Source organism: Bidens hawaiensis, unplaced genomic scaffold (assembly GCF_021521415.1).
Source record: "Bidens hawaiensis isolate Kalapana, Puna unplaced genomic scaffold, B.hawaiensis_p1.1 tig00000296_1, whole genome shotgun sequence".
Lineage (NCBI taxonomy): Eukaryota > Viridiplantae > Streptophyta > Magnoliopsida > Asterales > Asteraceae > Bidens > Bidens hawaiensis.
The window spans coordinates 6,664,926-6,809,104 of record NW_027491024.1 but is presented as its reverse complement, the minus strand read 5'-3'; positions in this window follow the sequence as shown (position 1 = coordinate 6,809,104).

Below are 144,179 nucleotides of genomic sequence, written 5' to 3'. Positions count from 1 at the left end.
GGAACGAGGCATGAGGGCTGATGGTAAGCCTTGGATGGTGATGAAATACAAGCCGATTCGTTGCTTGAAAGAGGTCCTGATGAAGCTGATGCCCAAGGATGTGTTGAAGGATCTCAAGTGGTGGTATGTTGACTGCCAGACTGCTGAAGCTGTTATGGAAGATGATGATGAATAGGAGATCCTGAGAGTATATGATCCCATGCACTTGGTTAATTTGTCTCAAGCTGATTTGCAGGTACTTAATGATAAGAAGATTTTCTAAAAAGTACCAGAGGGTGGTCTCTGTCTGTGTGAGGCAGGGCATTCATGCTTGAAGACGGTGGGTACTCGATTTTTGGATTACTAGACACGAGAAAGAAGATAGAGATATGAAGCTACTGCCAATGGGGAGTCTGTTGGTGCATGATGTCAGTAGTTCAGTGTCTCGTGTTTATTTGTGTCTGTAATCGTTTAGATTGGTTATTTTGTGTTGAACTTGTTTTATATGTTTGCCTTTGTTTTTAGCGAACTTGAAGTTAGCGAAGTTAAGACAACTTCGCCTGGTATGTTAGGCGAAGTTTTCGAGTTATATAAACTCTTAACTTCGGCTTTTTAGAAAGAATTTTTTGGACGATTGGTTTTTGTGATTCTCTGAATCACGTGTTTGTTTCTTTGGTTTTTACACCTTGCAATATAACAAGCATTATCATACATCCTAGTGTGTTTATATAGATTCAACGTGTTAATCGTCTCGACACTCGTATCGTATACGTGGGGATTCCGCACCCTCGTGTTACGAGACACTCCTGTGTAGATCCGGCTGGGAACCTACAGTCGATGAATACAATAACAAATTTATCCAAGTAAGGCTTGCAAATACGATTCATCATGTCCATGAACGCAGCTGGGGCATTAGTAAGTCCAAACGGCATGACTGTGAACTCATAATGTCCATACCTTGCTCGAAACGCGGTCTTTGGAATATCCTCATATTGGACCTTAAGTTGGTGATAGCCGGAATGAAGATCGATTTTAGAAAAGAAGCTAGTACCTTGAAGTTGGTCAAAAAGATCATCGATTCGAGGGAGTGGATAACGATTTTTGATTGTGACTTTGTTCAACGCACGATAATCGATACACATACGCATGGATCCGTCCTTCTTCTTGTCGAATAGAATTGGTGCTCCCCAAGGTGACGAACTTGGTCGAATGAAACCTTTCTCCAAGAGTTCATCGAGTTGTTTCTTTAACTCCTTCATCTCGGTTGGCGCTAAGCGATACGGAGCTTTGGCTATTGGAGCAGTGCCAGGAATAAGATCTATTCTAAACTTTACTTCGCGATCAGGAGGGATTCCGGGGAGTTCATCAGGAAAGACATCGGCAAAGTCGGAAACTATAGGAACGTCCTTGATTTCTTTTGGCTTGGACTCTTCAGTAACATAGGCCATGAATGTGAGGAATCCTTGATTCAAACATTTGTTAGATCTAATCATAGAGATTATCCTAACTTGGTCAGAGTCTTTGTCCCCTTCAATTCGAATCGTTCGTTTATCAGGGATTTGAAGTTCAACTGTTTTGCTATTGCAGATGATACGAGCATGGTTATCGGATAACCAATCCATACCAAGTATAATATCAAAACCAGCCAGACTCATGGGCAATAAACAGATAGGCAAAATATAACCAGCTTGAAGGATTTTTCCGTTTTCAAGGGCTTCGGAGATCTTAACGATTTCGCCACTAGCAGTCTTGACGCTTAGAGTTTTATTTAACTTTGTTAGAGGTTCGTTTAATAGACTACAAAAACTATAATCTATAAAACTCAAATTGGCACCAGAATCAAATAAAACTCTAGCATAGGTGTCGTTGACTAAAAACGTACCGGTAATGGTTTCCGGCATGTCAGCGGATTTCTTTGTGTCGAGTACAAAGACTCGAGCATTTCCTTTCTTGTTTTTGCCACTTCCACCCGCACCACCAGCAGCGGGTTTGTTCTTTGGGCACTCGAAACTGAGATGGCCCATCCCCTTGCAATTGTAGCAAGTCATCTTCTTCTTCCAACAATCAGCAGCCGCAGACCCGTACGGTTGCATGATTCACACCTTCGGAGGCGGGGTGAAGTTGCATCGACCCTTGTGATACCTCCAACAAGTCTTGCATGGCATAGCACTTGTATTGAATCAACTTTGGTTTGTGCTCTTGCCCTTGTAGTTGGCGCCTCCACTTGTTCTCCCTTGAGTTGTTGTTGTTGAAACTTTCTTGTCCTCTTCTTTGTTGCGAACCATGCCGCCCATCAAGTAACCAGCCAACTCCATTGCAGAGTCAGCGGTTTGTGGTAAGTGTGACCTTACCATGTTGCAGATTTCCCGCGGTAGTCCACAAATGTATCGGGTGACTTTGCTGGACTCAGGGTTAACCAGCTAGGGAACCAGACGGCAGTATTCGTGAAACTTGGTGTTGTATTCATGAAGGTTCGTCCCTACGACCTTAAGATTGAGAAATTTTGTTTGGATCTGGTCAATTTCATGCATGGGACAAAACTTTCCCATCACCATTGCCTTAAAATCATCCCATGTTAGGCCATACATCACATCTCTCCCCTTGCTCATTAACAAAGTATTCCACCACTCGTGTGCCTCTCCTTTGAACATTAAGGCAGAATACTGAATCTTCTCCTCATCGGAGCATTTGCTTGTTATCACGATTGTTTCCATTTCCTCAAGCCTTCTCACGGTTGTGATGGCTCCTTTGTCACCATGGAATTCTTTTGGTCTATAGTATTTGAAATCTTTGAATGAACAACCGCCGATTTTGAGTTTCTTGAACTCTCGACGAACGCCTCCATCAGCGTTTGATTCATGAACACTACCCTCGTCATGAGAGGGTTTTGGACGGGATTTTACAGATTTTGAAGGATGAACGGATTGAGAATGTTTGGTTTGTCTAGATTTAGAATGTCTAGATTGAGATCTAAATTCAAATTCTTCCCTAACTGCTTTCTTAATCATCTTCTGAATTTTATTCATATATTTCTCGGGAATTTCTTCCTCTCGCTCGTTCTCGGGGCCTTTCCCCTTGTCTTTTATTTCTTTTCTTTTCGAGCATTTTTGTTGTTACTTTGTTCAAACATTTTCTCTCAATATGTCTTTTAACTGAAATTTAGCAAATTTCTTATAAAACATACATTTTTATTTCACATACATATATATATATATATCATAAAAGATATATATATATATATATATATATATATATATATATTTTACAATACATATTCGTATATATATATATATATATATATATATATATCGTTCCTACGATATATATATATATAGATCATCCTATCATTATTTCAAGAACGTTTTAACGTTCTTATTACAACATATTACACATATCATACAAGTTATTTTACACATAACATCCTTCTTCACCATCTTCAGTCCTTCAAGAACTTCTTCACAACCTTCGTTATTTTGCTGCACTTACGAGGGAGTGTTTCTCCCACCTTCTTCTTTTTCTTCCCTTCATCGTCTACCTTCTTCCTCCAATCGTCGGTTTCGTGCAGAGCACGATCCAAATGTTCTTCATACGATTGCGGGACTACATTGGGGTATCCATACTGTGGAGGTGGGTCGCGGTAACCCAAAGTCACCATCTCGTAGTGATTCCCGGTTCTGGATACGGAATGTAAGTCATGTCGGATGCAAGGTAGAGATAGGTTTTGGCAGCACGGTTTTGTTCTCGGATCTCATCAGCTTGTTCCTCTTCTGTTGGAATCATACCTTGGAATGGTGGGAAGCTTGACGAAGCTTGATTCTTGAGTTTCTCAAGGTATTGAACATATGGGTCAACAGAACCGTAGCTTGGATTTTGGGAAGTGAGTGATCCATCCATTGATATCTCGTTAAGATTATCGGGATGCTCTTCTTCCGGTTCCAATTCTTCCTCAAGATTCTCCTCTTCTTCGGGGTCCTCCTCCTCTTCTTCTTCAGGTTCTTCCTCTTCTTCAAGTTCTTCTTCTTCCAGTCCATCTTCCTCCATGGGTTGTGTGGTTTCATTGTTTATTGGGGGCATCTGGAAAATTTCAGAGGGCATCATTACCCTCATCCTAGGTTTGCGGGACGGTCCTTCACCGTTGTTTGGTTGGGAATTAACTTCATTAAAGGTGGAGCTTCCGGTATGCCATTGTTGTTGATCAGAGAGATATTTCATCCACTCGGAGGATGGGTGAGAGTTTGGTAGGTATCGGGTTGGATAGTATTACGGTATCTCCGAGGGTTGGTAAGTGGGGATCTCTGTTGGATGATATGTTGGTATTTCAGAGGGATTATACATCGGTATTGTTGGTGAAGGTAACTTGAGTGTCTTAGTGGCTCAATCCCTTGCTTCGGTGGACTATTGGGAACATCTATTGGATATTGTTTACTTCCAGGATAAAAACGGGTTTGGTCAAGTCATGTTCCACATGTTGGTTGAAGTATGCTTCATAATACCCATCACTCATGTTGTCTTCGGGGTAAGGTTCGGCAATTCCAGCCTCTTTTGCTTTGCGCACAAAATCCTCTATATGAGCTTTAAATGACATCTATTAAGGGTAGTTTAGAATGTGGAGAGGGAAAGAAAGGTTACCAGCCTATCTTATCCCTATAACAAATAAACAATTATTTCCTATACTTGGATCGAAGCTTGGGTATTGTTTTATGATACCCAATTCGCTAAGATCGATGTCTCTGATACCAACACTTGTCACACCCCAAAACACGGCCTAGGAGTATGACACATATGTTGGTACCACAATTGTATATAAATTAGAGTTGCGTTAGTTTGCGGAAGACTTATAAAACTTTAAGGATCAAAATGTAACATTTATATATATATATATATATTCAAAAGACGGGATTATAAAATACCCGTTAGAGTTGTTAACAAAACATTACTTGTTTATATTTACAAAGCACCACTTTAAGTTATTACAAAATATATCCGAGCCATCGGATTAAAATGTAGCACTTTGACATTCCAAGCGCTAATCTTGTTCACCTGCAAAATGTAATTAAAATACATCAGCAACGAATGCTGGTGAACACGCTGACGCAAAATAATTTCTTTTACTTTATTACCCCTCGAGACTACACCTGTCTCGGCCCAACGTGGCTTAGGAATAACAAAGTTAAACAACACAATTATAAATTCGAGTCTCTACTCTAGGTCACCTCAGCAAACACTGCAGCATTCTACTTATTTATGTACCCGTAAATATACACATAAGGTCGTACTCCCTGCAGGAGAGCGTCCTACGACCAAGGGTGAAGCGATGTGCCCATTCATCGCGTAGTGCCACCTATGTAAGGATCCAGACACACGTATACCATAGCCTGAGGGCTAGGTTCATACCCTTATTTATAATGGTTTTATGAACACGTAGTTCATTGTAAACAATTTCACATAACATGTTTGACTCGTTTGAAAACAAGTTTATAAAAGTTTGGGGGCGTATTCACCTTGTCGCTTTGGGATCGGCTTCACTCACCGTCCGAGGGTCTTTCCCTTATTTATCTCGCACCTATAGTACGAGTATAAACATTTGTTAGTCGGATACACGATCCGGCTTAAGACCTTTAGTCTTATTTATATCTCAACCTCGATGAACCTTTAGTTCATTTTCTTTTACTTAAAAACCTTTAGTTTAAAAGTAATTTATAAACCTTTAGTTTATATAAAAACCCGACGTTTCTTCTTCTCTAAGAAACGTATTCTTTTCTTTTATTATTTAAGAATACTCATTATTACTAAAATAATAATTTTCATAACAAAGAATATATACATATATATTTACACACATATATACGTATTCACAATATTCAATATACATTCTTTCATTCATTTCTTTGTTATGTTTTCTTTTCTTTTCTTTTATCGAGGTATTGAGTATAACCTCGACTTTAAGGCTTAAGCCTTGAATATAATATTATATTATATTGATTTGTCGTTACGCCTAATCTTATTGGCGTATTGAAAACCCTAGGAACTCAAGCAACACTCTGACGCCGCTTCACTTCTCGATCGACTCTTTTCTCGACACGCAAATCAATGAACGCCAATCTTCAACACTCGTTGGCACGTTTCTCAAGACTCATTGCCATAACAACAAACACCTTCTTGGTATGTGGATGGAGGGTGGCACAACTTCAAGGAAACGTTGGTACACAAACGAGGGATCGTGGCACGCTTATCGAGGCGGATCGTTAATATAATTGTCGGGATCTAGAGAGATGTTAGAGAGAGAAAGAGATACTGAATTTTAGTGTGAGAATGGCTGGTCCCGACCTTGCTATTTATAGGCAAAATTTTGGGATCCATCGCGGTACGCGACGGGCTCCTGGTCACCCGTCGCGTACCGCGACGTAGCCCAGGTGAGTCACATCGTAGGTCTGCCACGTGTTGACACGTGGCAGAGGTGTGCCACGTGTTGACACGTGGCGGACATCGTGCCACGTGTGGCCACGTGTCGGGACACGTGGCGACCGGTGTGCCACGTGTGGACACGTGGCGTGCCACGCGTCTCGCAGTCAGACACACCATCGCGGTCCGCGATGGGTCTCTCTTCTGATTCTTCGCGTAGCGCGATAGGTCAGAAAAATAGAATTTTCACATTTAACCCTCGAGTTTGGATTTTGGCAATTTTAGTCCCTATACTTTTGAAAGTTGACAATTTGAACTCGAAATTTTCACGATGTTACAATTGCCCATAAGCGCATGACACTATTTAAAACGACAATATTTAACAACTCATTTAATTTCACAACATCAAAAATGTCACATAACAATATTCATACAGTAATCATAACAAAAGATAGAAAATAATGTATTGTTCATTTTTGCTAATATCCTAACGGTCTTTGATAGTGTTTTCTCCAAGACTCGAGTCAACCAAAAGTCAAACCTGTAATATTGCATAAATAAAGTTTATCAACACAAAGGTTGGTGAGCAATTCATAGTTTTGAAAAATATGTATATAATAAGAAAAATGTCCACAACTTGTATACGAAACAATAAATAATAGCAATAATTTGGATAAAAATGAGGTCGCTAATAAGAATACATTAGCGGCACTGTCTATAAGAGAATACCAAATAGATTCAGATTTCTTGAGGTCGTTAATAAGAATACACTAACGGCACCGTGTTATAAGAGAATACCAGATAGTTCACGGATTTATGAATCAACCCTCCAAAAGCGGTAAACACATAAGCATATGCGCATGTAAGCATAGAACACCAAATCGAGCATTTATTTAAGTAAAGTATACAATAACGTTTGTGGTTTAAGACTCAAGTATAAAACATTTAGTTTGAATAAATATGCAATATCACCCCCAAAACGAAAGATGGAAAAACGGGGTATGAAAGTACTCACTTTTAAGTAAGAAACTTGGTCGGTAAAAGACGGGAAATCGGGAGGATGGAGTCTAAAGAGCAAGGCCTAAATAAAAATAAAAGCCTTGTATTAGAAAGGTTGTTTTATGAAAACATTAAAATAAAAGTTAAGAAATGTAAACAATTAAAGTTTAATTTCTAAAAAGTAACTATTTAAGAATTTGTAATAATAACCCTTTAAAAATGTAAGTTTGCTTAAAAGCGGGTTAAAGTATCTAACCTTAATATTTACTCAACCTATGTTAAGTAATAAGGTGGGTAAAAATGCAAGAATGCAAGTCCCTCTGAAATCTAGATACTAAAACGGGTTTTTAACGAGTGTTCGAGTTGTTGATTTAGGTCTTGATAATTGGTCAAACCCAAGTCAACTTTCCAAAAATATTAAATTTTATTAGATAACTCATAAAAATATATTAACACTTAACCAAGTATGTAGTTCTATTGTTTTAGAAATAATAACGCACGTTAAGCGAGTGTTCTGTTTGTCGGTCCAAACTTTATTATAAGATCGAGTTGGATTCAACATTCCATGTACTTTAATAAAATATTTAAAATCAGTTTGTAAAGTATTTTTAAATAAATATACAAGTCTTGATAGCTAAACAACACACTTGTGTGTCTTAAGCGAGTGAAAATCGGTTTAGTTCGGTTTGGTTCGGTTTCCATCTCACAATAATTTCATAGATGATTTACACATGCCCAAATATCAAGAACTTGTGTAATATAATTTATAAATGATGAAACTTAAGTTTTACAACCAAAAAGTTAACAATAAAGTCTTTAAACGAAAGTTCGGTTTACGGTTCGGATCTAGTTTCGGGTTAAAACCGAGTTTAGAATCTACAAACCCATAACCATAGAACTTATAAAAATGATTTTAGAAACCTAAATCTAACATAAAGCATGTTTAAACAATTATTTAACAAAAACTAGTAAACAAAATTCGGTTTACGGTCTAGAGCTATTTACGATTAAACCGAGGCTAGACTCTTAGAACCCTTAACCATGGAACTTGTAAATATGACAAACAAAATAAAATGAGCAGAAGTTAGACATGGTTAGTATGTATAAACAAGTTATATAAGTTATATATATTTATATACATATCAAGAACACGAAGTCCTCCATGAAAGCTTGCTTTACGAGGCCTGAAACTTAACCAACCGGGGCTGGAAAAGTAACTAACAAAGGTAACAAGGGTTGTATATTATATATATGTTGTGCCATATAATTCAAGTATTAATTTAGACTAAGTTAAGCAAACAAAAACGAAAAACTACTTCAGTTTGACTTTGGAAGTCAAACCCGACATAAACATGAAAATAACCTTGTATGATCTTTGAGTTTGAGTGAGGAAAGAGTTTTTGAGCAGGGATTAATGTTAGAGAGGACCTTGTATTTATAGGATGAGCTTAGAGGGGTTAAACAAGTGATTCAATGGTTAAAACTCGGATTTAATGGACCAAAGAACCAACAAGGGGACATGAAGAGCACTCTGGTCTGGGCCAGGTCGCGCCACGCGACCACCATAGTCTCCCCCGTCGCGCGGCGCGGCGGGGTGGAGCTGATGGTATTTTTAAAAGTTTCAAAAATGACATTTTTGGCCCCTGAAGTTCGTTTTAAGTGATTTTAACGCGTTTTAAGGCCCGAAATGGATGTTTTCATGACCCAACAAGTATAAAACAATATTGTAACATAAAAACCATCATTTTGATTATATCATAAGTTTTGGTTTACAAAATGGGTCGGTTTACATAATAAACGGTTACAAAACGAGTACAAACGGGACCCGATTTTGACGAATATCACAGCAAACCTTCCCCAAGATAGTACACGTGGAGTGAAATATGTTATGCTTTAGCCAATCATCACCATATGCCTTTGGTGTATAGCAAGAACGCCTAACCACCAAGTTCACCCCCACATCACCGGTCACAACCTCTTCCTCGTACTCGGGTTCTTCATCATACACTGGGGTTTTATCATAATCTTCATATTGTTCATGCTCAGATTCAACAAAAAAAATGCCTCTTATCAGATTGTTTACAGTCAACTTGCCGATGGCCTGTCTCACCACACTTGAAACACTTCACCCCGCTACTACTAGCCCCCTTAGAAGATGAACCGGCATGGATAAACCCCGGCCTCTGCTGACTAGGCACGACACAGGGTCCTCCACCACCCGACCCCGAACCTCCTCAAGTAGGGGCTGGAGAATATGAACGGCCCACCCGACAATTTTGTTTTTCAAAAGCCAATGCCCATTGGTGTGCCTCGGGGATTGTTAACGGATCAAAAAGATTTACCGAGTCCAAGATCTGAACCCTTAAACCCCCAATATACTGAGCAACGAGTTGTTCATCTATTTCTTGAATATCGTTACGAGCAACCAATTGGTAAAACTCGGTTGTATAATCATCACCCGATCTGGATCCCTGCTTCAAATTATGCAAACGTTGGTACATAAACTGTTGAAAGTTGTGAGGCAAAAAGTTAGACCGCAAACACTTTTTCATCTTGGCCCATGTCACAATCCTTGACTTCCCGAGTATGTTTCGTATCACCTTCAATTGTTGCCACCATGCTGATGCCCTCCCACGCAGCCTGGTAGCGATCAAAGGCACCTGCTTATTTTCATGCACCTCTTTGAATTCAAACACCTCATCTACAGTGGCCAGCCAATCAATGAACCCTTCCGGATCCAAGCTAGTCCCATCAAATTCCGGATATCAATTCGCATCCTGACATCCCAACGTCAGTTTCCATCTCCATGTTCTCGCCTTGGTTCCCTCTCGTGAACCTCTTCAGAAGATGAACCATCATCACCAAAAAAGGATTATTAAAGGCACAACCATCTCTGTTTTCAAGTATTCGATCAAGTCAGCCATTCGATCAGTCAATTGATCGACCACTTTATCCAATTGTTGCTCCACCTGTGCCATAAAGCGTTGTTCCAACTCTCGTTCATAAACCTTATCGATTGGTTGCATATTTCTCCTTGGAGGCATTTTGAGCCAGGAATTCGGCTTTGGTACCAACTGATGCAGCGTACGATGAGAATTCGAAAGCTAATCACGTTGATTCTTGGAATACCCGTGAAGATCCTTCCCCAAACCCCCAAATTCGACCCAAAAGTCAAGAATTTGAAAAGCCAAAAGTTTTTTTTATTAATTCTAATCAATGATCAGTCAAAATACATTCATAACATATTAATAGAGAATCCAAAATAGGCTTGTGCCGAAACAAATAACCATAGGCCCAACAACAGCCCAAAACGAAACACAAAAAGTAGACGAAAAACACTAAAGTGGTCCAAAAGTGTATCTAGAAGCCTTATTTCGGAAAAATAAACGGGATAACCTGCCTATGGCTGGTTACCACAACGTGGCCCACGTTCCAACTGTCTTTTCGACTGGTAGCACGTTTGAAACGGAGGCCCGTAGCCCAAGTTAAGTCCATTTCCGTGCAGCCCTTTTTGAAGCGCGATCTTGAGCCTCCAGAAATATCATGGCCCGATCTTCTACACTTGGGCCCACATCAGAAGCAGTGCTTCGATATTAAGTACTCGGATGCTAGGTACAATTACTTGGTAAAATATGGATAAAGATGTAAAATTGAGATGTAAGATGTTTATATGTAGAATTAAAAAACTTATTTGTAAGTAAGTGTATGGTGTTTATTTAAGTCAAGGTAAATACCCAAACCAATTTTGTTAACCCCAAATTGTTTATACAAATTTAACTATTCTCATCACAATATAAACACATAAAGAACACTGAAAATCAGAAATATAAGTTGACCTTAAGACTAGATTTGTATAAACAACAAATAAACCCTAATTTTACCAGAAAAAATGTAAAATAGAGGAATAAGACAAAACCAAATGATGAATTAGATGATGGCACCCTCTCGCAGCTAACAATTACTCTCTCTTTATTTTATAATCCGCTCAACTATTCAAGTTGTTAGAATCTCTTTAATACAACCAACAACAAACTTTAGCCTAAATCCATAATATTTTGCCTTAAGCCCAAACATGACAGTAATGGCATCCAAAGCCCATACAATTATAAAAAAAGCATAAAAAATGTATTAGAACTCAAACTAAATAAACAATTATTTTTGATGTTTTAATTAGGAATATTGAATTCTAATAATCTCAACTTTAACATATTAAATATATATGTTTTAACAGTTTGAAACGTTTTAGGAAATAGATAATCAAATAGACATGTATAATCTTAAACCTTAAAAAGGTTGTTGTATCAAAGGGTACCACTATGTGTAGGCAGGGGCGCAGGCAGCTTTAAGGGAACGAGTTCGGTCGAACTTGTATAAATTTTTGTTTTAGTGTTATATATTAGTGTATTTTGACATCGCGCCCGTAGAATTTCAACATGTAACCTGTAGAAAACCCAAATTTAAGTAATAAACAATCGGTCGTCCGTCTTTTGAAATTTTCTAAACCTGCAAGAAAATTTTTCTGGCTATGTAACACCATGATGATAAATGAAGATGGGTGAAAGTTGGGATATTTAGCATTTAATTTCGCGGGTCCAATTTAATTTGATAAGGGTCACATGATGTGTATGCAAAATGAAGTGTGACTCGTACACGGAGGCATAACATGGCACAATCAATGATTTATAGTGTGATTCAATAACATGTAAAGAATTGATAAAATAATGTTCAATTTATAGTTGAGTTTACAATTTGTTTCAGGTTTATTTTTTGGATAACATAGGTGGCGACACGCAAAAGAAGAAGTGATTTTGTTGATAAATCAATGGAGAGTGCATGAGGTGACCTTAGAGTTTAATTGGAGAGGTGAGTACAAACGGGGGTGACTAAAGCTATAAAGTCAGACAATGACGAGAGACTGCTTTTGAAAATATTATAAGCTTATAACATTTATAATAGTTAACAGAAATTCCTAAAACATGTTGATAGCTTAATTTTAAGTACCACATACTTTGTTTGGTATTTAAACAAGTACACAAGTTTCTCGTTATCATTGATGGGTGTTTAGTTACTTAATGTTTCTCATTATTTTCTAATTTTTAAAAAACTTTTGATTATTAGCAATACTAAAACTTTAAAAACGAATAATGACAACTCGATAAAATAAAACAAAAACCCCGTCTTGTGCGGCCTTGCACAAGCCTTTAGCACGTATCAATTGTGCAAACTCCTTTCGTTATAAGTGTTTGATGTAAAATATCTTTTGGACCTAAATAAGTTTATTAAGGTCCCGAAGAAAAAGACAAAAGTTATCTAAACTGTCATTCTAGTCTTGTTCCGGTGACTTTGGAAGGCTCGTAACTAGTATGTTAGACCGCCTCATTAGTAAAATGGTGGAAGAGATCAAAGTTTTGGGTTTTTCAGCAGGTTAGAAACCGTGATGGTTTTTGTTCTTTGACTTGGGAAGAGTGCCTTTTTGTGTTGTAATTATTTGAAATAGTATTGTCGTGTTTCTTATGGTCTTGGTTTGGCGCTGAACCTTTCATTATGGTATTGTAATTATTTAAGGTGTCTTCGACTCTTCAGTTGTTAGCCCTAGTACATATATAGTTTTGTTAGTCGTTAAGGAAAAAGACCAGCGGGTTAAGAGGTATCTGAGATGCGGTCCCGGACCCGGTATTAACGCAATCAAACCCAAATAACAATAACAAAATAAGAATAAGATTTTGCTTTTATCGATCGGTCAGAAAGGGCGACCATCTTAGCTGTAAAGCTTCACCTAAAGAACCACTGGTTTGACTACCGGACACACATTCATACACCTACTTGCCTTTTATCATTTCATTTCTTTTTCTCTTTCCGAAAATTAAAGTCAATTTACTTAGCGTTTTGAATTTTAGTTGCAACATAAAATCAAGTTGTTGCTTTTTTTCTTCTTTTGTATGTATTTTGTCTACTCTGTCTTTTTAACTAAACTTAGATAATGAATAGTTTAGCATTGAGATTACTTGTTAAAACTTAATTTACTCATCTAAAACATTAGAGGTTATTGAAACTTTTACTTGGCAAAATTTGAGAATATTATAAGCACTCCATATTTATCTTGTCGCTAAAAAGTTTAACATTTAGTTTGCTTGTCTACTAATTCATAATGAACACTAAACAATGATTACTTTGATTTTGTGTTACTATCAACGCACCATCTTCAGAACACTTGATATATATGGTGATTTGTGCATTATTATAATTTTTATAAAATGATTAAAGTAATATTTTACTTGATATAGCTAACTTGTCGGCGGGACTACGTAATACATCGCCGGCGATGCGTTAAAAGAGAGACACATCCGGAAAAATGATTTTGATGGAACAAATTTATAATCTCTCACTGTTAAAAGGCTATTTTAGGAATTTTCCTATAAAGTTTTTGGTGTTACAAACTTACAATAAATAATATGTAATAGACACGCTAATTCGTTACAATGAAAAACTCATATTTTTGCCATCACATGTCGTAAACATCTATAGCTTTGACATGGTATCTTATGCTTTAAAAAATAGTCACTCATGTGAGGTTCCACTCCAGAAGATCCGAAGTTCGATTTCTGCATCATATGCACACTCTAAAATATGAACACCACTGTAAGAGGATTCAAACCCTGCTAAGACGGATTGTATGAACATGCACTCATGTGAGGTTCCAGTCCAGAAGATCCGAAGTTCGATTTCTGCATCATATGCAAACTCTAAAATATGAACACCAGTGTAAGAAGATTCAAATCCTGCTAAGACGGATTACATGAACAGGGTAAACCTTTCAGAGTCTGCTTGCATTATACAAGTTCGTACAAGAAACGTATAATTATATTTTTTTACCTAAAACGTACAATTGTTATGTACCACATCTGTTTTAGTTGGAAATAAATTTGGAAACAAGTGGTATGGAGTTGTGACCTAGAAAAATGGTTACCTTGCGTTAGCCCCCATATAATTATTAACAAATCAAGTTGCATGGGATACGTATATTTTGCAAATATCTTTGTGATAGGGAAACGTGAGCAGAAGATTTGTTTTGTTACATATATAAAACTTCAAAATGATATTCGCATCTGGCCTTCGGTAGCGTATAAAAGGCAAAAACACGCAAATCATAGAATATATACATACGTGTTCACGCTGGTGATACAAACAATAAAAGTTGGAAGATAATAATAAAATCGTACATTATATAATATATACAATACAAAATGTTACGACCCTACAAAAAAACACGACTCGATATGCGACCTTAAACTTTATACGGATTTCTCTTCGTAAGGTCACTATCCTCCTCCTCCTCCTCCTCCTCCTCCACTCATCTACTTACAAGTTACAACCAAAATCATAATAAAAAGAAATATTCTTTTTTTAAAGATTACCCTCTTGATCTTTTATACTTACAAATCATCAACATGAGGGTAGCCTTATCCTTAAATCTAAACAAAGAACTCGACCATAGACACATTATTTTGGCCATTACTTACATACAGACAAGACCATTAATTAAAATTTGAAGGACTAACTAAAAGTAGCAACTCAATGAACTCATCACTTGCTTTTAGATCTCTTCAAAATTCCTCCTTTGAAGGCTAGAATTAAATAGGCTGATTATTATTATTATTATTATGTACTTAACGATATGTTGTTCGATTCATGCCAAGGTAGGGATGCTGCAATTGCGCCTGTTATCCCTATCGAGGCAATCAAACCCTTCGATCCTCACCGCGGGTTTGTTACCAAAATTGGAAAGGAGGCAACCTCCCTTTCTCGCCGAGGGAGAGGATGACACACCGGACGACGCAGGATTGGGGTTCATCGAGATCGTGTCGTCCCGGAAACGAACGTCCTGGATTAAGGGGTTAGAAACTCTACTCGGCGGTGACCCGCTGAAAAAAGGGGGCGACGAGGCTAACTGTGTACAGGTATTATCACTATTTGCAAAAATGATGTCGAGCAGCTCGGGCCCGGCTTTCGATTCGTAACCTTCCGATTGATGGCTGTAAAAATTAAAAAAAATTAACATCAGCGTCTAGTCCAACAGACAGGTCATCAATAAATTTTAATTTTGGTATTGAAATAGGGCTAGCGGCGAAGTGTTTATACAGATCTAAAGATGTACTAGTATTTAAGAGGAAGATTACCACATCTGCCAACGGAGAGGCTTAAGAGGTTCGTTGAAGGTGTTGCAAAAGAGGGTAAGGCGTCTAGGTTTGGGGCAAGCCATTGGCACACCGGATGATGATGATGCAAAGGAGGTGTTCTTCTGACGGATACCGCAGTGGTTCATCTTTTCTACTGGACCTGTTTGAACAGAGATTATTAGATTCAGATTTTTATAGTTGTATAATAAATAAAAAGTTGTATAGATCTAAGAGAAGAACAGATGCGTTGAACAAATTAGCAGATCTGAAACCCAGGTCAAAACAAATTGAACAGCAATAAACTAGCAGGATAAGAAATTAAAAAAAAAAAAAAAATTTGATTTCGAGAATATATTCAAAGAAAAAGGGAAAAAGTTACACAGATCTGGCGTGAAAACCGAATATTTTCTTCTTTGAACAATCACACACACACAACAAAATAAAAAAAAAGAAGTTTATTACAGATCATAAAATGAATACGCCTTGAGATGCGTGAAATTCCAAAATATTTTGAGCAAATAATATAATCCGATATAAAATAATGGTTGAGAATAATCACAGCCAAAATTTAAAAAAAGGTTGAGTTGAATCTTCTCACCTAACAAGAGCGTAGGAGGGCAGGCTCCGACTAGAGAAGCGGAGGATAATATATGGAGGAAGAAGGAAGAAACAGAATTATAATTATTATAGAAGACGAATGACGAAGAAGAAGAAGAAAATGAAAAAGGAGGAGATATGGGTGTGTTATATAGATGAGGGAGGTCAAATTGAAACGGATGAATTATTAAATGGAGAATTAAAAATTGGGGAAAAGTGTGTATGGGTGTATGAAAGAGAAAGAGAAAGAGAAAGAGAGAGATGGCAAGAACTGTGAGGCCTGCAAAAGAAAGCATTGCCGGTGCCTGTGGCCACCAATCTCATCGGTATTCTCACCCTAATTACCCAATAATATATGAAAAACATTCTTAAAATAGCCCTTTTTTAAAAGAAAAAACATAAAATGGTCCAAAATCAATAAGCTTTCTCGAAATAATTTATTAAATTTAAACTAGGCAATGCATATTTATAAACCTTCATACAACCCTAAACCTTCAGTCTTTCAATGCATAGAGAAAAGATCCGACGAGATCTTTAAGTAATAGATATTTGACATGTGTAAAATTTCTGAAAATCCGACGAGATATTTGAAAATATTGAGGGAGCCGTCCATATTTTTCACTAAATTTTCTTCTAATAAAACAGTCTTACCCGACGGTTTAATTATGTTTCCTACCAGATCCCTTCAAATTCCAAAAAACATAGAAATTTGTGCCTTTAAACTCAGTCTTTCAAGACGCATTTGTGGTAAATTTGTACCACGTAGACGAGCTATTGGTTTATTTCTTATGAGTTGAAATCTAGTCCACACCTACAAGATTAATTTTTAAATAGTCTACACCGACAAGATTTTAGGTAATTCCGTCTACTCCGACATGATCTTACAATGAATATAACTATCATTATTTTTCATATACAAATAAATGTTTCATCTTCTTCTTCCTCCATATATTTATAAACCTTCATACAACGCTAAACCTTCATCTTCCATGGAATTTGATAATGTTGTTGTTTGTTATGGTGGTAAATTGCAAACCAGTAAGGGAAGCTGTGATTATGTTCCAATAAACTGTAAATAAGGAGGTGTTAGTCTTGCTTCAAACAACAACCATTCCAAGCTAATTGATTTACTTGAAGCTCGGTTTAAGGTAACACACATTTCAGTTTTGATTAAAAAACAAGTTTTAGTGAGATGACTGAGGAAGAGAAGGTGGATGATTGACGATGATGAGATTCTACATATAGTATAAATTATGGACGAATCCAGAAGATATTACCTAAAATCTCGTCTCCTTAGTATAAATTCACCACATATGCGTCTTGAAAGACTATGTTGAAATACACATTTTTTCATGTGTTCAAAAGTTGTAGGGGCCAGGTAGGAAACCTTAAAAAATTGTCTAGCAAGACAACTTTTGAGAATAAGATTTAGTGAGAAATATGGACGTGTCCCTTAGTATTTTCAAAACCATGGTCTCCTTGGTACAAATTTACCTCAAATGCGTCTTGAAATACTGAGTTGAAAGACACATTTTTTCATGTGTTTAAAAGTTGTAGGGATCAGACAGGAACCTTAAAATATCGTATGGCAAGACAACTTTTGAGGATAAGATTTACTAACAAATATGGACGGGTCTCTCAATATTTTCAAAATTATGGTCTTCTTGGTACAAAGTCACCACAAATGCGTCTTGAAAAACTGAGTTTAAATGCACAATTTTTCATGTTAAATATCTATTGGCCTAAAGATCTCGTCAGATCTTTTCTCTATGCATCACATCAGTCCAAATTTAGTGGGCTATTTTGGGAATATTTGGGAATTTTTTTGATATTTTATGTTCTCTCTCTCCTAAAAAGGGCTATTATGGATTTTTTTCATTATTTTATTCATTTCTCACATTTTTTTGAAATACCTATATCTAGTGATAACGGTAAAAAAAAGTCATAACATTTGTCATAATTTATTACCAAAGTTCGAAGTTTTCTTACATTGTTGTTATCTATATTTCTAAATACATGCATTAGCTGGGTGTTGTTACATCATATGTCGTCTCGGTCTTTGTTTATTGTCTTAGTCTTTTGTTAATAGTTTAGTGACTATTTTTGTTATTAATGTAATGTTCATTCACTAAGGGATGTTTAGCGAATGGACCAGTTTTGTTATGCTCATACGCTAGAGCTTGTTGGCGTATAGGAGTTAAGATTATAGAGGCCATTCGCTAGGAATTGTCTAGCAAATGGCGTAGCGAAAGAGTCTCATTCACTAAGCATGTTTAGCGAATGAGACATTGTCTATATATAGTCTGTAACCTATTTGATAATTAACGATTTGGTATTTTATAAATATTTGAGTCGTTACTCTGCTCAAAATTATTCTCAAAACACACACAAACACACATTGTGTCCTAATTGATCATAATTGACTATCATTATAAGACTAGATCCTGTAATGCTCAAATCATGTGCTCTCAAATGGTATCAAAGCTCTCAGATTGTCTGATTTCTCAATTAGTGAACTGATTTAGGCTTATTCAGGTGTTTTGAATTAAATTCGTTTATCGTACATGTATGGACTATTTTTGGATCGATTCACTCAATTTAAGTTGATAATTGACTGAGTTATGAATCAAGGATTAATCGATTTGATGTTATTCGGCTTGAATTGGTCTAGGCAGGAAGTAACAGTGGTTTGAAAATGGTTTGTTTTGACTTTTATTGGTCAAAATTGGACTGTTTTGACTGAATTTGGTACAAGTTTGATAAAGGTTTGTGGTCGGAATTGGCTTTGGATTGTTACGTGTGAATTATGGATGGAATTGGTATGGTTTTGATATGTTTTGGTTTATAGGTTTGTACTTGATGATTTGAGTTCATTCACTCTTTTCTTGATCTAATTCGCGAGTTTCTTGTTGTCATTCGCTAATTCGATTACAGGTTATTATAACCGTTTTAATAACCCATTCGCTAAAATTCTTGTTCATTTTCTAAGTGAACCCATTCGTGAAACACTCTTTCGTCAAAATTCCCATCTGTTCATCGCTATTCGCTGGTCTTACTCATATGCTAACCTTATACATTCGTGCATTATCCATTCGCCCACTCATTCACTACCAAGTTTCACTCATTAGTTAACCAAATTTTCAGAATTGTCAAGTTTAATCCTCACATTTTCATTGTTAACAGTTTAAACCCATAATCTTCAAACATGACCAACTATTACGCTCTTGCTTCTCAGAATGCCCTCATGCAAACAATTGCACAATTATGATAACGAGATCGGGTGGCATGCCAATACCCCAAAATTAAACAACGTTGATGATTTTCAACGTTGGAGTTAAATGTTTAGATCTCATCTAGATGTTGTTGATCCAGATTGTTTAACCTTGCTGGATACTCCCTATGAGAGACCAAGTCTAGCTGTTGATGGTATTGGTCAAGTAGATAAGCATATTAATCAATTGTCTCTAACTAAAAAGAAGAAATATGATTTGGAAGTGAAGAGTTATTCAACAATGACCATGACTTTACCAGAAAACATTTTTCATCAATTTAGCCATATCAAGATTTTAGCTTCACTTTATGCAGCCTTAAAAGCTAGGAGAGTGGGAAATACTCAATAAAGCAAAAAAGTCAATGTTGAAGATTAATATAAGAACTTCAGTATCATGTCAAATGAAATTGTTAGTGAAATGTTGACAAGGTATTGTCACTTGCTAGCTGAGTTGAATTGGTATGAGATACACCAATATGAAGCTTATAGGGTTGATACATTGAAAGATGTTATTCCAAGTTCTTACTCAACTTATGTGTTGGTTTTGACTGAAAATGGTTATTTCAAATAACCAACTCTTAAATGCATGGATAGAGTAGAATTAAAGTGCTAAAGTTCATCTAATTCCAATCAAGATCCTTCCTTATATGGTGGTGCAAATCCAATAAGCAAGAACACATCTACACCAATCACTACATTTTACACATAAACTGGTTATATGGTTCCTCCACCAGAAGCATTTTTAGAACCATAATCCTTTTCAAGCTCAAGTCCTGCTAGCTCTAGCTCAGTTCCTCCCCATCTCCACCAAATGTAAACATGAAAGAGGCTTTTATGGGAGCCTTCCTGTCTTCCCATGAGCAGTTAGTGGGGAATAAAGTTGCAACCTATGACTTAACTGATGAGGACTATGATTTTATCAATCCAGATGATTTGGAATTGACGGACTTGAAGTGGAATTTGACAATGATTGTCAGGAAGTTCAAAAAGTTTATGCAAAGAATTGGAAATGATCTCCTTACCATGAGCAAGAGAATCGGGTTTTATAAGTTGAAATTCAAGTGTTATAACTGTAATGAGTTCAATCATTTTGCTAAGGAATGTGATAAACCAAGACGATAGTATTCTCCAAGCAACAAGACTCAAGATAGAAACTCAACAAAGAAGTATAACAACATTGAGTCAAAGGAGATGCTTAAGAAATCCTTGGAGAAACCTAATCGAAATGAAACAAAGGCTATGGTAGTTCAAGAAGGGGTTGATTGGTCAAGAAGAATGTTGGGAGAATCATCTAGTGGGAAACAGCAAGCTAATTTGGTTGTGATTACTAAGGCCGGTGGAAGTTTGGATGATGATTTGAAGAATAAGCAAATGGAACTTGAGGAATTTGACTCTGATTCAAAAGCTTCACATGATGATCAGAAGTAAATGTTTGCTTGTATGTCCAAGATTAAAGAAGTAAGTTCTAACTCTCATGTATCTTCCTCTAATTATTTGAACACAAGTTCATATGAGAGTGATATTTCTCACCACTATGTGTGATCATTGTGATGAATCTATGTCAAAACTTGAAAAGATTCATCATCACAATGAAACTTTGACTATCGATCTTGCTATGAATAGAGATAATTATCAAGTAATCTTGAAAATGAGAAGATTATAAGGATAAACTTGATGCTTTAATTGAGAATAACCATGAATTAAAAATTGAGATCTCTAACAAGCAAGGGTCAATAATAATTCAGTTTGAGGAAATACTTAAAAATAAATGTAAATTCATGAGTTTGAGAGTGAGGTTTTGGAGGTGAAACAAAAATTAAGCAAATTCAAAAACTCATCATTTTTACTAGACAAATCATTAAAGTTAATGATAATCATCGACAAAGTAGTAAAAATGATTTAGGATTTGTTTAAATATCTCCGTCATTTTGTCATGATTATACTAAACTACTAGACATTGAGAATCTAAAAGAAGTGGATATTAATTATCCATTGACACTAGATCCTCATGTATATGTTTGTAAAGTAAATTGACAAATGAGGAGAAAGTCATTAAAGAGAATAATGTTGAGAAAACTGAGAAAATCATAGCCCTAAAGTCTCACTTCAAGAGTAATATGGTGTTTTCTCAAACTGATGGCGGTGTTATCATTGAAGATGTGTTTGAATCTAATGTGGTTCACAAAAATGAAAAGATTCCACTTGACAATCATATTCTTTGTGAACCGCAAAGGATTGAAAAAGCTAAAGTTGGTAGCGCCTTTGTTACACCCATGTCATCTGAGAAGAAGGCAGTCTTAGATGTAGACTCAAGAAAGTTTGTCAATCCAGTTAGTGGTACGAAGAACTGGAAGGTTTATGAAATAAAGGGAGTCAATTAGCCCTTTACTGATGAAGTTCTCCCTTTAGCATGTGTAAAACCTGAATATGTTGAAAGAGTCTTTGATTGTGGAAAACCTCTTATGAGTGAGATTGAGATTTCTTGTGGGGAAATCAAGAAACTTAAGCCAAAATCCAAAAAAGAAATCTCAACCAACTTTACTTAAATCGATTCGTTTTGTAAAATCATCTGGGTCAGATATGCTCAAAGATTTCTATGAGTGTTCTAATTTGGGTTTTTATAAACAAAAACAAGAGGATAAGTTGGTTCATTAAGGTTGTGACTTTTTCAACATGATGATTCACCACAAATGTTTGTTGACAAGAGAACTTGTTTCTCTTGTGGTCAAAGGGTCATATTGCCAAGTTTTGTGGATCTAGGGTAAGAAATGTTGAAAAACCTTTAACCAAGGACAAAGTTCATATGGTTAAAAGTATTATGAAAAGGCAACCAACATAGGACATGGTTGATGAGAGTATGCGAGCGGGTGATAATCATTTTAATTATATGGAGATAAAAGACATCACAACCGAGGACTATCCCGACATGTATACTAAGAACAACAATGATGACCGGATTCCTGTCTTTATGTCTGGACATTTCAATATGGCCGAAGAACAAATTGAGAAAGAGAAAGAGAAGGACTAGCAGAACCCGAGCTAGAATCAAGAAGAACTTCAGATGGTTTGTTCAAATACAATGCAAAGAATTTGAATAGGTGGTTGGAGACTGTGAGGTATGCTTAGAAGCAATATTATATCCACTCGAAGGCCAAGCTATCTGCAAACCAAATGAAGAATTTCATAAGTGTCAAGACGGTTAAAAGCGATATTCTATCTTGGATCTACGGGCCTGACATGAAAGTCTGTATTGTGAAGTGGGAGAACGGGTTCAGTATTTTGATAGATTTACTGACATTCTCTCGATGCCTCGTTGGGATGTGCGTACAGTGTCAAGCCAACAGTTTATGAACCATGGGAAGAATGAGCTGATCGATTGGTTCTATAGACATTTGGTTACCGTAGTTCACAGAGGTTTTAAGTTCTTCCAACCCTAGGTGCCGAAGTAATAATCAATTGATGAGATTGATCCACGTGCTGGGTGGATGTCACACCCCAACTTAGGGCCTAAGAGTGTGACCAATAGTTGGCACATGTTTTGTAAATATATCGGAGTTTAAGGTTGTAAAGAGGAAGTCTTAATTAACATATTATTATATTCCAAAAGTCAGGAATTAAACACCGATTGTTGGTACAAAAGGGTTTGAACTTGTAAAACCATAATTTACATCATTTTAATAATAAAACTTCAACTGAGCCATCAGATAGTCTAATGGCTATCCATCATCTCCAAACACCTATTCTTGATTACGTGTAAAACAGTTTATAAAATACGTCGGAAACATATGTTGGTGAACACGCTGACACTAAAATGATTAATATACTTAATTATCCCATTGGGTATCTTATTATGACCCGTCCCATCGTGGATTAGGAAATAACCAAGTTCTGAAAGTCTAAATAACTATTAAGTTACAAATATGACAGTGGAAGAAGATGAAAATAAAGAAGTATTAAATTTAATTTAAGGGATAATCACAATTATTTGTAATAATTAGTAGTTTAATATAAGAAAGTTGAGTCCACCTGAAAAAAAATTTGAAATTTAGTTTGTGTGGACAAAATATATTTACATTTTATCTGTCCAGACGGAATAACAACAAATCATGTCGGTCTAGACGGAATAACAAGAAATTATGTCGGTCTAGACGGGATTTAAACTTTTAAAACATATAACAACAAAAGATGAAAATATGGTCTCCTTGGAACAAATTCATTTGAAATGGGTCTTGATGGACGCAATTTAAAAGACATTTTTTTTAAAAAAATTTAGAACTTGTACGGACTAGGTAGAAAACATTAAAAATCGCCTGGAGAGACTGCTTTCTAGCAAAATATATAAGAGAATAATTTGGACGGAACCCATAAGATTTTCAAAAATATGAACGGCCGTGTCAGTATTTATCCACATGTCGTCTTTTAATTGGGCTAGAGATCTCGTTAGAACGGAAACCAAATTGTCGTCCCAGTCCAAATTTGTTAGGACATTTTGAGAAACATAAATATTTAAGGACAATTTTTTCATTCTCCTTAAAAAGGTCTTTTTAGAAATTTTCCCTAAAACTTTTCATTGAACAACACCCTTCGGCCTAAAAGGGACGAACTCTTCTCAATGTAATTATAAGGGGCATGCCACACGAGATATATATGATCTTGCCTCATCTTTAAAAATTAAAAATGCTATCAATTTATTTTCTATCATACACAAATTAGAAGACAACGTCTATTAATCATTTTGTATTCGTCTAAGGTGTTGTTTGTTTTTGAAGATAAACATTGTCTGCAATCTGATTTTATCTGATTTCATGTCTACAACTGAAGATGTGGTATGAAGGTCTGCAATCTGAAAATATAATACTGTTTGTTTTATAAACTGGATATCGTCTGCATAAGCTAAAAATTAGTTACCTATCATATATATCACAATAGAGAGAAGTCGTTTAAAGTCTGTAAACTGCTAAAATAATTGGTGGTGGTGTACAAACTATGGAAGTGAGTGGTGATATATGATGTGTGATGCGCGTGCTTATAAAATGTAAAGGATGGGATGTTTAGCTTTTGCACAAGATCATGTTTTAAATTTATAAAAGTGATTTCTATTAAGACTAAACACACACAAAATATGCAAGTGTACCTATCATATATGTAGAATAGTATTGGTAAGAACCAAGTATCGATCCGTGGACACAAATGTTTCTAATCGTGTGTTAGGGCATGAATTTTATGCTGAGGATCCATTATCCTTAACTATCTTGTGGATAGATTATCCTTAAGATATGTATTAGGTTATGAAGGATCAATGATCCTCGGTATTATTTGTTTTCTAATGATTGCATTTTTAATGGTGATGTGCTAGCCAGGTATAACAACTTTATGATCAAGTCTACCATATATCTCACTACAAGGCATCTGTAGCACATGATCGAGATTGAAGAATAAGCTAAAGAAAGAAGTAGCAGAATAATAATACCAATTACTGAATACTAATGACAAGATATGTTATCCTTGAAGACGTGCTTGGATCAATTATCCTCATGAAGATTCTCTAGCTGAAGTCTGGATCTAAGATCCTTAGTCAACATAGCTATTAATGGATGATTTTCGTATGAAGACTGATATTTAAATAACAACAACGGCTCCTAGACTTAGTCTACCACTTATTTCGTCACTAAACGTCTATTAGCACGTGGTCAAAGAGCATGATGAAGAAGAGTGGAAGACTAGCGAGTTTATAGGACTTAGTTGTTAGTTAGTTACTTGTTCTTTTTATTTATAAATTGAGTTGTGATCAACATTAGAGAGACACATTCACACATACTCTAGCTGCTAAGTTATCTGTAATCACACACATAGCATTCATTGTATCTGTTGATCAACAACTCCACCCATTGTAACCCTTTTTTTGTGATTAATAAATTGGTGATCAACGAGTTGTCATCACCTGGGGTTTTTTTCTTTTGATTTGAACAAGATCAAAGGGTTTTTCCTCGCAACAAATCTCGGTGTTCACTCCATTTTCATTCATTTAATCGATATTATTAGCATAACACTATTCCTCACTTTTACAGATTTGGATACATTATCCTTAGCTGATTTTTATCCAAAACAATGTGGCGCCCACCGTGGGCCATTGGTGCTATAATCCAGATTATTTCCTATCAATTTTCAACCTTTCATACCCATATCACTATCAATGGCCTCTCAATCAACCTCTGCTTTATCAACCATGCCATCTTCGGTCCCTCTCTCATCAAGAACCTTGCCACCGATGCCTCCGCCAATCATGGGAGCACCAAGGGTTGTTGCTACTGGAAGCAAGACGCAATTACCAGTCTTCCAGAGCTCGAAAACCGCTGCTGCTGCGCCGGTTGTTAATACTAACAATGATGTTTCATCTATGTTTTCGCAGGTTAAAGCATAAATGGAGCAGCAGAACAAGACCAACCAGAGGACTAAGAGGCCAGCGGAGGATCACACTCCTCTAATGCCCAGGATGTTGGATTTCACCAGTCCAGGATCCATGGCTCAGTTCTCGCAAGGATCATCTATCCTTCAACAGGGTCCATGGGTCAACAGGCTCAAGGATCCTCACTGTTTCAGCCAGGATCATCTATCCTTCAACAGGGGTCCATAGGTCAATAGGCTCAAGGATCCTCACTGTTTCAGTCAGTATCATCTATCCTTCAACAGGGGTCCATGGGTCAGCAGGCTCAAGGATCCTCATTATTCCAGCAGGGATCGTCCATCATTCCACCAGGATCCTCTGGGTTATATCACCAAGGATCCTATAATTCCCAACCTCAAGGATCCTTCTTTCAGAATCAAGGATCCTCAGGAATCCAGTATCAACGATCCTCCGAAGTCCATGAAGGAGATTTTATTCCCATGCAGACTATCGTGCCGGGTGGTCCAACTCCTATCGCTGATCCTTCTTATCCCAGATACTAATCAGAGATGCCAGCCTTCACCCAACAAAGAAGTAATTTGTACGATCTTTTATTCTTAGATGCTAACCGTGGTTCCATACAAGATGCAGGTATCAACCAAGCTATGGCCAAGGAGCTACATAAGCTCAAGGATATGATATCTAGTGTTCCCAGGGTGATATGACCAATCCCCGAGATACATGAGGGAAGCCACAAGTTATCCAGATTTGCTCCACCTATATGTGATGCCGAAATCGCGAAGAGATTCCAAACCTCCAACATGAAGACTTACGATGGGACCACTGATCCTGAAGAACATGTGGCACAATACAGAGAAAGGATGGAGATCAACCCCATTCCTAAGAGACTCAAGGAAGCTTGCTTGTGCAAAGGCTTTGGATCCACACTGACATGATCAGCATTAAAATGGCTGCTAAGTCTTCCTCCCTTTTCAATTACCTCTTTTTCACATTTACTTAACTTGTTCAACGGTCAATTTTCCTGTAGCAGGAAATTTGAGAAGTTAACTAGTGATTTATACCGAGTTTTCCAACCAAGTGATGAATCCCTTAGGGATTTCTTTACGAGGTTCGACAGGGAAGCTCTGGAAATCCCAAATCTTGACATGGCTACTGCTGTTGAGGCCTTCAATATGGGACTTCAGAGGGGCTCCCCCTTTTATGATGATCTTGTGATGACTCCTTGCAGGTCTCTAGATGAAGTAAGGAACAGAGCATTAAGGTTTATACGGCTGGAAGATGACAAAAGGATCCAAGAAAGATTGGGGGCTCAAACAAAACAGGAATCCCCTGACAAGAATAAAGGATCCTCGTATAGGAACAACAACTCCAAGCCGTACAACAAGTTCAACAATCAAAACCTGCGAGCAGTCGAAGAAGGAGATGATGATGAAGACTATCCCTGCGTCTTCGAGTACTGTTTCTCCGTAGATACCCATGGCTTGATTTGTGCCATGAAGGATCTAGGGGAGAAAGCAAGGTGGCCCCGAAAGAACGAGAAGACGACTACCTTCAAAGACAAGTCTAAGTGGTGTGCTTTCCATGAAGATTTTGGCCACATGACAGACGAGTGCATTGGCTTAAGGAGGGAAATTGGATACCTCCTGAGCAAGGGTCACTTTAAAGAACTCTTGGGAAGGAAGAAATCCAAGATCCAGGATCCTGAAGATCTTCCACAAAAAGCAACACCACCACCACCAGACGCTCACGTGATCAACTTCGTCTCCAGAGAATACGACATATTTCAAACTTCTTGTCCCGCAGAAGAATTCAAGTTGGATGATGAAAGAAGACCACTCATCCCCACTACTCGAGTGACTGATGAGAGAATCTTCTTCAATTCGAGTATCCAGGATCCTCACCAGGATAAACTGGATGTGCGAATGGTCAACTTCATCTCTGGAGGTTCAGACATATGTGGGACTTCCTTCTCCGCAGCAGAAAGGCTCTCCAAAGAGATCAAGTTGGATAACGGAGACCGACCAATAGTATCTACCACTTTGACGGCAGACAAAAGGATCTTCTTCGATGAAGTAGACAAACTAAATATCCAGGATCCTCACCATGACGGTTTGATTATTACTTTATTTATCTCTAACCATTATGTACGCAGGATCCTAGTTGACGGTGGAAGCTCGATCAACATCATCAAACACGATGTCCTTAAGAAGATGAACATACCAAATTCATAGATCATCCCTTGAACATCAGTGCTAGTCGTTTTCAGTGGAGAAACCAAGAAGACATTGGGGGACATCAACCTCCTAATTTATATCGAAGGGTTAAATTCATATCAGAAATTTTGTGGTATTGATAACCTTTCTTGTTGCAATGTTATTTTAGGTAGGCCCTGGCTGCATGGAACGAAGGCAGTGGCCTCAACTTATCACCAATGCATCAAACTACCTACTCCATGGGGAATTGTGAAGATAGTTGGTGATCAAGCGGAGGCCAAGAACTATTATTCTTCATCAATGAAGCCAACAGCCAAACAAACTATAGCATAGCAACCACAACAACATCCTAGGGACGTACTGGAAGCTCGGGAGAAAGATATCAAAGAAGTATCCTTGGACCCCGAGGATCCAGATGTAAAGGTGTTCCTAGGATCCAGTATCCCCAGCAAGATCGAAGAGGATTTGGTATCCTTCTTGGGGCGAAGAAAATCTACCTTTGCCTTCAAGCACTCAGACATGACAGGTATTTCAAAGGAGGTAATTACTCATAAATTAGGCCTTGATTTATCTATTAAACTCGTCCATCAGAAGCGAAGAAAATTCGCTCCTGAGAGGAACAAGATCATACAAGAAGAAGTTGAAAAACTTCTTAAGGCCGGTATGATCAGAGAGGTTCAATATCCTCGATGGCTAGCTAATGTGGTCGTTGTTTCAAAAAAGAATGGAAAGTGGAGGGTGTGTGTCGATTTTACCGATTTAAAGAAGGCATTCCCCAAGGATCCCTTCCCATTACCACATATAGATTCCATGGTGGATGCAACGGCAGGACATGAAATGCTTACCTTTATGGATGCTTCCTATGGATTTCAACAAATTCAGATGGAACCATCTAATCAAGAGGATACAACCTTCATGACTCCTACCGGCATATACTGTTATATTGCTATGCCGTTTGGACTAAGAAATGCAGGGGCAACGTACCAAAGACTAGTCAACATGATGTTCAAGGATCAGTTGGGCAAGACTATGGAGGTATACATAGACGATATGGTGGTAAAGTCGAAGAAAGCTGAGGATCACCTTAGAGACCTCGAGGAAGCATTCAATATCCTTGACCAATATAACATGAAATTGAATCCGTCAAAATGCCACTTTGGTGTTAAGGCTGGAAGTTTCTGGGATATATGGTGACTAAAAGAGGAATTGAAGCAAGCCCTGAGCAGATTGAAGCCATCCTTAATTTGAAGTCTCCTGCAAATGCCAAGGATGTCCAAAGGCTCACAGGAAGAATAGTCGCTCTCAATAGGTTCATCTCAAGATCCTCCGAGAAGTGCAAAGATTTCTACGGCATCCTTAGAAAGAATAAGAAGTTTGAGTGGACGGAAAAGCATGAGGCTGCGCTTACAGCCTTGAAGGATTACTTATCCTCAGCTCCAGCTCTAATGAAGCCTGTGGATGGAGAATTCTTATATCTATATTTAGCTGTCTCAGGAAATGCAGTAAGTGCCGTCTTGGTAAAGGATCATGAAGGTAAACAAAATCCCGTTTATTATTTAAGTAAAAGTCTTCTAGATGCATAAGCTAGGTATTCTCATTTAGAAAAGTTAATTCTTGCACTTATTATGGCTTCTACTAAATTGAGACATTACTTTGATACTCATACTATTATTTTGAGAACTAATTATCCTGTTAAGAATGTTCTTAGAAAACCAGAGTTATCAGGTAGAATGGCCAAGTGGGCCGTGAAACTAAGTGCATATGATATTCAGTACGAGCCAAGAACAGCAATCAAGTCATAAGCACTCGCAGACTTTGTGGCTGATTTCACTAGTGACCTACAAAAAGAAGCTGACTTGAAGGTCCAACAACTAGAGAAGACTAAGGATCCTTGGATACTCTTCACAGATGCCGCTTCTAATGTAAGAGGAACAGGATTGGGGATCTTACTGAAATCACCATAGGGGGACATATTACCCCAGTATATAGCCTGTGAGTTTCAAGCAACGAACAATGAGGCAGAGTATGAGGCTTTGATCGCAGGTTTGAAATTATCTAAGTGCACGAGGATCAGGTATCTTCAAGTATATATAGATTCATTATTGATTGCTAACCACTTTAACGGCTCATATGCTGTTAAAGGAGAAAAACTAATCAAATGTCTAGATATTGTGAAGGAACTAGCAAAATCCTTCGAATTGTTTAGTATTATACAGGTACCAAGGGAAGAGAATGCCGAGGCAGATGCTTTGGCAAATTTAGCCTCATCTTTGAAAATTCCAGAAGACACAAAGATTCCAATCATTCATGTTCTCTCACCAGCAATAGGAGAACAAGAAGTTGGGGAGACAACGAATGACAAAGAAATTGTACTTTGGGATCCATTATCCTCGAATAATCAAGAATCATGGATCCTCCCGATCAAGAAGTACATTCAAACAGGAGAAATTCCAACCACTGAGAATCCCAAATCCTTCAAACTCAAGGTATCACAATACATTTTATAACGATATGCTATACAGGAAATCTCTTGCAGGTCCATACTTGAGATGCATCGAGGATCTTAAAATCCAAGAGGTGCTCAAAGATTTTCACAAAGGTGATTTTGGTAATCACACCAGAGGTAGAGCCCTGTTTTCTAGGATTCTAAGAATAGGATACTTCTGGCCAACAATGAGGAGAGATGCAATGGAATACTCAAAGAAATGTGATGCTTGTCAAAGGCATGCAAACATCCTTCACCAGCCAGCAGAACCTATGTATCCTGTATCCTCTTCATGGCCTTTCATGAAATGGGGTATGGATATTGTAGGCAAACTACCTAAGGCACCAGGAGGAAAAGTATTCATGCTTGCGATGACAGATTACTTTTCAAAATGGATAGAAGCAGAAGCTTTTGTTCAAATACGCGAAAAAGAGGTGATATCTTTCATTAAAAGAAATATTATTACTAGATTTGGTATCCCCTCGGAATTATTTGTGACAATGGTTCCCAGTTTATCGGGAAAAGAACCACTAACTTTTGTGACAGTTGGGGCATCAAGATGATAACCTCTACTCCAGTGCATCCTCAGGCTAATGGTCAAGCGGAGTCTAGCAACAAAATCATCATCAACAATTTAAAGAAAAGCTAGGATCCAAGAAGGGAAAGTGGGCCGAGGAACTACCATATGTTCTTTGGGCCGACAGGACAACACCCAAGAATGCAACAGGCCAAATACCCTTTTCATTGGTATTTGGATCAGAAGCAGTAATCCCAACAGAGATGGTGGTTCCTACAGCAAGAACGAGCATCCGTGATCCTGAAGCCAATGAAGAAATCCTTCTTGAAGACTTAGATACTGTAGAAGAACTCAGAGACCTAGCCAAGGTCAGAATGGCAGCTTATCAACAAAGGGTAGATGGGGCATACAACAAGAATATAAGGGTCAAAAGATTTCAAGAAGGTTATTTAGTTTTGAGGAAAGCCTTCCAAAATACTACCAATCCGGCTGATGGAAAGTTAGCACCCAAATGGGAAGGACCTTATCAGATCGAGTCGGAGGCAGGAAAGGGGGCATATCATTTGCTCACAATGGAAGACAATAGATTACCAAGAGCGTGGAATGCTATCCACCTCAAGAAGTATTTTTTCTGATTAGGATCCAGTATCCTGAGAGGATATATTATCCTTTGAGGATCAAGGATCCCCGAAATTGGTAATATCTATCTGATTACTTATTCTTTACAATTTCCTATTATTAATTCCAGGATAACATATTCTTAACAATTTGTTTCGTCCAAGTCTTAAGTATCAATGCAGGATGTTAATAAGATGAGTAATAACCAAGAGGTTGGCCACCTCTCCTTTACATTCAAGATACTATACTATTTCTCTTGGCCTAGCCCACGTTTGGGTATGACCCCCGATGGTCATATCCTCTAAGGTTTAAAGGTTTTCACTTTTCTTATAAATAGAGTTTCTACACTCTCGCCTAGAGCGCACGTTATCCAACGTATAATCCAGGGCAGCGGGACCAGTACACGCTTTGTGGCTGACAATTTCGTTGTCTTCGGCTATATGAAAAATCCTCCGATTTATGGTAGATGTACCATACCACCGGTTTATAACGTTTTCACGTTATCTTACATTTGGGCTAAATCCCGTTTTGGGCGAGTCCCCAGTTAACATCAGTATCTTTGGGCCAGTCCCCAGTTTGGGCTTGTCCCCAGTATTTGGGCTTGTCCCCAGTTTAACACCAGTTTGGGCTTGTCCCCAGTTCACGGGCTTGTCCCCAGTTTATTTTATGGGCTTGTCCCCAGCTTAATGGGTATAATCCCAGTTAACATTATGAGTTGTTTGCAACAGATTTTCTAAGTTCACTGTGAAGATCAAAATTCTATGGATCCAAAATCCTAAAGTTATTTCTTCAAGGATCATTGAAGGTTCAATGCTTATGGTAACTTAGGTTTACCTAGACCTTCTGGTATGGTCTCTATTAACGAATTTATATTGTCATAGTTGCAATAAATTTAAACGTTTTAAGGGTTATCCTTTTAAGGATATTATATTATATAATCTTTTGCCAATTTTTAAGGATACTTTATCCTGCGGTTTGTTCTTTAAGAATATTCTATCCTAAATATTTTTCATAAGGATCTTATATCCTAAAATCTTTTACTCAAAATTATTTTTCCCAAACTTTCAATGAAGCTAAAGCTATAATTAAACAAACTTTCAAAATAACAATAACAAGCAAATAGTTAAAAGTTTTATATTATTTAAAATAAGTCGCCAGGACTTATCCAAAATCCTTAACCCGGACTTCACCATGCAAAAGATGGACCATCCACCCGGGTTAAGTGAGTAGTACTAACTGTTCATAAGTGTAGGAAAATTAAAAACAGGGGCACCTAAGGTTTCATCCCCATAAACAGAGGATCCATCCACCTTTGCTACCCCCGCAAATTGTCTTAAGGATCATGGATCCTTTACCCTAGTTACTACTGTCTATTACAAACCAAAGTTATTGTTCATAATAACATCATAAAGCAAAATAAAATGAGCTTGGGCCTTGTCTTCTGTATCCTTCATCGCCCGTTTATGCAGTTGCTTCCACCTCCACAGTTGCCTCATTTCCCCCTTCAGCTTCATCCAGATCCTTCACACCACTTGTACCTGCTCCACCTGCATCAACCATCTCGCCCTCTTTTTCATCCTCGCCTCCACTTAAGTCAGTTAAAGCTTGCTGGGAGTCCTAGGAAAAGACGTAAACGTGTGTTATATAACTATACACGATCGCCAACTTGAAATTTCTTGTTTCCTTTTAAATGGGAGTCGTGTAAACGTTTAGTCTTCTCTTTGTAAGACCAAGAGTTTTCATAGGCCAGTGCTCTTAGTTCTTCGAGCTCGTGAATTTGATCTTCCAGATTTTTACCGGCGGACATTTGATATACATCTATTTATACATCTTGAATCCCGTGTAAAATTGTGTTTCTTTAATGTTTTGAGTTCGGTTTGATTCATGTTTCGTTAATCTTTTATTATTTAAGGTCTTGAGTCAAGTTTATTTGATATTTATCGTGTTTTTAATCTTTTGATGTCTTGCATGTTAAATCCAATTCTTTCTATCATTTCATAATATGTTTGAGTTCGTTTTGCTCGTTAATGATTACATGATTACTTCACTAATGTTTTGTTATGTTTTCATATATGTGGTGGCTTGGAGAAACAGGGGAAGCAAGTTCTAGAAGGTTCTATGCGTTACTTGGATTTTAAGGAAGATAATTATCAAGATTTAACAAGATTAAACAAGAAAAAAAGAAAAAAATCAGAAATTCCCTTTTGAGGGCGCCGCGCCGCGCGAAGGCTAGGGCCAAGGCGGTCGCGGGGCACCTAGGGCACCCTGGTCAGCACGTTTTGCAAGTTACAAGGCCCAGTTCGTTTAATATATAAAGGGTTATAACCTAGCCGATAGGGAGACTTTTGGCAGCCAATTTTGAGAGGTTTTCCAAGGTTTTGAAGGTGATTTGAAGCTAGGAACCAAGGAGGGTCAAGAGTTCTTTCATCCGGGTGTTCAAGGATCAATCGCAAAGGGTTTTATCGCTCTAACTTTCGTTCCTTGTTCATTATTTTTGATGTCTTTCCTCTTTGTTTTTAATACTTGTTTAGGATTGTTTTTAATAATGATTCTAGGCTAGACTTCATGTCTACCTAGGTTTGATGAACATATTTTTTACTTGATTCTTGCTTTGGAAAATTGTTTGATTATGGTTTCGTTATATTAATAGTAATGACTTGGTTTTGTTTTCATGATGCGTATAAGTATTTATTATCTTGGTTGATTATTAACTATTGCTTCACATAGATCTTTTATCTTCTGATTGTGTTCTTTAGATTTAGGGTTTATGTTTAATCAATTACTTAGTGTTTTGATTATTATGGTTGAATGGGCCCTTTAGATCATAGAAGCTTGTTGATAGTTGGTTAGGGTTTTAAATGTTTTGCTAAATTCCAATAGCTGTAAGGTGAGGAGTTGTTCATGTGTCTTGGTCAATTACATGCTAGGATAGATAGTGACAATATTCTTGCTTATTGTGTTGATCCATGTTCATGATGTCATGTTAGCTTATCAAGTTATCTAGGGTTTAGTGTTTCGTAAGATTGCTTGCTTTAGATACTATTAATTAACCCTAATTGATGAGTTTGCGGAAATCAATAATATTGATTGCTTAATAATCTAATAAATGTTCTTCGGGATTTCATTTGATTCCGTCAAGGATCCTTAGGGTTTGTTAGATGAATACGTTAAGAAATCAGTTTCCATAATCATGTTATTTGTCCATTGCTTGATGATTGTTGATGCATGGGATTCTTACCTAGGTAGATTCCTTCTCTTATTAGTTTCGATCTTGTGTTTAGTTGCTTGTTTCTCGTTTACTTGTTTATTTGTTTTCTTAGTTTAATATTAGTTTAAAATCCCCATAAAACATTAATAATAAATAGTCGTGTCGTAAGTCGAGTCTAATTAGTTAATTTACGTAATTTATAGAGTCCTGTGGGTTCGATATTCCGGACTTACTTAGCTTTAGTACAATTGACCGATTCACTTGCCGGTGTTCTGTTTAGTTGAGTCTTAGGTCTAGTTTTTATTACTTGTTTAATTTAGTTATATTTAATTGACTGTTTTTAGCACATCAACATTAGATCAAATTTTGCTGCTCTATGAGCCAAGTAAGCTTTGTGCTTCAGTTCTACTGTTAGATGACATGTTTTCCCATAAACAAGTTTGAAGGGTGTTGTTCCTATGGGGGTTTTGTAGGCTGTCCTAAGGGCCCACAAAGCGTCATCTAATTTCTCTGCCCAATTTTTGCGATTCATACCTATAGTTCTTTCGAGGATCCTTTTAATTCCCCGATTCGAGACTTTTACTTACCCACTAGTTTAAGGGTGATATTAGTTTCCAGTCGGTGGTGAACTCCATATCGTGCTAAGACTTTTTCCATTAGAGAGTTGGAGAAGTGAGTACATCTGTCCCTAATTAGGGCTTTTGGAGTACCGAAACGTGAAAATAGCCTTTTAAAAAATTGTGCAACTACTCGAGCATCATTAGTGGGAAGAACTTGTGCTTCCACCCATTTAGACACGTAGTCAACCGCTACAATGATGTACTTATTCCCGAATGAGTTAGGAAATGGGCCCATGAAATCTATTCCCCATACATCAAGACTTTATATATTCGAATGCCTTTATGAGTCATCTCATTTTTGGCTAAGATGTTTTTGGATCTTTGACAAGCATCGCATGCTTGGATCAAAGCATGTGTATATTTATATATGGTAGGCCAGAAAAATCCTGCATCAAACACTTTTCTGACTGTGGTGGTGGTACTGTGGTGTCCACCAGTAGGTCCTTCATGGTAGTGTTTGAGAATATCTAAGGCTTCCTTTCCTGATACAACCTGATCGAAACCTATCCTAAACAAGTATGGATCTTCCCAGAAATAGAACTTTAAGTCAGAGAAGAATTTCTCCCGCTGTTGAGTTAACCCCTTCCTTAGGATTCTAAAGGCTAAATAGTTTGCGAGATCGGCAAACCAGGGACTTTCATCTTTCTCCTGCATGACTGTTTGGATATACATGAGAACTTTATGTGGAAATTTATCATTGATAATTTCCTCATGATGTTCTTCTGAAGCTCGGCATACTAAACGTGAAAGATGGTCTGCAACTATATTCTCTGCTCCTTTCTTGTCCTTGACTTCTATGTCGAACTCTTGGAGTAGTAGAAACCATTGAATGAGTCTGGGTTTTGCATCTTGCTTATTGAAGAGGTATCGAATGGCGGCATGGTCGGTGTAAACTATGGTTTTGGAAAGAACTAGGTAGGATCTAATTTTTTCAAAGGCAAAAATTACTGCTAATAACTCATTTTCTGTTGTGGTGTAATTTTCTTGTGCATCATTAAGAGTTTCACTAGCATAGTAAATTGGGTGAAAATGTTTTTCTTTGCGTTGTCCGAGTAAAGCTCCAATTGCAAAGTCACTTACATCGCACATGATCTCGAATTGATGGGTCCAATATGGTGTAGTCATGATTGGTGCATTGACAAGTTTGTCTTTCAATAAGTTGAATGATTCAACACATTCTTCAGAGAAGACAAACGGTGTGTCTTTTTCCAGAAGTTTGGTTATAGGACTAGCAATCTTGGAAAAATCTTTTATGAATCGACGATAAAATCCTGCGTGACCTAGAAAACTTCTAATGACTTTAACTGAAGTTGGGGGCGGAAGTTTGGATACGGTTTTGATTTTTTCCCTATCAACTTCTAGTCCTGCTTGGGATATCTTGTGACCGAGAACAATGCCCTCTTTGACCGCAAAGTGGCATTTTTCCCAGTTGAGTACTAAATTCACTTCTTCACACCTAGCCAACACTTTGTCTAGGTCTTTCAGACAATGATTGAAGGAATCTCCAAAGACTGAGAAGTTGTCCATGAAAACTTCCATAGAGTGTTCGATCATTTCATGAAAGATGGCTACCATTCAATGTTAGAAGGTGGCTGAAGCATTACATAGTCCAAATGGCATTCTTCGATAGGCGACAGCGCCTTACGGACATGTAAAGGAGGTTTTCTCCTGATCTTAAGGAATAATGGGAATCTGAAAATATCCGGAAAATCCATCAAGAAAACAGTAGAAAATTTTTCAAGATAAACGTTCAAACATTGATCGATAAAAGGAAGTGGAAAATGATCTTTTCTTGTGGCGTCATTAAGCTTCCGGTAGTCGATGCAAACTCGCCAGCCTGTGATAGTCCTCACTGGTATTAGATCATCCTTCTCGTTCATTACAACTGTCATTCCTCCCTTCTTGGGTACTACTTGCACTGAACTAACCCAAGGTGAATATGAGATTGGGTAGATTAATCCGACATCAGGGAGTTTGATTGAGACGTCTTTGATGTTGGACCACGGGTTTGTATTCTTCTTCCTTGAGGATTTTTTGAGTACAAAAGGAAGGATTGATGCCCTTGATATCCATGATCTTCCATGCGATTGCCTTCTTATGGTTTTTGAAAACTTTAAGAAGTTCGTCTTTCTCTTCTTTAGAAAAGTGAGATGAAATAATTACTAGGAGTCGAGAGTCTTTTTCTAAAAAGGCGTATTCGAGATGATTTGGGAGTTCTTTTAACTCTATGGCTGGTGGTTCTTTGATTGATGGTTTTGATTTTTCATTACATTCGTTGATCTCACATACTACTTCTGATGTTTCCCGATTGTTATTGTTAGTATTGACATTATCGTTTTCTAAAAGTGGTTTGGTGATAACTGTCACACCCCAACCTAAGGCGTAAATGTCGGGGCGTGAGCTGATTGTCACAGCTCTCAAGGTACTAACATGAAATATTTAAATGACAATATCTATTAATTGAATTCAATTATCAAATACAAAGAAGTACATAATTCATTCAACAATACAAATTTTAAATTTCTTGATTAAAATATTCTTCTAACTAAATTCTTCACTTAGTCTTCACCAACCTGCATTAAATTCTACGATAACCTGCATATGCGTATAAAATAGAATATTTGTCAACAACACATGTTGAGTGAGTAAAACACCAGTTTAAGACACAACAATAATAATATATATTATATAAAGATAGATGCAAACTGTTCCTGTGAGAATAAATAGTTAAGCCATATCACATAAACAATCAATCAAACAATCCAAAAAGAAAGCAAACCATAAAGAAAGGGCTCAACCAATCCATATAAATGGACATTGGTTACCAAAGCAAGGACAAAACCGTTGCCATAAAAATGGACATCGGTTGCCGAAATAAGCAAGTAGCATTCAAACAAAGCAAGTAAGCAAATAGCAAGATAAGCATACACTGATATACACACAAAGATTAACAGTTGCGGTTTTGAATACTAGATAATAAATAAATATATAAGATACGCACATGTCCCCAAAAAGGTTTAAAAATAAGTAAAAAAAGGGAGTGAAATACTCACCTTAGTAATTAAGCAAGATATGTGATTCGTTAAGCTATAAAGGTAGATCAAGTTCTTCGGGAAAACACCGACGAGAAATCCTAAGTAAAGAATAATTGCGGAAAAATAAATATGAATTGACTACGAAGCTAAAAACTAGAAATAAGGTTCGAGATTCGGTGATCGGGCACATTCTAACGAAAGTTTAGTATTACATAGATGTATTAATATTTCAATTAATAAAATTCTTAAATGAATATTTATAAAATTTTGGATAGCTTATATAACGAGATTTCAATCTAAAAATACGTTAAATGTATTTATAAATATTTTTAATATTATTAAATATTTCTTGTTAAGTTAATATTGTTAATAATAGATAATAAATAATATTTATATAAAATAAAATCTTTTATAAAACACTAAAATTATTATATTTCAATATACTAATTAACCGAATTATAATATGTATTTTAATTTAAAACCATATAAAATCCTTTTTAAACATTAATATATATATATATATATATATATATATATATATATATATATATATCGTTTTAGCAAAGGTTCGGAACGGCAACAAGTTATCATGTCGGTTTTAATAAAATTTTGATTATTTATTATATTTATAATATTCATAAAGTATTTTAAAAGTTTAATATAGTTATTATATTATAAATAGTAATTGTTAAAAAAACATCCAAAAACGGGTCTGGAAGGGGATCGAACCCGCGAGCTCCAGCCCAGCGACACAACTTTACAACCAATTGATCTGGATGGAAGATTATACGTAGTCCAGAAACAATATATTTTAAACAGACGTCAAACAAAACCCATTCATTATGAACCCTAACAATCTTAATCGTTTAATTCGTTATGTTTAAGGTTAATCAATCATGGGGCTAATAACAATGATGAACGGAGATACTAATGTACCCAATATTTACCTGAAACGATGATGCGTAGAGGGTTAATTGATCACGGCAGTGACGACAAGAACATGCCGGGTTTGAACCCTTTATAAGCTGAAATAACGTAATTGCTTTTAAGGGTTTGAACGGCGCTGGTCTAGGGAAGGTGCAGCCACGTCCAATTGAATTATGATGGTAATTATAAGATGTATTGATTTAGGGCTAGGACGGATTGTTCATAATGGTTAATACGAATAATAGGTGATCTTGTTTCCTAATCACGATAGTCGGTTAGGCCGAGTTTAGCAATATTAACAAATATCTAAGATCAATTCCATAGTTTAGACGAAAATTGTGGTGCAAGAATCCTAAACGGGTCGCGGATATGGTTATACGGGTTAGGGTAATTGGGTTAAGGGTTTGGATAATAGATGTTATAATATTTGCAGGTTGGTCCTTAGAGTTTAGACATGGGAACAAAATTCGATTAAATTATAGTTTGGGTTAAAATTGAAAGTGTTTCAAAGTATTTTTATATATATTAAATAAATATAATAAAAAGTATTAATAAAATATTATTATCTCGAATAACGCGATATTTTATTGGTGAAATTTATCGATCGTAAAATGAGTCGGGTTTAAATAAAAATATTAATTATGAAAAGTCCGAGTTGTTACAGTCTCCTCTACTTTAGGGAATTTCGTCCTGAAATTAAAGGATACAATAACAATCCATTAGATTTTTGAAGAAAGGAAATTTTAAAATATATTTTAAAAATTTATCATAACACATAACTTTGAATAGTTATAATAACGCTCCAAATGCAAATCCGATAATGACACTTATATATAGGAAGTTACTTTCGGCGGGAGCTTGCTTTGGAGGACTGCTGAACATTCTTCACTTAGGGTGACACGCGAGAGCTCCTCCAGCTTCCTTTTGTTGGATGTCACTTCTTTGAGAAATTTTGCATATTTCGGCATTTGAGAAATGGCTTCGACGAAAGAGATGTTGTTGTGGAGTTGTTTGAAGAGTTCTATGCGTTACTTGGATTTTAAGGAAGATAATTATCAAGATTTAACAAGATTAAACAAGAAAAAAAAGAAAAAATCAGAAATTCCCTTTTGAGGGCGCCGCGCCGCGCGAAGGCTAGGGCCAAGGCGGTCGCGGGGCACCTAGGGCACCCTGGTCAGCACGTTTTGCAAGTTACAAGGCCCAGTTCGTTTAATATATAAAGGGTTATAACCTAGCCGATAGGGAGACTTTTGGCAGCCAATTTTGAGAGGTTTTCCAAGGTTTTGAAGGTGATTTGAAGCTAGGAACCAAGGAGGGTCAAGAGTTCTTTCATCCGGGTGTTCAAGGATCAATCGCAAAGGGTTTTATCGCTCTAACTTTCGTTCCTTGTTCATTATTTTTGATGTCTTTCCTCTTTGTTTTTAATACTTGTTTAGGATTGTTTTTAATAATGATTCTAGGCTAGACTTCATGTCTACCTAGGTTTGATGAACATATTTTTTACTTGATTCTTGCTTTGGAAAATTGTTTGATTATGGTTTCGTTATATTAATAGTAATGACTTGGTTTTGTTTTCATGATGCGTATAAGTATTTATTATCTTGGTTGATTATTAACTATTGCTTCACATAGATCTTTTATCTTCTGATTGTGTTCTTTAGATTTAGGGTTTATGTTTAATCAATTACTTAGTGTTTTGATTATTATGGTTGAATGGGCCCTTTAGATCATAGAAGCTTGTTGATAGTTGGTTAGGGTTTTAAATGTTTTGCTAAATTCCAATAGCTGTAAGGTGAGGAGTTGTTCATGTGTCTTGGTCAATTACATGCTAGGATAGATAGTGACAATATTCTTGCTTATTGTGTTGATCCATGTTCATGATGTCATGTTAGCTTATCAAGTTATCTAGGGTTTTGTGTTTCGTAAGATTGCTTGCTTTAGATACTATTAATTAACCCTAATTGATGACTTTGCGGAAATCAATAATATTGATTGCTTAATAATCTAATAAATGTTCTTCGGGATTTCATTTGATTCAGTCAAGGATCCTTAGGGTTTGTTAGATGAATACGTTTAGAAATCAGTTTCCATAATCATGTTATTTGTCCATTGCTTGATGATTGTTGATGCATGGGATTCTTACCTAGGTAGATTCCTTCTCTTATTGGTTTCGATCTTGTGTTTAGTTGCTTGTTTCTCGTTTACTTGTTTATTTGTTTTCTTAGTTTAATATTAGTTTAAAATCTCCATAAAACATTAATAATAAATAGTCGTGTCGTAAGTCGAGTCTAATTAGTTAATTTACGTAATTTATAGAGTCCTGTGGGTTCGATATTCCGGACTTACTTAGCTTTAGTACAATTGACCGATTCACTTGCCGGTGTTTTGTTTAGTTGAGTCTTAGGTCTAGTTTTTATTACTTGTTTAATTTAGTTATATTTAATTGACTGTTTTTAGCACATCAACATTAGATCAAATTTTGCTGCTCTATGAGCCAAGTAAGCTTTGTGCTTCAGTTCTACTGGTAGATGACATGTTTTCCCATAAACAAGTTTGAAGGGTGTTGTTCCTATGGGGGTGTTGTAGGCTGTCCTAAGGGCCCACAAAGCGTCATCTAATTTCTCTGCCCAATTTTTGCGATTCATACCTATAGTTCTTTCGAGGATCCTTTTAATTCCCCGATTCGAGACTTTTACTTACCCACTAGTTTAAGGGTGATATTAGTTTCCAGTCGGTGGTGAACTCCATATCGTGCTAAGACTTTTTCCATTAGAGAGTTGGAGAAGTGAGTACATCTGTCCCTAATTAGGGCTTTTGGAGTATCGAAACGTGAAAATAGCCTTTTAAAAAATTGTACAACTACTCGAGCATCATTAGTGGGAAGAGCTTGTGCTTCCACCCATTTAGACACGTAGTCGACCGCTACAAGGATGTACTTATTCCCGAATGAGTTAGGAAATGGGCCCATGAAATCTATTCCCCATACATCAAGACTTCATAAAATGAGTCAGGTTTAAATAAAAAATATTAATTATGAAAAGTCCGAGTTGTTACAGTCTCCTCTACTTTAGGGAATTTCGTTTTGAAATTAAAGGATACAATAACAATCCATTAGATTTTTGAAGAAAGGAAATTTTTAAATATAATTTAATAAATTTATCATAACACATAACTTTGAATAGTTATAATAACGCTCCAAATGCAAATCCGATAATGGCACTTATATATAGGAAGTTACTTTCGGCGGGAGCTTGCTTTGGAGGACTGCTGAACATTCTTCCCTTAGGGTGACATGCGAGAGCTCCTCCAGCTTCCTTTTGTTGGACGTCACTTCTTTGAGAAATTTTGCATATTTCGGCATTTGAGCAATGGCTTCGACGAAAGAGATGTTGTTGTGGAGTTGTTTGAAGAGTTCTAAAAACTTCCCGTACTGAGCTTTCGATCTCCCCTGTTTTAGCCGTCCAGGATATGGAATACGGGTCATATAAGTTCGGACTGGTTCCTTAGGTTGTACGGTGCCTGTTGGAACTAGCATTTCCTGCGTCTTCTCATGGGATTCCTTATCCATAACTGGTTCTGAAGTTGGTGAGGCAATAGTGGTTGTGCCACTTCTTAATGTAACAGCGATAGCTATTGCATTCGGATTTGTGAAAGTGTTGCTTGGAATAGCGCCAGGTGGTCTTTCAAATAATTGTCGAGCGATTTGTCCGATCTGGGTTTCAAGATTCTGTAATGATACTTGTTGACTTTTTAGGTCAGGTTCATGCTTCAATAATACTCCGCTGATATCAACAGCTCTTGAGTTGGCTTTCTTTTCTGCTTTGTTTGTCTGGGTCATGATTTGGATCAACATTTCTTCAATTTTTTAGTAGCTTGGATTCTGATGGCTACTAGAACTTTTTTCTTGGAATTGTGGTTTAGGTTAGAAAGATTGATTCATCGGCCTTTTTTCGGATCCGGGTAGAGTTTGAGTGTTACCTCCGTCCTTCCAGCTGAAATTCGTGTGGTTTCTCCAACCTGGATTGTAATTGTTGCTGAAAGTGTTGTTTTGACGGGCGATGAAGTCAATTTCTTCCATAGGCATAACAACTTGTTTGTAGTCACTTGTCTTATGAGTTCCTCTACAGGTGTCACAGATGATTTTGGTTTTTGATAATTCGGCATGAAGTTGTTCGAAATTTTTTAGAGAGTGCTTCAAGCTTTGCAGTGACAAGAGTGTTGGAATCGACGTGGTGCATTCCTTTGTGTGTTAGTGTAGATCTTGCTGGGCTATAAGCGAAAATCTTCTTTGTTGCCTTCTCCATGATTTCAAATGCTTCGTTAGGTGATTTGGATCCTAGGTCTCCACCGACGACTTGGTCGATGGCCTATTTGTTTTGATTGGATTATGCATCAAAGAAAGTTTGTACTTGTAACCATACACTCAGTCCATGATGTGGTCATCTTCTCAGAAGACTTTTGTATCTCTCCCATGCTGCGTGTAACGATTCATCATCATCGGTCCAGAATCCGGTAATGCTAGCTCGGTATTTGGTAGTTTTATCAGGTGAAAAGTATTTGAGGAGAAACTGTTCAACCATCTGGTCCCAGTTGGTGATGGAACCAGAGGAAAGATATTCTATCCATTCTAAGGCTTGACCCCTGTTTTGGTCAAAAATCATTCAAGGATAATGTAACCAAATTTGTAAAGTGAGGTTTAGTGCTTGAATGATAATAACAATTATGAAACGAATGAGAGCAAGAACAGAATGATTTGTTGCGAGGAAAAGCCATTGATCTTGGTTGGATAGCCGGCACAAAAACCCTGGGTGATGACAAATCGTCTATCACCACTTTAGTAATCAAAAAGTGTGTTACAAGGGTTGGAGATAATGGTCAGTAATACAACGATTTTTATGTGTGTGTGTGTAGATTGCTAGAGAGAATTCTAAGTATTGTTCAACGAACGTGCTGTGTTATCTAACTGATCATCATCTCAATTATATATAAAAATAAAAATAACAACTACTCCTATCTTTGCGCCACTCTCCCACTAACTGCGTCCATCCCTTTCGACCACGTGCTGAACGAGTCCAGTAGCGAGATAATAGGCAGACCAGGTCCTATAGCCGTTATACCTATCAACTTAAACCTACAGATAGGAAACAACCATTAGTAATAACAAATACCGAGGATCCTTGATCCTGACTCAATTCTGGAACTCTTATCCAGGATAAGGGATCCAGGCGTGTCTTAGGATAACACATCCTCAATACAGTTTATTTGTGACCTAACAATTGCCCCCCAAAATGGTAGTTGTTTATGGATAACAGCTATTATTTTGAAATTTGAATTTCTTGCAAAAAATAATACGATTGTTATCCGCCGCCTATATATGTGATCATATTAATCTTCTTATAACCACACATTCCAGCAGCCAAACATGTATCCTTCTTTCTTAACTTTTCATTTTCTTTTTCTTAAGGATGCCGACCATTTCTATTTCTTCTTCTTCTTCCGGCCAGTCAAACTCAAGCGAACTCCGATCGCAAGGTTTACTGGCTACTCCATCTTCTGAGATTTGCAAGTTTACTGATTCGGAAATCGATGACCTCCGACTACTTTTTCCGGTCAATACCATTTTCCGACCCTTCGATTCTACAATTCTCAGCGACTGTGTGTCTAAGAAATGGGTTTGCTTTCCAGCCCAACCGTTCCTTATAGGTTACCAATATCCTTTTCCAGCTTCACCCAAAGCTTTTTTACCTTGACCGAAATCAGCGATGCCCATGTTGTGGAGGTTACTTCGCACTGTTGAAAGGATCATCGATGAAGAAGGTGTTGAGTTCGGCTTGTCGGAGTTATCATACTTGTACACCTTGGCTACTCATGGTTCCAACTGCTTCGTTTTCAAATCAAAACTCCGTCAACGGATCCCCATTTTAAAGGTTACCCAAACGGTTCATTCTGGAAAAACCAATTTTTCTTTGTGAAAAGGGACTCAATCCAGGGTGGATCCGATTTACGTAAAAGATGGATATTGAAGGATAGGATCCGGGATCCTTAGGTAACACAAATAGGATACTCGATTCTTCTACTAATGCTTTATTTTTCTTATGCAGTTGATAACTTTGCTCTGTTAGTCGAACTTCCTGGAGTCAAAGAGAGAGCACTGAAGTTTCTTCCGCCGGATCTTGATATTAGGACTTTTCAAGCCAAATTCATAGAAGCTTTTCAAGAATCAAACTCAGAGTCAATTAGCAACATGTCAAGTAAGAATTTTTATAACTAAGTTTAATATTAATTGAAAATAACTGAAAACTTATATGTAAATCACTGTTTGTAGGTGCCCAGAAATCCAGTAAGTCTGCATCCAAATTCTCCCTTGAAGACATTGACTGCATGTTTGTGAAAAAGGAAACTCCGAAATCCACACCGATGCACGAGCCACACCTAGTCACGACTAGAGAAAATTCAGGAGCATCCAAGAGGAATAATACCTCAGAGCCAGTGAACCCTTTCGATGCTGAGAAACAACTATTGGAAATTCTCACTAAAGTAAGGATCCTTGACCCTGGTAGTCTTTATCTGTAAATCTTGTATCCTTCTGACTTTGTCAAACTTTCTTGTGCAGGCTGTTAACTCTACCAAAAGTTATCACGAGAAGATAGTTGAGGTGTATGAGGAGACCCTGTCTGGGATGCGGTCCATGGCTGCTGCAAAGGATAAGGCGCTTGTTAAGATGACCAAGGAGAAGAAGCAAGCTGATGATCATGCATCCACAGTTGTTGTTCAGATGCAGGATGTGATAACACACGCTACTAACGAAGCAAAGATATGGGTAGCCAAATCAGTTCTCCAGGCCAGGATCAAATCGGTGAATGAGGCTAACGATCCTGCCTTCGAGAAATCCTCGTGGGACATAGCGCAGTGGAAGCAATCCTTGGTAGACTTGGGTGGTGGAGAAGATGATGAAGAGGCTGAAGGTAGTGGAGCCAGCCCAAGCAAGGATGGAGCAGAAGTGGTGGCAGAAGAAGAAGGTGCAGGTGTGTGCGATGAAGGATGCAAAGAAAAGGCCTGAGTTCACGTTTCTTTGTTTTATTTTGTTGATGTTTTATGGATATTTGATCATGGTCTGTAATAAACAATAGTAATTAGGATAAAGGATCTATGATCCATAAGACAATTGTCAGGGGTAACAAAGGTGGAGTGATCCTCTTTTCTTGGGGATGAAGTCTTTGATGCCACTGTCTTTATTTTCCCTGCACTTTGATGAACAATTAGTAACACCTGCTTAACCCGGGTTAATGGCTAATATTTTCGTATGGTGAAATCCGGGTTAAGGATTTTGGTAAGTTTGGGTGACTTAATAATAATAACTTAAGCTTTTAACTATTTATGTGTGGTTTATTATTTTGAAATCATATTTGTTATAGTTTAAGTCCATAAATAGTTTTAAGAAATATTGTTGAGAAAAAGCTTCAAGGATAGAATATCCTTTGTAAAAACAAATTAAGGATCCTGAATCCTTACATATAAGAATTTATAAAGAATTAAGCCAAGTGAATGCAAATTGATAAGTAGAGATCATACCATAAGATCTAATTAAACCTAAGTTACCAAAAATGTTGATACTTCTGTGATCCTTGTAATTGAACTCAGGATACCTGATGCAAATAACTTATGATATTAACTGGGATTAAACCCAACAAACTGGGGACAAGCCCAAATAAACTGGGGACAAGCCCGTGCAACTGGGGACAAGCCCGTGTAACTTGGGACAAGCTCGTGAACTAGGGACAAGCCCAAATACTGGGGACAAATCCAAAAATTGGGGATAGGCCCAAAAACTGGGGACAAGCCCAAACTAAGGGCTGGCCAAAAGATACAGATGTTAACTGGGGACTCACCCAAACCGGGATTTAGCCCAAACGTGAGTGACGTGAAAACGGCAAAACCTTAGGTATGGTACGTCTACCCTAAATCGTAGGATCCTCCATATAGCCGAAAGCAATGAAATTGTTAGCCACTAAGCGTGTACTGGTCCCGCTTCCTTGAACTATACGTTGGATAACGTGCGCTACAACAAGTGTGTAGAAACTCTAATTCGTAAGAAAGGTGAAAACCTTTAAACCTTGGAAGATTGACCATCGGGGTCACACCTTAATCGTGGGCTAGGCCATGGAAATAGAAATGTACCTTAAGTATGATGGAGAGGTGGCCAACATCTTAGTCATTGAACCTCTTATCGAAATCTGCATTGTTACTTAAAACTTGGAAAATTTAACGGTTAAGAATATATTATCCTTTAGTTAGTAATGTAAATCTGAAATAAATGAATGATAGGATAAATATTACCAACTTTAGGATCCTTGACCCCTTAAGGATACTCTATCCTCTTAGGATACTTGATCCTGATTAGAAAAAGTACTTCATGAGATGGATAGCATTCCACGCTCATGGCAGTTGGTCACCTTTCGTAGTCAGTAGGTGACATGCCCCCTTTCCAGCTTCTGACTCGATCAAGTAGAGGCCTTCCCACTTAGGTGCTAGCTTTCCATCTGCTGGATTAGTTGTATTTTGGAAAGATTTCCTCAAAACCAAATCTCCTTCTTGAAATCTTTGAATCCTGATATTCTTGTTGTATGCCCCAACTACCCTTTGCTGATATGCTGCCATTCTAATCTCAGCTAGGTCTTTGAGCTCATCAACAGTATCTAGATCTTGGAGAAAAATTTCATTGTTGGCCTGAGGATCATAGATGCTTGTTCTGGCAGTGGGAACTACCATTTCTGTAGGGATTACAACTTCTGATCTGAACACCAATGAGAAGGGTGTTTGACCTGTTGCATTCTTGGGTATTGTCCTGTCAGCCCAAAGAACGTAGGGTAGCTCTTCAGCCCATTTACCCTTCTTGGATCCCAACTTTTTCTTCAAATTGTTGATAATGATCTTGTTACTTGATTCTGCCTGGCCATTAGCTTGGGATGCATTGGAGTAGACGTGATCATCTTTATTCCCCAACTGTCACAAAAGTTAGTGGTTATTTTTCTGATAAACTGGGAACCATTGTCATAAACAATTTTTGAAGGAATACCAAATCTAGTAATAATGTTTCTTTTAATGAAGGATATCACCTCCTTTTCGCGGACTTGTACAAAAGCTTCTGCTTCTATCCACTTCAAGAAGTAATCAGACATGGCAAGCATGAACACTTTTCCTCCTGGTGCTTTAGGCAGCTTACCCACAATATCCACGCCCCACTTCATGAAAGGCCATGATGAGGATATAGGATACATAGGCTCCGCTAGCTGGTGCAGAATGTTGTCGTGTCTTTGACAGGGATCACACTTCTTTGAGTACTCCATGGCGTCTCTCTTCATGGTTGGCCAGAAGTATCATGTTCTTAGAATCCAAGAGAATAGGGCTCTACCTCCAGTGTGATTACCACAATCACCTTCGTGAAAGTCTTTGAGCACCTCTTGGATTTCAGGTGCCTCAATGCACTTCAAGTATGGACCTGCAAGAGATTTCCTATACAGACGATCATGTGATAAAATGTATGGTGATACCTTAAGTTTGAAGGTTTTAGGATTTTTTGTGGTGGGAATCTCTCCATCTTGAATGAATTTCTTGATCAGGAGGATCCAAGATCCTTGATTATTTGAGGCTAATGGATCCTAAAGCACAATCTCTTTGTTAGTTGTTATCGACAACTTTCTTTTTCTCCTATTGCTGGTGAGAGTATATGGATGATTGGGATCTTTGTATATTCTGGGATCTTTAAGGATGAAGCTAGATTTGCTAAGGCATATGCCCCAACATTTTCTTCCCTTGGTGCCTGTATAATACTAAAAGAATCGAAGAACTTTGACAGTTCTTTCACAATGTCTAAATATTTAAATAGGTTTTCTCCTTTAACAACATATGAGCCATTAAAGTGGTTAGCTATTAATAAGATTCTATATACACTTGAAGATACCTGATCCTCATACGTTTAGCTAGTTGCAAAATTGCGATTAAAATTTCGTATTTCGCTTCATTATTTGTGGCTTGAAACTCACAGGCTAAAGACTGGGGTATTATGTCCCCCTGTGGCGATTTCAGTAGAATACCTAATCCTGTTCCTCTAAGGTTGGATGCCCCATCCGTGAATAAGATCCAAGGATCCTTGGTTTCCTCTAACTGTTGGACCTCCAAGTCGGCTTCCTATTGTAAATCACTACTGAAATTAGCCACAAAGTCAGCTAGTGCTTGAGACTTATAGCAGTCCATATTGGATATCATATGCACTTAGCTTTACAGCCCACTTAGCCATCCTACATGATATCTCTAGTTTTCTAAGAACATTCTTGATAGGATAGTTAGTTTTCACAATTATAGTATGAGTTTCAAAGTAGTGTATTAACTTAGTAGTAGACATAATTAGAGCAAGAATTAATTTTTCTAAATGAGAGTACCTCGATTCAGCATCTAGAAGACTTTTACTTACATAATAAACAAGATGTTGTTCCCCTTCATGATCCTTTACAAGGACAACACTTATAGCATTACCCGATACGACTAAGTATAAGGATAGGGGTTCTCCATCCACCGGCTTCATTAGTGTTGGTGCCGAGGATAAGTAATCCTTCAAGGCTTTGAGTGCAGCCTCATGTTTCTCCGTCCACTCGAATTTTTATTCTTTCTAATGATATCATATAAATCCTTACATTTCTCTGAAGAGAGATATGAATTTGTTTAAAGCTGCGATCATGCTAGTCAACCTTCGTACGTCTTTTGAATTTGCGGGTGAATTCAAGTTGATGATGGCCTTTATCTGTTATGGGCTAGCCTCTATTCCCCTCTTAGTGACCATATAACCAAGAAACTTCCCAGTTTTTAGACCAAAATGGCATTTGGATGGGTTGAGTTTCATGTTATACTGGTCGAGGATGTTGAAGGTTGTTTCCAAATCCTTAAGATGATCTTCAGCCTTCTTGGACTTGACTACCATATCATCTATATTAACCTGGTCTTTCCAAGATGATCTTTGAACATCATGTTGACTAATCGTTGATAGGTTGCGCCTACATTTCTTAGTCCAAATGGCAAGGCAATACTCTATTCCCCTCTTAATGACCATATAACCAAGAAAATTCCCGGCTTTGACACCAAAATGGCATTTGGATGGGTTGAGTTTTATGTTATACTTTTCGAGGATGTTGAAGGTTGTTTCCAAATCCTTAAGATGATCTTCAGCCTTCTTGGACTTGACTACCATATCATCTATATAAACCTCCATGGTCTTTCCAAGATGATCTTTGAACATCATGTTGACTAATCGTTGATAGGTTGCACCTGCATTTCTTAGTTCAAAGGGCATGACAATATAGCAATATATTCCAGTAGGAGTCATGAATGCTGTGTATTTTTTATCAGATGGTTCCATTTGAATTTGTTGAAATCCAGAGGAAGCATCCATGAAAGTAAGCATCTCATGTCCTGCTGTTGCATCCACCATGGAGTCAATGTGTGGTAATGGGAAAGGATCCTTGGGACATGCCTTGTTTAAATCGGTGAAATCGACACATACCCTCCACTTTCCATTCTTTTTTGAAACAACCACAAAATTAGCCAACCATCGAGGATACTTAACCTCTATGATCATACCGGCCTTTAGAAGTTTTTCAACTTCTTCTTGTATGATCGCATTCCTCTCGGGAGCGAATTTTCTTCGCTTATGGTGAATGGGTATAATAGAATTATCAAGGCCTAGTTTATGAGTAATTACCTCTTTTGATATACCTGTCATGTCGGAGTGCTTGAAGGCAAATGTAGATTTTCGTTGCTTGAGGAAGGATACTAGATCCTCTTCAATGTTAGTAGTGATACTGGATCCTAGGAAAACTTTTTCGTCTGGATCCTCGGGGTCCAAGGATACTTCTTTCAGGTCTTGTTCTCGAGCTTCCAACACGATCCTAGGATGTTACTGTAGTTGCTATGCTACCGTCTGCTTAGCCGCCGGTTTCATGGACGAGGAATAGTAGTTCTTAGCCTCCACTTTGTCGCCGTCTATTCTCACTACCCCCCAAGGAGTTGGTAGTTTTATACACTGGTGATAAGTAGACGCTACAACTTTCATTCCGTGTATCCATGGTCTGTCAAGAATTACATTGCAACAAGACAAGTTATCTATAACACAAAAATTTGATAAGATTTCACCCCCTCAATGTATATAGGAAGCCTGATGTCCCCCAGTGTGTTCTTAGTTTCTCGCCACTAAAACCAACAAGTACTGATGTTTGGGGAACGATTTCTGAGTCTGGGATATTCATCTTCTTAAGTACATAATGTTGAATGATGTTAACTGAGCTTCCTCCATCAACTAGGATCCTGCGCACATAATGATTAGCAATAAATAGAGTTATAATCGAACCATCATGATGAGTATCCTGGATGCTTGTTCTATCTCCTTCGTCGAAGAAGATCCTCTTGTCATTGGTTAGGGTAGTGGAGATGACATGTCGTTCTCCGTGTTCCAACTTGGTTTCTTTAGCATGTCTCCTGGCTGAGGAGAAGGAGGTTCCACATATATCAGAACCACCGGAGATGAAGTTGATGACCTGTGCATCGGGTGGTGGTGGAGTTGCTTTTTGTGGAACTTCTTTAGGATCCTGGATCCTTGATTTCTTTCTTCCTAGAAGTTCTTTGAAGTGGACCTTGCTGAGAAGATACCCAATTTCTCTTCTTAGACCGATACAGTCATCGATTAAATAGCCAAAATCTTCATGGAATGCACACTATTTGGACTTATCCTTGAAGGATGTTGCATTCTCATTTTTCCGATGCCATTTTGCTTTCTTTCCAAGATCCTTCATAGCACATATTAAGCCAGGAGTATTAATAGAGAAGCAATATTCGGAAATTCTTGGATAATCTTCATCATCATCATCCTCTTCTTCGACCGCACGGACATTTTGGTTGTTGAATTTGGAATATGGCTTTGAATTGTTGTTCCTGAATGAGGATCCTTTGTTCTAGTTAGGTGATTCTTGTTTTGTTGGAGCTCCTAACCGTTCTTGGATAATTTATCATCTTCCAGTCTTATAAACCGGGGTGCTCTGTTCCTTACTTCATCTAATGTCCTTCATGGGGTCATAACAAGATCATCATAAAACAGGGAGTCCTTTTGTTACCCCATCTTGAAGGCGTCAATAGTCGTAGCCATGTCAAGATTCAGGATTTCTAAGGCCTCCCTTCCAAACTTTGTAATAAAATTCCTTAAGGATTCATCACGAAGTTGGAAAATTCTATATATATCACTAGTTAAGTTCTCGAATTTCCTACTACAAGAAAATTGGCTATTGAACAAATTAACTAAGTGTGAAAAAGAAGTAACAGAGTAGGCAGGAAGACTTAGCAGTCATTTGAGTGCGGATCCTGTTAAAGTGGATCAAAAGCCTTTGCACAGGCAGGCCTCCTTGAGTCTTTCAGGAATGGGGTTGATCTCCATCCTCTCCCCATGTACTGAGCCACATGTTAACTGGATCAGTGGTACCAACATACACCTTCATACTGGGGGTTTGAAAGCGTTTTGGGATTTCAACATCACATATTGGTGGAACAAATCTTGACAGCTTGTGGTTCCCCTCTGGTATTTCATGAATGGTTCGGACCACTCCTGGTACATTGGATATCATATCCTTCAGTTTCTGGAGCTCCTTGTCCATGGCCTGATTAATACTTGTATCTTGCATTGAACCAAGGTTAATGTTTAAGGATATGGGATTATAAGGATTACCTCTTTGTTGACTAAACATCGGCATCCCAGAAGAGTAGCCAAGATAGAAAGCATCTGATATGGTAGTTGGTCCACCAGAGGCAATGGTCTGCATAGTGATGATGTCTCCTTCATGGACCTCCGATGACCTTTGATGTTGAAGTCTCGAGGATCCTTGATTCTGCATGAAGGATCCTTGAGGTTGGAAGTTGAAGGATCTTTAATGATACAATCCAGAGGATCCTGGCTGAAGGATGGATGATCCTTTCTGAAGGAAAGAGGATCCTTGAGTTTGCTGACTCATGGAACCTGGTGGAAGGATAGATGATCCTTGATTAAGGAATGAGGATCCTTGAGCTTGTTGACCCATGGATCCTGCATGAAGGATAGATGATCCTTGTTGGAAGACCGAGGGTCTTTGAGCTTGCTGACCCACGGATCCTGGATGAAGGATAGATGATCCTTGCTGAAGAAACGAGGATCCTTGAGCTTGCTGACCCACGGACCCTGGTTGAAGGATGGGTGATCCTTTTTGGAGGAACGAAGATCCTTGAGCTTGCTGAGCCACGGATCCTGGAGTGGTGAAATACAACATCCTTGGCATCAAAGGATTCTGATCCTCCAGTGGCCTCTTATTCTTCTTGAGATCCTCTATTTCACATACGATCTTCTGGTTAGTCTTGTTCTACTGATCCATGTACGCGACCTGCGAAAACATAGCAGAAACATCATTGTTAGATTTTACCATGAGGGTGGCAGCATTAGTCTTTGAACTCTGGAAGACTAAAATTTGTGTCTTGTTTCCAGCAGTAGTGGTCCTTGGTACTCCCGCGGGCGGAGAAGGCATTGGCAGTGAAGCCCTTGATGAGAGAGAAACTGATGAAGGCATGATGGTTGAAACAGAGGTTTGTTGAGAGGTCATTGATGATGGTATCGGTTGAAAATGTTGAATGTTGATTGGAAATTTTCTAGACTAGAGAACTAATTGCCACACGGTGGGCGCCAAATTGTTTTGGTCAAAAATCAATCACGGATAATGTAACCAAATTTGTAAAGTGAGGTTTAGTGCTTGAATGATAATAACAATTATGAAATGAATGAGAGAAAGAACAGAATGATTTATTGCAAGGAAAAGCCCTTGATCTTGGTCGGATCGCAGACACAAAAATCCCCGGGTGATGTCAAATCGTTTATCACCACTTTATTAATCAAAAAGGGTGTTAGAAGGGTTGGAGATAATGATCAGTAATACAATGATTTCTATGTGTGTGTAGATTGCTAGAGAGAATTCTAAGTATTGTTCAACGAACGTGCTGCGTTATCTAACTGATCATCATCTCAATTATATATAAAAATAGAAATAACAACTACTCATATCTTTGCACCACTCTCCCACTAGCTGCGTCCATCCATTTTGACCACGTGCTGAATGAGCCCAGTAGCGAGATAATAGGCAGACCAGGTCCTATAGCCATCATACCTATCAACTTAAAACTACACATAGGAAACAACCATTAGTAATAACAAATACCGAGGAACCTTGATCCTGACTCAATTCTGGAACTCTTATCCAGGATAATTGATCCAGTCGTGTCTCAAGATAACACATCCTCAGTACAGATTATTTATGACCTAACAACCCCTTGGAGAGAAAGGAAAAAGTTTGAGTTTGCTCTGATCTTCTGAACAGTTTTGAATTTTAAAGGTTCCGCAGATTCGTAAGAATCGAGATATATGAGAAAGAGGGTCTTCGTCGAGGAGACCATGAAATTGAATTGAATTTTCCACCATATGATTGGTTCTTGATTTGATTTCGAAATGTTCGGTGGTATCGGGTGGAGCACTCCATTGCCATAGCCTTCGAGGGTTGGCTTGGCATAATGGCTCATGTTTGGTGCATTGTTTTGTGCTTCCATCATTTCTTCGGTTTGATTTTCTCCTGATGTCGTGGCGTCTACTGACTGGTCTTTGGTTGTTTCAGCGGTTACTGCAGTCCGTTTACGTGCTTTTCGGCGAAAGAGTCGTTAAGGTTCAGAAATTGGAGAAACAAGCTCAGGTCTGAATTATACATGTGACTAAATCAAAGTTAAACTATTAAAAACTAAACTAAAGGTTAGGCAAGCTATTCTAAAACTAAACTTTGGCACAAGTTAATTAAGCTAAAGTAAAGGTTAGGCTATCCATAAGAATATATAATTTAATAGTTAAAAAGAAAAGAAAATAAAAGTTAAAATTTGTACAATTTATATCAATGATTAAATTAAAACTTGGATCGTTCTTAGAAACGTACTGTGTCCCCGGCAATGGCGACAAAAACTTGATGTGTGTTGCGCGTGCTTATAAAATGTAAAGCAGGGGATGTTTATTTTTTGCACAAGATCGTGTTTTAAATTTATAAAAGTGATTTCTACTAAGACTAAACACACACAAAATAGGCAAGTGTACCTATCGTATATGTAGAATAGCATTGGTAAGAACCAAGTATCGATCCGTGGAAACAAATGTTTCTAATAGTGAATCTTCGTTTTAGTTCAATAGGAGAGTTTTAATCATTTTGACGTTAATTTTTTAACATTATATAATTTTTTTATAAAATAGAAATACTTATATATATATATATATATATATATATAGGTGACAAAAAGAGAAATTCTAAATGAGTAATTCAATTATATGAAGGTTACCATCTAAGATCAAGAATCCACTCCATTTTTCTTTGATGATTATTAAATAAACATGTGATAAACTTGTCCTAATAATATATGACAGAATAGTTCCTCATTTCTAAGTGAACATATTCTATGACATAAAAAAAGTAGCATGCGCATTTTCAAGTCCATCATATCCTTAATATCACGCTACCACGAGAATGTCAATTTAAGTAGACAAGTAGTATGGTAAAGTAGAATGATTAGGATTGACTTTGATTTCTCAAAAACCAACCCTAACAACTACGGGTGGTTGTATTTAACTCACACAACCTCCCCTTGGTTGGTTTGATTAGGTTATAGTTACACATTCCATTAGCATATGATTTCTTTAACTAGCATGATAACCTAAGCAATCGTGTTAACAATGTTATTTTCAAATTATCAAAACTAGAGAAATAGATCATAACTTATATTTCATCATTTCTAAGTCCAACACAAGGTTTCATGTTTAATATTTTAATAAGTTATCAAAGTATTCTTTTTACCATTTCTAGTGTCCAAGAACATGAGTGAACATGAATTATCCGTAGTCATTAACTTTGATGTATTGAATTAAGGTGATAAAACACTTCTTCATCTAAGGATAATTGCAAAATAATCATGTACTTTACCAAACTAAATCACATGTTAAGCATAATCATCAAGTAAAACAAAGATTCTTCATAGATTTTAGATGGTAAATGGATTTTAGCGCATAATGAGCATGCTTATGAATATTAAAAGAGATGGAAATAACAAACACATGATCAAACTAGAACAATCTAACCAAATGTGGATGAATCTTCCTTCTTCAATGGTGATGGATGATGCTGATGATAGCCTCCAAGCTTTCAAACTCTTCACAAGATCTTCAATATGAGTGTAATGTGAGTGTTTTTATAAGAGAAACCCGTATGGAACTTTTCTTCAAGCACACCATCATCAATGCAACACGCTCTTCTATTTATAGGCATTCTGGAAAGGTAGGCGCGACCCCGTGCTTCTGAGGCACGCCGCCCCGTGTCCAGGTGTCCAGTTGCATTAAATGTTATGTCAGATCGTACATGATAGTCACCATGAGGGAGTGCTTCCTGAGGCACGGCCCCGTGCTTTTGGTGACTTGTTATATTTCTTTTGTCTTTTCTGAAAGGTGACCATGACCCCATGCCTTCTAAGGCACGACATCGTTCTTCTGTGTCCAGTCTTTTGTCTTTTCTTGCATCTAGAGGCATGGGGGCGTGTTCAAGTGTTTTCTTGGTTTTTCTTTCGTTTTTCTTTGGCTTTTTGCTTGTTTCTTTTTCTGAGGCTTAGGTCTACCTGAAAATACATTTTAATATGATAAGTAGCTATTTGAGCTATATAATTTGATAGAAGTTGCAGTTTTTAGAGATTATTTGATGCTAAAAAGATGTATATTTTTATATACATCAGTATACGATTGTGGTAGGCGGTGAATTGTGGTGTTGGACAATGGGTGGTGGTGATGGACGGTTGTGGTGGGTGGTGGAAGCTGGTAGTGGACGGTGATGGTGGCCGACAGTGGGTGGTGGTGGTGGCGGCAGACGGTGGACTGTAGTGGTGGCGGACAGTGGGTGGTGGCGGTGATGGACGGTGGTGGGGGGCAGACGGTGGATGGTGGTAGTGGACGGTGTTTGTGACCGACGAAGGTGGTGGTTGTGGCCGATGACGGGGGTGGTGGTTGGTTGACGGTGGTGGTGGCGGGCGGTGGGTGGTGGTGGTGGCGGACGGTGGGTGGTGGTGGCGGACGGTGGGTGGTGGTGGTGGTGTGCGGTGGTGGTGGGTGGTGGTGTTTACGGCGAACGGTGGATGGTGGTGGTGGTGGTGGGTGGTGGTGTTGTTTGATATTTGGTGTTGGTAGGATATTAAGAAGTTTGAAGAAGTGTGCAGATGGTGAATATTAGCTTATTTTTAAGATCATAAAAGCTGTTTTCAGATCTTTTTCTTTTTATTAAACAAACTGTCTTCAAAGGCTTATGTCTGCGCGCCCGCAGACATAAGCCTCTTGCAGATGTTTGAAGCAAAAACAAACACAACCTAAGACTCTATGTAGCAATTCATAGTGAGATCTATTTTCATGTCATTAGGATCTGACACAGTGTCTTGTATTTATCCTATTAAAAGGCTTTACTCTAAGGAGGTGTGGGTGGTGAGTGATGGGCTCCCACCACACGTTGTATTGCATGGAACACCGCCGCCGATCCCCCCCATCATGCGTGATGGGGAAAAACCGTGGTGGTGATCACGTGTGATGAATATGACCGTTGGGTGGGGTGGGGGTTGGGTTGACCGTTGAGAATTAAAAAAATATAATTTTTTTAAACAATATAAATAACCTACAATTTCAATCCAACTCAAAATAAATCCCACTCAAAACACTTTCAATCCTCTACTACAAAAACCTATTTCATTCACCACTTTAAAACAAAAAAATATGGAATTTCCGAGCAACTTGTTACCGCTAGACACCGATAGCTCTTCGTCTTCGGACGATGACATTCTTGAATGGTTCCCGTTGTTATGTACAGAACTTGAAGGCTTGAGCCGTCCAAAGAAAAAAATGATGGATCGTGATCGTATATATGCCCACGAAGTGCTAATGAACGACTATTTTGTGGAGGATCGTTTGCCGAAATACAATGACGATATGTTTAGGAATCGGTTTCGTTTGCCGAAATCTTTATTTTTAAAGATTGTAGCCGACGTCGAAGTAAGCGAAGAATGGTTTCAAGAATCTTACGACGCGAGAAAACGAAGTTTTACGCCGCTTCAAAATTGCACATCCGCTATTCGTCAATTAGCGACATGTAACCCACCCAACCAATTCGATGAATACTTACAAATGTCTAAGAGAACTTCACGTGAATGTCTGCAATTCTTTTGTAACGCGATTTTTAAATTATATGGCAAAGATTTTCTACGAAAACCAACAAGACACGACATTACACGTCTTTACGCCACGCATGAGGCTAGATGGCATTTTCCAGGGATGCTTGGTAGCATCGATTGTACACATATATAATGAAGGAATTATCCACGGGAGTTGCGAGGGGCGTATGTTAGGGGTGATATCAAACGACCGACCTTCGCATTGGAAGCGGTTGCTTCAAATGATTTATGGATTTGACATTCTTATTTTGGTGTTCCTGGCTCAAACGACATCAGTGTTCTATACACATCATCGTTGTTTCAAAGCGTAACAGATGGTGCCGCACACTTATGCCCGTATTTTGTCAACGGGAGATATTACAGACATGGCTACGCGACATGGTCTGTTTTTGTGAAAGCCTTTACATTTCCTGTCGAGGTCAAAGAAAAGGCGTTCAAGAAGTTGCAAGAATCGGCAAGAAAATACGTCGAGAGAGATTTCAATGTCTTAAAGGGTAGACGGTGTATACTTAGTCGGTCGGCTCATGAAATGAAAAAACCCATGATCTATAGCATAGTATATGCGTGCATCATATTGCACAATATGCTAATAAAAGAAGGCGGGCACGCAATTTCTCCAGATTAGGTGCCAGATCCTCCTACTCAAGTTCCCGTTCCTGAAAATGTGAAATTAGACTTGCGGGATGAAGATATTCACCATCGGTTGAGATATGATCTAGTTGAACTTGTAGGTTCTTTAGGTTTGGAATTTCCGGATTCAAACGAGGAGTAGATTGTTTAATGTAACTTTTATTTTTTTTTAACTATAATATTTAAGTTGTAATATGTTCTGATAATATTGTTTTTAATTTTTAAGTTGTAATATTGTAAAAAAAAACCATCACACTACCACCATCACACTACCACCATCACTAGTGATGGATTTGAGTGGAGTGATGTGACACATTATCATTGAGTGGTTAAAGTGATAGAAAAACCATCACAATAAACCACCCCATCCCTTTAACCATTTAATAATAAATTTTATAGGTGTTAAGAAAATTGTAAGATGTTTTGTTAATTTGAAGTTTTGAAGGAAAAAATTACTAGTTTCTTTTGTCAAATATTATAAGAAACCTATTTTATCTTTAGTTTTCATCATGAAATATATCTTAAATAAAAAACACATACAATTTTAATATGACTCTTCCATAAGGTGTTATACATAAGCGGTTGTTTCCCGTTAATGAGTATTTTTTTAATCTTTTGAATAACAAAGGCCCCGTTAGTTACTCTGGGCAGGATCATTATGGCAAATAGATTCTGCCTGAAAACAACATATGGTGACTCAGTCTATCAATTCAGGGGAAACCAATAAATGGGAAACCTTTTGGCTTAACATGAAACAAAATGCTCTAGGCGAAACTTAAACCCAAAACCTTTCATACGATCATGTGTAGCCAAAACTTCCTACACAGTGCGCTTTGCGACACATGGTGTCTTAGCATTGAAAATTTTGCAAAAAAGTGCTGTAGTAAGAAAACTCTCCAACAATTCTTACTCAATTTATAAACTAAATAAAATATAAATAACTTAAATATTTGATTGGTTAGTGTTTGTGGAAAAAAACATGATATGATTGGTTGGTGTTTGTTGGAAATGATAGCGTTTACAAAACATTTTTGGCTCAAAACTTTGAAAGGGGGGGGGGGGGGGTAGAGTTGTTGAGTGTGTTGAGGTTGGAAACACTCAGTGTTATAAATGCTGGTTCGTATCGGCCGGTTGAACCGGTAATACCGGGTTTCGTGTATCAGATCGGTATTTTAAGCCCAATATTTTGTGGTCGTTTGCTATAACATCGAAACATCGATTTTCTTTTTCTAAAAATAATGGTTTAAATCGGCAAGCCGGGTTAAAGACATGAGATTTTTGATATTTTGAGGCCCACATTTTATAAAAATTACTTTTAAGCTAGCTATTAATATTGAAACGAGTATACTTTTGCATTATTTTTTAAAAATCGAGTGTTTTTGCATTATTTTTTGATTATATATTATATTTTATTATGGGGTCATATTTTGTTGGGTTATTATTTTAGTTAAAGTTGAAATTGTATCAAATTACAAGGTAAACTATTCAAATCGGTTGAACTTTCTGGTGCAACCCAATTCAACCGGTTGTTTCAATTTTTAGTCCAATTCGATACGAGTAAGAAATTAGTTTTTAACACACTGAAAGCGCTAAACTAAAGATGAATTAAGAAAAGTAATGGATTATTGATGGACTATTTGGTCTTCAGTGCCATTAAATGAGTATTAAACATAATTAAGGGGTGGGGGTGCCCATAAACCATCACTTGCAACTTCCAATGGGGTATGCCACCTTACCCCATCATTAGTGATGGAATTTTAGTGGGGGGTGGTGGCGTGATGGTGTGATGTAGTGTGAAGATGGATTAGATATTTATATTTGTATTGTGAAAATGGAATTTCTCGGTATCAAGCACGTGATAGCCATAACGGCCGGACCTCCATCACGAGTGATGGGGGACCGGCGACGGTGTTCCAATACCTATAACGCGTGATGAGGTGGCCATCACGGACCACCCCGTCCCCCTTAATCAGGTATTTGGTTATCAATTTCATGTTTTGCTTTTATTACTTTTATGAAAATTTCCTCATCACCATTTACTAAACCATAACTCGTTTGATAATTGTTAACTCTTTACACCAAGAGTTAACGGTCATCTGACACTAATATTAGTTTGTTTAAGGTCATACACTATACATACTATATTCTCCATTTCATCCATCATATCGATTTGCGGTCGTATAAGGTTTTATCAACTGATTACATGTTATTTTAAGGCTTTTATTATTATTATTATTATTATTATTATTGTTAATATTATTTTGAACGCCAACTTTTTAAAATTTATGGTCGCTATAATTTTGACCGGTGTTTTTACCTGGTTTTCCTAAAGTCGTAACTCCTAACCGACTTAAACAACATATTGTATTTTAGTTTACAAGTATCAATAATAAAACGAGTAGAAATATCTAGCGGTTGAGTGGTTTCAAAGGTAACGAGATTTCTTGGGAAGCGCTTTAACTAAAGTCACATGCTTAAGTTGATTACCCGCTTGTGGTCAGCCGCCACGTGTGTGGTCTAACTAATGCTACGCCAGCTGCTTCACCAGGCCGGCTAGATTTTTTCAGCCGGTTATTTTAATTTTTAAGACAAAACAAATAATTTTTATATATAAATATAATAATAAAACAATTAAAACCGTCCATGCAGCACAGAATCATCCATTCACTTACGTATGGTGATACCCTTCAATATTGAGAGGCGAACTTGAGTGCTTGAGGGAACATGGTTAGGGATTGTGATCCCGAGTGGCATCATATAATGAAGATATAAACAAATACGTTAGACAAAGTTGGATCAAGATTCCACAAACTAAACTTACTGAGTCAAATAAAACACTGAGAATAAGACGTTCATATATGGTGAAAATGAAATATCTAAGGCTATGTGTAGTGGAGGGGTTACAATTGGAGGCGAATTGTGACACGTGGCTCTCAGTCAGCAAAATGGACGAATTTGTTTTTAGGGTGTAATGGTGTAGGGGCTACAAGTTGGGCCAACAGTATCTTTTTTATTATTTTCTTTTTATAATTAAACTAATCAAATAAAAACCAATTTCTTCAAATAATTAAATAAAAATGCATTAAAATTAAAAAGAAATACAAAAATACATAACTAAAAAAAATACATAACTAAAAATATAAAAAAAACATATACTGAAGCTCGGTTGGCGTACATGTTTAGGTTCGGGTTGGAAAATTGAAACGGATAGCTCGGTTGGTACATATACATATACATATACATATACATATACATATACATATACATACACACACAACATATATACATATATACATATACATATACATATATATACACACAACATATATACATATATACATATACATATATACATATATATACACATACACAACATATATACATATATATACACACACAACATATACACATATACATATACATATACATATACATCTATATCACACACACAACATATATACATATACACATACACATACACATACATATATATACACACACAACATGTAATAAAATAATAATATTTCTTCTTCTTCCACGGCGACAAAAACAACCCGCCCCCGCCCCTTTTCGCCCACATATCGCCCGGGGGGGCGGTGTTTGCGCCCAATTTCGCCCCTTTGTCGCCCGAGCCCACGCCCACTACACTCAGCCTAAGAGTATTGACATTGAAGTCTCAGTCTCCAAATAATAAAAAGCTTTTAATAGTTTCTCCTCTTCATTGGAATCTACATCTACATTCCTAAATATATAGACTTTCTATTATAGATCTCTATATATCTATATATAAAGATTTTGTTGGAAAATGGATCGGTTCGATTAGCTTAACGGCCGACCAAGCCATGACTCGCAAGAGTAACACATTGGGCAACGAATATTAAATCCACTTAACTCGCTTAACCGGTAATAACAAACATAGACAAGAAAATAATTATATATAAGTTGGGCCAGAGTCATTTAACTGAGAGATTGGATTCAAAAGAGCTTGGAGCCCATTAGGATTTTGAAAAAGGTTATAAGATAGAGATTATCATAATCTCTATCTAACCATATCTAAAATAACTTTATATCCACAATTCAATGAGCCACCTCCACATCTTTCTCACCTAATTTCCGGCCACCACCGTAGCACCGCCGCCGCCGGCGGAGGGTTCCACCGTCGGACCCCCGTTGCCGGATTACCACCGCCGTTGTTGTCGGATTACCACCGCCATCACCGGATCTCGATTATTCGTTCACTAGTGCCGTCTCGTTGAACCTCGGTGTCTCGATCGGTTATTTATTAACCAAAAGGAATATCTATCTCATCGGTAACTAAATAGATTAGATATATACTGTGCTCGTATTTTATGTAACCGGATCCTGTCGGCGCTGCGTTTTCTTGTTGGTCACTTGTTTATTTCCGATGCGTATACCAATTAATCTGATTAATTACTATTTGCCATATTGTTATGTTTGTTTTAATAATAGACAAAGTTTTGACTGATCACCATTGAAACCCAACTGTTGGGTGTCATCCCTAGAGTGACCCTGACAATTTTCCTGATAGCTTGGATTCACAGCTAGCTGAAAGATCCTGAACTAACCGACTATACTTGTTTTATTTACGTCATGCTTGTAGGTTACTCAAATATATAACAGCTTACAACGGCTAGCTGGCCCATTCTACCTGAGAGATCGGAGGACCAATTGAATTGCACATGGGATTGGAGGACACGTCTTCAAACGGTCATGACGGCTAGGGTTCTCGGGTTTATAAGAATTATAGTTATTTTTCATTTCTATAAATAGGCTGTTGAGAATGTTTTAGGGACACACTAATCTGCACTCACAACACTAATACTTGTACTTAGCTTTCGCTCTCAATCAGTTCTCGAGCCGTAACCTATCTTTTCGTATTAATAAATTGAGGCATGGGATAGTTTTCCCCTCCCGAGGTTTTTTCTAGGGATCCTCACCGGAATCTAATTTTTTTCCTCGCTACATCGATGTGTTCACCTTTACTTTTACCGCTCTTGTCTACTATATTACTTACCTCATTTCTGTAGAACACTCTACCCCACTTAACAAAATTGTTCAATAATTGCTTTTGGTAATTTTTTGACCAAAACACCTAAGGTGGTATCAGAACCTTGGTTACAACACATGAGTCAAATCCAGTCTATGTAACTAGTTCTACATCACAAACTTTAACTTTGTAAGCTTTATGATCCAGATTACTTTAGGGCAACGATGTTTTGGTAGTTTTTTTTCTAATTTTATTTGACCTAAAGATTACTCGGTTTAATATTTTATTGATGTTGAATATGTAAATCTGACCCGATCTTGTTTTGTGGTTATTTGTTTATTCAGTTTTGGTATTATGACATAGGCCATTTTGATGGTTCAAAGTTGTAATAGATAGGGTTTTTCATTTTATTATATGTATTTTGTGAATATTGTAATGTCAAAGACCCGAAGGCGAAACCGAGGACGACGGACATGAGTCAAGAATTCACTGGGAGTTACTCGAGATGATGGGATGCACTGAAGTTCATCCCTAGAGTGACCCTGACGATCATCCTGATAGCTTGGATTCCCAGCAGGATCCTGAACTAACCGACTATACTTGTTTTATTTACGTCATGCTTGTAGGTTACTCAAATATATAACAGCTTACAACGGATAGCTGGGCCATTCTACCTGAGAGATCGGAGGACCAATTAAATTGCACCTGGAATTGGAGAACACGTCTTCAAACGGTCATGACGGCTAGGGTTCTCGGGTTTATAAGAATTTTAGTTATTTTAAATTTCTATAAATGGGGTTGTTGAGAATGTTTTAGGGACACATTAATCTGCACTCACAACACTAATGCTTGTACTTAGCTGTCGCTCTCAATCAGTTCACGAGTCGTAACCTATCTTTTCGTATTAATAAATTGAGGCAGAGGATAGTTTTCCCCTCCCCGAGGTTTTTTTTAGGGATCCTCACCGGAATCTAAGGTTTTTCCTCTCTACATCAATGTGTTCACCTTTACTTTTACCGCTCTTGTCTACTATATTACTTACTCATTGTTGTAGAACACTCTACCCCATTAAACAAAATTGTTCAATAATTTCTATAGTAATTTTTGACCAAAACACCTAAGGTGGTATAAGAACCTTGGTTACAACACATGAGTCAAATCCGGTCTATGTAACTGGTTCTACATCACAAACTTTAAGTTTGTAAACTTTATGATCTAGATTACTTTAGTGCAACAATGTTTTGGTAGTTTTTTTTGTTTTTTTTCTAATTTTATTTAACCTAAAAACTGCTCGGTTTAATATTTCATTGTTGTTGAATATGTAAATCTGACTCGACCTTGTTTTGTGGTTATTTGTTTATTCAGTTTTGGTTTTATGACATAGGCCATTTTGATGGTTTAAAGTTGTAATAGATAGGGTTTTTCTTTTTAATTATATGTATTTCGTGAATATTGTAATGTCAAAGACCCGAAAGAGAAACCGAGGACGACGTACATGAGTCATGAATTCACTGGGAGTTACTCGAGATGATGGGATGCACTGAAGTCCATCCTTGTGGTTGTTTTGTGGTATGACCCCGTGACACGTTTGATCTTGCTATAAGGCTTTAGCAAGATCAGACAAATTTATTGGCTGTAAAAGATTTACATATTGACTTTAAGTTTCATTCATATACTGAACAAAAGGATCCAATTACATTTGAGAGGTGGGTAAGCGGGCAACAAGTTGTTCCACCACCCCATTTTGAATGGCAAAACCGATCCTACTAAAAAAACAAAGTTATAGTCCTTTGGCGTCGACATGTTACTGTGCACTAAACGCTAAACTCTTTTCAGAAACGTAATAGCACTAAAGTCCATCATTGTGGTTGTTTTGTGTTGTGACCCCATGACCCGTTTGATCTTGCTCTAAGGCTCCAACAAGATCAGACAAATTTATAGGCCGTAAAAGATTTACATATTGACTTTAAGTTTCATTCATATACTGAACAAAAGGATCTGAGTACAATAGAGAGGTGGGTAAGCAGGCAACAAGCTGCGCCGCAACCCCATTTTGGATGACAAAACCGATCCACTGAAAACAAAGTTTAGTTATTTGGCGTCGATAAGTTATTGTGCATGACCCACTGAACCCTTTTCAGAAACATAATAACACTAAAGTCCATCCTTGTGGTTGTTTTATGTTGTGATCCCGTGACCTATTTGATCTTGTTATAAGGCTCTAGCAAGATCAGACAAATTTGTTGGCCGTAAAAGATTTACATACTGACTTTAAGTTTCAATTAAATAATGAACAAAAGGACCCAATTACAATAGCGAGGTGGGTAAGCGAGCAATAAGCTGCGCCGCCACCTTCTTTTGAATGGAAAAATCAATCCTATTGAAAACAAAGTTATAGTTCTTTGATGTTGATAAGTTACTATGCACGACCCATTGAACTCTTTTCAGAAACGTAATAGATTCGGGGGCAAGAGACCCAAATGTATTAAAAGCAAAAGGATTGAACACGTGTTGATTCTCGGCACATACTTTCTCATGCTTAGCAATTTTCCTGATTCCGCCTTTAAAACAACCTGGCTAGCAACAAACCTAGTATCCCTAATCTCGACAAGGGGGTATACTCCAGTAAGGTCTATACAAGTGTGCTTGCCTCTGTTATCCAAACACAAGAACGTCTGTGAGAGTAGACCTTCCTTCAAGTGGATCTGATAGGAAATTCACAGGAGCTTCTTTTTTTACCGAACCATGTTTATATATAAACCTTGGAAGCTCCTTGCAATGAACGACATGTTCACCAAAATTATCCACACAAAGTTTACGGAAAACCAGACATGACTCATCCACTGGGAATAGTGGGATCACTAAACGATATTTAAGAATGGTTTGGTACTCCACAGCTGACATGCGCTACCCTAACCCTTCAATGGGGATGAAGACCAAGAAATCTTAAGCATGGGGGAGCCTGAAGACATTCTAACACCGCTCTCTGGTGAGTGGATAAACTAAACTTCTCTCCTAAACATCAGACAATTTTACTATAAAGAGCACTCACCAAAGCATGTTGGACTTTAAGGGGGTGTCCTTATTAGCGAACCCGCCAAGATCAAGATCGGGAAGAGAACTATGCAAACAATTCAACGCACACCCATAATCCCATCAACACCACAATCTCGCAAAATGTGGTCATGTAACTTCCAATATTGTGCCCTCGATGCTACGAAAGCATAGGTGAAAACATCCCCAGCTAAATATAAACCAAAGCCCCCCAAACGGTTTGGAATTGAGGCTAGTATCCATTTAAAATCCTCAAAAACTGGACCCCCACACACCACAATATCCTCGATCACCTTTCGGAGCCCATTGTAAAAAACAGAGACGACATCCTTAACAAACTTAGGCTGGCATGTTCGACACCGAGTAACAATTTAGCAACCGCCATACAAGATTGAAGCAAGAGAAGCTCACATTGAGGGTTACGCAGGCGAGTTAGACATCTCATTAGGTCCACTGCGTTTGAAGCTCTATTAATGTCCAAACTACTAATAAAACCGGTGTCCCGGATAACCACACCCCAAGGAGTTTTACTCCATTGCAAGACGGCCACAAGACTTAGTTTTTTTATATTGAGCTCAAACCCAATACACGCCCCCCTTAGACTTAATAATATGTAAGTCTTTAGCCACTTCAATGGTATCTCCTCTAATCGTGCTATCATCCACGTATCATGCATAGAAAACTAGCTTGCAACAATGTTGTACCCGATCAATGATAGGGTGTAATGCTAACGCAGATAGGAGCGGTCCCAAAGGATCCCCTTGTTGAACCTTGGTAGTTAATGGAAATTTAATCATTCCATACATATAACCTAGCTGGTTGCTCGTATAGAAAACTAACCCATAAAGAAATAGATGTGCATCTGGCATGTACCTCCTGCAGGGGTGTCGTCCTATCCACCAGATTGAAGGCATTAGAATAATCGACTGTAAACAAGGCCAATGACCCATCAGAATGAAACACATTTAAGAAACCTATTTGCGCTATGAAGCACCGCCTCCGCCCCACTCGAGATCCCCATCCTGAATTAAAAATCACCAAGGTATTTTGCCATTGCATTACCAACACTCCTCATAGACACCTTAGATACAAGCCTATCCAAATTGCGCCTACAAAAATAGGCCTAACCCCATTGTCGGGCATAAGCAATGGGGTTAAAGGGGCAAAAGCCTCAAACTCTACCAAAGCACCGGAGCATCTCGACCCAACCACAAGTTAACCACCTCTGTAATATCCTTAATCAACCCCACATCAATCGTTGATGTCACACTTCGAGTTAGGGCCTAGGTGTATGACCCATTAGTTGGAACACGTTTTGTAAATATATCATAATTACATTTATTTAGCGGAAGTCTTTAAATAAAATATTATTATATTGAGAACTCAGGATTTAAATACCCGTTTTATAATTCAAATACATATCCTTTTAAAATATGATTATAATTTTCTGAATAAAATATATGAGCCATAAGATAACATCTATTGACTATATTTCTAATCTTTTATCCTGTCTTGCTTGTCTAATCTAACATTTCGGAGTTTCTTGGAAAACACGTCAGCACACAGCTGGTAAATAACACTAACTCTGTTATAAAATATTTTCAATACCATAAAGAAATCAACAATAATACCTTTGTGCCTACTCATTAGGCACACAACTCAATTGGGATAAATTACCCTAATTATATGTACAATTAATCATATACATAATTTTATATCTCTGAACAGTCCCGTAGACTTGTAGAGGCATGTTGATGATATGCATGGCCTCAAAGAACCCTGAGTCACCATGTATGAATGGATCCAGACACATGTATACGTTAATCAGAGTGTCCATTTCTTATTATTAACACGAGGTCTTAATGATTCATAGATCCTATGCAAATATTCTGACTCTAAAGAGTTTGTGAAAGTTTAGGGCGAATTCACCTTTCTGTTTATGATAAGTTTCTGTTACTGATTTCTGCTTCTGATTGTTAACTCGGACCTATAGTACGAGAATAACCTTTGTATCAATATCTAGATCAATGATCTAGCTTAAGATCTTTAGTCTGTTTGTATAGCTTTAAACCTTGACAATTATTTGTTGGTATAAAACATTTGGACATTTAGACCTTGAGAATATTTTTGATCCCTCATCTTTCTATGTTGTCAAATTTGGATTGAAATTTTGGGGATGTTACATCCTCCCCACCTTGATGTGAATCTCGTTCTCGAGATTCGTCGTCTAGGGATTTGTGTCTCTTCTTCTAAGAATCTGTCTTTCTAATATTTATCTTAAATTTTCTGAAGTGGTTTGTTTACTCTCTATTTTTGAAAGATGATGTTATCAATACCTGTAATTTGTTAAGCGTTCATTTATCGTGACCGTTGTTCTTGATTATTTGTTTTCTGCACTCTAAGTATGTACTAGATTAGTCCTTTCGATTCTATCTATTGAATCTATTCCATCACTGATCTTGATAAATACTGCTTGTTAGTTTTCATTGTATTTTGACATTACCTTATACCTTTACCTAATCATATCTGATTTGCAATTAACTGTATTTCTTGAATATTCTCGAGCTCTTTTTCTTTGACTTTTTGATCAACCGTATCTGATATTCTACTAGCTGTATTAATTGAATGTCTTGTGGTTGATCAGAGATTCCTTTATGATAATATACTATCCTTGTATATTTTGATGTCTCTGAATGTTGGATTTATCTTTTTCCCTTCTAGTCATCTTTGGAATGATAGATTAAATCAACCTTTTATTTCCTTTTACTTTTCTAAAACCGTTTAAATCTGAGCATATGATTGTCTCTTCCTTGACATAATAAATATAAGCATTCTTATGTATTAACACGACCTGTATGCAAATATTTCCGTTTATAATAATATATGGAATTAAATACCCTTCTTCTATTTACTTTACTTTCGTTTGAAAATGTGTTACAACTAACGTACAAAAGTTAACTAATATTTTTAAGAACTTGTAACATTCTTTTGATATAATCTTCTCTTGTCTTGTTTGTTGTTAGATATATTCAGTTTTCTTCTGACACTAATGTCTTGACAGTTTCTTTCTTTTTATCCTTAGTGTATCTTGACTAACTTTTCTTTTTGGAAAATCTGTTTCGAAGTGGCCCGTTTCTCCACATGTAAAACATACTCAGAACTTCTTTCGGCATTATTCTATTTAGTGTCCTGCTCTCTTGTTGTACGCACAATTATCTGTACCTTCTAATCGACATTTCCCAGAAGATTTTCTTACACAAGTTTTGTAGGCTAACTTTGGAGTATTTTCTTCTTTTTATGTCTTTTTGTAATCTTTCGGTTTCTTGGTTTCTTTTACTTTCTCTTTTTCTTCCTTTTGATTCCTTATCATACTGTTGATTAAGTATCCGGTCGATTCCATGGTTGTATCAATTGTTTGTGGCATATTCTTATTTCTCTTGGTAATCCATATATATATAGCGAGTTACATTGTCATATTATGGGGAACTAGATGTAGGAATTTAGAATTATATTCCTTGAGATATGTACCAACAACCTTGTGGTTACATAACTGAGTTTGAATCTGACCATTTCATGAATTGGGCAGAATTTCTTTAAAATGAGACTTTTAAATGTCTCCCAACTTAGATTGTACAATGTTTCTCTACCCTTGGGTTGAATTAGGGTATTCCACCATTCGAGAGCTTCTCCTTTAAACATTTGAGAAGAATACTGTATAGCTTCTTCACCGATGCATTTACTAATGATGGTGATTGATTCTTGTTCTTCTAGCCATCTCATAGCGGCTATAGCGTTCTTATCTCCATAAAATTCTTTAGGGTTATAAGCTTTAAAATTTTTGAAGCTACATCCTTGTGAAGCTTTAATTTCTTAGGGGTTTCATATCTTAAGTTACTATAAGCTATAAAACTTTCATAAGTTTCTTCCTTTCTGGATCGAACGGACTTAATTTGAATTCGCTTGGTTAGCTTTTGACTGACGTTGACTTGTAGAGTTGTCCTTGAGTGTGTCAAGAACTAGAGTCATAGCTTATTTGATCATCTTTTGCATTCCATCCATATACTAGACTGGAATTTCCTTATTTTCATTATTAACGTTCTCCTCAATTACATCTTTCTTGGAAGGATTGTTTTGAGAGTTTGTGCTTTCTTCTCCTGATATACTACAATAAAAGATAAGTTTGATATTCGAGGAAATCAAAACATATCTTTTATTTATTATACTTTAGTTACATGAATGCACACAACAGTATTATAGCTACACTATTTACAGCTACTAAGGTTCTTTATTATTTATTTCTTCTAGCGAACAATTAATTTCTTGATTTTGATGTCTTTCTTGGTACTCTTGTATGTCTCCTTTTCTTTTTTCCTTTTCTTCTGTTTCCATTTCTTTCTTGAGCATTGCTTCTGCTAATTTGGTAACATTGATTTCATAATGTGTTGAACTATTTTTAATGTCATACATTTCTTCTGAGGAATTTTAATTCGTGTTTAGAAGTTCATCTTGAGTGTGATCAAAGTAAGGATCTTGATTTGTTGGATAATTAAAATATTCATGTCTCTGAGGATATTATTCTGAATAAGTCATTACTTCTTTTTTCCTTTAACATCATTGGTTTCTTGGATCTACTTGATCCTGCTCCATGCATATTCTGATTTCGAATGATCTGAGCTAGTGGGATGTTAGTATCAAATGAATTCGATTCCTCTTCCATTGGTGTCTGATATAAATCTTCATCACTAGACACATGAACTGGTAATAGGGATGTCCCCATATATCCCTTCCCTTTACTTGATAGAGGCTGAAATGATCCCTGACTAGACATTGGTGCGAGGATAAGGGTGTATTCCAACTTATCTGTATTGTTATAACATATCCATAACATTTTAATCATTCAGTGATTATATACTTATACTAGTGACTCTATTTAAAGTTATCTCTAATTAAACCTAGGTATAATTAAATACATAATCCGCTAATATTTACGACTCTAATACCAACTTGTCACACCCCAACTTAGGGCCTAGACGTGCGACCCGTTTGTTGGTACATGTTTTGTAAATATATCAGAGTTACGTTCATTTAGCGGAAGTCTTTAAATAAAATATTATTATTTTGAACATTCGGGATTTAAATACCCATTTGATAATTCAAATACATGTATTTTTGAAAATAGGCTTATAATATTTTGAATTAAATATCTAAGCCATTATATAGCATCTATTGACTATATCTCTAAACTTTTATCCTCTCTTGCATGTTTGATCTAACCTTTCCAATTTTCGGTAAAATAGGTTGGAAAATACATCAACACACAGCTGGTGAATGACACGGACTCTGTTATAAAATCTTTCAATTCCATTGTGAAATTAACAATAATACCTTTATGACTACTCATTAAGCACCCAACTCAATTCGGATAAATTTACCCTAAGTACATGTGCAATTAATCGTATACACAAAATATCATTTATCTAAATAGTCCCGTAGACTTCTTGAGGCATGTTGATGATACGCATGGCCTTAGAGTACCATGAGTCACCATGTATAAATGGATCTATACACATTTATACTTTTAATCAGAGTGTCGATTTCTTGTTGTCGTAACACAAGGTTTTAAAGATTCATAAATTCTATGAAAATATGCGGACTATAAAAGAGTTAATGAAAGTTTAGGGCGTATACATATTTATGTTTATGATCAATTTCTGAAGCTGATTTATGCTTCTGATTGTTACCTCGGACCTATGGTACAAGAATAACCTTTTATAAATATCTAGATCAATGATCTTGTTTCAGACATTTAGTCTGTTTGTATAACTTTAAACATTGACAATTATTTTTTGATATAAAACATTTGGACATTAAGTACACAAGTTTGTAACAGGAAATACAATGAAAATACAAGAACAATTAACAACTTGTCCATTTATTAATATAACCTAAATTCTAGTGTCTTCTCTGTTTCATCCTCTAAGAATTGTACCTGTAACACATATATAAAACAATGTCAACTAACTTAATAGTTGGCGAGTTCACACAGTTTAAATACTACATAAAAACCATACAATTCCAAAAAAACTTGTTAAAAACAAATAAGGTCTTGAGTGTAAAAAATAACTGAAGATCCTTTCCAGTTGGCATTGTGCACCAACGTACTCAGATCGGGGTCCCTTTTCTACTTGAAACACGGTCCTGAGTGCAAAGGGGGGGGGGGGTATGATCATACTTATCGAAGAAATCCATGCACGTAATCTTTGAGCAAGTAAACACAGAAGTCCATTATGCGAATTGTAGTTTGTAATAAGTAATAATAAGCAAATGGGTTAAAATATGATATATTTGTTACCCCAAAAGTATGTAAAAGCGTTAAAAACGGTGTGAGAAACTCACATTTGAGATTGAAAACGACTTGAAATAATAACCGAAAGCGAGTTTAACAACCGAATCGATCGAATCTCATAAACTATAAACAATAACGAAGATACAAAATGAAGAACTAGCTATCGGAATTATTAATTTAATTAACATGGTTTTAGATATTTTGCACTATTATAATATATATTTTTTATTTTATGGCATTTGATATTATAATATTATTTTAAGCTTTAACGGAATTTTATTGATTTATTATTATTTTAATATTATTTAACTATTAATTTAACACGAGATTGAGGAATATAACGTTCGTGGAATATTGATTTTAACTGAAATTTTAACTTGAAAACAATTACGTTAGGGTGTTATAAACTTAACGAAGTGATACTGAATAATATAATATTAATCAGGTTTTCACGCAACTTTAATGAAAACAAAAGTCGATTTTTAGGTGAAAAATAATAAATATGATTTATAACTAATATTATTTAACTTAAATTAATTTTTTTATACTTACAAGGATTTTTATAATATTTATTGATTTATAAGACAGTAAAAGAAAAAGGTTTTATAAAATACATACAAAAAAACGGCTTTACCTGGGTTTGAACCTGGGTCCTTCTGCCTATGCTAACATGAACAAATCACTAGGCCAGAATACTAATTTGTTAAGATACTAGAAACAAAAAATATATATACTATACTACAATCTCAGCTTCTTCAAAAAACTAGGATTTAAATAGGTTAACCCGTTCATTGTTTGTTAAAATTGAGTTAGGGATTTTGATTTACGGCTAAAAACTAAACGAAAACACATATTAATTACCTAGATACGTTAATGTCTGACGATAAACGACGGTGGCCAGAAATCCGAACTTGGACGGTTAATTACGGATTTTAGAGAGTATATTTGATTGGTTTGTTGTTTGGGACGAGTTTAGATTATGTTCTAGAGGTTATATATAAGCTTAATTGGAACGTTTAATGTTAATTTCCTGTTAATGGATTTTGATGAGATTCTGGTGGGTTACGAAATTAATTCACATATATTAAGTTGTTGTTACGCGTTATTATTGTTGATTATTGTTTGTCGTTACCTTATATCAAGTATACGAGCGTTTAATTGCGTTTTGAAGCGAGTTTTATGAGATTAAACGGGTCGTCGTAGAAGAGGGGTTGTCGCCGCCGGCGGGCTGGCCGGAAAAACGAGGAAGACAGGAGGGGGGGGGGGGGGTTGGGATTTAATATAATGATAATATATTTTAAATAAATTTACACTTTTGGCCATCCAAGTTTCATATTCCTTTAAAAACAAATTGTAAAGTGTATTTACAATATTGAACCTTTAACTATGAATTGTTTTATAATTGTATTACAAGTTAATATGTTTTATATTATTTTCATCTTATACCCGGCTAGTTTGTGACTCGTTCAAGTAATGATATTAAATCTCGGAGTTATTTGGACAAAAAATAGATAGGAAACGAACGAACAATAACTTAAATCAACGGGAATATTATATTAATAGATGAACAAAAATCACTGGATGCATTTTGGGATATAAGAATATTACTATGGGAACTCTTTTCCTTAGAGCTCACACTTTTTTTATTATTTATCAGTGTTAGAGGAATACCTCTTCCCTATTTATACCCATGTGAGATGTTTTCACTTTCTTCTTTCTTCCAATGTGGGATGAATTTTTTATTTCCTAAACATGGGATGCTTTTATTACCATATCTCATTTTCCCATTACTTATCTTGAGAATAGTTTTGATCCCTCGTCTTTACTATGTTGTCAAATTTGGATCGAAATTTTGGGAATGTTATAGCTGATCCTTTCCCACATAGGGCGTCTATGATATGTTGGGCCCTCAACCCATCTCTCCCACAATAAGTCCCTTTGGGGAACGTTTTAATACATCCAAGAACACTTTCGACGTCCACAACTAAAGGGGTCTCCGAGAGTAAGGCTATTTTAGTTTCTTTCTATTATTATAAGTCGTTATAACACCATTAACCTAATACCACATATTTTAAAAAGGTTTTAAAATAAAACTAAGATTAGATTAAACAAGTTCTAAACATATTTTTTACACTGTATTTTGTCATTTAAAATAAATATTTTTACCAATTAAGTTTTGCAAATAAACTAGTTTTGCAAAATTAAAATTATGTGAGGGAATTTGTAAATTATATGGTGGGGTTGTGAGTGGTGGTGAGTGTAATTATAGGACGGAGAGAGAAAATGTATTGATTTTTTTTTTGTAAATTTGGGGACTATATTTGCCCCTATTTATTGTTTAATATATGTTGAATTGATTGTGAGTAGAGGAGAGAGAAAATTTTAATGATAAAGATATAAAATTATTATTTAATTGAACACAAGAGATGAATGTAGTATTTTTTTTATTGTAATTATAGAGATAAGGATGAAGACATGCTTGAAAACCTCTAATTTATTAGTTTTTTTCTATTAACTTAAAATTGGTTGATCAACTAGTGACAAAACTTAGTTCTAATAGGTTACTTAAAATTAATTGTCCCGGGAGATGAAGGGGTATTCATCAACTACAATCCCAATTTAAAACAATTAGTCTGCGTCATCCTACTATAAGGAACACTTGGGGCATAATGTAAAACATCAAGTGCTTGGAGCTACATCACCGCACTTGGAGCGTAGTTTATCCCTCCAAGGTGCAAGGGTTTCGATGCTACAACCGGTCTTTCCACATGTACCTGTACTAGGATGATTATTAATTTTCTCTCTTGTTACATGCTACAACTGTCTGGAGACTAAAAGTGGGCGCAAATGAGGCTGAATGTATCAATTCATAGACAAGAGTTGTCTTAGCGGCCTCATACTCGAGAATTGTGCTTTATCCACAACTGGAAATCATTGTCAGTCTGCAAGCCGATTACTAATGTTGCGTGCTACAACCACCATTTCTAACTAGAAGCCAAATACTTAAAATTCCTATTCTATTCATATAATTGGGTCATTAATAAGATGAAAATAACATCGAAAATACTAATTATACTACTTTTGCTCATTTAACAGATGTCCTCTGATAAGAACTTCACATTTTCCCTCAAGTCTAAACCTGAGAAAGAAAACCTGAATAACACCGCAATTTTAGATTTTTTTCTTAAAATGGCAAAGAAGCTCCATGGTCTCGATGGAACAAATGGTACAAATGCTTCTAGAAAAGCTCTTGAAAAACACAATGAGGATGCCGATGAGGTAGCTTGCATTATGCTAGCGACCATTTCTTCCGAACTCGCTAAGAATTCGAAAGACGTTGGTGCCTATGAGATGCTTGAGCAACTCATGGGCATGTTCTAGAAACAAGCCCGTCAAGAGTGCTATGACACGATGAAGCAGTTCATAGGCTGTAGAATGGAACAAGGATCCTCTGTTAGTGCGCATGTCGTTAAGATGAAATTGTACATTGAACATTTGAATAAACTTGAGTATCCCTTGTGGGATGAAATGGTAGTGGATTTCATCTTGAACTCTCTCCCCAGCTCTTATGACCAGTTCGTAATGAATTTCAATGTGAATTCCTGGGTGAAGACAGTGTCGGAACCTCATGGAATGCTCAACACGGCTGAGCTGAATATTCCAAACAAAACAAATCAAGTTCTAATGGTTAAATCTGCTGGTGTCAAGAAGCATAATCCCAAGAACCAAGGTTGTAACGGAAAGGTCAAGAAGAAGGAAACTGTTCCTGCCAAGCATGCGACAAACACTAACATGCTAGTTGAAAAAAATCACTACCACCTCCTAAAGAGCGACAGTGCTTTAAATGCAACAATATGGGGCACTGGTGGTGTAAATTCCCCGAATATCTAGCCACAATGTTGTAAAAATAGCTAGTCACTAGTCGGGCCGCAAGGTGAGGACTAGCGATAAATCAAGATTAATTAGGTCAGACTTTAATGTATAATTTTCAGTTATATATACACAAGCACACATTTTTATTTTTAATTTTCAGTTTTGTACATGCACAAACACATTATGGCAAATAATTGACTGGAATCTCGTTGTTTAACCGGAATTTTGCGGAAATAACCGGAATCATGATTTTGGCTGGAATCTCGCCAGAAATTACCAATTTTGGCCAGAACCTCATCGGAAAAGGTTGATTAAATCTGATTAATAATGTTTTTCACCGCATCTAACCATTAACCGATTAATTGGCCGATTTGCCACAAATTAATCATTGAAGTGGAATAAGGAATTAATCGACGCCTAGTCGGGATTTATGCAACACTATAGCCAAGATGACAAAGTAAATGGAAAATGGTGAAGGCTCCTTCAAAGGTATTCCTATTTATTCTATTGAACTTTTCACTGTTTCCGGCAGCACATGGGTATTTGATACCGGATGTGGTCACTACATTGTTGGTGATGGGAAGATAATCCTAGTTCTTGCAACATGCACATATCGTTCTGTGTGTCTGATGTATTGTAAAATACATTTGTTTTTTAGGTATATTTTGTATTTTTTATGTTAAGATGTACTTCGTTTTAGTTAGAATTTGTATACTACTAATCCATTCATGTTTTACACGCCTCGTTGTTTACAGTTGCTAAAAAGTGATGAAAAATGGAGCCAAATATGCAAAAACTGAGGACCAGGACGAGCTAGGGAGATACAAGAGTTGAACTGCATGAATCACGAGAAAGTTACCCTCGTCGCATCTCGCAGAGAGGTAGCGTTAGTTTCCCTGCATGACATGGGTAGCTATGAGTGGCCGAAGACAGTAGCAGCACGTCGCGGGACGCGGCCTGGTACCCATGTGCTCCTCGCACGATGCGATGAGCTATATTTCCATAAAGTTTCATGGTCTGCAAGGGTTTGGAGGCTAGAATTGTTATATAACATCATTAGCAAAACCCTAACAAGACACACGATTTGCAGCCATATTTGACGAATTACATAGCTCAAGAATGAAGGTTTTGCAGGTTTTAAAGTTCTGGAATATTCATTGGTTGAAGAGCTCAAGGCACATGAATGAAGATAACGCGAGTTTTATCGTCTTGATCTTTTTGTTTTCGGTTTATTCCGCTTGATCTTCAAGTGAATTCTAATTTCAAACTTAGTATTTTGATTGTTGCAAACATTATTCGAGGCTAATATTCATAAACTACCTAGGTTTAAGATGAACACTTGTTGAAGTTTGAATTGAAGTTGGATTTCGGTTTTGTTTATGTTTATTTATGATGAAGTAGAGATTTGGTTTTATTGATTTGATGTGCATGCGTGATTTTACTTGTTTGATGGTTGTTTATTGCTTCACATTATTCTTGATGAATGTCTTTCATATAATAGAACTGTGTTAGGTCATTACTGTGTGTTTTGATTTGTTTGATTAGTTGGCCGATATATCATAGAAGCATATTCACGAATCATGGGACTAAGTGTTCTTCTACATTTAATATTTGTGAAGTGAAAGATTATTTGATAGTTCTTTGGTTGATAAATTGCTAAGTTAAGGTCTTGTGAGAAGTCTTTCTTGGTTTACAAAATATTTTTTGTCTATTGAGTCAAACTGATAAAACAATTTTACCCATGATTTTCAAACTATTAGGAAGTCTATCATATTAAGGCACTTGTTATAAAATAGATTAGTTACTGTGAGGGAGTTTAATTAAATTAGCGTTTTAGTAACTTATTAGTGCTCCATAGGTGTTTTCTCGAGAAGGGTCGAGGGTACTGTTTGGTTTCTCATTAATTGAATAATTTATGATCCCGGTTCCAAAATAAACCGTTTTCCAATTAAATGATAACTAAAACATATCGGATTCTGGCCTAGGTAGTATTTCATCATCTAAGTTAAATCCGAGTTTTAAGTTAAGTCGTGTTTAATTTTCTTAATTAGTTTTTAATTATTTGCATTAATTTAGTATTTTAGTAAAACCCCCCTCAAACATATAAAAATAAAATAGTCGTTCATGTCATCGAGTCTAGTATCTAGTTTACGTAATTAAAGAGTCTAATTGGTTCGATATCCGGACTTACTTAGCTTTACTAGAGTCGATCGGTTCACTTATCGGTTAGTAGTTTCGTCGAATTTTGGAGAGTCTAGAGTATAACTTAGTGTCTAGATTATGTTAGATTAGTTAATAAATAATATACTACTTTTAGCACATCAAGTTTTTTGGGGCTGTTGCCGGGGACTCTTTGTGATTGAAACATACGTGCTATTTGTAATTTTCTTTGCTTTTTAGTCATAGGATTCTAAGAAGTTTTTATTTTATTTAATTTATCTTAATTTTTTTTTAAATTTTTTCGAGTCTTTTAGTAGAGTCTACTCACTTGGCCTTGTATGTTTTACAGGTTTATGCCACATCTTCGATCACAAGGACTACGACCGCCATGAGATTTGGACCTAATTCGTTGAAGTCTTAGGTTAGTTCATCTTCAGGTTCTGGTTTACTGTTTTCAGAAGCCATTAAATTTTGACTCTACACCTAAATCATCAACACATAATTCACTGAATATTTCGCCGCCACTAAGCCCTCTACAAACCCCACATCATAAAATGGCTAACGATAGAACCGTCCACCAACAAGCCTTCGAAGTATTCACTGGAAATCACTATCCCATCACTGTTCTCAAAATCACTAACCCAAACTCATTGTAAATCCGATCTTACATCATGATCGCTATCTCTACAAATTGTCAGTCATGGACATGAGGACGAAGACACACCCGAATGTTAAATACATTCAAGCATCAAGGTTCCATATAAGATGCCATATTCTTTCACCTTTTCCCTTTCTTACTCGCGGGACGGGCTGCCACTTGCCTCGACTGGCAACCTGCTGGCACATTCACTACTTGTGGGGCTCTTCGAAATGGATTTCTTAATATATATTTTCCATCTGCTAAGGTATCTTGTCTTCGTGACCATATCCACTCATTCCACATGGAGCTGGACGAGCCTTACTACCAAGAATGAGTGTGATTCCCAAACTTACTATCTCGCTGCTCCCTGCATGGTCTCACTGAATGGCCCTCGTAGAAAAATTCTATTACATTCTCAACTATGAAACTAAGGCCCGATTCGATACCTATGCAAGAGGTCATCTTATCGGGAAGAAAAATGTTGCCGAGTTTAATGATCTCTTCGAAAGATTTTCCCAGTCCGAGTTTGCACAAAGTCCAGTTAACGGGAATTCTATTCCTATCACTAGTACACCCCCATCCACTTAAAGTGTGCACCAGGTCACACTGGATACTAGTGTGGTTGCTGCACTAGAAAAATTAAGCCAAGAGATGAATGAACTCAAAGGTAAGGTGGATAAGTGTGAGTTATGTAGAGGGGGCATGGTACTTTAGAGTGTCCGTTAATGAGCCAGGAGGAGGTAGAGTTCATAGGATGTCAAAATAGGGTTAATAAAGCGTTTAACATTAACAACAAATCTAATTGGAAACAACTATAAAAACTCTTAATAATAATTCAAATTGGCATTCTTTCGGTGCACCCCCTGGTTTCCAATCCAATTTACATTCTAACCGGTGGCAGGGTTAGTTCTTTAGTGCGAATCAAAGTGGTCAGAGTTTGTGTAGTGGGTAGGGGTCGAGTAGTGGGCTAGCAAGAATAGAGGAGTTGTTGTCACAACTAGTTGTTAAGGATCAACCCACCTAGAAAACCTTATACGGTCATGATCTACTCTTAAAAAACTCAGCAGTATTCACTACTTGATCTTCAAAGATTCGTTGGCGACATAGACTAACGTTTAGACGAGAGACCACCAGGCCAGTTTTCGGATTCCACTCAACCCAATCTGGCCGCTCCGTTAAAAGTGATCACCACTCATAGTGGTAGAGTTTTAGGCACAAAGTTGAGAAAAAAAAGAAGTTGAGGAGGAGGAAGAGGAGCTAATAGATGAGGAGCTCAAGATGGAGACTCTTGGGAGGGTGCAAACCATGCTAGACCCAACAGGCACTGCACCAACTAGTGAGCCCCAAGTGGATGGAAGCAAGGAGAAGAGACTGATAGAAGTTAGGTCGTCATCACTCATATATAATTATCACGTTCCGTATCCGCCCGCCTTAAGCACCAGAAATTCTCCAAGGAATACGAGCACTTTCTCGACATGTTCAAATAACTTGAGATAAACCTTCCTTTCATCGAGGCCCTCTAGCATATGAAAGGATAGACGGGGGGAGATCTCGACCGTTCTACTGAACGGGGATTGTTCTACGGTAGTTCTGAATAGGCTAATGAAAAAAATTTTCGGACCCGGGTGTCTTCACAATTCCATATTTGTTTGGTAGCGATACCACGAGCCAGGGGTTGGCGGATCTAGGAGCTAGCATTAATCTTATGTCGTTTTCTCTATAGGGAAATCTATACCTAGGTGATGTCCATGCATTCCTCATCTTTCCCAATGACACTCAATGGGATTAAATCGCTTGGGATAGACTTGCAATCATGGATCGCCGAAGAACCAGTACCGAATCTCCATGCATATACAAAAACGCTACGAGATGTCAAGCAACTATATCAGTACAACAATCTTGTGACGGGTCCTTGGGCACGAGTGTTCAACTGTAGAAAAAGAACCATAACCGAACTCACTAAAAAATTTCTCGCTTCTTTCTCGATGAAAACCAAAGATCTCTACATGTGGGATTAGAAGGTGTTCAGTTTTGAATCAGAGGTGTTTGGTATCAAACCTCGGTTACCCAGCTTGGAATCGACATGGGAATTTATACATAAGAAGAAACTAATACTGAAATCTGGTTATTTGATCGGGAAAATATTTCCCAAACGAATAAGATAAATAATCTGCAGCATCCGGTAACGCTAGGAAAGAAGCTTGGGCACAACTTAGTTATAGGAATGAGGAATGCAGAACCAGTGTCTCAAAAAGCACCGATTTTTGCGACAAACATTTTTTTTATATTCATCGCTTAATGAACAACAACGTGGTGATGGTCGGGTATTTTGTATATGTATTATTGTGTTAATTGTGTAGTTTTATTGAGTATATTGTTAGAACTTTGGTACTTCATACATGCTTTTGTATATCACGATTTGGTTTTATTGATTTAATGTGCATGCATGCATTTACTTGTTTGATGGTTGTTTATTGCTTCACATAATTCTTGTTGAATGTCTTTCATATAATAGGATTATGTTAGATCATTACTGCGTGCTTTGATTTGTTTGATTAATCAACCAATATATCATAGAAGCATATTCAATAATCAAGTAGGTCTAAGTGTTCTACTAATATTAATATCTGTGAAGTGAAATATTATTTAATAGGTTGATTAATTGCTAAGTTAAGGTCTTTGTGAGAAGTCTTTCTTGGTTCCTATTAATTCTTGTCTATTGAGTCAAGTTGATAAAACTGTTTTAATCATGATTTTCAAACTGTGAGGAAGTCTATCATATTAAGGTACTTGTCATAAAATACATTACTTACCATGAAGGAGTCTAATTAAACCGATGTTTTAGTAACTTATTAGAGGTCCGTATGTGTCTTCTCGAGAAGGGTGGAGGGTCATGTTCAGTTTCTCATAAGCGAATATTTTATTATCCCTATTCCACAACAAACCGTTTTTCAGTTCAATGATAACTAAAACATTAGGGATTCTGGCCCGGGTAGTATTTCATCAACTCGGTCTAATCCGATTTTTAAGTTAAGTCATGTTTCATTTTCTAAATTAGTTTTTAATTATTTGCATTAATTTAGTATTTTAGTAACCCCCCCCCCTTAAACATACAAAAATAAAACAGTCGTGTTTGTCATCGATTCTAGTCTCTAGTTTACACAATTTAAATAGTGTCGTGAGTTCGATATCCTGACTTACTTAGCTATACTAGAGTCGATCGATTCACTTTACGGTTAGTAGTTTAGTCAAGTTTTAGAGTGTCTAGAGTATAACTTAGTGTCTAGATTATGATAAATTAGTTAATAATTAATACACTACTTTTAGCACATCAGTGTCCATCTAGCCTTGTAATTACTTTAAACAATTGTTTGTTTGCACATGGTTTGAGCTGAAACATTATTTCAATTTAAATACATTGTTATAAGGGATTTAATTACACTTTTAATGGTATTGTTGTTTCTGCGTACTTGAATGATGTCTTTTATTTTGAAACTAAACCTCGAAATGGTATTTCTGATATTGATGTCCATACATAGAATAACGTATATAATCTTTCAAAACATATCAGATCCTGAATCAATGATACTTTTCTATGGCATTGCCGACTTGGCCACATAAGTAAGGCACAAGTTAAAAGACTCCAATCCGAATGGATTCTTGAATCCACAGGACCAGACTCCATTGACGATTACGAGTCTTGCTTAGCGGGCAAACTCGCCAAGGACTCCTTCATTCATGTTAGTGAACAAGCTAAGAATCTGCTACGAATCAGACATACTTATGTTTGTGACCCTTCTAGTACCATGTCTAGAAATCATGAAAGATACTTCGCTACTTATTGATGATTATAATAAATATGCTTATGTTTATCTTATAAAACAAAAGCATGAAACTTTTGAAAAGTTTAAAGTGTTTCAAAAATAAGTACAGAACCAACTCTGTAAAATGGTTACAACACTTCAATCAAGTTGAGGTGTATAATATCTCAGCTCGGAATCCATTAGTCATCTAAAAGAATGTGGAATTGTTTCATAGCTCACTCCACCTGGCACGCCCCAACATAATGGCGTGGGCAAGAGGAGAAATTGAACCCAACTAAACATGATCGATGATGTGTAGAACTAACTTGTCTCACTCCTCTTGGAGTTTTATATTGGGTCACGATTTTGTTAGACTGACGCATATCAAAAGACCATGACATGATCAAGACAAGAGAGAAATAATCTAGAAGAGTCGAAGTATTATACAAGATGGAATTTATGGCTTGGAGCATGTAATACCGAAATCCCTATGGATTTCGGTTGGAAAGGGCTAGCAATATAGAAATCATGTTGATTTCTATTTGGGCTTAGTTGGGCTTGGTCATTGGGCCTCTTGTAATTACTAACTATATAAAGCATGTTTCAGTTGATAATTAGGTTAGCAGAACACAATTCGGGACTTTCAGTAAGTATGAGAGAGATCTCTAGTTCTGCTAACCTAATTATCAACTAAAACATGCTTTATATAGTTAGCATTTACAAGAGGCCCAATGACCAAGCCCAACTAAGCCCAAACAGAAATCAACATGATTTATATATTGCTAGCCCTTCTGAAACACCCCGTAACCGCAGCGGAAACGTAAACGGGATGCAACAGACACCGCTGATATCAACCACATTGTTTATAAAGAAAACTGAATACATTAATATACTTCAAATTACATTGTCTCGTATTTCATTACCGTCTAGGTGATACACACATCATACCATACGATACATAATTCTATTTATTATAGTGTATCCTAACATCCCGCACGCAAATCTTACACACATCAAGCACTTAGCACGTAAGCAATCACTTCATCTTAGTTGTACCTGAAAAGCATGTGAGAAAACGGGTCAACTACGAATAGTTGGTGAGTTTCACAATTTGAATAAACCTTGATAAATCAATATCATAATATAATATTATCTGGGGACACTGTTAACCCAGTACTGTACTCATTCCGGGGGCAATGTTAACCCAGAAACACTTCTAGGGACATCTGGGGACACCGTTAACCCAGTACTGTACCCATTCCGGGGGCAACGTTAACCCAGAAACACTTTTAAGGACATCTGGGGACACTGTTAACCCAGTACTGTACCCATCCCGTACGATTCCTGTACAATCATATATTTATAAACACACGCAAATCCATGCGTTCAGTATGTACTTAAACATTTCAATAGTAACATGCTTCCGCCCCGGGAAAATATTTGAAAACAATTCAGAAAAAGGGGCTCGTGAAACTCACCTTAGCACATGCAAGCAGGTAACAACAATCATTATCAGTTAACACGTCCAATCTGTAATATGATCCCTACGATCGTTACTATACACTCATTATTAATATAACTTTAACCGTATCAACCGGTACATCTGGGGACACTGTTAACCCAGCATTGTACCCGTTCTGGGGGCAATGCTAACCCAGAAACACTTCTCCGGACTCAGATTGTGATTTCGTTTAGAGTTCAATGGTCAAAATTATATTAGTCGTTTTTCCCGTTTTGCGTGCCTAGCACGGTTATTCGTCTTTACGTTTCAAAAATGAGTTTGGTCACACACGACCCGAAAGTAGTTGTTGATTGATAATTTAGTTAAAGTTGTGAAATTAGAGCTCGGTTTAGACGTCCCGATTGGCCGCGGGACCCGTTTCCGTCTTTAACGTCCCGGAAACCGTTAAATCGGAATAAATTACCTAAATCATCCGAATTATTTTCGGATGATTTATTTTTACTTGTTTAACTCAATTATATGAAAATAGTTCATTTTTAGGGTTTTTATACACCAGTCAGCTCGCTTAAGCGAACTTTACCGGTTTACGCGTTTTAAGCTTTAAAAGTTTGTTTTTATTTTCTTTTTAGCACAAATAATTATCCGTTTAGTCTCGGATCTTGAAATTTTGCAAAAATAACTTTTTGACAGTGGGGAATTTTATAAAAATATTTCCAGAATTAATTTTCATAATTAAAATTTATTTATCTATTTTTAAACACCATTTAAACACTAAATATGTCGTAAATATCAAACGACCTTTGAAAAATCCCAAATTTTTCCTGGATGTCCCCTGCCATCCACATATTCCCCTTTAATTCTTCCAGAACCAAAATCTCTTTTTTTACATGCCATTTTCACTAAAACCGAGCTAGAAAACCCTAGAACTCGTTTAACCGAAAAGCCTACTTAGACTTCTCCAACTGATCTAAAATTTTGTGTGTGACTTATACATGTTATAAAAAGCTTATCTGCAATTTTCCAGAATTTTTCATGATATTTAACTATTTTTCACCATTTTTGGCCAAAACCGAGCATTAAATTCACCAAATATTCATCCTTTGTCCAAAAATTACCAAAAATTCACAGAACTCATATTTTCATGTGTAGAACATCCCTGTAAAATTCATGACCCAACTCTAAACCATCAACAATCTGTCCAAAAACTCCAAAACCGAACATAACCGAATATACCTTTCGTTTTCCGCCACTACAAGCTACAAACTCGTCTTTCCGCCTTATCTACCACTAAACACAGAGCCTACAACCAACATACCACAATACCAAGCAAGTTACACTTACGATCAAGCCTCTTACACTATAGTTTCGGTTATGATTCAAAAACAAAGATTTAAACCGTAAAAATTCGTTCTTGGTTCGTTTAACCCCTTTCTTGGACCAAGATCCCCTGTATAACCCGTATACATCACTTGATCATGCAAGAATCGGTTTTCATCTTTGAAACTTCATTTTCTTGCAAATAACTCGAGAAAGGAAGATGAAAACGTGAAATACTCAATCTTTACCTCGTTGTTCTTGCTACAAAGTCTCGGTTTTAGATCATGAAGGTGGAAGAATTGAAGAACATGAAGTTGTTTGTGATGAAAAAAAAGAAATGAATGGGGTTTAACCCCCCTTTGGGTCCGGTCGCAACTAAGGAGGGGTGGGGTGGGACCCACCTCTTCAATTCTAGCCACTCATTTGGATATTCGCAATCCGGATAATGTTTTGGATAATCTGGTTCAGTTCGTTTTTCGGTTAAATGTTTAATTCGGCTTAAAACGAGGCTAAAACAGTCGTTTTTCGGCTTAAAAATGAAATTTATATAAAACCGATTTAAAAACTTTAAAAACTTAAACCATGACATTTATTAACTTAAAACATCATATTATTAATTATCGCGCATCTTTTTCGGCTTGATCGATCATCTCTTGCTCGGTTTGGTATTGAAGGTTTCGTTTAATGTACCGACGTACCATTAAATCGAAATTCTTTTTCTGTGTCGTACTTTACTTATCCCGAAGCATTGATGCTTCGTAACATCACTTAATATTATAGATATCGTCTATAATTGAACCCTCGATTCGTTCGGGTTTCAATAACTATCGATCTATTGATCGCATATTCAATACAATGAATTATATATTCACGTACAATCAATACAGTGAACCATGTATTCTCGTATAATTACTGTGGCAACTCATGTACCCGACATTAAATATGACGTAACTATTGTCTACCGGTTAGGGTATACCGGGTTTCGTCGAAATCGTTACATTCTCCCCCCATTAAGAAATTTCGTCCTCGAAATTTTACACGCTCACTATCCCTTTCCGAGGGAAAGGTGGGGGTTTTTCCTTCAGAATTCACCCTCGCGTTACCAAGTATAATCTGGTGCTCGCTGTGAATTCCACTTAATCTTAATCAATAAAGCTTGGTGTGTCCAAACTGTTTAGTTTTCCCGTCTACTATCTCTACGAAATTATTTATGATAACAAGTATGTTTTCTATGAGTACCTCCATTACTGGTACTTTCGTTGCCTCAACGCCTAGGCACTTTTCAATCCGTATACATGGCAAAACATCATGTATAGTACTTAGCCCCTGGAGTACTTTAATCGATAAACTAAATGACCAATCATGGAGATAGTCTCATGAGGTCCAATATATTAAGGAGCTATTTTCGGTTTTGCTAAACCTCATATCACCTCTCTAAGGTGATGCCTTAAAAATATCTTGTCACCTCTTTCCAGGGACAATGGTTTCCTTTGAATGTTGGCATAAATCCTTGCCAATCTCGCGCTGCTTTCAACTTATCTTAAATATTATAGATCCGATTGGTTGTTTCTCGAATCAATTCAAATCTTATGGCTTGATCGACGCCCATTTTCAATTTAACAAATTGGTGATAACTACTTCACCCATAGAAAGCTTCAAGCTCTCGATGCTTCCTTCCCCTCCTTCTAATAATGGAAGTAGGATGACTATTTCGATCTGAGATAATTGAAAATGGTACTCCACGACGAGATACCATTTCCCCATCAGGAATTTGGGCGAGAATTCATTGTGGTAATCGTCATAGATTGGAATGAAATGCGAGGATTGGTTAATCGACCCGCGATTACCCAATTTACCTCATGCCTTTGATATATCTTGGGAATTTGCGTCCCGAAATCCATTGTAATTTATTCCCACTATCATTGACGAATTTTCTGTCGTTGTGGCGTTCCCTAGGGTTTTCGGCGTGCAGCCTTATCTCTTGCACAAGTCGTACACTTACCGACATACGTTGCTATATCCTTCTCCAACTCGGCCATTAATAAAATCCCTTCAGGTATTCGTATCATCAATAGTCTAATCCGATCCCGGATGTATGGAATATTTCGATCTATGCGCTTCGTCCATGATTAATTCACGAAGATCATGGAGGGTCGGGATCCAAACCCGATTTTTGAAATAGAGAATTTCGTCCACGCGCTATTCGAAATTCTTCTCATTGCTGTAAGGTTCCTCCTTTTCCAATTGTTCCTCTTTCAACGCCTCACGTTGAGCGACTAGAATCAGGTCCGAAAGGTTCGACTGGACTATCATCCCCAGCGCTCGCACTCGCAATGGCTTAACCCGATCTTTCCTACTCAAGGCATCGGCTACGACGTTAGCCTTGCCGGGGTGATAACGGATGTCACAGTCATAATCGCTTAACAACTCGACCCATCTTCTTTGCCTCATATTCAGTTCCTTCTGATCAAATATGTGATGCAAACTTTTATGATCGGTGAAGATGGTGCACTTCGTACCGTAGAGACAATGTCTCCAGATTTCAAGTGCGACGATAACCGCTCCCAGTTCTAAGTCATGAGTAGTGTAATTTTTCTCGTGTACTTTTAACTGTCGGGAAGCATAGGCTATAACCTTATTATTCTGCATCAACACGCATCCTAACCCGCTTCGCGATGCGTCACAATACGCGACAAAACCATCGTCTCCATCGGGGAGACTTAAAATCGGCGCTCGGCACAATTTTAATGGTTTCTACCTTATTTGGGTCTATGTGAAATCCTTGTTGCTTTACAACATGACCAAGGGATTATGCCTTCTTTATTCAAAATCATATTTCGAAAACTTCGCGTACAACTCCTCTTGCTTTAACACTTCCACAATTTTCCTTAACTGTCGTTCGTGCTCTTCTTTACGTTGCGAATATATCAAAATATCGTCAATAAACACGATGATGAATTTGTCGAGATAGGGTTTACAGACGCGATTCATGAGTTCCATGAATGCTGCCGGCGCATTCGTTAGCCCGAAAGGCATAACTAAGAATTCATAATGGCCGTAGCGAGTCCGAAACGCTGTTGTTGCAACGTCCTCCTGTTGGATTTTTCATTCGGTGATAACTATATTTAAGATCAATTTTCTAAAAAATAAATCGCCCCTTGCAGTTGGTTAAACAGATCATTCACTTCGAAGAAGTGAATACCTATTCTTGATCGTCATTTTATGCAATTCTCTCTAATCAATACATATCCTAACACTTCCGTCTTTCATTTCCCAAAAACACTGGTGCACCCCATGGTGACTAACTAGGTCGTATAAAACCTCATCCAATTATTCTTGCATTTCAGTTGGTGCAAGTCGGTAGGATGCTTTAGCAACAGGGCCAGCTTGAGGTATTAAATCGATTCTGAATTCGACCTGTCGGGTTGGCGGTAATCCAGGAAGTTCTTCTGGGAAAACTTGTGGAAATTCGCGTACCATCGGGATATCTTCTATATGTTTTCTTTTTAAATACATTGGCAATCGCGTTTGTTAAATACACCACGTCTTCTTGTCGTAAATATTATAACATCTCAAGATGACATTAGAGTGGTAACATAATACCGTACACTTTTCTCTGTATCTAATCGCTTCATCGTCCGAAGGAGAGCTTCTAATCATCTTCTTTTCATATTTGATTTCAGCTTCATGTCGAGTTAGCCAATCCATGTTAACTATTACGTCAAAACTTCTTAACTTTACTGGTCGTAGGTCAATAAGGAAAGGTTAATCGTTCAGAATAATAGGACAATTCCGAACAATTTAGTTAACCATTAGGGATTTACCGTTAGCGATTCTACAGCATAGGGTTCTATAGTTTCACTAATCGGTATCTTTCCAAATGCTAGGAGGTCAACAGGAACTAACTTCTATCGATGACCGTAAAAATGTCACTGAAGTCTATTGATTTAAAACTACAACATACTTAATAGCACCTTTGGATCATGACGTGCTTTATTCGAATTACTCACAAAAGCACGGCTCCTTGCTTGATCAAAGGTTGATGCTTGTCATGAGGTTCGTCTTCCAAAGACAACTTGGTTCAACTTTGGGCAATTTCTCTTGAAATGTGCTGTACTGCCACATTCATAGCAAGTACAACTGTTTGGCATAATTTGATTTCTTTGGATGGATTGTTATTGAAGTTGTTGGGTTCGGAGTGGTTGTACACGAATGGGTTGGGGTTGTCGGTTCACCTGGCTTCAATTGGTTCTACAATTAGGGCATTACGCCCATCTTTACCACACCTGTGGCCTACTATCACTCGACATTCTTTTTCCTGCCGATAACCATATATTCCACATTTAGGGAAGGACCCTTCATGCGGTTCATGTTTTCACACCAGAACTAGTCTTAGTATAATTCTGGGTTGTAGGACATACCTACTTATTCACAAGTCTATCTTGCACTATACCTTTATCATTTCTCTTCTTTAACACTCGACGTCTCACCTAACGTCCTTCCATTCCACTTCCCATAGAGTCAAATATATCAATGCTGGCTTGTGACACAACACTTCCAAAGGTTGTATATTTTACAGGATTGACTATACTCCTTATCGATGGAGTTAGTCCCCAATATAGCGCTCACTTCGCTTAGTTTCAGGAGTAATTAGCCATGTTACCAGACATGACAATTCCTTCAAACGATTAGCGTGTTCTAAGTGATCAGCACACAACATTTCTATCTTCCATAGCTCAGTTTCCAATCTCTGAACTTAGTTACTCGAATAAAAGAGCTCTAGCCCAAGAATTTTAAATCCTGACCATATCATCTGAGTAATAATTTTCTAACTATAATTTTGTACCATCGTGTTCCATCACGATACGACATAATCTACCAACATATCGGTAGCATATTTCTCTACACAATGTTCTAGACTCATATCAATACCATTAACCATTTCGATCTTTTCTATCCACTCGCTAATTTATTCCTCCCTTTACCATCAGTAACTATTAATAATTTCCTTAACACAACCAACAAACATATCCTTCATACCGGATCTAGTTCATTACGACTACTATTCATGTTTAGTTTATAACTAATACTTATAGTCATAATAGTATTCGGTGGAACATTATCACTCTTAGTAATAACACTAAGAGTTGAAATATTCATAATCATGTGATTGCTCGATCTATAAGTCTGCGATCACATTTGCATCAACACTAGCAGTGATCTGTGATACAACATTCGGTATCATCATCTGCTATCTTTGAGCAATCAACTGAATCATATCAATCTCCATCGTTGGAGTTACTCTTTTTATGTCATTCTGCCTTACTCATCCCGTACGCAGTAATCAATACTAATATCACCGTATAACTCGTTACCAGCTCAATCATAACAGCAGGTATACATACACACCAAATATTATCATACATATTACACATACCAGTATCTAGTATATATGTCCCACAAATATAATAATATATAGACTTAACCTGATGTCGGTTAACGTTTAAATATGTTTCATAGCCCTTGTCACCAACTGACATATAGATCTTTCTCGACAAAGATTAATGTTTAATATGCTTGATTTCAATATCCTTCTGCATGTCAGCATAACCGATACATGCTCACCGTGAGCACCAAACGATTACGTACCACGGAGTTATAATATCCGTGTCTATTTGTATATCCGGCATACACGGTATACCGCCTACGAGCGAACAACCAACTATGCTATAATGATTCCAACACCTCTTTGTGTATGGGTAATCATTCTATTCGAGCATATATGGGTATAGGCATCTAACGGATGTAAGGATAACATAGGGAGTTGCAAGGTGCAGGGTAATCGCGCAACATGGGTTGCCTTCAAATATTTTCAATTACTATTATGGGAAACTCTACACTTGCTCAGTCAATGTCCTCAGGCGTTCTAGGTTCGCTAAAATCGGTAATTCTCGATCTGGAGGTGGTATGACTCATATGTTTGAGAGTGAGAAATACTTATATATTTCTATATATTATTTTTATCTGCTCATTTATTATCAAATTTATTATTACTATTATTTCATTTTATTCGATTTATTTATTTATTTATTTATTTATTTATTTATTACCTTAATGGAATAAGAATGGGTTCAGGTACAAGTCCCTTCGTACGTGAGGGTCGTCGGTTCGGGTGAACATATGGGGTTATTAGGATATACGGTACCGGTGTTGGTAGGGTAAGGGATTTATCAATTTTGGTTGGGAGTGACGGTTACTAGATATTTCTGGTTAATGTCAAACGGGAGATCTAACTTGGTACTATCATAACTATGGCCCGATAAGTCAGACTTATCATCAACCGATGCTCTAGAAATTTTAGCATCCTCGGTACTTTTATTATTTCATCCCCCGGTTCCTTATCCGGGTCCTATTTCTCAATACATGTACCCACAAGATACGTACATATATATATACACATTAGCACGTATAAATAATATCATATACTTTACACATATGTTGCCATTTTTACCTATTAATGTACCCTGTGACTTCCCCTGAATTCCCTCGTGCGGACAAGTCTGTTATTATGTTCCGGACCATAATAACTCACTTGTCCATCCAAGTTCATCCAGATCTCGTCACTATAAATTATTAGTTGATATTCAGATCCTATAATACTTGAGCTACTGGTTATATTTTAGGTATCTTTTAAAGACATCCTAATTCTTTATAACCAATGGCTCTGATACCAAGTTCTGAAACACCCCGTAACCGCAGCGGAAACGTAAACGGGATGCAACAGACACCTCTGATATCAACCACATTGTTTATAAAGAAAACTGAATACATTAATATACTTCAAATTACATTGTCTCGTATTTCATTACCGTCTAGGTGATACACACATCATACCATACGATACATAATTCTATTTATTATAGTGTATCCTAACATCCCGCACGCAAATCTTACACACATCAAGCACTTAGCACGTAAGCAATCACTTCATCTTAGTTGTACCTGAAAAGCATGTGAGAAAACGGGTCAACTACGAATAGTTGGTGAGTTTCACAATTTGAGTAAACCTTGATAAATCAATATCATAATATAATATTATCTGGGGACACTGTTAACCCAGTACTGTACTCATTCCGGGGGCAATGTTAACCCAGAAACACTTCTAGGGACATCTGGGGACACCGTTAACCCAGTACTGTACCCATTCCGGGGGCAACGTTAACCCAGAAACACTTTTAAGGACATCTGGGGACACTGTTAACCCAGTACTGTACCCATCCCGTACGATTCCTGTACAATCATATATTTATAAACACACGCAAATCCATGCGTTCAGTATGTACTTAAACATTTCAATAGTAACATGCTTCCGCCCCGGGAAAATATTTGAAAACAATTCAGAAAAAGGGGCTCGTGAAACTCACCTTAGCACATGCAAGCAGGTAACAACAATCATTATCAGTTAACACGTCCAATCTGTAATATGATCCCTACGATCGTTACTATACACTCATTATTAATATAACTTTAAACGTATCAACCGGTACATCTGGGGACACTGTTAACCCAGCACTGTACCCGTTCTGGGGGCAATGTTAACCCAGAAACACTTCTCCGGACTCAGATTGTGATTTCGTTTAGAGTTCAATGGTCAAAATTATATTAGTCGTTTTTCCCGTTTTGCGTGCCTAGCACGGTTATTCGTCTTTACGTTTCAAAAATGAGTTTGGTCACACACGACCCGAAAGTAGTTGTTGATTGATAATTTAGTTAAAGTTGTGAAATTAGAGCTCGGTTTAGACGTCCCGATTGGCCGCGGGACCCGTTTCCGTCTTTAGCGTACCGGAAACCGTTAAATCGGAATAAATTACCTAAGTCATCCGAATTATTTTCGGATGATTTATTTTTACTTGTTTAACTCAATTATATGAAAATAGTTCATTTTTTGGGTTTTTATACACCAGTCAGCTCGCTTAAGCGAACTTTACCGGTTTACGCGTTTTAAGCTTTAAAAGTTTGTTTTTATTTTCTTTTTAGCACAAATAATTATCTGTTTAGTCTCGGATCTTGAAATTTTGCAAAAATAACTTTTTGACAGTGGGGAATTTTATAAAAATATTTCCAGAATTAATTTTCATAATTAAAATTTATTTATCTATTTTTAAACACCATTTAAACACTAAATATGTCGTAAATATCAAACGACCTTAGAAAAATCCCAGATTTTTCCTGGATGTCCCCTGCCATCCACATACTCCCCTGTAATTCTTCCAGAACCAAAATCTCTTTTTTTACATGTCATTTTCACTAAAACCGAGCTAGAAAACCCTAGAACTCGCTTAACCGAAAAGCCTACTTAGACTTCTCCAACTGACCTAAAATTTTGTGTGTTACTTATACATGTTATAAAAAGCTTATCTGCAATTTTCCAGAATTTTTCATGATATTTAACTATTTTTCACCATTTTTGGCCAAAACCGAGCATTAAATTCACCAAATATTCATCCTTTGTCCAAAAATTACCAAAAATTCACAGAACTCATATTTTCATGTGTAAAACATCCCTGTAAAATTTAATGACCCAAATCTAAACCATCAACAATCTGTCCAAAAACTCCAAAACCGAACATAAACCGAATATACCTTTCGTTTTCCGCCACTACAAGCTACAAACTCGTCTTTCCGCCTTATCTACCACTAAACACAGAGCCTACAACCAACATACCACAATACCAAGCAAGTTACACTTACGATCAAGCCTCTTACACTATAGTTTCGGTTATGATTCAAAAACAAAGATTTAAACCGTAAAAATTCGTTCTTGGTTCGTTTAACCCCTTTCTTGGACCAAGATCCCCTGTATAACCCGTATACATCACTTGATCATGCAAGAATCGGTTTTCATCTTTGAAACTTCATTTTCTTGCAAATAACTCGAGAAAGGAAGATGAAAACGTGAAATACTCAATCTTTACCTCGTTGTTCTTGCTACAAAGTCTCGGTTTTAGATCATGAAGGTGGAAGAATTGAAGAACATGAAGTTGTTTGTGATGAAAAAAAAGAAATGAATGGGGTTTAACCCCCCTTTGGGTCCGGTCGCAACTAAGGAGGGGTGGGGTGGGACCCACCTCTTCAATTCTAGCCACTCATTTGGATATTCGCAATCCGGATAATGTTTTGGATAATCTGGTTCAGTTCGTTTTTCGGTTAAATGTTTAATTCGGCTTAAAACGAGGCTAAAACGGTCGTTTTTCGGCTTAAAAATGAAATTTATATAAAACCGACTTAAAAACTTTAAAAACTTAAACCATGACATTTATTAACTTAAAACATCATATTATTAATTATCGCGCATCTTTTTCGGCTTAATCGATCATCTCTTGCTCGGTTTGGTATTGAAGGTTTCGTTTAATGTACCGACGTACCATTAAATCGAAATTCTTTTTCTGTGTCGTACTTTACTTATCCCGAAGCATTAATGCTTCGTAACATCACTAAATATTATAGATATCGTCTATAATTGAACCCTCGATTCGTTCGGGTTTCAATAACTATCGATCGATTGATCGCATATTCAATAAGATGAATTATATATTCACGTACAATCAATACAGTGAACCATGTATTCTCGTATAATTACTGTGGCAACTCATGTACCCGACTGAAGAGGTAGGTCCCAGCAGAGCCCAGTTGGACCCGCAAGACTCACCTTGAAGAGGGACATCTGCGCAGAAACCAACTGGATCCGCAGGACCAACCATGCTCAGAGACGTGACGTCCTTACGCGCAGTACGCAAGCTGGTCCCGCAGGAAATGCCTCCCGATGGTGAAGGACTCCGCCTGTCCCCGCAGCCTCGGATACAAGCCATCAGGGAAGGCCACCAGCGTAGCAAGGCTACACGCACAAGGCACTTAGCTCTCAATCACTCAGTGTCACCTGAAGGAATGAGCGAAGCCGGGAACAATCCCGCACAAGGGCGGGAGGGGGAATACTCCCGCCCAAATAAGCCAGTCCGTACGATACGGGAAGATCTTCTGTACTGTACCTGACGAGGTATGGGAAAAAGATCTGACTAAAGATCTGACAACAGTATGGCGAGCAGCATGCTCCTGCACTGTATGTCACTATTAGCCGCTGCCTACTCACCAACTACTGCCATACCACGTGCGTAGCCGTCAGTTGGTGGAAAAGGAATAGTATACAGCAGGCCTGGTCGCTATCAGCCGCTACCTACCCACCAACTACCAGCAGGACACGTGCGTAGGCTACTGTTGGTGGAACAGGAACACTGTTGCAGCCGGCCATACCTCCTTGGAAACCTACCTTCGGCTATAAATACCACAAATGGTATGACCATCTCAATCTTATCTTGTATCATCATATTATACCTGATATCTGCTCTAGCAATCTCTTAATATACTTTTATATTTAAAGAGCAATCTAGTCTGATTCTCACGCCGGAGGGTGGTCACAAGGAGGACCCCCCCCCCCTTCTCAGTGACAAGCTCACGGTGTCTGTTTTGCAGGTTATCAGAAGAACCATCTTCCAAGGGTCTAACCCTTCGTGGGAAACATCTATCTAACCCCCAGGTTACCAGTAATCTGTCCGGGGTCCGGTTAGTGTTTCTTCATTGGCGCTGAAGAGGTAGGTCCCAGCAGAGCCCAGTTGGACCCGCAAGACTCACCTTGAAGAGGGACGTCTGCGCAGAAACCAACTGGATCCGCAGGACCAACCATGCTCAGAGACGTGACGTCCTTACGCGCAGTACGCAAGCTGGTCCCGCAGGAAATGCCTCCCGATGGTGAAGGACTCCGCCTGTCCCCGCAGCCTCGGATACAAGCCATCAGGGAAGGCCACCCGTGCAGCAAGGCTACACGCACAAGGCACTTAGCTCTCAATCACTCAGTGTCACCTGAAGGAATGAGCGAAGCCGGGAACAATCCCGCACAAGGGCGGGAGGGGGAATACTCCCGCCCAAATAAGCCAGTCCGTACGATTCGGGAAGATCTTCTGTACTGTACCTGACGAGGTATGGGAAAAAGATCTGACTAAAGATCTGACAACAGTATGGCGAGCAGCATGCTCCTGCACTGTATGTCACTATTAGCCGCTGCCTACTCACCAACTACTGCCATACCACGTGCGTAGCCGTCAGTTGGTGGAAAAGGAATAGTATACAGCAGGCCTGGTCGCTATCAGCCGCTACCTACCCACCAACTACCAGTAGGACACGTGCGTAGGCTACTGTTGGTGGAACAGGAACACTTTTGCAGCCGGCCATACCTCCTTGGAAACCTACCTTCGGCTATAAATACCACAAATGGTATGACCATCTCAATCTTATCTTGTATCATCATATTATACCTGATATCTGCTCTAGCAATCTCTTAATATACTTTTATATTTAAAGAGCAATCTAGTCTGATTCTCACGTCGGAGGGTGGTCACAAGGAGGAACCCCCCCCCCCTTCTCAGTGACGAGCTCACGGTGTCTGTTTTGCAGGTTATCAGAAGAACCATCTTCCAAGGGTCTAACCCTTCGTGGGAAACATCTATCTAACCCCCAGGTTACCAGTAATCTGTCCGGGGTCCGGTTAGTGTTTCTTCATTGGCGCCATCCGTGCATAAAGCTAGAACTCCATTTTTCTCCAGTTTTTTCAAACTTCTACAAAGATGGTTAGAGAAATTCCGGTAACCACAACCCCAGCTACTGGGGGGAATACCGGTAACACAGTTTTTACAAACACTACCCCGGTTACCCAAGCCGGGGCAAGTGAAGTAAATTTTACGAACACTACCCCAGTTACTCATGCTGGGGCAAGTGCAGTAAATGATCGCCTACTGGGATCCAATGATACCCAGGTTGAGAAACGAAGACTCCCCCGCCAAACTCTCGATGAAGTCAAGGCATGGGCGGAGGCACGACAAAAGGAATTCCAGGCCGAGTTGAACGAACGCTTGCGTTCCGTACAACAGGCCGACGAATTCGAATACTGGGAGGATGACTCGGAGGAATCCGACTCCGACGCGAACCCTCGCCGTAGGGCAAAAGGGAAGCGTAAGGAAATGGAATCCCAACCGAAAAGGCATTTTGGACAAGCCTTCAAACCAAAAAGCACAGGTGGAAGTCCACGAGACTTCTCCAAAACGTTCAGACCAAACATTGCAAATGCAGGAACGTCCAAGTTTGCAAGGGACATTGCGGAAGCAATCGCCCCAAAGAGTGCCAAACAAATGCCTAACATAGGCACATATGACGGTATATCTGATCCAGACGATCATTTGAACAGGTTCATAGCGGGGGCAACCGTCAGCAATTGGACGGAACCCACGTGGTGCTACATGTTCCAAATGACGCTTGTTGGGGCTGCTAGAGCTTGGTTTGATCGTCTACCGGTCAACCACATCTACGACTGGGCAGACTTCCAGCAGAAGTTTAGCCAACACTTCAGCCAGCAACGGAAGTATACCGAGGAGCAATGGACAATCCTCAAATGCATACGAGAAGAAGATGAATCTCTGCCAAACTTCATCACTCGCTTCAACTCAAAGAAGCTAAGTTTGGGCAATATCAGCGAATATCTTGTTCGCGCTGCCTTCATCCAGGGCGCGCATGACCCAGAGCTCATCCGCACCCTAACGGGTAAAGATGGCATGCCATCCACATGGGATGCCATCATGACAGCAGCAAAACGCTATGCGGAAACGGAGAAGCAACTGGGTAGAGATCTCCCCCAGAGCACAAACCTCTACACTCAGAAGACGAGAGAAGACAACGTCCTCACCGCCCGATTAAATAAAAAGCGGAAGCTAGGCATTTGGCAGTCAAGGGTAAACTTTGACACCTCATCCGGCTTGCAACATCGATTGGGCGGAAGGGATAATGTACATCCGCACAGGAACTCCAGATGGACGCCACTCACCAAGAGCGTCACTGAGATATTCGCTACTGAAGAGCTCCCGTGGCCAAAGCCTCCAATAATCCGACATCGTCATGATGCTGATCGGAGCAAATACTGTGACTTTCACAAGACAAAAGGCCACAACACTGAAGAATTCATAGACGTAAAAGACATGGTCGAAGCATGTCAGAGATGGGACGCTCGCGCACCTTGTGGCGCAATAAAGGCTGAGCAGGCGGGTGCGGGTAGAACCTCAGCTGGGGAAAACACGAATAAAAGTTCCAGCTTCAATGTCGAGACTACATGCTGCGTAAAGAACGAGATCCCGAACCAGGTGCGTATCGGCTCGATGGCACTCCCATCCCAACATGGAAGGGAGCTCATTTACACAATTTGCATGTAAATCAATTCCAATTTGTAAAGAAAAGGCCAAGAGCCACTTCTAATGGAAATGATTCTCTTTAGAACATTGAAGCTGATGATTTTACTTTTCTGAACACTAATATGCCGGCTTTCACCGCATAATTACGTGAAGTCGTTGCGTGGGAAGGCGGTCCTACCCGCACAAACCCAATAACAGGACAAAACCTTCACGCAGGTCAGTTGAAGGAGAAGTTCAGCACCCAAAAATGAAAGTGCCGGTCTATCCGCACGAATCATAATGAGGAAACTGAATTATTACCTATCAATAACCGCGCGTCGAACGGCATTCACATTACGAGAAGTCGTTGCGTGGGAAGGCGGTCCTACCCGCACAAACCCAATAACGTGACAAACCTTCACGCAGGTCAGTTGAAGGGGAAGAGTTCAATTATCCCATTAAATGAAAGTGCCGGTCTATCCGCATGAATCATGAGAGGAAACTGAACCCTAACCTATCGACAACCGCGCGTCGAACGGTTCAAAACAAAATTCTTAAAAGGATGAGGAAAACCTACACGCAGGTCAGATAACGGTAAAGTTTTGCCATCCTACTAAGTGCAAGTGACGGTTCCACCCGCCCAATCACGAAAGAGGAAGCAAAACTTCACACCTATTATCAACCACGTTCAAAGGTTAACTTATCCTCAAAAGATGAGGAAAACCTACACGCAGGTCAGATAAGGGTAAAGTTTTGCCATCCTACTAAGTGCAAGTGACGGTTCTACCCGCACAATCACGAAAGAGGAAGCAAAACTTCACACCTATTATCAACCACGTTCAAAGGTTAACTTATCCTCAAAAGATGAGGAAAACCTACACGCAGGTCAGATATGGGTAAAGTTTAGCCATCCTACTAAGTGCAAGTGACGGTCATACCCGCACAATCACGAAGGAGGAAGCAAAACTTCACACCTATCTACCACGTTCAAAGGTTAACTTATCCTAAACTTGGAAAATTGCTAATTTAAACTAAAGTATGCAAGTCATATAAAGTTTATAAAGCAAGGAATCCAATGAATCAAGCGGTCTTAGCCGCGCAAAGATTTACATTTCATAAATATTCGTTACAAGAATGGCCGGGTAACTACCCGCCTACAAAGTAAATCTATACAAACTAAATCTATCCTAGCAGCGGGAAGGGATCTTCAGGATCAGGCTTCAGGGCCACTTCCACTTGGACCAGCGCCGTCAGTAGAGCGTGGCTGTTCAAGGTAAGCCTTAAGGATAGGTAGCCCATCATCAGCAGCAGCAATTTCATTCACCTTCTCCACCACCGGATGCGGGAAGGCGGCGTATTGATTTACTGCTTGGTCATATATGGCTTCGGTATCTACATTGTACAAAGGGAAGTTGGATGGCGGGACGCCTTTCTCAACAAACCCTAGACCAAGCAGGAAGCCAACCCGTTCCCCATCCTCGTGAGAAGCGTTGAGGGCTGCGCTCATTGCATCATCGTAAGATGTCTCTGAGAAGACCCGATGCACAACCTACATAAGAAAATATACAAGTGTCAACACCCTAATTACAAAGATAAGCGTGAAGACATGAAGATAGACATACCTGAGACAACGCTTCTCGAAGAAGCCATTCCTTGGCAACCAGAGCTTCTTTAAGGGCGGCTTGAGCTTGGGTGCAGGCGCGTTCGGCTTCGCTTTTGTTAAGGTTGGCAAGTAGCACTTCCTTTGCGGCAGCCTCTTCGACGCCCTTAAGCTTCCGCTCGGTATGGTCAAGCACGCCCCTCTGGTCCAAGATCTCCTGGAGCTTCTTGGCATCTTCCATCGCCAAGGCATCATGAGCGCGTTGGAGAGCCTCTAATTTGGCCTTGAGCTCCTCGTTCTCCACGCGTAAAGGCTCAGCAACGGCTTCAGCCTTGGTGGCCCTCTCGGTCGCGTTCCTCGCAGTCTCCTTAGCTAGCCGAAGCTGTTCGTTAACAGCTTGGGCAGCCTTGGAGCGGGCCTCGAGTCGCGCTTGAACCTCAACCTCGAGGGCCTTGAAGGCCTTCTCCTTCTCCGCAGCAGCTGCGGCCAACTTTTGGTTCTCCTCCCGAAGAGCCCGCGCTTGAGATACTTCTTTGGCGCGAGCTGCTTTCAACTTGTCGTTTTCACGACAAAGCAGCTCGACGCGCGGCTGCATCCGGGCTTGGAGAACCCGAAGCTCGTTGGTTAGCCTACCCTCCTGGTAGCTAGCCATGGCTTCCCCCAACGCACCATGGGGAGCAGCGTGGCGAGCCCATTCCACGCACTCCACAGGGGTACGAAGGGTTGTTCCTCGGCGTATGTTCCATCTTGGAACATACACTTCATTGGAATCCGACACTGCAAGAGAAACAAAGCAGTTAGGAAAAGATGATAAAAAATACAAAAAGGCCAAAAGAACCCTACGCACCTGTAGGGTCGATCACAGGCCGATAACCACCGAACCCATCACCTGAACCTAAGGGAAATCCATCCAAAAGGTCAGGCAGATGGGAAGGTAACAAAGATTGGCAAGAAGCCCCGCGCGTACCTGAAGGTTCGGCCGTTGAGGCCGAGGGCGGGGGCGGCATGGCTTCCGCCGCAGTCGATGGCGGAGGCATGGTGTCCGCCGCCGTCGCCGCCGCGGAGGAAGCAGCAAAAGTAACCGCCGGCTCTGTGAAGGATGCTGTAAAAATCGCACTCATAGCCGGCGGTGACGTCACCTCGGCTGGAACAGTCGACTCAGAATGAGCAACTGAACCAGCGGTAGCAGGCGCAGGCGCCTGGGTCGACGCCTCAGGTAGGCTGACCGAGCCTACCGTCATTGGCGGAGAAGTACTCCTCTGCGCTCCACCCTGGAATGCGCCAACATCCACGCCTGCGTAAAGAAGAAAAGTGTTAAAAGACAAGGATTAAACTACGAAGTTAAAAGCTAAGAGAGTTGTACTTACGGGTTTTCTTGAGCTTGAACGTACGGACGGGCGGGGACGAACCCGATGGAGCCGGTCTCTTGATGCCGGTCACCGTCGTCGTCATTGGTTCTCCGGAGGTAACAGTCGTAGCCTCCGGAACAGTGGTCTTCTCACCACCGGGGTTCCCCGCCACCTCTTCACTATCTGACTCAGTGTCAGATAGGAGCACTGGATCGGCTGGGGAGGCCGCCTTCTCCTTCCCTTTCCCGCCGGCAGCCCTTTTCTTCCGCACTAACGGAGGACCATCTGCGGATTCCTCAGAAAAAGACAGCATGTTAGGAATCCCAGCAGCGGGTACAGCACTGAGGGGTGGAGGAGAGAATAACGCCTTACCTGGCCGCCGGTGGCTCAGGATCTCGTGTCCCAGCGGATAGACCTTCACAAACCGATCCGCTGTTTGCTCCAGGATGGGCAACTCGTTCTCGTCAAGAGCACGAGTACCCACCCGCACGGGACCGTCAGCTTCCCGCGGGTACAGGAGCGACTCCAAATTGTTCCCCTCTGAAAGAAAAGAAACAGTTAGAAGACAAACTCATATCAGCAAGAAAGACAAGACATACCATAAGGAGTAGAGTTCAAACCGTATTCGAGAAGGATGGGAACCTGAGACGCCTCCTTCCATACCTGGCTCATCCCCAGCATCACCATCCCGGACTCCGCAAACCGGTAAACCGGAGATTGGACCCGGGATATCTTCGCAAACCATTCCGCCTCCTGGTAGTTGGTGGCGTGGTGGCTCGGAATGGCTTGGCCATTTTTAAACTTCATGGCAATGGGGACGGGCGCGGGCAGAAATGTAGAAGAACTCCCGCTTCCACGATCGGAGACTGCGCTCGGTGGCGCAAATCTTCAAACCCTTGATCCGGGTTGTCAGGGTGTACCACCCCTGGATGCACCTCCAAGTATAGAAGGTCATCAGGCGGTCCACATAGGGCTCAATGCCCAAAATCCGGCACACCCACTCGAAGTGGCGAATCTTGGCGATCGCCATGGGGTGCAACTCGGTCAAATGCACACCGTGCCTCTCCAGGACACGGTAAACAAACTTTGTCAATGGGAACCTAAGATTCCCATAGACAAAGAATGCTGCATATACCCCGATCTTGCCACTGGGGGCATCGTACACGGTCTGATGGGGTTCAGGAAACTCAGGCTCGAGAGGATCGAGCATGAACTTCCTAACAACATACCTGTACTGATCGCCGGGCAGAGCACACTGGCATTCGCCAGCAGTACTCTTATCATCGACCACAGCTTCAGCATCATGTGAAGACATATTGCAGAGGAAGAAGAAACGATTTCGGAGGAATGCTCAACTGAATAAGAGAGTATTCACCAGAAATCGCCTTAGAGATGAAAGAGAAGAAGTGAAGATGTAAACTACAAATGACCCTCTTCCCCTTTATATAGTGATCGCAATTAATGCGGTGAATTTAATGCGAAGGAGAGAGAAATTGAAGGTGCAATGAAACCGTGACATGTGGCACCGAGCAAGCTAGCAACAGCTGTTGACAGGACGCGTACCATTATTTTCGCGGCCACGCGCCCGAAAAATCGCGCCCACGCGCCTGAAAATGCGTCTGGAATGACCATGTACTGTCACGTCACCATAACTTCCTGCACGATCTGACACAGTCAGAAGAAACCGTCGCACGACGTTTCAGAGTTTTGGACTGTTCTTATCCTCACCAACCTTTCGAATTTCAAAATTCAAAATTCAAAAAGATCATAAAGTAGGCGGGAAAATACCCCCCTTACCTTGGCGAACAAGTAACAGTAAGACGGATGCGGGTACAGTGTAAAGGCAAAACCCTTCACATACCTAGCACCCGCATGGAATTAAAGCCAAGAAAACCTTGGCGAACAAGTAACCGTAAGACGGATGCGGGTACAGTGTAAAGGCAAAACCCTTCACATACCTAGCACAAGCAGGGAATTGAAGCCAAGAAAACCTTGGCGAACAAGTAACCGTAAGACGGATGCGGGTACAGTGTAAAGGCAAAACCCTTCACATACCTAGCACCCGTAGGGAATTGAAGCCAAGTACCTCGGCAACCAAGTAACTATAAGACGGGTGCGGGTACAGTGTAAAGGCAAAACCCTTCACAAACCTAGCACCCGCAGGGAATTGACGCCAGGAATACCTTGGAAGTAAAATAACCGTAAGACGAGCGCAGGTACAGTGTTAAGGCAAAACCCTTCACATACCTAGCGCTCCGCTGGGAATTGAAACCAAGAAGGATCTTCTGGGCAATGCTTGCGGAAACGGAAATAACATCCCCGCATAGCGGGAACGTCGAGAACTACGTTGTTCGAAGCTCCAGGATGGAATTGGTGGTCTTAACATAATTGATCACTATGTTCAAAACCACCAAAACCTCATGGAGAATCTACACAAGTGGGACTCAACGCTCCTGACGTGCGAAGAGATTACAGCCTACCCGCATCATACCCAAAGACCAAGCAGGAAACTCGGGCATTTCTGCAAGTGACAAGGACTTCCGCGGGAAGAATCCCCATGGAAAACCTTAGAAAAACCCTTTTCAAAACCCTCTGCTTAAGTCCAAAATTTCACCTCACTTTATTAAACACTCATGAGAAGAACATTGGACTGGGGGGACTTGAAGAGGTAGGTCCCAGCAGAGCCCAGTTGGACCCGCAAGACTCACCTTGAAGAGGGACGTCTGCGCAGAAACCAACTGGATCCGCAGGACCAACCATGCTCAGAGACGTGACGTCCTTACGCGCAGTACGCAAGCTGGTCCCGCAGGAAATGCCTCCCGATGGTGAAGGACTCCGCCTGTCCCCGCAGCCTCGGATACAAGCCATCAGGGAAGGCCACCAGCGCAGCAAGGCTACACGCACAAGGCACTTAGCTCTCAATCACTCAGTGTCACCTGAAGGAATGAGCGAAGCCGGGAACAATCCCGCACAAGGGCGGGAGGGGGAATACTCCCGCCCAAATAAGCCAGTCCGTACGATACGGGAAGATCTTCTGTACTGTACCTGACGAGGTATGGGAAAAAGATCTGACTAAAGATCTGACAACAGTATGGCGAGCAGCATGCTCCTGCACTGTATGTCACTATTAGCCGCTGCCTACTCACCAACTACTGCCATACCACGTGCGTAGCCGTCAGTTGGTGGAAAAGGAATAGTATACAGCAGGCCTGGTCGCTATCAGCCGCTACCTACCCACCAACTACCAGCAGGACACGTGCGTAGGCTACTGTTGGTGGAACAGGAACACTGTTGCAGCCGGCCATACCTCCTTGGAAACCTACCTTCGGCTATAAATACCACAAATGGTATGACCATCTCAATCTTATCTTGTATCATCATATTATACCTGATATCTGCTCTAGCAATCTCTTAATATACTTTTATATTTAAAGAGCAATCTAGTCTGATTCTCACGCCGGAGGGTGGTCACAAGGAGGAACCCCCCCCCCCTTCTCAGTGACGAGCTCACGGTGTCTGTTTTGCAGGTTATCAGAAGAACCATCTTCCAAGGGTCTAACCCTTCGTGGGAAACATCTATCTAACCCCCAGGTTACCAGTAATCTGTCCGGGGTCCGGTTAGTGTTTCTTCACCGACATTAAATATGACGTAACTATTGTCTACCGGTTAGGGTATACGGGTTTCGTCGGAATCGTTACACCTTCTCAACCGAAATCCATATGTATTTCGGTATTACATGCTCCAAACCATAAATTCCATCTTGTATAATACTTCGACTCTTCTAGATTATTTCTCTCTTTTCTTGATCATGCCTTGGTCTTTTGATATGCGTCAGTCTAACCAAATCGTGACCCAACAACGTGAGGTCGAAGACTCACTCAAAAATAAACCGATTATAACTAATTAGATAGTGATAAGCGGGTGACGAACACAAAGAGTTTGTGGAAAATGCGTTACTAAGTAGCTATGTAATTTATCTATATTAAACTAAGTGCAAAAAATGAAATTCAAAGATTTGGTTGTTTGGTTTGAATAACCAAAAGAACTAAAACAAATTAACGAGTTTAAAATAATATGAGAAACAATGCTCTCTCCCGATTTCAGGTTTTCAGTATTGATAAGGTTATCGTTTACTTTTGGGATGAACTACATAGACATAGTTCATGAAAGTGTGCTTGCAAGTGATCAAAGAGGACTAAGTACTTGGATTATAAAAAATGCAAGGTTATCACTCGATAATTAGTATAATATAGTTAACCCTAATTCTCTTCTACTAAATCTCGATTGCCTACGGAACCAAGAACGGATAGTCAAGAACACAAATTTATACTATAGTAACAATTACAAGGCAAACTCACAATCACCATAGCAATACAATCAATTGATCAAATTACTATCCCACAAATAACATAAACAATTCACAAATAGTCAATTGAAACCTTACAATTTGGGAGAGAACATAAAGACTACTAGCCACTCATCATTCGATTCATCATAGCATCAATTAAAGTATGTAGATGAATCCAAAATACCAATTCAACGATTAAATCACCAAAATAAAGTACTTGCACTCCTAAAATCGTCCTATAGGTATGTAGAATGAAAAGATAATGAAAAGACAGCCAAAAGTCGTCTAAAAATAACCAGAAATTCGGGCAGTTACGCCCCGAACCGTGGCCCACGATTCACACCGTGGGTCACGGTGTGGTTCTAACAGCATTGGACCGTGGCCCACGGTTTACACCGTGGGTCACGGTGAGAAACATGATTTGCTGGACTGTGGCCCACGGTCACACGTGGGTCAACGGTGACCTCTATTCCTCTTTCACATTTGGACCGTGGCTCACAGTCTGGACCGTGAGCCACGGTGGACTTCAGCCACAAATCTCTTTCTTCACACATTTTGACCTCTCTCGAATCTCCGATTCCTTCGGTTCCTTCGTTGTACACCATATTGACTCCGGAACCTCCTACTAACCTACAATTCACCGCAATCACAGTAGTTATCTATTTCCACAAGATAAACCAATTTAATATATGATTAGTAACGATCTTAAATCACTTTATGGTTGTTCAATGGACCACCCGTCACATCCCCACACTTAACCGTTGCTTGACCTCAAGCAACATCTCAACACAAAGTTTTTATTATTTTCATCTTGTAGCCACCAATCTTACCACAATTCCGGTTCAGTTACGGTCCCAACTCATACCCTATTCCCTCATTTCTATATGTTACACTAGTCCACTTGATGTTCCATTTAAACCATAGATTTCTAACCAAACCTAACATGTTTCGGCTTCTACATATACATAACACACATTTAGACATTATCCTCTTCTTGGTGATTATACATATATTTTCACAAATAATCAATTCTCCTCACATACGCTTGTACAATCATCAAATCTCCACCTATGTAAATGCTTTGACACAAATGCAAATCAAGAGGGCTTAAAACGGGTTGTAACGGGGCTAAGTGTAAAGGTATGGAAGGGAATATTGAAAGTAGCTCAAACGATCTGATCCGACTTATTACAAACAAACTAAGTAACCAATGAAATAAACAACTATATACATCACTAACATAATCATTTTTTTGTAACTATATAATACTTGAACATTACATACTTGGACATTGCAACTCTAATACAAATTCTTTTTTAAGCAAGATAAACATAATGCTTAATATGTCTTATTGACAAATACTAAAACAATTACATAGAAAGCTATTAAGTCGGATCGTTTCACAATATAACACTGGGGTTGATTTAATGAAAATAATAGGCCCAATAAAGTTTTCAAAAGGAACCAACCCCCCGACCCTCTCATTAACTACGCTCATATATGTAATTTATGAGGCCCAACCCCCAAAACCCACACTCGCACTCATCCAGATGAGGCTTAACCTAAGTCCCTCTATCACACTCGCACTCATGCCAAGCTAAGATCTCGAAATGCACTAATTGTACAAGTTCTATCGGAGAATATCAACCTTCTCACCAACCAATACTTTCTCAATTCTCAAGTGTAAACGAATATGTTATGCAAGTTATTACACCGAAAGCATGCTAACCTTGATTAGAAAACTACATAATCTCCTTTTAAAAACAACTAGACACATGTTATTTAGGGAATTGTGACCATGAAAAGGGACCAAAACTTTACCCCGCCATCTTACCACTTTTAGGTTTCTTTAAACACATTTTTTTTAATTTTTCTGATTTTTTTATGTTTTTATTTTATTTTACTTTTTTATTTTTATTTTTATTTTTATTTTTATTTTTTATTTATTTTTTTAAACGAATTTTTTTCAAAACAAACGAAACTTTCCTCATCCCCACACTTGGGATACATTGTCCCCAATGTACGGTTTTGAGAAAAAATGAAACAAACTACTTAAACACAACCTTCCTTCCAACACAACCCATAATACTTAATCGTAAGTATTGCATCCTCCACCCATCCACCCAAAAAAAAATAAAAACAAAAATAATAACAACTATACCGAAATATACATAATGGTGTTCACCTGGAATCACGAGGCTCAATCAGTTGTAAGGTGGGTGGGCCGGCCCAAAGATAGATGTCATGAAATCTGAGAACTGGCCAAAATTAAATGCCCCATCGCCGCCGCTGCTCATGTGGTGGTGGTGGTGCAATTGACTGCATTGGGCTGTCCCACATGAAATGATGAAGAGGTGGTTCAGGATAGTGTACCGAACCGTCATATGGAGGTAGGGTCGTGTAATCTACGATTGGTAGATCCGGTACAACCGGTTCACCTGCATGCCATTGATCATGCATCCGCCGATTCCTATCATCCAAGTATCTCATATTCATCTCATGCTCTCGCCCGTAAGCATTGGCACGGTTCCACATCTCTAACCTGTCGTGCCTCTCTTTTTCGGCCCGCTCAGCATAGGCCCCCGTATAGGTCTGATGGTCAAATAATGCACGCGACTCATCCTGCCAATTTTCATATGTCGAGGGTCTACGCCTTTCCACCACACCATTCATTGACCTCACATGGGGCCAATTATTACCATACGAGTCATAACCAGCCGAATAATCCCAACCCCCGTGTTGGGAACTGCTACCACCACCCACATCCATGAAATCTGGCTCACCTACTTCTTCCACGTGTTCTACCTCCTCCATCTACCTTTGCTTCTACATCTTCTCTAATCACTCTCCATCTCACTTTATCACACACAAGCTCGTGATGTCTATCAGTTTTTGTGTATACCCACCCCGGTAGATCCGATAACTTGCTCTTTGAATACCTTGGTTATTCCCACGGAATCCTCATTTATCACCCCATGATTCTTTAATAATGTCATGATCATCCGATAATGCGGTATTAACTTCCGCTTGTTGCTTTCTCGGTTGTTCCAAATGTTGTGCATTACTAAATATCGGAAAGACATGAGAAGCTTCCTGCACATTAACGCGTACAACACTGGAATATCACTGTTCCTCACTATCGAAATGTCCCCCAACGGGGCACCGAATTGTATAAACAAATAAACATCAACAACTTCGCCTCAATCTTCAGATCCTTTCTCTTAATCTGATCACTCTAACCTCTTCCTCTTTTAATAACCTTTATTAGCATGTTGTGCCATTGAGGATGCTTGTCGGGACATTCAAACAAATATTTGAAAGAAGGGTACACATATGAGTTGCTTGGTCTACTGTCAAATAAAGCGATCTGATTGAATGTGTCAAAGGACATCACAACTTCCTGTCCACCCACCGTTCCAATTATTTTCATGTCGGGCCCCTTCTTGTAGGTGGGACATCTCAACGTGGACACCCACTCTTCAATTTCTCTATCATACAAAGTGTCACTCTCTTCATCGTAACACTTAAGATCTGCTTCCCAACCTAAGTCCTTAAATCTTTAAACTAACCCGAACGCCTCAAACCCGGGATCCGTTACCTCTTTCTCTCACATATAACCTTCAATTCTTTTATGCAATGTGGCCATCTTATCAGTGAACAACTCAGCTTGCCACTCTAACGCATACTTTGACAACACCCCACCTCTCCAAGAGGGTTTTTTCAGTTTGTACTTGCACACACGCTTGCTCTTCAAGCAATATTTGCCTCTTTGCTTGGGCTGCTCGCCAACTGGAAGATGACGCCTTTCCCTTTCCCTTATCTGAAGTTCTACCCATCTACACACAACAAACAACCCAAAAAAACCAAGTTAAGTAAACATAAACTTCCCCACACTTGCTTGTTACTATGGTTATTAATCAATTTACCAAAAATGTCAATAATTGCTTCAACACATGGTTTCCACATTATCAATTAAACAACCATAAGTTTGTAACATGTATCCACTATCCACAATCATAATGTATAATCATTATACTAATTACTCAAACAAGCAAGTGGGTATATAGTTCAAATCAATTCTACCTTAACAATTTTTCAATATGTAGAAGAAAATTGACAAAGAACATACCTTGAGAGTTGACTAAGATGAACACTAACTCTTTCTTCACACACTAACAAACAACCCCAAAAAGTCTTAAGAAATTCATCAACCCTTTGCTCAACAACCGGATTAATACTTAACAATGAGTGGAATTAGGCTTGTTATTATTAATCCTTACGAAAATCCAATGAAAATAGGTTCAAAAATCTTTGAGATTGATGGTGATATGAAAGAGTTGGGATGTGAGGGTTAGGGTTTGTAGAGGTTAATTGGGAAGAAGAGATGATGAGTATATGATAATAGAAGTAAATAACGTAAGTTAGGTGAAATATGTGGTGTGAATTGGTTTAAATTGATTTTTTCTTGTTTATTTACTCCAAAATCGGGTTCCCCTTGAGCTGTGTCGATCGAACCGTGGCCCACGGTTTACACCGTGGGTCACGGTGTACATGTTGCTGCACTTTGGTCTCAGTCGGACCGTGACTCACGGTCCACCGCGTGGGTCACGGTATGGTTATGTCAAAACGGGCAGAGTGAACCGTACCGTGGTCTTTACTTCACCGTGAAGCTCACAGTGAACCACGATCTCCACCGTGGTCCACGGTTCACCTATTAATAATAATTTTTTTTTAATAAAAAAAAAACCAAAGAGAACCAAAATGATCAAAAACTTATTTACCAAATCAAAAATAAAAATAAATAAAAATTACCCTACCCCCCCCCCCTTGAAAACTCCCGAGTTGTCCCCAACACGATAAAGAAGTTCAGAAATGTTTCCCTCACACGGTTTGGACAAACTCCAAAATGAGAAAGGTAATTTTTAAAACCAATTAGAATAAAAACTAAATTAACCTATACTAAAATATACAACATACCTTGGCCTCTTAATTTGTTTCATCATCCGGTGAGCTTAACAAGTAACTCACCCTATCCACACCGAGCATATTGATGTCATTTCCTTCCAAGTAAGGTTTAAGTCTTTGACCATTAACCACTTGTTTTGTTTGGTATTTAACATCTTCTATCTCCACATCACCAAAACGACCCACTCTTGTGGGGTTTGGTGAACCAACAGGTCGCTCCTCTAGTTGAAGTATCGGGCCCCTTTTTTGTTGCCTAGGTTACACCTTCGGAATACCCCAGAAGGTAATTTTTCTCTACTTCCCCCAATCTTCACTTTATGATATATGGGCTCATCCACTTGCTATTTAAGTTACCCGGAAACAAATTCAACCTTGAAGTGTGCAACCACACCTTTTGACCAACTTCAAAAGTCCTTTTTCTCAACTTTGCATCATGGACCTTCTTAAGTTTGTCTTTATATGCGGAAGCACATTTATATGATTCATCCCCGAATTCTTAAATCTCATTCAACTACAACTTTCTCAATTCACCCGCTTCCTTATAATCCACATTCATATTCTTAATCGCCCAAAATGCCCTATGTGCTAACTCCATTGGTAAATGACACCATTTCCCATAAACTAACCGATAAGGAGTTATGCCAATAGGAGTTTTGTAGGCGGTCCGATATGCCCACAATGCATCATTTAACTTATAAGACCAATCCTTTCTGTCGACCCGCACCGTCTTCATCAAAATTTCCTTAATTTGGCGATTAGACACTTCAACTTGTCCACTTGTTTGTGGATGATAAGGAGTAGCAATTCAGTGGTTCACATTGTACCTTTTTAAAAGTTTCCCAAAGTTGAAATTCTTGAAATGCGACCCACCATCACTAATAATAACCCGTGGAATACCAAACCGAGCAAAGATGTTTGATTGAACAAATTTGAAAACTACCGAATGGTCATCGGTTCTTGTTGCTACCGCTTCGAACCATTTTGACTCATAATCTACCGCAACTAAAATATATAAAAATCCATTTGAGTTTGGAAACGGGCCCATAAAGTCAATTCCCCATACATCAAATTCTCTAACACCAAAATCGGTTGCAATGGCATTTCATCCCTTTTGGAGATACTACCCATCTTTTGGCAATTCAAGCAATGTCCGGCATTCTCACTTGCATCCTTGAAAATGGTGGGCCAATAAAAACCACATTGAAGCATCCGATAGCCTGTCTTTTGACCGCTAAAAAGACCTCCACACGCCGATGCATGTGCATGAGTTAAAACCTCCAATACCTTAGAATCGGGAATACACCTCCTGATCACTTGATCCGAACCAATTTTGAATAAGTCCGGTTCATCCCAAATATATTGTTTCACTTGGGCCATGAACCGTTGCCTTCTTTTCTTCACCCAATGATTTGGAATAGACCCCGTTGCTAAATAATTCACAAATTGGGCATACCACGGTGCAGTTGACACGGCTAACAATTGTTCATCGGGGAACCGTTCGTTTATCTACATCAGGTCATCAAAACCCTCCAATGGAATTCTGGATAAGTGATCCGCCACTACATTTTCACACCCCTTTTTATCCCGTACCTCTAAATCAAACTTTTGCAAAAGCAATACCCACCGAATTAAACGCTCTTTTGCATCCTTCTTCTCCATCAAATATCGAACCGCCCTATGGTCCGAATAAACGATCACCTTAATCCCCAAATATACGAACGAAACTTATCCAAAGCATACACCACCTCAAGAAATTCTTTTTCGGTGGTTGTATAATTAAAATGCGCTTCGGATAATGTTTTACTCGCATAATAAATTACCACCGGCTTTTTATCAATTCGTTGACCCAAAACTGCTTCGATAGTAGTATCACTAGCATCACACATAATCTCAAACGGCTTTGACCAATCCGATGGTTGTAAATGGGAGCTTTCACCAACACTTCCTTTAAAATTTTAAATGCTTGCAAACACTCGTTAGTAAAATCAAAAGGTGCATCTTTTAGCAATGAATTACATAAAGGTTTGTGATCACACTAAAGCCTTTAATAAATCTTCTATAAAAACCCGCATGCCCCAGAAATGACCTTACCCCTTTAATGTTTTTAGGTGGAGGTAAAGATGATATTACACAGACCTTTGCCTTATCCACTTCCATCCCCCTTTGTGAAATAACGTGACCCAACACGATACCCTCTTGCACCATAAAGTGACTTTTCTCCCAACTTAAAACCAAATTTGTCTCAACACACCTTTTTAAAACTTTTTCTAATTCGTTGAGACAAGTTTAATAAGTTGGACCAAAAATGGAAAGTCATCCATAAATACCTCAAGTGACTCCCCGACCATATCCGAAAAAATACTCATCATACAATGTTGGAATGTGGCAGGGGCATTACAAAATCTGAACGACAATCGCCGAAAAGCAAAAGTGCCATACGGACAGGTGAAGGTGGTCTTGTGTTGATCATCTGGGTGGATGGGAATTTGGTTATAACCTGAGTACCCATCCAAAAAACAGTAATACTTTTGACCGATAATTTTTCAATAATTTGGTCAATAAAAGGTAATAGAAAATGGTCTTGATGTAGCGGCATTTAATTTACGATAATCAATGCAAACTCGCCACCCCGGTGACCAGTCGGGTGGAGATATGTTCACCGCTTTCATCTTTAATTACCTGTATACCTGCTTTTTTCGGTACCACCTGTGTAGGACTTACCTATGCACTATCCGAGATGGGATAGATAATTCCCGCATCCAACCACTTTATTACCTCCTTCTTCAAAACTTCTCTCAAATTTGGATTTAACCTTCTTTGAGTCTCTCGGGTTGGTTTCGCATCATCGTTGGTGATAATTTTGTGCATGACTATAGACGTACAAATGCCTTTTAAGTCGGCAATTATCCAACCTATCACCGCCTTGTTCATCTTCAACACCTTCAATAATTCTTCCTCTTGAAACTCATCCAAATTAGATGCAATAATGACCGGGAGTGTGTCATTATCCCCCAAAAATGCATACTTTAAGTGACTCGGAAAGTCCTTCAATTCCAATTTCGGTGGGTATTCCAAGGACGGTTTTGTACCCGAATCAATCTAGGCCGGTAGACTTTCAATTTGACGAGTCCATGGTGGTTGTCCTTCTTTTACCGCCAACTCGTCTTGATTTTTCTCTTCCATCCTCAATGCACAAAGATGTACCTGTTCAAAAAAATCACAAACACATGTTTCCAAATCATCTTCCTCATACTCATGCGGTTCACACATGTCAACAATATCTGCCATGAAACACTCATCACCACATAAATAATTAGATCCGTTAATGAACACATTTAATCTCATTTTCCTATTTCTAAAAGTCATATCAACCGTACCCGATCGACAGTAAATAATAGCATGAGCGGAGTTTAAAAACGGTCGACCCAATATAACATTTTGTTGTTGGGTCGAATCAACCGATGAGTAGTCTAAGACCAAAAAGTCAATCGGATAGAAAAATTCTTCAACTTTTACAATCATATCCCGCACAATTCCTCGGGGGAGTTTATGAGAAAAATAGGCTAACACAACCGTTATCTCAACTCGTTTTAAAGGACCAAAGTCATACTGGTCATATAAACCCCCCGGGAGAATACTTACTCCGGCCCCAAGATCTAGTAACGCCCTAGACATTTGAAAATCGCCTACTTGAATATTAATTAAGGGCATTCCCGGATCTTGAAGCTTAGGAGGAAGATCTCCTTTTAAAACCACACTTACCCGCTCAGTTAAATCCACTCGTTTAGACACTTTTTGTTGCCTCTTTTGAGTGCATAGTTCCTTTAAAAACTTAGCATACACGGGAACTTGTTTGATTGCCTCAAGTAAAGGTAAATTTACCTTTACTTGTTTAAAAACTTCCCACATCTCTTCTTTTTGAGGACCCCTTCTTGAAATGATATTTTTCTTACCCAGGTCAAGTAAAGCCGAGGGAAATGGAACCGCATTTGGTTCTACTTCCGTATTTTTATCTTTTAAATTTAAAGTTTGACCGGGATTTTGTAATGGTTTTTCAAAAGTAACATGTTTAGTAGGTTTATTTGTTACTATTTCATCATCACTTTCGTTACCCGTAATATCCTCAAATTCCCCATCAACCACACCCGGTGATAAATCCTTTTTGTGTTCTTTACCACTTCTTAAAACACTAACATGGTTAATAGGAACATTACGAGAAGAGTTATGAGAAGGATTTACCTTTGTGTCGCTTGGCAATTGACCCTTATTCTTCTTCAAGTCCGACACTTTAGTTACTAGTTGACCCATTTGTGTGGTCAACGATTGGATGGCCTTATCTCTAACTTCATCCTTTTGCATTCTCACTTCATCAAGTTGATTTCTTCGTTGCATGTCTTGTTGCATCAACTTCAACATGTCCATAACTTCATTTCCACTTGATAAACTTTGACCCGTTGACCCACTTTGACCGCCACCTCCTTGACCTTGAAACCCTTGATTATTCCCACCATAAAAATTACCTTGGTTAATATATTGTTGGCGAGGAAACATAATTTCCTTGATTTTCTTGAAAGTTCGGGTTGGATTGAGTAGCCGGATTTCCATAACGAAAATTCAGATGATTTCTCAACCCGGGGTGGTAAGTATTGGAGTTCATGTTGTAATTCTAACCACCTCCCCCTTGAAGTGCGTTCACCTCCTCCACCGGTGCTTGACCCAACTCGTTACAATTTGTACAAACATCAATTACCTGATTAGTGGTTTGTACTTTTCCTTCTTCCACGGCATGCACTTGCGGTCTACCAATCGCTGGTCTTGCTCTTCTTCCGGTTTGGGTCTTTCTCTTTGAAGTGACCGCCATTTGTTCCAAATATGCCCAATCATCTTGTTCATAATTGGTACTAAATGTACCATTCGTGATCAACCTCAAATATCGTTAATCCTCCATACTCAACCCTTCATGAAAAGCATTTAACAACTCCCAAAGAGCAATACCATGATGAGGACAATTTTTAATCATCATGTTAAACCTCTCGAATGCTTCATGAAACATCTCTACCGATTGTTGTTGGAAGGTTCTCAAACTTCTTCTCGCATCGTTGGTCTTTCGGGCCGTGTAAAATTCTTCCAACAATCTTTGTTGCATTTCGGCCCAAGTATAAATGGAAGCGGAAGGCAAAGTGTAAAACCATCTCTTTGCCTTGTTTTCCAACGAAAACTGAAATAGAACCAACTTGACTTCATCCGATGTAAAACCTTGACCCCCAATTTTGTTGCAAATGGAGTCATATGCCTCCAAATGGAAGTAAGGTTCCTCCGTTACTAGGCCCTTATACTTCGGAAGACTTTGAAGTGAATTTGTTCTCAGCTCGAATGTCCTCTCTTGTTGATTGTGAGGAATAACCACCGGAAACGGATTATTAGTAATCACCAGTCGAAAATGGGCTTCAACCCCCCTAACCATCTCACTTGCATGCCTTCTTGGTACCCCCATTGGTACTCTTGGTTGACCCATTTTCCTATAAACGGGCCTTGGCTGCGCAAATTGTTGTTGAAACTGTGGTTGGGGTATTTGTTGTTGAAATTGTTGATCTTGAGGTTGCCCTTGTGGTTGTTGAATAATCGGTGGTGGTTGAACTTGTTGATGAACAACAACCGGTGGTTGTTGTTGAGCTTGTTGTTGAACTGGTGGTTGTTGAGCGTGTTGTTGGACAACCGACATTGGTTGTTGTTGATTAAGCTCTTGCAACTGTTCCGCGTTGTTGCCATTGACCATAACCAAAATTTCCCGGATTTACCCTTTTGCTTCCATCACCTCCCATGTAGTAAACTTCCACTTCATACCCCTCAAGTTCACTGTCAAACCCGTATCCGTATCCGTCACCTTCTGATCTTGAATGTTACATGAAAGGTTGGGGTTGATATTGGTAGCTTGATTGTGCTTGTTGAAAGGTTGGTTGTTGATTTTATTAGGATGATGATGCACCAAAGGTAGGAAAAAGGTTGGAAATATATGGCAATGTGGATGATGTTGTGTAGGTGTATTGAGTAGTGATGGGTTCGGTTGTGTGAGTTGGTTGCAATTCACTTGATGCTGTAGGTATAATAGTAGTGATAGGTGGACGTGGATTTGGTGGAGGTATGTTTGGTGGAGGTGTGGTTGGAATTGTTTGCCCCGAAGTGGGAGCTGGTGGATCCATGTTGCTATTTGATGCAGTTGGAGAACCAAGAAGCCTGTTCTCCCTAAGTAAGACTCGGTTTCTTCGAAGCATTCTGTCAATCTCGGGATCAATAACTAGCGGTGATGACCTGTTAGAGCCTCTAGTATGCATACACCTGTAGGTACCCGGCACACCAACACAACCAGCGTAAACCCAAAAATAACAAACAAAAATAAAACTACTAAAGCTAACACACGTTGCGCACTACTCCCCGGCAACGGCGCCAAAATTTAACGCGAGGTTGAAGACTCACTGAAAAATAAACTGACTATAACTAATTAGATAGTGATAAGCGGGTGTCGAACACAAAGAGTTTGTGGAAAAATGCGTTACTAAGTAGCTATGTAATTTATCTATATTAAACTAAGTGCATAAAACGAAATTCAAAGATTTGGTTGTTTGATTTGAATAACAAAAAGAACTAAAACATATTAACGAGTTTAAAATAATATGAGAAACAATGTTCTCTCCCGATTTCAGGTTTTCAATATTGATAAGGTTATCGTTTACTTTTGGGATGAACTACAGAGACATAGTTCATGAAAGTGTGCTTGCAGGTGATCAAAGAGGACTAAGTACTTGGATTATAAAAAATGCAAGGTTATCACTCGATAATCAGTATAATATAGTTAACCCTATTCTCTTCTACTAAATCTCGATTGCCTATGGCACCAAGAACGGATAGTCAAGAACACGAATTTATACTATACTAACAATTACAAGGCAAACTCACAATCACCATAGCAATACAATCAATTGATCAAATTAATATCCCACAAATAACATAAACAATTCACAAATAGTCAATTGAAACCTTACAATTCGGGAGAGAACATAAAGAGTACTAGCCACTCATCATTCGATTCATCATAACATCAATTAAAGTATGTAGATGAATTCAAAATACCAATTCAACGATTACAATCACCAAAATAAAGTACTTGCACTCCCAAAATCGTCCTAGAGGTAATTAAAATGAATAAATAATGAAAAGACAACCAAAATTCGTCTAAAAGTAACCAGAAATTCGGGCAGTTACGCCCCGAACCATGGTCCACGGTTCACACCATGGGTCACGGTGTGGTTCTTGCAGCATTGGACCGTGGCCCACGGTTTACACCGTGGGTCGCAGTTGACTCCACGGTCACCGTACTCACCACAGTACGGTGACTTCTGTTTCTCTTTCACATTTGGACCGTGGCTCACGGTCTGGACCGTGAGCCCCAGACCGTGAGCCACGGTGGACTTCAGCCACAAATCTCTTTCTTCACACATTTTAACCTCTCTCGAATCTCCAATTCCTTCGGTTTCTTCGTTGTACACCATACTGACTCCGGAACCTCCTTTTAACCTACAATTCACCGCAAACACAGTAGTTATCTAATTCCACAAGACAAACCAACTAAATGCATGATTAATAACGATCTTAAATTACTTTAGGGTTGTCAAATGGACCACCCATCACCCAACAATCTCCCCCTAGACTAATGCTTTCAAAAATTTCAGAATATTTACTTAGACATGATCAACAACTTCATGTGTCTGGAACAACCCATTTAAGAAACATTGATTTTGTGGTTGTTCCTGCACGCATAGTGATCAGTTGGACATACGGACCCAAGTCATGAATGTCCGGGGATTCCCTTGAGCATCAACTCATGTCTTTACCATCATCTAAGAAACATCTTGTTTTACAGGTTCGGTTTATTGAGTCTTAACTTTCCAAATCTGTTTTGATTTAATAAAACATGAAAGAACGGAGTTTGGAGTTGAACTTGTTGAAATAGAACTCTCAAACCTCTTTGCACTGTTTGATTTTGAAAAATTGAATTGCCCTGTACCATGTTTAAAATCATTTGAGTGCAAACCTGTCGTGTTAATCTTCAAACCTTGAGTGCTCTTCACTTGAACAGTCTTCCTGTTCTTTGTACGGTATAGATAATCTTTTGCCAGATGCCCACCATTACCACATGCGAAGCACACCTTCATTCTTTGATTTTTCTTTGCTAAGTTCCAATCACCATCAGAAGGTTTAATTCTGGAATTCCCTTTTATTGATGTTTTTGGTGAGACCCATGTCATCGGCTTAGATCGAGACTTTTCTCTGACTTTAGTCCCTTGAGTATTCGTATAATAGGGTACGTAAATCCGATGAACACAATGTCTGGCTCTGTGACCCGGAGTGCCACAATGGTAACACGTTTGCCTTTTAACACCAACAACACCTGGTGAACTGTCAACCTTTTTAGGTTTCTTAGCCCTTTTTCGACCTTCTTTAACCTTGCAAAACTTTTCACATAGAACCTCTTCAAGATCGTCATTTTGGCTATCACAGTTCTCAATGTCAACATTTTCAACACCTGAAGTAGAGGCAACAAGATTGTTAACACATTGAAGACCAGGCTTGATTTCCTCTAGGGATCCTGATCCAACAGTTTCAGATTGAACCTGTTTACCATATCTCAGTTCTCCTCCCTAGCCTCTTCCTCTTCAGTTATAGGCATACTCGTATAGTTATGATTAAAAGGAGGATGCACCTTTCCATATCCTAATCCCTCAACTTTCTGAGTTTTATACTTCAGTTGACTCTTAATTATGTTCTCAACCACCTCACTTGAAACATCAAACTTCTTGAAGTTGAAATCGGCATTTTCAAATTTAACCTAATTAAATTTATGTTAAATAGTTCTGCTTTATAAAGTTAGCATGAGAGACTATGAAAGTATGAGAGAGATCTCTCATGCCCAACACTTTGATCTTATCACCACTGCCAGCACTGTCAATCTAGTTCTAACTAAGAGGTAAACAAAACCCCATATGAGATACGACATGGGTCTAAACCCAAAATTTCTTACCTTAGAGTATGGGGATGTGAATCATATGTCACCAACGATAATGATGACAAACTCAATCCTTGTAGCGTAAAGTTTTATTATTGTTGGATACTACAATAATAGCATATATTAGTTTTACCATATCGATACAAATATAATTTCTATCAAAAGGAAGGATCACTTTCTCGTGAAATAAATTCTCGAATGAGGAAATGGAAGTAATAATGTTGATCTTGAAGAAATTCTAGAACCACAGATAATCGCTTAGGAAGTCAGAACTCTGATCAACAAGTTTTTGTTGCTGGTAAATCAGACACAAACACAAGCGTTCGAAGAATTAATAGGATTTGCAAAGAATCTAAAAGATACTTATGGCATCTAGATGGTCCCGAAGTCCTATTTGTAACTGAGTCAAATGATGAACCAACTAACTAAAAATATGTTTCTTAGATCCGGAATATGAGAAATGGCAAGAAGCCACGAATGGTGACAATCAAACCTAGGACTTGGTTGAGCTACCCCCGAATGTCGGGTAGTAGGGAACAACTGGAATATCAAGAGAAAAACCGAAATGCATGGAAATGTACTGATAAATAAAGCACGGTTGCGAAAGGTTTTACTCAAACTCAAGGTATTGACTATGATGAGACTTTTTCTCTTGTTGCTATGATTGAGTTAGTTAGGATATTGTTGGCCATAGTCGCGTACTGTGATTTCGGGATATGACAAAGGATTTCCAAACCGCTTATCTTAATGGACACCTCTCTAAATATGTCTATATGGCTCAGGCTGAAGGTTTTGTCCATCCCAAATATCCTAATAGGGTGTGTAAACTGAATAAATCCATTTATGGACTTAAACAGGCATCTCCCAGTTGGAATCTTCGTTTTGACGTGAAGATCAAAGAGTTTGGTTTTGTCAAAATTGAAGATGAGCCTTATGTTTACAAAAAGGCTAGTAGGAGCACTATATCATTTCTCATCTTGTATGTGGATTATATATTGTTGTATATTGATCATTAGAAACAACATCCCTATGCTTGAAGAAGTCAAGCACTGGTTGAGATCTTGCTTCACAATGAAAGATATTGGAGAATCTACTTTTATTCTTGGGATTAAGATCTACCGAGATCGATATAAGCGGATTCTAGGGCAAGTTAAAGTATACACATAGACAAAGTAATGACACGCTTCAGTATGGAAATCTACAAGAAGGATGGAGTTTCCACTGCTAGAGGAACCGTGTTGAACAAATCGCAATCTCTTTCAACGGATATTGAAACTAAGCAAATGCAAGCAACTCCATATGCTTCAACGACTTTTTCTATCAGGTACACTATGTTATGTGCTAGACCTGATGACTGATGTCTCGTATGCTTTAAGCATGACCAACCGTTTTCAGCAAAGTCTTGGCATTGCCTATTGGACTACGGTAAAGAACATTTTGAGGTACTTGAAAGGAACCAAAGATATATTCTTAGTGTTTGGAGGAGTGGAAGAGGAGCTCATTGTAAGGTGTTACAGTAACACTAGCTTCCATAGTGACCGAGATGATTCTACCTCACAATCAAAATCTGTATGCACCCTCAATAGAGGAACTATTGCTGGAAAATCTCCAAACAGAGTGTGGTGGCGAATTTAACAACCGAATTTGAATATATAGTTGCATCAGATGCTGCTTGGATGAAGAAATTCAACACCGACCTTGATGTGGTTCCAAGTATTCAAAAACTAATTGAGGTGTTCTGCGATAACACAGGTGCCATTGCTCAAGCCAAAGAGCCCAGATCTCATCACAGAGCCAAGCATATTCTAAGGAAGTTCCACCTTATATAGAAAGGATATATGATAACAATTAGCATAAGTTCATTGCCTTGCAACATGATGTCCCTAGATGATTTGGTTAACGAATTTAAAGTGTCATACCTTTTTTTTTAGGGGGGGAGGGGCGACCATGGCCCATATGTACCTAAGCACCGCTGGCTGTCAACGCTAAGGAGTATGATCGAAAGTCGTACAATCTATGACCCGAAAGATTACTCCTTAGGCAACGAGCATTGTTTTCGCTTAATCGGTAATGACAAACATGGACGAGAAAATGATTATACATAAGTTTATTCGTTAGAAAAATAAACTTGAGCCACGGGCTTTTAATTGAGAGATTGGATTCAAATGGGCTTGGAGCCCATTAGGGATTTGAAAAAGGCTATTAGATTGAGATTATCATAATCTCTATCTAACCCTACATAAAAAACAATAGATCCACAATTCAAGTAGCTACATCTATATCTCTCTCACCCAATTTACGCCCTCCACCGTACTCACCATAGCACCGTCGTCACTGGACCGTTGCCACCTTCGGACCTCCGTTGTAGCCGGATTACCGCCGCTGTCACTAGATCTCGTTTGTTTGTTCACTAGTGTTGTCTCGTTGAACCTCGGTGTCTTGATCGATTATTTATTAACCACAAAGTATATCTATCTCATCGGTAATTAGATAGATTAGATCTATATTGTGCTCGTATTGTATATAACTGGATATTGTCGAGGTTTCGTTTTCTTGTTGGCCACTCGTTTATTTCCGTTGCATATACTATTTGTCATATTGTTAAACCAGTTTTAATAATACACAAAATTTTAACTGATCACCACTGAAACCTAACAAATTTATTATTCATATTTCTATAATCTTTGCAATTCAAGCATGTAAGAAAGAATAAGAAATAATAAAAAAATGAATATATAGATAGATCGAGCATGGGAAATAAATGAATATAGACAGATCGAGCATGGGATAGGGATGGCAATGGTTCGGGTTTGGGACGGGTTTAGGTATTCCCAAACCCATACCCGGTTATTAAAACCCATCCCGAACCCGTCCCAAACCCATCTTGTTTTAATCGGGTAATTAGCTGTCGGGTTTCGGGTTTTCCCATCGGGTTTCGGGTTTCCTATAGGGTTTTGATAAAATACTCATCGGGTATACCAGAGCTCCCGCTGGGTTTTGACAAAATATAACAAATCAATTATATATATAGTTACCATAAAGATAAAATATCTCAAATAATTTACATGAACAAGTTTCAACAAATAATATATTTGGAATATAGTATATATACAATATGATAAGCTATATTGGGTACATCGGGTATTTAATCGGGTAAATGGGTTTATGTTATCGGGTAATCGGGTCGGGTAATCGGGTATATTAGAAATCCCAAACCCGTCCAAACCCGCGAAAAATTTCAAAACTAATCTCAAACCCGTCCCAAACCCTAATGGGTCGGGTATTACCCATCCCATTTATGTCAGGTTTCGGGTTTTCCCATCAGGTTCGGGTTTCATTGCCATCCCTAGCATGGGAAACAAATGAATATAGAGACAGATCGACCATGGGAGAAGGGGCGTATGATGTTAGAGCAAAATTCATAAAAATATTCGAGAAGGATGATCTTTTAGAAATAAAGATGAAGATTCAAATGAAATTACTTTAAGCCATCAAGATTTCATTATGACATGTTTACCTGCGGAGGATGTTCTTTATGATGGGGGCATAGAAGTTCCTCTACAGTATCACGTCAACATCACGAGAGCACTAGGCCATCGAAGTCCCAACCTATAATGCCCCTCTAAATTGAGGGGCTTTGGACCTTTTATTTATTTATTTATTTTTGTAACAAACAAAATTTAATAAAATTTAAATAAAAATAAATACATACAAATAAAAAAATAAAAATAAAAAACTTGTAAATAAAAAAAATAAGAATAAAAAACATAACATATAACTAATATTCGTCGTCGTCCTCGTCCTCGTTTTCATATTTCACCATTATCATTGTTTTTTTCTCGAAAAACGCCCGCGTGACAAAATCTAGATGCAGCAGATCCTTTGCGAGGAGCTTGAAATCCTTTTCTTGTTGCCACTCCAAAAGAGCTTTTTTTTCTTTCTTCATGCATCAATTTTCATTTTGCTTGTATCATTTTTCTTTCTTCATGCATTGTCTTGAGTTCATCTTTTGAGTGTTTTTTTAGCATTGGCAATGTCGATTGGTTTAAGCTCCAAGCTATCAAAACGCAAGCTCACTTCGGAACTCATTGAGGAATTCATTCTTGACGAAGATCCTTCACCTCAAGCCGCCGCCTTGGCTTTATCTATTCCTACCGGGCGTGGTAACTCATCCAGTTCATCAAAAACAAAATCAGGATCATACTCGTTTAGATTATATTGACAGCAAGCATCCGACGCGGTTTGAGACGGCGATTGATCGGCTGAAGTAGACATTGTTTTGACTGTTTGGACGGTCGCGGTGAAGATGTCGGGACCGTATGCCACTTTGGCGAGCTCGTGCATTGTCTCCAAATTTCCAACATATTGAAATCTGCACTAGGGCCTTGTACTGTTTTATGCTACACTCCATCACGTTGACATTGCTCATGCCGCCTTTTCTATTGTTTGTTACGCGGGTGTAAATATCAGAGAAGTTGGTCATTTTTGTGCGTATTGTCTTCCATATGTTGGAGACGGAATCCTCCCCGCAGTAGCAATCTAGACCCATTGTAGCAAAGAACTTAGTATGCATTTCTTCCCAAAAGTCAGAGTCTTGTTTATCGTCACTTTCGATACATATAAAAGCTTAGTATTAGTCAACAAAAAAATAAAATATGAAATATATATGAATAATTTTATAATTTACCTTGAATTAAGTCTTCGGATGAGTCGATCCACGCACGCGCCAACGCCAATTCCTCATTCTCTTCCCACCTTTGTCTTTCAGCCTTTTCGGTAGTTGTTTGATCGTCATTAGGCTTCTTTTTATTATTTTGTTTACGACGAACTTCTGTTTCGGATACTTGGGTTTCAGGTATTTGGGTTTCGGGTATTTGGGTTTCGGTTACTTGTGAAGGCATAAACAACATTGGCGGTGGAAATAACATATCGGTGGTAAACGGTTGCATGGGTGGATGCATTACGGGTCGATGTTGGTTGGAATAGAAATGGTTATTTGGGTCATTGCTAGTTGAGAGAAAAGTAACCCACCACCTTTAAGATGGATTCCACAGGTTCGGGTTTGAGCTCGAGCTTGTGTTCGGGTTTGGGTTTGAGCTCGGATTCATGGTTGTGGAATTTGGGATTTGTAGAGTAAAATGATGGTGTGAAAATTTGAGAGTTGTTTGAATAAAAAACGGAAAATTGTTTGAATGTATATAGAAAATGGTTAAATTGATTTTTTTTAATATAATAACAGTCATATTGCCGTTTGAAGGAGGAGGGCCCACCACTCATCACCCTTTCCGCGCCCATCATTGTGAATAAGCCCCCCCCCCCCCCCTTTCTGCGCCCCACTGCGGTGTTCTGCGCCCTCGGCGCCCCAAAGATGTCCCCATTAGCACCCATAGCGAACCATCTAAAAACAAAAGTCATAAAATTAAAACCCTAGACCCCCCCCCCCCCCATTTTATGCCGCTTATCTGTAAAGATGGTTGTCTAAAATGCCAACCCCCAATATTCAGCCACCCCTTAAGTCAACCGTCAATTTTAATCACGTTCCTTTCCGCCACCATCATATACACTTTCTTCCTTCGCTATCGATATGTTGCATTTTCGTCTAAGTTACCGGCCGTCTTAGATGGAACAAACTACCATATGTATTTAGATGGAATCGACTCCACTATCACACATTGGAGATGTCGTCCCTCCGAGTGTGACTTGATATATTTACTATATGCATCGACACACCATCTTTATAGATTGATATTAGGGACAAGTTGTATAAGTGAGATTATTATAAAATTCTATTTCAACAACCAAAAAAATAAATAAATTATGATTTAGAAAATACAAACGATAATAGTTGGTGTCTGTCTACGCTTAAGTGATACATGTATCTTTTCTCGAGTTATATTTTCTAAACAATTCAAGACCAATCTAAATATATCCACATAGGCCTGTAAACGAACCAAACGTTCGGTGAACTGTTCGTGAATCGTTCTGCGGGAAGTTTGTTTATGTTCGTTTATTTGTTAAACGAACGAACATGAACAAAAAATTTGTGTTCGTTTAACTAAATGAACAAACATGAACACATGTTTCGTTCGTTCATTTATGTTCCTGAACGTTCGTTTATGTTCGTTTATTTATGTCTGTTTATTTATGTATTAATAGAAAATAATTAATTATTATCTAGCTAAGTTATCTAATTAAAGGCTTTATATTTTTTAATTTGTGTTCATTTAAGTGTTTTCGTTTATTTTCGTTTATGTTTGTTGTGTTCACTTACATTTGTTCATCTATGTTCGTTTATCTTTGTTCAGTTATGTCCCTTAGATTATAAACAAACGAATATAAACGAACACAAATGTTCTTTTTTTAAATAGACGAAAAGGAACATAAATATTTGTTCGATCAAGTGTTCGTATTCGTTTAAAGTTAAATGAGCGAACACGAATATGCTCTTGTTTGTGTTTGTTCGATTCGTTTACAGGTTTTCATTATTCACATTGATGAATACGTCGGTCTTAATCTCTAGGCTCTGTTGATTTTATTTGTGTTTGCTTGTGTTCGTGAACCATTCGTGAACACATTCATTTCCTTAATGAACGAACACGAACATAAAATCTTGTTCGGTAAGTATTCGTGAACCGTTCGTGAACACATTATTTTCTTAACAACGAACACACACAAGGCCTTGTTCGTGTGCGTTCGGTTCGTTTACAGTCCTATTGGCATATCAATTACGTTAAACAAAATATATAATAAATTACCGGAACGCCAATTTTTAGAGTCGATATTTTTTAGAACCAAGAAAATTAGTAAATTTCTAATAAATATTGGTATTTGCTGTTTTATTCAAAAGCACTTTGGACAAATTGTTTTTGACAATAAAGCTTGAAAGTAATATTTTTCATATAATAATTACTAATAAGAAAATTGACATGGTGGTGGCATGGCATGTTTTGTGCTGTCTGGTGTTTCCCATATGAAAAAGAACATGTGCAGGGAGCGATTTACGGGTCACACCGTGTATAAGTGTATGTCAGTATGGATGCGTGTGTATAGCATTATATAAGTGTACTAAAAAAGTAAAAAGGATTTAAATTCCTAAATTTGTAAGAACTATTTGTGTATCATGTTGTCATGTTGATTAAGTTTTAGAAAAAATTCTCAAAATATTTCTTTTAAAGAGAGAGGTTTTTAAAATGTTTCCATCTTCTTCAGAAATTTAGGAAAGTCTCTTGGCTATGGGCTGTATGGGCGGCGACTTAGGGGGTGGATCGCTGAGGAGGGAGCGGGGTTGTGAAGATCGGGCGGTTTTGAGGGGGTGTGGGGACATCCAACTTTTCTCTCTTTATCTCATACACACATACATACATATGTATATGTATAATGGGGCAATAAACCACAGTGGGGCGCTACGGAAATGGGCAACAAACCTACGTGGTGATGACGTAGTGGTGATTTGGCATTGTGGAGGGACTTTAAAGCCCCCTCGATATAGAACAACCTTACAAACTCGTCGCATCCGACGACTTCGTATTCGCATTATTGCTTTTTAACTTACAATCAGAAATTAACACGTGTTCTTCACCCATCTTCTTTGATAGTATTTGAAACAAACTCATTGCTAAAAGCAAGTTTGAGAAAAAGGTAAAACGGTCGATGTCGACGGTCTCTGGAATGTTCCCGTCGTCGTCGGCAGGGTTACAACCCCGTCGGAAAAAGATATTCTTCAAAGTTGTCGTCGAAGACGCATTTAGATCCATACTTTCCTTTTACGTCTAGTTTTAGTTTAAAAGTGTTAAAAAATTTAGCATGAATATTTTTGAATCAGTTCTTCAAAATCTCACAAATCTTCTTCATCTTCAACCATGAAATTCAAGGGAGGTGATAGAATTGAAGTTGTGGAACATAGGTCAATGTCTGATTGGGAGTGAAATACCAATCGTCGCGAATACCAAGTCATCGCATGCGGCGGGGTTGTAAGACTAATTTTATTAGCAACCCAACCCAATCAAACTTTATAATAAAAAATACGAATTTCTTTCCCTTCCACATACACAAACAAACTAACCCAACTTTTCACTTTTATTCATAACACAACCCAAACCAATTATTTTAATACATATATCTTATTAGGTTATAATTTATTCTATAAATTTATTAAAACTAAAAAAATGTTTATTTTTTTATAGTATATTATTTAAAGTACATAAATTTATTTAAAAAGATAATATCATAATTCTATAAAAAGACCTTGAATTTTTACAAGTATTAACAAAACTAAATTTTACATTTATATATTCTAATAAAGTAAAATAATTATAGACACGTGTCATTTTGTGGTTAATCCTCACAGTTTTCCCCCTTCAAAACTAATATATGTTATAAATCATAATTATTTACTTTCCTATTCCACTATATTTATATTATATCTATAACATGATTAAATTATTCACTTTGCATTAAACTATATTTATATTATATCTATACACTTTTATAAAAATAAATATTTACATATTATACTACTATACATTGTTAGAATATATTTCACAACATAATTGGTGAAATCCAAAAATCAACAACAAACAGTGTTTGTTAAATATTAAAAAGAATATAATTTTAAATAACATCATCAATATATTATACTATGTATTTTGTTGAAAATTGTAAATAAAAAACAAAAACTCTAGCATGCTTCATTTTACGAAGTAATTTTTTTAATCATTAAATCATTAAATTATAAATAAATGCTTAAATGTTTATTCATTTTTTAAAAGTTAATCCATTTATCTATTATTTTTTTTATGTACGTTGTCATATAAATTTATAAAATATAAAAATATATGATTTAATCCACTTATTTCTTCGGTTAATTTAGTAAACTATATATATGTATATTAAATTGTAAGGATAGTATATACCAATCACTTTCAAATATAATAAAGTTTATCATATCTGGTTTCTTGGTTTTTTATGAAGGATTGTTTCGGGCTTTTTGTAGAACTTAAATTTGATTGTTATGGGTTGAAAGTTGGTAACTAAATTGTTTGGTACAAATTAATTATATTTTGCTCAAATTTGTTACGGGTAAAAAATGGGTAATCTGAATATTTTTAAAATTTTGAGCATGCAAATAGATTTATCGTCAAACTTGTTACGAGTTCAAAGTTTTGACTTAAAATGTAAAACAAATGAAAGTTAGAATTTTAAATGTTATTAGGTTTCGAATTTATTTTAAAGGACATTTTTGAAAATAGTTAAAATATTCAGAATTTTGCACATTGGGTATATCTCCCATGACTATTAAAATTTAAGAAAAAATAACAAACACTTCCAGCATGCCACCTCAAAGCCTATCAATGCTTTTAATTATTATCAAATTTGAAACATTTTTGTAAGCATTGGTTTTTCCTTGATAGTTATCATAATGTTGTATGTGAAGCATGTCATTCAAAATTATGCTTAAGTGAATCAAAACATTCTCAAAATTGAACGGGTTAACATATTATTGTTATTTTATTTATTTTTTTGTCATTATGGCAAGCTCCAGAAGTCCCGTCAAACTTATCAAAATCTATTTCATTATGTAGTTCAAAACTATTATTATATGAGAAGTATTCTTCAAAATTGTTTCATAACCAAACTTCTTTCAGTTATACATATATGATACTGAGAACGCAATTTATAATAGATAGAGTATTCTTGTGTATGTTTTTGCACGTGCATTACTTTTTTTTACTATGTTCATTTTTTTTGAAAAAAATCATTTTGTTATATAAATAAAATCAATTTATGTACAGTGATACAAACATAGATGTTATACATTTTTTTATATACATTAAGTATTGTTTTTTTATAACTTTATTATGTAGATAATCTCGTGTGTTACATGGGCTTTCAAGCTAGTATGATAATATTAAAAAATACATATTTTTAAAAGTGCTCCGTTTTTAATAAAATTTATATGAAAATGTTCATAAAAATAAACTAAACAAGACTATGTTTTCAGATATTTAAAATCAGTTAAATAATTTAAATTGTTAAATAAAAATAAAATTACATAAAAAAAACAAATTGAGGTTGTTACCCATGTTTTGGGGTGAAAAGAATTTAATTTATTTTTATTCTATTCAGAATAGTGTTATAAACCTTCTATGAGATCACCAATAAATCTTGTCACGAACTTTCAAGAAGTTTTGAAAAAAACAGAAAAAACATTTTAGGAATCTCTCTTCTTAAAAAAAGATATTTTAGAAATTTTCCAATAACTTTAATCAAAAGGCTACGATGAATTAGTTGTGAGCCTGTGACATAGGCTTTTAAATTCAAGATGATGTTATAAATGGTGAAATAATTTTATAGCGGAAAGGTAGAGATCGGAATCAAAGATAAATTAGATATTGTTCCAAATTTCCGTCGTATATATTCTTCAGTAACATTATGCTTATAAATTCATATTCTAATTCTCTTTTTTATAACAATAAAATTAGTAAATTAGATTTCTTACAATCAAATAATATTTATGAATGGCGAGGCATCACTTTATTAACCTCAAAACAAAACAAAACAAAAAAGAAAATTGAGTTGAACATCTTTTAAGACTAACTAAAACAAATATCAAAGTTTTGATATCTCGAATAACAATTAACAAAGGTTTTTGTTAAATACTCTTTAAAATACTGCATGTATCGCAATTAGTGTGACAACTAACGTGACATATAATATTGACGCAATCTGACTATAACTATTACCTAAAATCTAACAAAATTTTCCATTTAATCAAACTTATATCAATTTAAAAGACCTAATCTAGATGTAATGAAACATCACACTTCACATTAACAAAATAAGTATAGATGAGGCTAAACGTACTCCCCTTGTGTACTTGTCATACCTCCTTCCCTCGACTTTCAATATATTTTATAATTTTATTGACATACTACTATTTAATATTTGTTGTAAAATCAAGTCTCTCTTTAAAATATCAGATAAAGAACCTTATAGTTTTTTTTTTTTCATTTTCTTTCTTTTTGTGTTTAATGTTCTTTATCATAACAATAATAATATTTATTGTTAAATGCTTTATAAAATGTATTTAAAGAATAATGATATAACGTCTTTATAAGAACAATAAAACGTTTAGTACATTTTTATCTTATCATATGTTTTTCACGGACAAAAAGAATCATTTGAATATTTTTTTTTGCTAGGTTTTAGTGCATAAGATAAATGTTACATGACATAAGAAACAAACTAACTTGTTGATCAGTTCGTTTGTTGTTTAATCTCTTTTATTGATTAAAATTGTGATTTTTATTAAAAAAGGTAAGCTATTCCTAAAAATTATTTTTAAAAACACAAAAATAGGAAAAATATTATTTTTAATTAAAAAAACGTTTTTTTGGATAAAAAATTATTTTGATTATTTTTAAAAACTAAAAGGAATTGTTTTATAATATGCAAATAATAATAAAAAAAATAAATGAAAAAGTCTTTAAAGTATAAAAAAAAACTATTTTTAAATAATAATAATAATAATAATAATAAAAGATAACAAAATGACAAAGGAAAAACAAAAAAGTTTAAATCGTATTAATGTAAAACTTTAGAGATGGAGTATGTTTAGTAAAACTGAAGGGGAGGGGGATACGTTTACCCCTTTGCGCTATACGTCACGTGGCCCAGTCAGAGTTATGTTTTTTTTTTCAAAAAGAGAGTGTAATTGATGTGCTAAAAGTAGTTATAATATTATTAACTAAAATTACGCTAATCTAGACATTAAGTAATAATTCTAGACTCTTAACTTAACTAAAAATACGAATCGGCAAGTGAACCGGTCGACTCTAGTACAGCTAAGTAAGTCCGGATATCGAACCCACGCGACTCTTTAAATTACGCAAATTAACTGACTAGACTCAACTACATACACGACTATTTATTTATTATTATTGAAGAGGGGGTTTTACTTAAAAAAATAAATTTAAAATAATTACAAAAAATAAGTAAAATAAATAAAAAGACAATTTTAATTGATTTAAATAAGATGATGATGAAAAACCACATAGGCTAGAATCCACAAAGTTTCAGTTATCAATTATTAGAAAAATGCTTGTTATGGAATTGGGATCGTAAAATAATCACTTAAAAGAAAACCCGAACAGGACCCCTGACCCTTCAAGAAGACACCTATGGATTTCTATTAAGTTCTTAAAAACACCAATTTTAATATTAGACTTCCTTACGGTTATCTAATTAATTATGATAGAGTACCTTTATAGTGAAATCCTACCTTACAGCGCGAAAATCAAAGGTAATTTGACGAACTTAATTGACTCGCTAGACAATATTAATTAATCAAATCTAGACGGACTCCTTACGAATAACTAAATCTAGCAATCTCAATCAACAAAAATCTAGCAATAACCTATCACCTTACAGCTTTTTAGGTTAGCAGCACACTTTTATTCGTTTGACGAATAATATTATTCCTATGATCTTATTCGAATTCAATCATAAACTAGTCAAAAACACACAGTAGATGACCTAATAAAATCCTATCATATGAAACAATCACCAAGAATTTTGTGGAATAATAAAACTAGAACAACCAAAACCAAGTACACATACGCATCAATCAAATAAACCAAACAATTTACTGAACCATAAAACCATAACGAAAAACAAGTTCCAAATAAAATAAAACTTCAAACAATGGTTCATCACAAGCCTGGGCAGTCTAATAAGTTTAGCCTAGCATCTTAAAATCAAAGAAACAAAAATAATTAAGTTCAACAACCAAGCTCATTATTAAAATAATAAATTCAAACCGAATAGTGATGATGCTTGGTTGAGTAAGTGTTAAACAAAAACGCTATTTGCTCGAACCAGTAGCTTTCTTCTTCTTCTTCTTCTTCTTCTTCTTCTTCTTCTTCTTCTTCTTCCCTTTTCTGTTCGTTTGTAGGGCTGTGGGGTTTTTTTTTCAACTCCAAGAAAACAATAATAAATATGGACGGCTCAATATCGTGTGCACCAATCTATAAAACCCAGCCCAAACGCAAGACTTATGTCTAGTCCACCAACATTAATTTAGTATTAAGCCCAACTTAATTTATTTTCTTCTTTAGCCCAATAGTTGATCCGTCTCAAAAGTCAGATCGTTAACACAACTCTTCCTATAACTTCTTTGAATGCATTTTTTATCCATTAGTTCCTACAAATAAATTGATGGTACAAAACCTTAATTAGTGTAAGAACATGAATCTGACCAATTGACGTCATTTATTTTATATCCATTTTCTTTAATTCACACATGAGATCATGCATTCTAGTTAGTATTTAAAATCAATTATAATAACATTAAATATCACTTATAAACCGTTTGAGCTAGTTTTCATTTGTAACCTTTAAAATTCGAACTTGAACCAACTAAGAATAATATTTAATAAAATTCTAGCTCAAAAATACTTAAATGTGTAAGAAATATTTATATAAAAATATATATATTTTAGACCACGTCAGTAATCATAACTTTCCACTCCTGAGCGTTATGCGCCACGTGACGCCCAATCGCTATTAATTTTTTTTTGTGTTTTTTAAAACAATAATTCATTAAATAATTAAATATAAAATTAAAAACTACATTAAAATTAAAAAAAAATACATTAAACTCGGAAATAAAAACTAAATTAAAATAAAAAATACATTAAATTAAAAACAATACAACAATAATAATAAGACTAAATGCTGTATTTTTCAAAAAAATTCGCTTGCCGAATTACTTTTAGAGATTGGACTCTCGGGTCGTCTTCGGATAGCTCGTTTGTTAAAACCTCGATGTCGTGGTCCAATTCATTCCTTTTGAGTACTTCGATGGCGTCCAAATTTACTTGAAGACATTGAACTCCTAATTCTTGTATACCTTTGAGTCGAATGTTCATTTCTTTAAAATTACTTTCCATTTCGGTATTCGAACCCATTGTCAACGATGACGCGACCCTTTTCCCCTTCCCTTGCTTCTCTTACCCCCGGCCGAGGGATTTCGGCAGCATCCGCATATGGATTCCCGTCTTCATTATCGCTTAAGTTGAAGTTTTGAGCGTCGGAACTTGGCGTTTCTGGATCAACGAAGACGATGTTTTAGACCTTTTGTTAGGCCTAACACTTTCAGTGCCGGCCTCCATAGCCGGGCCTCAATTAGGGTAAAACCAAAGGTACTTTTTCCAACGGCCAAAGTAATTGAAGCTCCCCGAGTTCCGTTGATACTCTGTCAATGCCCTTTCCATGATTTCCGCGTCAGAGACACCGTTACGCCACGTTTGAGTCATCCGAGAGTGAACCGTATGGTAAGTTGTGCATTTGGTGTTTATATCGGTCCATTTCAAGATTACCGAATCTTTTTCCCGACGTGAGTCCCCGCCAAGTTCGTGGAACAAATCTTTAATTATGTTAAAAAATACGCCCGATGTTTGATAGTTCGCTAAACAAAAAAAAATATTAAAAGTTCAATGTTTGTTTGAAATTTTTTAAAAAATATATTTTTTCAAAACTTGCCGCACTTGGGATCTTCCGATATCACGCACCAAGCATGAGCAACTAGTTCACACTCGTCGGTAGTCCACGGTATAATGTTCTTTTTAGCCCTAGATTCGCCGGCATGTTTCTTTACGTGTTTTCTTCCACGTACACGTTGGCTCAAACCGCCGCGAGTCTCCGGGACGGGTTGTGGCTCCGGGTTGATTTGTGTCTCCGGCACCGTCTCTTCTTCGGGTTGGGAACCCGAACCGGCCATCATGTTTGTGGTTGAGTTTTGGAAACCAGGCACCGTATTTGGGATAGGGGCTCCAGAATTTAGATATTGCATGTACGCGGCCATTTGCGCTTCGAACGGATATGGGGTTTGAGGGATAGGGACTGTTGGCATCGGGACGACAGATGGGTTCGGTTGTGGATTATTCGGGTCGGGATTGTTTGGGTTGCCTTGTCGGGCATATTAACCGAAGCCGGGAACTTGGTTGTTAAATGAAAATATTTTGGTTGGTGTTCTTGAATATATATGTGAGTGTTTTACAGAGAATTAGTAGAAGTGTAAAAAAATTGAGGTTTGGTTTGTTTTTATAGTATATTTGTTTTAATATTAAAAAAAGGTTTTTTTTCCAACGGCTATTTTTTAACGATAAATTTTTGAAATTTGTGCCACATACCGCGTTATGTATAAAACGCTTAAGAAAAACCCCAAAACGTCGGTGGGGCGATGTGCCCTCGGCGTTATAGCCCATAACGCGGCATATAACGTGCCACTACGAAAGGTCTTACAAATTGTATTGTATAAGTTTTGTATGACATATTATCATAATATAACTATATTTTCCCTCCTTTACGTTTATTGAATTACATGTTCAGTCATATAACTAAAATAACTAGTAAGATATCACCGTGCACTGCGGCAGGAATTCGAAAGATATCTACTTAATAAATTACAATGTCGATATGCTACCTGAAACTCAGTATAGCAATCGAAAGAGGAAAACCACCTAAAAAATAAAGTGGTGATCAATGTTTTCAGACCCAGCCTAAACGTCGACCTGGACGCCAAACTGGATCAAAGGTCGGACCGACCCGGGAGGACGAAGCGGTGTTTGACTCGGATGACATCATAAATAATATATATATTTATTATACATAATATAATTGATGTTGATATATTATACAACGTTTTTTGAATTCTAAAGTAATAAACATGTAAAGTGAATATATGAATACACTAAAAATAATATGTATACTAAAAATGAAAGAAACAACAAATTTTCATTTTCACTACCATTGACCTCCTAATTCTCTCTCCCCCTCTTTCTCTACACCTCTTCATCCCTCAACCTAAAAAAAATACATAGAGCGTCATCTTCCATTTCTCACATCCACCATTATTTACCGTCACTAATGATAATAATAACTTTAAATCGGCAACTATTATAGCTCGCAACATCTTTTTTTCTTCTATTTTGTTCTCAATTCAAAGATCTGGGCATCTTCTCCCGCTATGCCGGTTGGAGATTTGAGTTTAAGAGATCGAAGATGACATGCATGATGAAGCCGCGATTTAGCCTTTTAATTTTAATTTTTTAATTGAAAACTAAAAAAAATATTTTTACCGGTTAACCCGGCGGTTCACCGGGTCTGGTCCATCCGCCGCCCATCAAAACCGTCCGGGCTATTAGAAAACGGGTATGCTTACCGGATCCCGATCGAACCAGTCCGACCGGTCGGGCCGGGCCGGGTTTCAAAACACTGGTTGTGATATATGGCACAATAAAAAAAATAAAAGCATACGTTGTTTATATTTCAAAGAAAAACAAAAAAGAAAACTCAAAAAATAAAATCCTAGCATACCTAAAATATCTTGACACAAGTTCGGTTTGTAAAAAGGGTCAAACTAAAACCAAAGATGAAGATAATTAAGCAAAGATAAACAAAAATGAATTAAACTAAAGCCATAAAAAAACAAATAATTAACTAACGACATACAACAAAAATTAAATTAAAGTTTGACAACACTCATCGTCCAACTGTAGCAGTTACGTTTGATATAATATATAACTAGAAGTTGCCCTCGGCGCGTTGCGTTGGTTTCTTTTAAAACTAACAATAGAAATAGAAATAGAACACTATTTTACCACCATATCATCTTATTTCTCTGTTGCTTGATTTAGTATGGAATATATAAATACATAGATCTTAAAAAGAATTAGTATGGAATATTAAAATACATAAAGCTATAAAATTTGTTTAAAAAAAATAAAAATGAAAAAACCTTAAAACCGACAAAGGATAGGTTCGAAATCAAGACTTTTGGTTTACAACATCACAACCACACCACCAGATCAACTTCCATTTTGCGTTAAGCTAAAGGCAAAAATCAATAGATACTGAAGTAATATAGGGAATATATATATATAAAAAAAAGAATTCAGTGGCTGCCTATTGAGCCTCCACTAAAACACTTTATCATTAGGTTTCTCTTTATATATAGCAGAATTACAAGGAATATTGATCATTCGAGAAGTTGTAATACGTTACAACAACATCAACGACACATTTTTTTTCATTCCTTCATTTAACATTTCCAAGGTCGTGGTATTCATCTTTCTACATCCCTAAACTTCATAAACCATTTTAACTATTCTTAACAACTTTATAGATGTTGCAAAAGATAAGCTACCGTGAAGCCATTGTTGGGCAGGTTAGGTTTGCAGCGGAGCGGTGTTCTGCTAGTCCTGCTGCTCCTTGACACTCACCCTGCTTTTACACCGTCTCTTTTAACTTTGAATTTTGTGAGACAACTAGTCATTTTTCCAACTTGTTTAATATGAAATCAATATTATATTACTTAAAATTGAGCTATAACTAAATAGGGATATTGACAAATGTGTACAAACCTAAACTCCAACTTAGTGAGTGATTAAAAAGGCTAGCGAATTAAGACAAATCTACTTATAATATTGAAAGAAGATTGTTTTTTGGCACATGACCCCTTACTATTAGTTCAATTGACTATTTTCTATAAATAACTAGGAGTCTTAGAATTTCTTTCTAGTTTAATAAATCAAAAATAAAATCAAATAATCACAAACGGACTGGGCCGTTTATGTGTTTTATAACCCATAACTCGATCCACCTAACAAAACCGGTCTTATGATTTGTTTAAAACTCTTCATCCTTTTTTCATATTCACAAGCCATACTTTGTTACTCTTTCCATGGCAACTGCAATATCCGACACTTGCGCCAGTTCATCCGACACCCATTCGACATCAGATGATTTAGAGTTAATTCCACAAACCCTAAATCTCCTCAATCAACTCGCAAACCTAAATATTTTCTTTGTTCTATCAATTATGTTGTCTATCACAAACTTCGTTCGCTACATCATCCAAAACCCTAATTGCATTTCAGTCGGAAGCCAATTCTCCTTCAATCATTACATCTACGATTCACTCTTTTATCTGAGGTGTTCTTACTTGTCACCCCCTGATATAATGCTAAATATTTATGTTTCCCGTGTATATTTTATTTAATATTTTAATAGTTTATGTTCGTTTTAGTCGAGATTTGTATAACACTAACATTTTTATGTTTCGTGGGCAATGGAAGTTGATCGTGATCAAAAAGAAAGAAAAACGAGTCAAAAAGAGCCAAAACGAGGATCCGGAATGCGACAGGAAGGAACCGGTCAGACAAGGCCGGTCTGACCGGCCACCTTAATCCCACACACCGCGACACGCGACCCTAGGAAGCACGCTGGCCCCGCGGCGCCTAGTGATCGCTGAATGTTTTTTGGTTGTTTTTGTTAATTGTTGGGCCATGTTTTTAGTATATAAACATCCCTAACTTTAACCTGAAGATAACCTGCTGCCACCAGACGAATTTGGAGTTTTAGAGAGCTATTATTCGAGTTTCGTGGAGGCTTGGAAGGCAGGAGAACAGCCGGTGAAGAGTTAGACGTTCGCGATTGAAGATTACGGGTTTAATCATCTCTGATTTCCCGTTCTTTATATTTTCACCATTTTTTCGGTTTTATTTGTTTTGTTTCATTTAGATTACATGATGCTAGGCTAAAACTTCATAAACTACCTAGGTCGTGATGAACCTTTGTTTGGTTTGATTTTGATTGGGATTTCTTTTCGTTACAGATTTTATGTTTTAAGTAAAGTGTTGAGTTTGAGTTAATTGATGTGTATGATTGCTTGGTTTTATTTACTTGGATTTATTGTTTCACATTGCCTTGTTGACTGTTTCATAGGATAGGGTTTTGTTAGGTCATTTACTGCGTGTTCTTGACTAGTTTATGATTGATATGCATTAAGATCATAGAAACAATAAAACTAATTAAATAGATAAAAATGAGTTACTAGCCTTGAAAGATGTAAGGTGATAGGTTATTGATAGATCTTTATTGGTCAAGATTGCTAGATTTAGTTCTTCATAAAGAGTCCATCTAGGTTGGATTGTCAGCTTAGTCTATTAAGTCATAAAAATAAATCTTTGATTTCCACGCTGTAAGGTAGGATATCGTCATAAAGATACTTAAACATAAATTATTAAATAGCCGTAAGGAAGTTTAATTCATAAAACTGGCGAGTCTTAAAACTTGTTAGAAATCCATAGGTGTCTTCTTGAAGGTCAGGGATCATGTTCGGGTTTTCTGTTAAGGGTCTATTTTACGATCTCAGTTCCACAACTTAAGTTTCCCATTTAATTGATTGTCGTAACTTAGGGGATTTTAGCCTAGGTAGTTATCTTCATCGTCTGAATTAATCTAAGTGTTTTAATAGTTTTTCTTATTTTAATCAATTAGGGTTAAGTTTATTAATAATTTAATTAATTAGGTTTTAAGTAATGATTATGTCTTATTATTATTTAATTAATTAGGTTTTGTTTTAGTTTATTTAGATTTACTTTTAAAACCCCCCTCAAACAATATTATTAAATAGGCGTGTCTTAGTCGAGTCTAATTTGCTAGTTTCGTAATTTATAGAGTCTCCTGGGTTCGATATCCGAACTTACTTAGCTACACTAGAGTCGATCGGTACACTTTCCGGTTAGTAGTTTAAGTTAAGTTTAAGTGTCTAGAGTATTACTTATTGTCTAGTTTAGCGTAATTTTAGTTAATAACTATTTGACTACTTTTAACACATCAAGTTTTTGGCGCCGTTGCCGGGGAATTTTGGCAGCGTTATTAGCTTTGGTTAGACTTACTTGCTATATACGTGCTATTTGTTTTATTTTCGTTTGAGTCATAGGATTCTAATTAAATTTTAGTTTATTTTTGTTTTAGTTTTTATTTTTAGTCTACTTACTTGGTATGTTTTATTTTTCAGATATATGCCATATCTTCATTCGCAAGGACCACCGCTGGAGAATCTGGAATTTTCTCCGTTGAAGACCGAGGCTAGCTCGTCAGCAGAGAAACAACCGTCAGAAGCTGCATCTACACCAAAGTCGTCATAACATAGTTCACCACCAGAAAGTCTGAAAAGCCAACCAGAAGTTCAAATGGCCGACAATATAACAGTTGCTGCTTAAGCCTTCGATGGCTTAACCGGAAAGCAGTCATGCATCGTCATTTCCGAGATCGACAATCCCAACTCGTAGCTGATTCCGTCATACTTCATGAATAATCTCGTTCAAACTAATCAGTTTCATGGGCGTGAAGACGAGGATGCACCGGCTCTACCGCGTTCTTAAAGCTTTTAATTTACAAGGTGCTACTGAAGATGCTATTTTCTTACATCTTTTTCCGTTTTCACATGCAGGTAAAGCAGTTCTTTGGCTTGACACTCAGCCACCTGGCATGTTCACTACGTGGGAAGCACTATGTTATGCGTTTATCAAGAAATACTTCCCACCTACTAAAGCGGCTATCCTTCGTGAGAAAATTCACTCCTTTCACATGGAGCCAGATGAACTATATTACCATGCTTGGGAGCGTTTTCAGAACTTGCTTTTCCGTTGTTCATAGAATGGTCTTACGCCATGGGCTCTCGTGGAGAAATTTTACAATGGGCTAACCTACGAAACCCAAGTTCGTTTTGACATGGCTGCGGGAGAAAATCTAATGGCAAGGAAGAATGTCAACAAAGGTAACGAGATGTTTGAAAACTTTGCTCAATCGGACTACGCCAAAGGGCCACAACGCGGGAATTCCACTCCCATTACTAGTACATCTTCTTCTACTCGAGGTGTACACCAGGTTAATCTGGATACTAGTGTGGCTACTGCTTTGGAATCATTAACTAAAGAGGTGAAGGAACTTAAGACGAAGGTGGACAAGTGTGAGTTTTGTAGGGGCGGACATGGTACGTTGGAGTGCCCGGTGATGAATCAAGAGGTCGACTTTGTTTCTGGTCAGAATAGGTTTCCCAACAATTACAACAATAACAATAATCAGAGTTGGAACACCTACAAGAACCCAAATCAGAACAACTCAAATTGGCGTCCGGCGGGCGCATCACCCGACTTTCAAAATTCTTATAATCAAGGACAAGGTCAGTACTTCAATAATAATAATAACAATGGTACTAATGTTCAAAATAATGTGCAGGATTCGAACGGTGGAATGGGACGGTTAAGTATATGATGAAGCAAATCTTGGAGAGAGATCAAGTTACACATAAAAAGTTTGCTGAACACGATTTACTCTTCAAGAATCAACAGTATTCGTTGCTTGACCTCCAAAGGTCCGTGGGCGATATTGCTCGCCGTCTCGATGAAAGACCTCACGGACAGTTTTCTGGTACTACTAAGCCGAATCCGGCCGCTCAATTGAAAGCAATTACTACTCATAGCGGAAGGGTTTTGGGTCCCGAGGTTGTTAAAGAATGGGTTGGAGTTGAAGAAGAGGAAGTGGTTGATGAAGAAATCGAGATAGAGGCTCCGGGTAAGTCACAAGGTAAAACACCAATTATTGAGCCACAAGTTGAGAAAAATCTGGTTGTGTTCTGGCCACCACCTAATATTTATCTTGCCCATGTTCCGTATCCCGCTCGTCTCAAGCATCAAAATTACACGAGGGAATATAGGCATTTTCTTGAAATGTTCCGAAAGTTGAAGATTAATCTTCAATTTATTGAAGCTCTCCAACACGTATCAAAGTATGCGAAGTTCTTGAATGATTTGCTCAAGAGAAAAGATCGGTTGGGAGAGGTTTCGTCTATTCCACATAGCGGGGATTGTTCGGCGGTAGTGTTGAATCGGGTCCCGGAAAATTTGTCGGATCCGGGTGTGTTTACAATCCCGTGTATGTTCGGAAGTGATATGATGAGTCAATCTTTTGCCATATTCGTTGTATGAGAAGTTAGAGTTGGGCGAGCACCGACTCATATGTCGTTGGCGGATCGTTCGGTCAAGTATCCGCGAGGTATTATTGAGAATTTTCTAGGGAAAGTGGATAAGTTTGTGTTTCCGGTAGATTTTGTGGTACTTGATATGGAAGCCAACGAAACGGTTCCCATTATTCTTGGTCTTCCGTTTTTTAGAAAGGCGAAGGCTCTTATTGATATGTATGATGGGAGGATCACACTTCGGGTTTGTGATGAGAATGCTACTTACGATGATGCTAAGTCGATGAAGCACCCGGGTGATAATGATGATTTTAGTGGTTCATGCCATTCGGTCTATTTTCTTAATTCTTTCATTCCGGGTTTTGATACGTGTCTTGATTATATTTTTGGAGCCGATTTAGTTGGGATGGATGTGGATGAAGATTTGGTGGAAATTATGGAGGTTAGTGAGGAAGAAGTGGTAGAAGACGTTTCTTGCTTGGCGGAGATTATGGAGGTTAGTGAGGTTATTGTGAAAAAGAGAGAGAAAAACCCGCTCCGTTGGAATTAAAGGTTCTTCCGTCACATTTGGTGTATGCTTACCTTGAAGAGGGCTCGAATTTGCCCGTTATTGTTTCTTCTAAGTTGACGGAGGAAGAGAATTCAAAGTTGATTGAAGTGTTGAAGTTACATAAAGGGG